Source organism: Pelobates fuscus, chromosome 13, assembly GCF_036172605.1.
Source record: "Pelobates fuscus isolate aPelFus1 chromosome 13, aPelFus1.pri, whole genome shotgun sequence".
NCBI classification, from domain to species: Eukaryota; Metazoa; Chordata; class Amphibia; order Anura; family Pelobatidae; genus Pelobates; species Pelobates fuscus.
Window position 1 is genome coordinate 108,182,566 of NC_086329.1, and position 144,179 is coordinate 108,326,744.

A 144,179-nucleotide genomic window follows, 5' to 3' on the forward strand; every position below is an offset into this window, starting at 1 on the left:
AGCCAGGTCAGGATTCCAGAAATACAATATAACTAGCCAGGGCCAGGATTCCAGAAATACAATATAACTAGCCAGGGTCAGGATTCCAGAAATACAATATAACTAGCCAGGGCCAGGATTACAGAAATACAATATAACTAGCCAGGGTCAGGATTCCAGAAATACAATATAACTAGCCAGGTCAGGATTACAGAAATACAATATAACTAGCCAGGGCCAGGATTCCAGAAATACAATATAACTAGCCAGGTCAGGATTCCAGAAATACAATATAACTAGCCAGGGCCAGGATTCCAGAAATACAATATAACTAGCCAGGGCCAGGATTCCAGAAATACAATATAACTAGCCAGGGCCAGGATTCCAGAAATACAATATAACTAGCCAGGGTCAGGATTCCAGAAATACAATATAACTAGCCAGGTCAGGATTCCAGAAATACAATATAACTAGCCAGGGCCAGGATTCCAGAAATACAATATAACTAGCCAGGTCAGGATTCCAGAAATACAATATAACTAGCCAGGTCAGGATTCCAGAAATACAATATAACTAGTCAGGTCAGGATTCCAGAAATACAATATAACTAGCCAGGGCCAGGATTCCAGAAATACAATATAACTAGCCAGGGTCAGGATTCCAGGAATACAATATAACTAGCCAGGGCCAGGATTCCAGAAATACAATATAACTAGCCAGGTCAGGATTCCAGAAATACAATATAACTAGCCAAAATCAGGATTACAGAAATACAATATAACTAGCCAAAATCAGGATTCCAGAAATACAATATAACTAGCCAGGGTCAGGATTCCAGAAATACAATATAACTAGTCAGGTCAGGATTCCAGAAATACAATATAACTAGCCAGGGCCAGGATTCCAGAAATACAATATAACTAGCCAGGGTCAGGATTCCAGAAATACAATATAACTAGTCAGGGCCAGGATTCCAGAAATACAATATAACTAGCCAGGGCCAGGATTACAGAAATACAATATAACTAGCCAGGGTCAGGATTCCAGAAATACAATATAACTAGCCAGGTCAGGATTACAGAAATACAATATAACTAGCCAGGTCAGGATTCCAGAAATACAATATAACTAGCCAGGGCCAGGATTCCAGAAATACAATATAACTAGCCAGGGCCAGGATTCCAGAAATACAATATAACTAGCCAGGGCCAGGATTCCAGAAATACAATATAACTAGCCAGGGTCAGGATTCCAGAAATACAATATAACTAGCCAGGTCAGGATTCCAGAAATACAATATAACTAGCCAGGGCCAGGATTCCAGAAATACAATATAACTAGCCAGGTCAGGATTCCAGAAATACAATATAACTAGCCAGGTCAGGATTCCAGAAATACAATATAACTAGTCAGGTCAGGATTCCAGAAATACAATATAACTAGCCAGGGCCAGGATTCCAGAAATACAATATAACTAGCCAGGTCAGGATTCCAGAAATACAATATAACTAGCCAGGTCAGGATTCCAGAAATACAATATAACTAGCCAGGGTCAGGATTCCAGAAATACAATATAACTAGCCAGGTCAGGATTCCAGAAATACAATATAACTAGCCAAAATCAGGATTACAGAAATACAATATAACTAGCCAAAATCAGGATTCCAGAAATACAATATAACTAGCCAGGTCAGGATTCCAGAAATACAATATAACTAGCCAGGGTCAGGATTCCAGAAATACAATATAACTAGTCAGGGTCAGGATTCCAGAAATACAATATAACTAGCCAGGTCAGGATTCCAGAAATACAATATAACTAGCCAGGTCAGGATTCCAGAAATACAATATAACTAGCCAGGGTCAGGATTCCAGAAATACAATATAACTAGTCAGGGCCAGGATTCCAGAAATACAATATAACTAGCCAGGGCCAGGATTCCAGAAATACAATATAACTAGCCAGGGCCAGGATTCCAGAAATACAATATAACTAGCCAGGGTCAGGATTCCAGAAATACAATATAACTAGTCAGGGCCAGGATTCCAGAAATACAATATAACTAGCCAGGTCAGGATTCCAGAAATACAATATAACTAGCCAGGTCAGGATTCCAGAAATACAATATAACTAGCCAGGTCAGGATTCCAGAAATACAATATAACTAGCCAGGGCCAGGATTCCAGAAATACAATATAACTAGCCAGGTCAGGATTCCAGGAATACAATATAACTAGCCAGGTCAGGATTCCAGAAATACAATATAACTAGCCAGGGTCAGGATTCCAGAAATACAATATAACTAGCCAGGTCAGGATTCCAGAAATACAATATAACTAGCCAGGTCAGGATTCCAGAAATACAATATAACTAGCCAGGTCAGGATTCCAGAAATACAATATAACTAGCCAGGTCAGGATTCCAGAAATACAATATAACTAGCCAGGGCCAGGATTCCAGAAATACAATATAACTAGCCAGGGCCAGGATTCCAGAAATACAATATAACTAGCCAGGGTCAGGATTCCAGAAATACAATATAACTAGCCAGGTCAGGATTCCAGAAATACAATATAACTAGCCAGGGCCAGGATTCCAGAAATACAAAATAACTAGCCAGGTCAGGATTCCAGAAATACAATATAACTAGCCAGGGCCAGGATTCCAGAAATACAATATAACTAGCCAGGGCCAGGATTCCAGAAATACAATATAACTAGCCAGGGTCAGGATTCCAGAAATACAATATAACTAGCCAGGGTCAGGATTCCAGAAATACAATATAACTAGCCAGGTCAGGATTCCAGAAATACAATATAACTAGCCAGGTCAGGATTCCAGAAATACAATATAACTAGCCAGGGCCAGGATTACAGAAATACAATATAACTAGCCAGGGCCAGGATTCCAGAAATACAATATAACTAGCCAGGGTCAGGATTCCAGAAATACAATATAACTAGCCAGGGTCAGGATTCCAGAAATACAAAATAACTAGCCAGGGCCAGGATTCCAGAAATACAATATAACTAGCCAGGGCCAGGATTCCAGAAATACAATATAACTAGCCAGGTCAGGATTCCAGAAATACAATATAACTAGCCAGGGCCAGGATTCCAGAAATACAATATAACTAGCCAGGGTCAGGATTACAGAAATACAATATAACTAGCCAGGTCAGGATTCCAGAAATACAATATAACTAGCCAGGGTCAGGATTCCAGAAATACAATATAACTAGCCAGGTCAGGATTCCAGAAATACAATATAACTAGTCAGGGTCAGGATTCCAGAAATACAATATAACTAGCCAGGTCAGGATTCCAGAAATACAATATAACTAGTCAGGGTCAGGATTCCAGAAATACAATATAACTAGCCAGGTCAGGATTCCAGAAATACAATATAACTAGCCAGGTCAGGATTCCAGAAATACAATATAACTAGTCAGGGTCAGGATTCCAGAAATACAATATAACTAGCCAGGTCAGGATTCCAGAAATACAATATAACTAGCCAGGGTCAGGATTCCAGAAATACAATATAACTAGCCAGGTCAGGATTCCAGAAATACAATATAACTAGTCAGGGTCAGGATTCCAGAAATACAATATAACTAGCCAGGGCCAGGATTCCAGAAATACAATATAACTAGCCAGGGCCAGGATTCCAGAAATAAAATATAACTAGCCAGGTCAGGATTCCAGAAATACAATATAACTAGCCAGGGTCAGGATTCCAGAAATACAATATAACTAGCCAGGTCAGGATTCCAGAAATACAATATAACTAGCCAGGGCCAGGATTCCAGAAATACAATATAACTAGTCAGGTCAGGATTCCAGAAATACAATATAACTAGCCAGGTCAGGTTTGCAGAAATACAATATAACTAGCCAGGGTCAGGATTCCAGAAATACAATATAGGCCTGCAGGGGTGGGGAATATAGGAGAGCAGGGGTGGGGAATATAGCAGAGCAGGGGTGGGGAATATAGCAGAGCAGGGGTGGGGAATATAGCAGAGCAGGGGTGGGGAATATAGGACTGCGGGATGGGGAATATAGCAGAGCAGGGGTGGGGAATATCGGACTGCGGGATGGGGAATATAGGAGAGCAGGAGTGGGGAATATCGGACTGCGGGATGGGGAATATAGGACTGCGGGATGGGGAATATAGGACTGCGGGATGGGGAATATAGGACTGCGGGATGGGGAATATAGGACTGCGAGATGGGGAATATAGGACTGCGAGATGGGGAATATAGGACTGCGGGATGGGGAATATAGGACTGCGAGATGGGGAATATAGGACTGCGGGATGGGGAATATAGCAGAGCAGGGGTGGGGAATATCGGACTGCGGGATGGGGAATATAGGAGAGCAGGAGTGGGGAATATCGGACTGCGGGATGGGGAATATCGGACTGCGGGATGGGGAATATAGGAGAGCAGGAATGGGGAATATCGGACTGCGAGATGGGGAATATAGGACTGCGGGATGGGGAATATAGGACTGCGAGATGGGGAATATAGGACTGCGAGATGGGGAATATAGGACTGCGGGATGGGGAATATAGGACTGCGAGATGGGGAATATCGGACTGCGGGATGGGGAATATAGGAGAGCAGGAGTGGGGAATATCGGACTGCGGGATGGGGAATATCGGACTGCGGGATGGGGAATATCGGACTGCGGGATGGGGAATATAAGACGGCTGAAGTCCCTGAAAGTTTAAAAAAAAAAACAATTTAAAGCTTTTATTCGTTTTTTTGTTTTTTTTTGCTGTGGTCTGATGAATTAATACGTGATCTGTGTGCGAGGTCCAATGTTTGTAATCATGGCTATTTGTTAACCAAAGCGCCCACTATTTATATTGTTTCTATGATTCTCTCGTTGAAAAACAAATCCTATGATCCATGGCAAGGCCTGTAACATAGGGATCGGAAACCATTCATCTCTGAAAAGTACACAGTGTTTAATAATCCAAACTATTTTCTATTTATTTATATATAATTTAAACATTAAACATCTCTCTCAATCTAAATGTATCTGATGTGTAATTATCGCATTTATTGCGCAATAACCATGTCTAAATAATCTCACTGCTTGTCTTTTGTTTTGCAGTTTATATCAGAAGGTTCTGAGCTGGCTCTGGATACGTGTGATGACATGAATTGACTGTCCATGAATTCTATTACGGTATATGGCAGTCATATGACATGCGGTATATGCTTAGGCTTCCGCTGTGTCCAGGTGCTATCCCTCACACAGCATCCAGAGCACCCACATTGCAGCATTTCAGGGTGTAATGTAACAGCTGTAATGTTAATATATTATCAGTGCAATCAGATAATGTCTGTAAGATGGATATTAAGAATCTAGTCTCATATTCACTGTTACAAACAAAATGACTAATTCCTTGAATTTCCTCGAATACGCTCGTACAGTTGAGTTTTGGAGGAAGGAGTTAAGTTAACTCTGGTGACTGATAATCATATGATTCTTGGCCAATGGAAAACAGATGTTGTTATGTTAATAAAATCCCGGCGTGTCTGTGACTGCAATTCCAATACCACAACCCATGATTCCAAGGTTGCAAATGTATCAGAACAGCCGCCACGTGACACATGCATCTAACTGGCCTGCAACGCACTGGTTAAAGGAATGGTATCAGAAGGCCTTGCAGGCCAGCAACATATTTAACGTTGCTGCTAGTTATTATTAAACGTTGCTGCTAGTTATTATTAAACGATGCTGCTAGTTATTATTAAACGTTGCTCCTAGTTATTCCACTATGCCAATGGCCAAGAGGAACTTCAGATTGGATTTCCCAGTGTCCCTTCTTACAGTCCATCCTAGAGTCCCATCCCAGAGGCCCACTCCAGATTCTCATTCCAGAGTTCCATCACAGAGATCCATCCTACAGTCTCGTCCCATCTCAGAGTCTCATTCCACAATCACATCCCACAGCCCTAAACCACAGTCACATCTCAAAGTTCCATCACACGGGTCCATCCCACAGTCCCATTGCAGAATTCCATCCCAGAGTTCTTCCCCACAGCCAATCCCGGACTCCCATCCCACAGTCCCATTCCACAGTCATATCTGAGAGTCCCAGCCAAAAGTCTCAGCCCAGTGTTGAGTCCCATCCCAGAGTCCCATTCCAGAGTCCCAATCCCAATTGTATGAATGTTTGCTTGAAACATTTTCAAGATATGTCTGGTGCTATCATGTTAGCATGGGTCAAAATCAAGCCGTTGTTGAATTTATGACGGCCATACCTGATGGGTTTTGAACCTAGTCCTTACCTGGTGGCAGGTTATAAATGTAAAAAGTTTAGTTTGTAAATGTATCACTCATGTGTCTCCCCATCACGGGGCCGCGTATCCAGAAACCCACGGATGGTAGGTCGAAAGAACGAGGTCGGCTATTTTTGTTTAATAGAATCTATATGTGTGTAGGTTCAGATGTAATGTGAAATATATTGTTTTAAGGGGACTGTGCCATTTATAAACAGGACAAATGAAGCTTCCAAATTATATTGCATTGATGATTATAAAATCTCCTTAAACTTGTTTGTAATATATAAGACCTGCACCAAACCCAAATAAAGTTATTAAAACCAAGTAAGCAAACCCTCTAAACAAGATGGAATGTTTGTGGTTCGATCATGTATTTAAAGATTTGTTTTATGGGAATTTGCAATTGTGAAATGAGTGCACCTGGTCTCAAATCACTGTTTGAAATATTAGACTGAAATCAAACCATGCCACGGAGCTCAATATCCCCAACGTGATTCAGACAAACAAACAGGTTAAACTAAAAAAAATGATTCTGGAGAGGAACGTTTTCCATAAGTGATAGTGATTCATAAAATCCCAGGTTCTTCATCAACATTTTCCGTTCTGACTTCCGCATATCAGACCATATATGTTACGATCAAAATCCCAAACACAGATACAGAGCTACGAGGAGTCCGAGGTAAGCAGAAAATGATTTAATGTTCCCTGTTTTATATCGTGGCCAAGATAGCCAAGTTTGGAAGAATAGCTGATTTGTAGAATGTTTGACCTTAAATTTGAAATCCCCTTTGAATTCTTGCCAATGCTCCTGGGCCTTTTTTTACATAGCATCCACATGAACAGTATAATACATATTCAATATTATTACTCCTGTAAGTCATCCTACAATGCTACCCGTTATCCACATATTTATATGGACCACAGGATGCAACTCGCGGGGCAAAATGGTGCACCCATCACATACCTACCTATTGCCCAGAGTTTGTGGCACTGTTACGGGTTGTATTAAATATGAAACGTGACGTTAGCAGATGTTGGGTTTTGAAGTTTGATGTCAGGATTTTTATGCAAAGTTACTTCCTGTCAAGAAAGGTGTAAGCTAGAAGCTAATTTGTGTATAAATCCATCCGACACAGTATGCAGGCTGTGTAACATACTGTGATTACAATAGAAATGCTTAATCGTTTTGGTTCCCTATTTTATATTATTAAGAAGAATGTAAATAATTAAAAATACATTGTATTCATTCTAAAAATGGCGTAAAGCCAGAGTCAGAGGCCCCCACTGAGCTGAATCCAGATTTCTAGATTTGTGTTTTTCATATCATCGTCCTCCTGTTAAAATAACACCCTGTGTAATAAAATAGTTTTCTGGCTTATTCACCAAAGTAGGAATATCCAGGTATTTCATGACAACTCAAAGGGAATTTAACATAACAAAATAACACCAAACTCCCAGCTAACTGAGCTTATGTCATAGTAATAAATTGTGGGTTTATTGACTGTAATGTAAACGGAGGTGAAATGAAAGCTGGGACATTTTAATAGAGCTCATCTATCTTGACATCAACGTCCCTGCTTAGTAAACAAGCCCCTAATTAAGGATGAGAGTGCACTTCTAGAAATAAAAAGACACAAAAATAAAACCGCTATTCAGGTCACTCGGTCTCATTTCCTTTACTGGAAAATGTAGATAAAAAAAACAGAATCCCTTCCTCTTCCTCTTAATGCAAAGTGCTGATTAAAAACAATAAAAACAATAAAAAAAAGTGCTGATTAGCAGCTGTTGAAAAGCTAACCTGTTAAAGCAAACGTTAAAGACAATAAATAAAATCGCCATCACGTCCCAGTATACACAGAGTGGAGCTGCCTATTGGAGTATAGGTTGGCACGTTAAAGGTACACTGTCCTAATTGCCCAGCTCCGTATACTGAACAAGTCTGGAGTTCATAAATTAAGATCGCCACAATGGAAGCTGCTTTGGGTGTGAGCTACAGAGCAGCCATCTTAACTATATATCACATGACACCTCGCTGGCGTTTAATGATAAATTATTTAATTATTTAGCCCAGATGTAGACAACTTTCAGCTGTATGGATGCTGTGGACTACATCTCCCATAATGCAGGCATTGCGTCAGCGGTTATGTACTCCGGAAAATTCGGGGATACGGAAAGTTGTCTACCCCTGATTTAGTGACTCCTTGGACACCTCAATGCCAAACCAAGAGCAGAGACCAAGCTCCGCCTTGAAAGGGGCGCAGGCTACCATGAGATAATGGGGGGCTTTATCAAAGTGTTCTGCTTTAAAAAAGGTGTACAGCATTCTTGGCAACGTAGGAAGGCACCTGCAAAATCTCTGCCGGAATAAAGCCTGCTCTTAAAAACTCCTACCATTTCTCATTATTAATGAAAATATAAATTAATATGAACACGTATAAGTAAATGTTTGCACACGCCTGCTTCAGGCCATCTTTAGCCTCTATGGTCAGAATCACTGATTCTCTGCTTAGATTAGGTGTGTTTGAGGCCTGAATCCATCCCACAGTGCGTTTTGAAATGTCCACTGCTTGGGCAGGATGTCAGGATTCGTTAACACACACTAACTCTTTATAATCGGGATGATTTATGTCGCACAAGCAGGTGATCCTGGCCAAAGAGGATTCAAGAAGGACACCCCCATAGAGCAAAGTTAATGCAGAACATCCAATGAAAAGTGATATTTTCTGACAAAATAAGGCTCATAGAGGAGATATAGCAAGTAACCTCTTACTTTAAATAATAACAAAATGTACATTTAATATCATACGTTAGTAGCCAGAAGGGATACATTGTGACCAAACGTCTTCATTGTCACATGTTTAGCAGAAAAATGTGTCTTCCAGTCACAATGTGTTTCAATCAGCACGTGTCACCCACTTGTTTCGTGTTTCATCTTCCTTTACATGATCTATATCAAATGTTTATTTCTGTGGTTTTTTTAAAAAACATTTTTGGTTAGAGAGATTACAATTTTAATATTTTCTTTAGATTTTTAATCAGCTAAATTAATTATTTTCTATTTTTTATTTTCTTATAGTTTTGGGGAATAACCGGAGTGGGATTTTTTTTTCCATTTTCATTAATTACTTTTAACGGTTAAAATTTCTCTTCTTTAAAACCTTGTTATAAAAAGCTACATTTCTGCTCGGCCCGTGTGGATAGTTGGTACATTTTTAATAAATGTCGTTTTCAGTCAGCAGAGCCCAGGGGGATTGCAAGATGTATTTGTATACCTACGTTCAATCAAAGGAAGCAGCGTAAAACCCCTGAAGGTTTATAAAACCTCTTTTCCAAGTAGTAGGTGCATGGTACTTTGTCCCAGTAGATATGGTAGATGCTATTCAAGTCAAGTTTATTTTGACCTTCTTATTATTCGAGGGACACTATAGTCACTAAAACAACGTTAGCTTAATGAAGTAGTTTTGGTGTATAGATCATGTTCCTGCAGTCTCACTGCTCAATCCTCTGAGAGACTTAGGAGTTAAATCACTTTGTTTCTGTGTATGCAGCCCTAGCCACACCTCCCCTGGCTATGATTGACAGAGCCTGCATGAAAACAAAACTGGTTTAATTTTCAATCAGATGTAACTTACTTTAAACATTTTATTTCCTGCTCAGTAAATTGAACTTTAATGACATACAAGATGCTCTGACAGTGTCTAGCAAGCTAACGATAGAGCAGGAGATAAGATATTGTAAATTAAACAGAATGTGCAGTAAAGGAAGTGTAAACATTAGATGACTCTTTACAGGAAGTGTTTATGGAAGGCTGTGCAAGTCACATGCAGGGAGGTGTGGCTAGGGTTCATAAACAAAGGGATTTAACTCCTAAATGGCAGAGGATTGAGCAGTGAGGCTGCAGGGGCATGTTCTATACACTAACTCTGCTTCTGTATGAGAACGTTGTTCTGGTGACTATAGTGTCCCTTTATGGTTACCAAGCTGTGAACACCAACAATAACAAGCAGCAATGAATGATCTATGGCTTTGCAGGGGGCTGACTACAGGTACAAGAGACTGACTAATCTATGACTGTTTGCAGCACAATGTTGTACTTCTGTGTTTTGGTTTTCGCTCTTCCCTTGGTGACGGCCAGTGTGGATGGAGATGATACACTGGATTCTGAGTGGGAGAAATGGAAGCAGACTCATGGCAAACAGTACCAGAATCCGGTGAGAAATTCAGCTGTTTCAAAAAGCTTTATGTACACACTCTCAGAAACGCACGCACACACACATACATACACAAGCACGCACACAAACACATTCACACACACATACATGCAAACACACACAGCAGAAAGTGAGCAATGAACGTTGTGTGTGATATTATCTTTATATTGAATTGTGAATATATAACTTGTAGAATAAATTAATAAACAACAACCTCCTGCACTTCAAGCTGAATTCAGTAAACAGATCAGGAAATTATAAATCTTAATCCAAAGTGGCCAGAGCCGTTAATACATTGAGTTAGAGAATATTTACACTCCGATTGTTTTGGAATAAAAGTTGCAATCTACAGGACAACTGTCTACAATTTCACTTTTTAGTAAATAAGATAAGCACATATACTTTATGTAAAGACAAAGTCTCATCAAGTTAAAGAGACACTCCAGGCACCCAGACAACTTCTGCCCATTGGAGTGGTCTGGGTGCCAACTCCCACTACCCTTAACCCTGCAACTGTAATTATTGCAGTTTTCATAAACCGCAATAATTACCTTGCAGGGTTAACTCCTCCTCAAGTGGCTGTCTACTAGATAGCCACTAGAGAGCACTTCCGTGTTTATAGCACAGATCGCTCAAATCCCCATAGGAAAGCATTGAAAGTGTTTTTCAATGCTTTCCTATGGGGAGGTCTAATGCGCGTACACGGCATTGCCGCGCAATTGCCTCACCCCGCTGGCGGCCGTGCATGCGCAATCTGTCTCGCCCGCCGGATGACGTTGGTGGGGGAGGAGTGTGGGCGGACCCAGAACCAGCGCCGATGACACCGGCGCTGGACTCCGGTAAGTCACTGAAGGGGTTTAAACCCCTTCAGCAACATGGGATGGGGGGTGGGAGGGAGAGGGGACCTGCAGGGCCAGGAAAACGGATTGTTTTCCTGGCATTGGAGTGTCCCTTTAAGCGTCAAGTTTGCTTAGGCACATTCAGATAATCTATGGGAGTAAAGGCCTCCCTCGATGGGTGGCATAGTCTTTCTCCATGTCTTCTTTACAGAGTTCGAGAAGAAAGACACCACTAATGAGAAATTTTCTAGAAAATTATGTTACAGTTTCCATTATGGAAATGTCCACATGGGGTCTCAATCACTTCATTACCTGTGTTTATATCTCCTAGTCATATCTGTATTCTTCATTAGTTATTGCAGACGCTCGATGCCTCACTCCACGTGGCCAGTAATTGTATTAAATCCTCTATATACCCCTCCACAGACGCATGAGGAGCAGAGACGTCAGATCTGGGAGAAGAACCTACAGATAATTGCTGCCCATAACATCCAGTTCTCAGAGGGGATACATTCGTACAATCTGGCCATGAACCATCTGGGAGACATGGTGAGATGTTATGTTTATTGTACTTACAGTCTGTGTACCCACATTCTGTACGTCCTCACTTACTGTAAATTCCATTGTTACATGCTTGTTTAGTTTGAAAAAAAGACTAAAATCACTTAATGTTATTCCTAACTCAGCCCCTATTAATATATAAGTGGCCTGTGCGATCCTTATTCCAAGATGCATTACTTTTCATTTTTCTTTGAATGATGCATTAAAATATTTATGTAGGCTAACAGACTCACAATTAGTAATATCTGTGTCACAGTGACAATGTCAACGTACCAAGAGAAGGTTATCTCATTGCGAATGTACCAACTTTTATGTATGTACTAACCATTCTTTTGATTTAAGAACTAAGTCATCTGTTCTTACAATAATGAACATAGGAATGTCAAATCTATTGGTTAGTATAATCCTGAAGGAATGAGATTGCACATACTACATGCATACAACATGCAGTTAACCATGTAATTATGGGACTTTCGTCCATTTACAGACCAGTGAGGAAATTGTTCAGACGATGACTGGGTTGAAGGTGCCAGACCATCGCCAAGCCAATAACACCTATTCCCCTGATTGGAAGTCACGGATTCCCGAATACATTGATTACAGGAAGAAAGGCTATGTCACTCCAGTCCAAAACCAGGTAAATAATTTGAGCAATAGCCGTGGAAATGTGGGCAACTGGGACCCCTTACCCTCTCACTGGTCATTTATTAGCTGTCCTGACAATGGACCTCATCGATAAGTTCAATTGAAAATTGTGTTTGTAACATTGTGGCTTTATCAGATTGATGTTATATACTATTCACCTCATAACTCTTTAAACAATGTTTGGTCAACTGACATGATATTTTATTTTAGTCTTGTTGGCCAGAGAGGTGAACAGTTGGTGAAATTCTGAAATAATAAACGTCCATCAAATTCACCATGTTTCAGTATTTTTTGTAATTTCTTCGATCCACTGGAAAAGTGGTGGTAAAATATGATAAATAGAGAAGCCACAGTGGCATGGACCACTGGAATTTGGTAGAACATTGTGTAGCGGTACTTACCCTCTCCAGGGGCCGGCCGGGGTACTCTGTTCTCACCGCGCGCGGTCCTGCTTCTGCACGAGCCGCACGCGGCTCATCCGACGGCGAAATCAGGAAGGCGGGCAGTGACCACGAGAAGCGGTCACGTGTCCCTCCTGACTCTAAGAGCGCGCCGCGTGTCTCGGGCGCGCTCTTAAAGGGACAGTGGGAGCCGCAATTTGAAACGGTCTCCCATTGGCCTCTGTCATGCCACATTCCCCATACACTCACGTTTTGGGGGCGTGGATATGACAGGGGCCAATCAAAGTGAACTCTAGGGTATTTATACTCACCTGTTCCTTAGTACCTTGCCCTATCGTGGTTTCTGTTCAGTTCCCTATAGTGCTTGTAGCGTTCAGTTGTTTTTTTGGAGCTTGACCTTGGCTTTGTTCCTGACTCCGCTTTCTCTTTATCCTTGCTTGTCTAGTCCGCCGGTTTGCTCTCCTGTGTACCAGTCCTTGGCTTGTTCTACTTTACGCTGTCTCTCTGTTTCCTTGACCTCGGCTTGTTCTGGACTCTGTCTTTTCTTGTACTCGTCTAAGTCCGGCCATTCTAAGGTCCGGTAAGACGTACCTTGTTTTCTTGCCTCTAGACTATCTGGACTATTCTTGCGTGTTGGGGTATATTACTGTGACATATTGTGACTTTCTAAACTGCCCAAAACTTTTAAAAATAATTTTACACTTCCACGTTACCAGGTTAAAGTATGGCGGGGTTTATCTCTTACGTTAATAAGTATATCCACCGTTTTTTCATACCAGATAACACATACAAACATCCTTCTTTACAGGGAAGCTGCGGTTCTTGCTGGGCTTTCAGTTCAGTGGGGGCCCTGGAAGGTCAGCTCAAGAAGAAGACTGGTACTTTGGTCTCACTCAGCCCACAGAACCTTGTGGATTGTGACACGGATAACTATGGATGTCAAGGTGGATACATGACTAATGCATTTGGCTATGTGAGGGACAATGGTGGAATAGATTCTGATACATCCTACCCCTACATTGGTCAGGTGAGTTCCAGGGCACAAATACAGACAGAAATGGTTAATGAAGTTGTAAAAACTACAACGTTTGGTTCTGCAGACCATGGGTTTCACGCAACATTGGATAGCTAGGGAGTTAGCTGTTCAGAAAACCCAAGAACCTTGAATTAACAAATCTGTGTAAGCTGTGGCGAAAGTCTACATAGAAGACTTCTTCCAAACTCAATGGCTTTTCTATTAGGGGAGATATGGCGTGAAGATGAACTTGGTAGATTCTTCACAGTATGACTGTGAGTTGTAGTCATGTTCAGAGGGTTATACTCTCTCTGACGCTGTATAAAAACACCTGTGAAGTAGATTTTCTTTATTTAAGGATGAAGGCTGCCTCTACAGACCAGAAGACAGAGCAGCCACATGTAGAGGCTTCAAGGAGATCCCAAGGGGAAACGAAAAGGCCTTGAAACGAGCGGTGGCACAGGTTGGCCCAGTGGCGGTCAGTATCGATGCCAGCCTCCCTTCCTTCCACTTTTACAGCAAAGGTGAGACTCTCCTCCTCTCTCTGTCTCTGTCTGGTGGGTCAGGAGAAAGTGCTATAGCCTTCCCATCTAGATGGATTCCTCCTCCTGCAATTATCAGGGTCGTGAAGGGAACTAATGTCCAAGCACTGCCAGATTGCCACCGGCTAGTCACATCCGGATAGTAAATATCACTTTGTGATACTTTTTTGGGCTGAGACCGAAATGCAAAACCAGTTTTGTCTAATATTTATGAGAACCATTTGACACACACAGGGTTATTCTTCATTGAAGGGTAAATGGCCAGGAATTCAGTGAATTCTAAATTGTAGACTGAAATTGTTGAACAGGAAACACAGCTCCAGTTCAGCTTTTGTAGCCTGAAATTTAAATTCAGCCTAAATTCCCTCAGAATTCCAGACAATTCACAATTTAGTGAAGGTTCCTCAATAACGGAGAGATCCGATTTTTCAACCTGCTTAAAAAAGCAGAACCAAAATTAACACTGTTATCTATAAAAGATATAAATCAGATAACAGGAAAAAAACAACACTATTAACAAGAACTCTATTAATCAGAGGATTGTCATATCTTCTAACAATTATATCAAATCATTTGTATTTCCTATTTTACCAGATCTGCTAAGCAACCTATTTGATTACCTTGTAGGTAGTCAAAGGAGCGTCGTCACTAAACAGACACGATTAATCTCCAAAGTGACAATGCAAAGTGAAATTCAGATTTAAGGCTAAGTCACCTATAAGTCCAGCTGACTTCGAGAATTTCCAGTTGGCTATTTTCACCTGGGATTTGCTATTCACTTTGATTTCTGGCTTTGGTTAATATCCCGAGTGAGTTGTGGCATGTTCCCGGCTAGTTTGGATGGTTTAGGTCCAACAGACCATGTTGGACACAAAGTTCAGCCGGTGGCAAGTTGTATGCCGGGTGTAACTGTAACACAGGACTTGTCCACCATGGCCCACGGTTAGGTCGTCAATGTGAAATGGGTCATTATCTGTCTGGAGGTAAAGATTATCTTTTATATTCGTCAATTAGAAGGACGTCTTGTGTGGATTCTGAAATTGCTATTAAATGTCTTAGGATGATAATTTAAAGTGGTTTAGTTAAGTCTCAGTTCTATGAAGGGAAATCACTCTGTTTAATGGCTAATTTTTGAATGATTTTCTCCTTTCTATATGAAATAACTCCCTGGGTGCGCACCCTAATGTACTGTGCGTGGCTGTGATCTAACGTTCGGCGTCTCTCTGAGCAGGCGTGTATTACGATAATAACTGCGACCCCGAAGGTATAAATCACGCAGTGCTTGTGGTCGGCTACGGAAACATAAAAGGGACAAAGCACTGGATTGTTAAGAACAGGTAAAAGCAGCGTTTCTTCTTCATGATATAACAAATAAATATAATCTAATAAATATATCTGTCCTTTATAATAATTCACACTCTGCATATTAACTATTAAACATGGAGATTCATTTCAGAATAGCGCATCGGGGCCATCTTTGGGAAGTGCTAATATTATCACACAGAGCTCCTCATCACGCACAGAGCTCCTCATCACGCACAGAGCTCCTCATCACACACAGAGCTCCTCATCACGCACAGAGCTCCTCATCACACACAGAGCTCCTTATCACACACAGAGCTCCTCATCACACACAGAGCTCCTCATCACTCAAAGAGCTCCTTATCATGCACAGAGCTCCTCATCACACACAGAGCTCCATATCACACACACAGAGTTCCTCGTCACTCAAAGAGCTCCTTATCACACACAGAGCTCCTTATCACGCACAGAGATCCTCATCAAGCACAGAGCTCCTTATCACACACAGAGCTCCTTATCACACACAGAGCTTCTCATCACACACAGAGCTCCTTATCACGCACAGAGATCCTCATCAAGCACAGGGCTCCTCATCACACACAGAGCTCCTTATCACACACAGAGCTTCTCATCACACACAGAGCTCCTTACTGAGGTGTTGAACATGCAGGGCTTGTTATTAGTAAACAAAGAAATATATAAATAAAGGAGCTGATGATCTAAGTAAAAAGCATATTTCAGGATCAAGAGGTTCTCAAAGTGCTCTATAAACCGTCTCCAGGCAGACTATGTCACAATGTTCTGGGTGTAGGGACCTTTTCCTCTGCTGAATGTGAAATCTTGGTTCAATATGTTGATTTGTTTAGTCCTGTTTGATAACATCCCCAGAGATTTGTTTTTACTTGTTCTGTTTATATTTGTATAATGTTATCATATTACTTTGTATCATACAGAGTATTACAGCTCAGTCGTTATATTTTAGATTTCACTGATTTTTATTATAATTTTTAAGCTGGGGAGACCAATGGGGGAGGAAAGGATACATTCTCATGGCAAGAGAGAAGAAGAACGCCTGCGGAATCGCAAATCTCGCCAGTTTTCCGGTGATGTGAAAGGATGAAACTACCGGGAATGAGGACCTTATTGTAACCGAGTGCGTGGTACCCTGCTTCACCCATTTTAATTTAATAAAACTCCTTCTACTGTATTATATTACTGGTAAACAGGTGATCTAATTGGGGGTGACCTGTTCTTCCTAATATTTGCAAAAAATCCCCTTAAAAAATACTAGGAATTCATAGTTTATCCTATCCACTGTTTAATGTACAATATTTCTACTGGCTGCAAACAGAATGTCAGTGAGCAAGCTGTCAGACTGAACACAGGGTTTCATTTTTAAGAAAAATAAAATATAAATAAGATCTCAGAGAGCCTCATTGAACAAGATGGGGTTTATCACCAAACAGGAACTGGGGAAATCGGAGAGGGAAACGGCAAAATATAGACACTAATAGGGGAAATTCTCAAATTCTACCATTTCAGCAAGTGGACGAGAATATCCTATAATTTCCTCTTTACTTCCAATTGTCCACAATTCTTGGTTATGGTAATTAACCTCACAGAGATTCTGAGACTCCCAAGTAGTGATGGTGTCTGCGTGTAGCCATTAACTCTGTGGATTATCACTGATACCGCCTCATCCAATGAGGATTGGGGCTGTAAGCGTTGCCTCGTTGCATCAGGAAATCGCCATATAATAAATGACACAGTACTATGACTCAGTGCCACAGTACACAACACTGTTGGTAAAAAAATAAATTTGAGAATCTTGTGGTTTATAGAATGATCATTATTCATAGTAAATGACCTCTTCATCATCGATATCCAAGTCAGGCTGGTGGTGATGAGATTATTTATTTACGTGACTGTATTTGGCGCCTACCTCCCAATCGAGGACAGAAGAAATATCAAGAATACTTTCGTACATGTATACGTTTATAGAGTTTGTCAGATTCTTGCTCATTGAATGTGTAGTAAAGGTGTCCAAACCATAGAGCAGACACACAGGGTACTTATGCTGTTTACGGATATAAACACACGCTATAAAATTCATGTTTATTGGGTTCAAAGATGAAAGTGAATCAATCACGTGATATTCTCTCTGCACAATCTGACCTAGCAAATAAGTTCAAAAAAGAGAAAGATTTAAGTCCATTGAATTCAGTCTTTTACATATTGGTTTCCTCGGGTGATCCAAACGAAGGCGCAACACTCGATTCGACTCAATTTCCAATTACTCCTCCTAATAAGAGAAATAGGTATCTGGAGGAGGGGAGATATAACACAATTTGTAAAATAGGTACCTGTACATGTGATGGGATTATAAAATTCAAAACGTATTTACAAACCTTTATTGATTGTCACGGGACTTGTTACAATGAAGAAAAATAATACAGTGATAAAAAAAAGAACAATTTAGAATTAAAACTGTCGTTTTGTAGTAAGTAGTAAATGGAATGACAGTTTCTATGGTTTCTATACAGTCGGAAACCTTTTGTTGATGTTTGTTAACAAGTTGCATTTTTGGGACGCACTCGAATTTTAATAGTGTTGGGCTTAAGGGCATCGATGTTTTTCTTTGTTAAATATTGGGAATATGTAATATTAAAAATCACTATTTTATGAATCAGCTGATCTGGGCTCAATAAAATGCAGAATATACATACACCATATAAATTACTATATACAGGTAATATATATAAATAATTCTTTATCTAATGCGGATTGTTTGAGCAATAAATACTTATTTAATCAGAGATTGAAAAGGGGTTTATAATAAAGCGTTTGCTGATGTTCTTGACATGAACGCTGTTTTAAATGTAGTCCCAGATATCTGCGGGGCCTTTTCTGTAAACTCCAATTTATTATATCATATATCATATTATTATTATTCATTGCACAGATAAGGCATTACAAGTATTTTTAATAAACAAAATTACCAAAACATAATAACATTGTGTCCCTGGTGCACTGTATAACAGGCCAGTCTGCAGATACAAGCTGACCACTCCCACTAGGAAATGGCTCCACCAATCCGAGCATCCCAGTCTGGACTATGGTATCAATCACTTCCAATACTCCCCCGTCTAGCAGACATTTAATAGATCTGCAGTCTAGCGACAGAGAGCAGTCCAATCATCGCACAGTGAACTGGTAGCAGCCATACTGCAATTTATACACAGACTGGATCAGACTCTTCATGGCTTCTAATCTAGTGCACACTCACGCAGTTATGGTGTAGTTGCTGAGTGAGAGCTTTGGAGAGATTAAGCTTAGTAACTTGGGACAGGACAAACACATCTACTATCCAAGTCTCTGCATGCACCTCTACACATGGTTCTTCCACCAATGCAATAATAATGTGCTGTGTGTACAAGTGTATCACAGAGTGCCACAGCCATAAAACTCCCAGTAATATACTGTGTGTACGAGTGTATCACAGAGCTCCACAGCAATAAAACTCCCAATAATGTGCAGTGTGTACAAGTGTATCACAGAGCTCCACAGCAGTAAAACTCACAGTAATGTGCTGTATGTATGAGTGTATGACAGAGCTCCACAGCAATAAAACTCTTAGTAATGTGCAGTGTGTATGAGTGTATCACAGAGCTCCACAGTAATAAAACTCACAGTACCGTGCTGTGTGTATGAGTGTATCACAGAGCTCCACAGCAATAAAACTCTCAATAATGTGCTGTGTGTACGAATGTATCACAGAGCTCCACAGCAGTAAAACTCCCAGTAACATGCTGCATGTATGAGTGTATCACAGAGCTCCACAGCAATAAAACTCACAGGTCAGGATAAAGATATTACACCATTACACCATGCATAGCGACTCCAGCCCAGGATTACACACCATATTCAGCATTTAGAGCAGAACTGTCACTGTCTGGGGAGTTTGTAAAGACACCCGACAGTGACATTGCTCTGGTGGTCCGGTTCCCATCAGGAGACTGGCAAAGGTGGGATTTACTTATCTGGACCTGTCACTTGTGGGCGCCGCCATCTTCATTCAGTGTATCCTCTTGAGATACTGAAGCCAGGAGCAGTGGCAGAACTAATGCCAATAGGGCCCCAGTGCAAGAAATTATTTTGCCCCCGCCCAGCGCCAACATATTCTGCAGCAATGTAAGCTGGTTTATTTATGGACTATGTGTGCGTGAAATGTATCAGTCTCTTTGTGTATAGTGTTGGCATAGTATTTGTAAGTAGTTTTGATGTTTGAATGTTGGGATGCATGCATATACACATATGTGGCCACACACAGTGACACCCAAACACACAGATACACACATGTACCCACACTGACAAACACAGATACAAAATATACCTACACAGACCTGTACACTGGCACACACTTGTATCTGTGTGTGCCAGTGTACAGGTCTGTGTAGGTATACTTACACAGGCACATACACACACTGACAGGCGCAGACTGGCCATCGGGCAAACCGGGCAAATGCCCTGTGGGCTACGATGGCCATGGACTGAGGCAGGCAGGGGAGATCACAGGATCTCCCCTGCCAGCCCCTGCAGGGCCAGCACTATACGAGCGCCGGCTCTGCTGTGTACCTTCATGGGCCAGTGGGGATATCAGTCTAGCTAGTAGCTCCTCTAGGTCCTTCCTCTTGCAAGGTCGCAGCATTGCCGCGGTTACTGTGGCAATGTTCCGGATCTCACAAGAGTAAACTCCCCACCGGACCACCAGGGATTCTTCACCGGACCACCAGGGCTGCAATCTCCCCCCTCTCTGGGCAAAGGTAAGAAGGGAGGGGGTAATATATATAGATAAAAAAAAAAATGCACAGAAGTAGCCATGTATTTAAATACATGGTTTATTTAAAAAATAAATACATTTTAAAAAATGAATATATCTATATGTTTGCCTATATCTGCACCCTCACACACACACTGCACCGCAAACCCACACAGTGCACCACAGACACACACAATACACCACACACACTGCACCACAGACACACACAGTCACCCTTCACACACATGCTGCACCACACACACACTACACCATAGACACAAACAGTGCACCACACACACACACACACACACTGCACCACACACAAACACGGTCTATCCTTCACACACACTGTACCCATCACACACACACACTGCAAACTTCACACACACTGCACCACACACAAACACAGTAGTGCATCCTTCACACACACACTGCACCCCTCACAGTGCTCACCACACACACATTACCCGTCACACACACTGCACCCCTCACACACACACACATCATGCCTTATAGACACTAAACCACTTACACACACCACATCCCTTGTAAACACTCTGGATCCTCTACACACACACACTATATTCTCTGGATTCTCTACACATACAAAAGATCCCCTATAGACACACCCTGCACCACCACACTGTGCACCACTCACACACCATGCACTCCTCACACACACAACTCTGGCTCCTCTACACACACAAGAGATCCCCTATAGACACACACTGCACCACCTACACACACTACATTTCCGACATACACACTCTGAATCCCCTATGCACATACTAGATGCTCTACACTCAAACACGCACATCTACATTCCCTAAACACACACTCTCTACAATTCATACACACATCACCTACACACACACACACATATACTAAGTCAGTATGCACACACTCGTTACACCCCCTATACACACACTCTCTCACTGTCTTCAGTCCCTGGCCACACATATTACACCACAAACACATCACAACTGAAACCGACCAATTTACACAATACCACACCACAATCAGCTCACTCTACAAGCAGCCTCCAAACACATGCACAATTTCCTTTCCTTGACGTTTTGTCCTCTGGTACGCCACTTATGGAGACACCGGAGACAGAACACATACAGGGCCTTTTTCTCATGCTTGAGCTCTTCAGCAGAGCTCAGAACATGGGCTGCCCCGGAAGAGCATTGAACCAACATGCTTTGAGAGGGGGCGTGTTTATCATTGGTAATTACAAAACACCACCTCTCTGGCCCCTCCCCCTCTGTCTGGGCCACTGTGATTCAAAAATGGGCTAGGTCCTTATACCAAAGGACAGCAGCACCTGACCGTCCCTAAATGAGACCTGTCTGGGGTAACTTGGTTGGATTTTGACATTGCAGGGGCCCAGTCAGGCTTTTAAAGGGCTGTTGTGCCCGACTGAACCCGTTTTTAGCAATAATAACCACCCGATGGGCCCCAGAGGGCGTGCGGGCCCCGGTGCAGCTACACCGGCGGTAGTTCTGCCACTGGCCAGGAGCCCATGTCACTGACGAACTCTTGCGCATGCATGAGAGTACAGCATTGAGGTATAGGGAGGATCCCACAAGGCAGCAGGATCCTGCATAGAAAAAGCAAAGTCCCTGCAGCCATTACTAGTGGGGGGAGGATGGAGGGAGAGGGGTATTGATGCTTCTAGATGATGGTCTAGAACTATCAGGGGAGGAAATAAACAGAGACACAATTATCCCTACTGAGTCTCAGAATATCTTTTGATTGAGTTTCAATTTCTGTGAAATTCCAACACAGTAAATAGAAGTATTTTTATAAAGACTCTATCTTTATAAAATACTAATTTTTCGCGGGAGGTGTCAGTGCCGCTTTAACAGCTATCTCTGGGTCTGGAAACATTTATTTACCCTCCACGTTTGTTTAAAGATCTGCTGACTTCATTCTGTCCGACGCGCGGAAGAGAAACTAAAATCTGACATTTCTTTCCTGCCAGAGGGTCTAGCAATAACTAGCGAAGTCACGAGATACAAAGAATGTCATCACTGGAGTTTATTCTTAATAAACGTAACATTGTTCAGACCGTGTCTTGTCGTTCACTCCAACCCAGACTTTCCCAGAATTTTTTGTGTGTGTGTAACTTCCTGTAAAGGAACAACCCACAGGATTCAATATAACAGTCACTGCTGTAACCTGACCTCAAAGGCAGACTCTCCAACAGCAGAAACACTCTATCCAGGTACTGGACACACAGATACTCTGTATACTTATTGTATCAATAGATTATAGAAATCAGTATACTGTGCGTAAATATTGTATCAATAGATTATAGAAATCAGTATACTGTGCGTAAATATTGTATCAATAGATTATAGAAATCAGTATACTGTGCGTAAATATTGTATCAATAGATTATGGAAATCAGTATACTGTGCGTAAATATTGTGTCAATAAATTATAGAAATCAGTATACTGTGCATAAATATTGTATCAATAGATTATAGAAATCAGTATACTGTGCGTAAATATTGTATCAATAGATTATAGAAATCAGTATACTGTGCGTAAATATTGTATCAATAGATTATAGAAATCAGTATACTGTGCGTAAATATTGTATCAATAGATTATGGAAATCAGTATACTGTGCGTAAATATTGTATCAATAGATTATAGAAATCAGTATACTGTGCATAAATATTGTATCAATAGATTATAGAAATCAGTATACTGTGCGTAAATATTGTGTCAATAGATTATAGAAATCAGTATACTGTGCATAAATATTGTATCAATAGATGATAGAAATCAGTATACTGTGCGTAAATATTGTATCAATAGATTATAGAAATCAGTATACTGTGTGTAAATATTGTATCAATAGACAATAGATGATAGAAATCAGTATACTGTGCGTAAATATTGTATCAATAGATTATAGACATCAGTATACTGTGTGTAAATATAGTATCAATAGATTATAGACATCAGTATACTGTGTGTAAATATTGTATCAATAGATTATAGAAATCCGTATACTGTGTGTAAATATTGTATCAATAGATTATAGAAATCAGTATACTGTGCGTAAATATTGTATCAATAGATTATAGAAATCAGTATACTGTGTGTAAATATTGTATCAATAGGTTATAGAAATCAGTATACTGTGCGTAAATATTGTATGAATAGATTATAGAAATCAGTATACTGTGTGTAAATATTGTATGAATAGATTATAGAAATCAGTATACTGTGCGTAAATATTGTATCAATAGATTATAGAAATCAGTATACTGTGTGTAAATATTGTATCAATAGACAATAGATGATAGAAATCAGTATACTGTGCGTAAATATTGTATGAATAGATTATAGAAATCAGTATACTGTGCGTAAATATTGTATGAATAGATTATAGAAATCAGTATACTGTGCGTAAATATTGTATCAATAGATTATAGAAATCAGTATACTGTGTGTAAATATTGTATCAATAGACAATAGATGATAGAAATCAGTATACTGTGCGTAAATATAGTATCAATAGATTATAGAAATCCGTATACTGTGTGTAAATATTGTATCAATAGATTATAGAAATCCGTATACTGTGTGTAAATATTGTATCAATAGATTATAGAAATCCGTATACTGTGTGTAAATATTGTGTCAATAGATTATAGAAATCAGTATACTGTGTGTAAATATTGTGTCAATAGATTATAGAAATCAGTATACTGTGCATAAATATTGTATCAATAGAGTATAGAAATCAGTATACTGTGTGTAAATATTGTGTCAATAGATTATAGAAATCAGTATACTGTGCGTAAATATTGTATTAACAGAGTATAGAAATCAGTATACTGTGCGTAAATATTGTATCAATAGATTATAGAAATCAGTATACTGTGTGTAAATATTGTATCAATAGATTATAGAAATCAGTATACTGTGCGTAAAAATTGTGTCAATAGATTATAGAAATCAGTATACTGTGTGTAAATATTGTATCAATAGATTATAGAAATCAGTATACTGTGCGTAAATATAGTATTAACAGAGTATAGAAATCATTATTCTTCATGTAGTTATAGTAGTAATATAGTATAGAAATCATTACTCTTTGAATACTTATAGTATTAACAGAGTATATAAATCATTACTCTTTGTATGGTTAAATAATAGAGTATATAAATGATTACTCTAAATATAGCCCCCCCCAGATCCAGGCAGGTGGGGACCGTAAAATAAATAATGGTGGGGACCTAATAATGGGGGGTCCCCACCCACGAGTGGCAGGTGTGGACCACAAATAATAAAGTGACTAGGGGACATACACGCTCATACAATCACAGCCACCCACTGCTGCTCGGGATAATACTTCTTTATTACGCCAAGCAGCATAGAGGGGATGGGGAGCTTTATCATTACAATATTTAAATGACTTGACACGGAATGAAAGGACAGCGCCAGGCAGGGATGTCAAATCCAAACACTATAACCACTTGAATGAGACGAAGCAGTTACAGTGTCCCTTTAAGAGTGCGAGGTTAGAATTGTCTTCCTTTCTCTATTTTTGATTGTGGCACAGCATGCGTTGCAGGATGTATTGCAACCAGGGCACCAAGATTGCTAATGATGTATTTATTAATTGGCCAGCAATACGTTTATTATTTGCATCGAGCTTGGGCTGCTGTGTTTTCTTTGGGCATACTATGTATATTATTTTTATTCATATTGTAGTTATAGCCTTCTCTTGGTTAAACATGGATATATTACATCATCTGCACATCACTTGTAAAACGTTCATTAAAAACATGTAAACAAAGTTCATAATTCTGGGGTTCAAGCTCTGATTTGAGCTATGGCTGTATTTTAATTGTTGAGGGACACTCCAGGCACCAATAAATGTGCCGAATGCTGCACCATAAGCCGGCCTATTTAGCCACGCCCCCTGACTCCAGAAAAATACTTCCTTATCAATGTATGTACACAGCTCATCCACTGACAGTACTGAATGATCTGATCTACAAAACAACCTGCATTAGGAAGAGAGGACACCCAGAGAGGCATATAGTGAGGATATCACTCCGTTTGTAGTTTCTCTGACTGTTCCAGCCTGGTCTCTTTAAACCATAAGAAAATTGGAATATATATATATATTGACTTTGAATTAGTAATAGTTTTGCCGGAGCTTTGATCGTACTCCTGACCAGTTTATGGAATCCACATGGTGAGAATTTCTCAAATGACTTCATAAGCAGAAGTTAGCCATTTCTGGTTTCACTAATCTGAGTAAAGTCCAAAAACACGAGTCGTTTATTGCCTTCCTCTCAGTTCTGCTTTTCTCATCATAACATATCAATATAGTCAATATGAAGACAGTTTATTATACATTATTACCACTGGGACTACAATTACCCTGAGACTCTGCCAATAATCTATATATTGTAAGAAACAGTGGGGTACATATCACTCCATATTTCTCATGTATTATATACCTATATAGATAGCGAAATAGAAATAATGCAATAACATGTAGACTGTCACTGACACAGCCTACATGAAAGCAAAATGGTTTCATTTCCGATCAGAAGTAATTTACTTTAGAAGTTTTTATCTCCTTTGTAATGGCACCCCCAGGTATACGAAGGGTTAAAGCAGTTGAGGATGTTCCCTTCCCGAATGCAGAAGCAGCTAACGAACACTCCAATTAGCCGAACAGGAACCATATGAATACTCCACACGCCAAACAGCCGAACAGGAAAAACCATACGAATAAATCCCCCCCAATTGCGAGACAAGGCTCCGTATTGAGGGTCAGCAGTGATCTAGTTTAATGGGGCTAACTGCCCGGTATTTATGCAGGTCTTCCACCAGGTGGACACTCCCCTAGGGGACCCGGTGGAAAACTGTGACAAAAAGATACAGTAGCCAATCACAAGAGTATAGGTATAAACACTCCCCCTTTAGCCGTACAGAACCCTCTTCTCTATCCTGGAGATAATTGGGAAGTAACTCAATTATCTCCGAGGATAGAGCATAACCTCCATTTTAATAGAGACAACAAAAATACATAAAAATACAAAAATATATAATAGTAAAACTACCAAATTAAACATGCATGTTTAACGTAACCCCAGATAGCTTAGATCTGAGCGCACATTATTACCGAATGGCACTCAGATCGCATACATACAGTTCAATCGCCATGGAGCCAAAGTATTTCACACAGTCTTTCGTTATACCAATGGGCTCGATGGGATAGCTATCTGAGGTGACTCCATTCGTGAGGAAAAGTACCGAACGGGCCGGTGTTCGTATGCTGCAGGCACAGAAGAAGGGAGGTCGGCGGCTTCAGCTGTGTCCGTTTTCAGTTCCATGAAATCGATGACGAACACCGCTGGGCATTCGTACGTCCAAGATGGCCGCCGCCTCGTGTTCGTTCATACGAACGATGATCACCCAGCCGGCATTCGACAATAGGAAGTGTCTGCGGTTAACCACAACGTTCTAAAGGGGTCAAGAGGTTAACAAGCAGCACACTTCCCTGCTAGGTGGCCGGCCATTCTGCAGTTCTTTCGGTGAAACAGGGGAATAACGTAGGGGCTATACGGACAGGGAAATAGCTGAGCAAACCGACAAATGAAGGGAAAATAAAAGTAATTCACAGACAGATGGGTCTGTCACATCCTTCTATGTAAATTAAACTTTAATTACACACAGGAGGGTCCTGGAAGATCTAGCAAACTTAACATAGCAGAAGATACGAAATTTGAAATTAAACAGAATTTGCAATAAAGGTAGTGTAAACATTAGATGACTCTTTACAGGAAGTGTTTAGGAATGCTGTGTAAGTCACATGCAGGGAGTTGTGACTAGAACTGTGTAAACAAAATGATTTAACTCATTGGGCAGTCAGACAGGAGGTGCATAATCTAAACATGATCTATCTAAGCTAAGGTTTTGGTGACTATAGTGTCTCTTTAATAATCTAGATCAACGGCAGTAAAATGGAATGTGCGATAGATTGAACTTGATTAACTGGATTTTCTAGTCTAGATTGCTATCTGTGTGTTTATTTTTATATTGTTGCTATTGTACTTGCTGTGTGAAAGACAAGGGAATGTTTGTTTTAAGTCTCTGTGCCAGTCAGTATTTATGGCCATTATATCATTACTCTAGCTTCCATCAAACCCCCCACCTGCTGCTATCTTCTCCCACCATTAATCTCTGGCCGGTTCATACATTAATGTTATACATAACAGGTCCATATAAAACATTGCAAATATAATCAGAATTGTAAAAACAACAAAAACAATCATTGTTTTCAGATTCCAGCAAACTCTTTTAAAAAGCTTTAATAGTCGGCCCATTTAAGTCCAAAATAGCCAAACGTCCTCCACTCAACTTCATTACCATTCGGCTACTCTGGCCTTGACGTCCAACGTATTAATTGCCTGCAATCCCTGGTTTAGTCAACATTTAAAGTTGTGTTTAGTTACAGGAATGGCAGATAGACCTGGGGGATTTTATGTGGTGTGATAATCCATGTCTCTAGATGTTTGGGTATCTGACCCCCCCCCCCCCACCACCACCTCCACCTTTTTCTACATCTCTAAATTTTTCAAGCTGACCTGTTAGAATATAAGCGAATATCTGTTTGTGAATCGATGTTTGGGTTTGAGATACTATCGGTTCTGCATTGTGTGTGTTTCAGTATGAGCTCAGATGTTGGGGGAGCCAGAGGCCCACTTCCTCTACTCTAAAGCATTCCGTGCTTCATCAAAGACCCACTGCTGTAAAGACATCCAGATGTTTGACACAATCTCGTGACTCATGATTCATACAGAGAGCTGAAGCACACAGTTTGCAATGCTGGGTTAGGGGTTGCATGGGGCTGAAGCTGAAATTATAGTGGGCCTAATTATGGAATTTTACTTTGTAGGCACGTACAAAACTATTCCAATATGGATTGTGTGATCCTTGTTTGCAGATAGCACGGTCCTCTAGGGTAAACAACAGGCACAGTCCTTTGGTTTTCATACAATCCAGGCAATTCTATTGGCAAGTCCACACAGCAACACAACTAAAACATAAATATAACAGGTTTCCCCTTGAAACAAAAACCTAGCTCGTCTGAGCACTGACTCACTTTTAATATCCCTCTCAATCAGGGTTAAACTAACAAAACATATCGTTGGGTTGCACCAACCTTATTAGATAGCAACACTCTGCTCTCCTTTGTGCACTCCAGTGCTCTCGGCTAGCCTGCTGCTTTCCTTTGTGCCCTCCCAGTGCTCCAAGCCAGCCTTAAAGGGAAACTCCAGTGCCAGGAAAACAATCCATTTTCCTGGCACTGCTGGTCCCCTCTCCCTCCCACCCAGGGGCGTATTAGCCGCGAGGCAAACAAGGCATTTGCCTTGGGCGGCATTTTCCAGGGGGCGGCAAAACACGCCGCCCCCAAATGCCCAAGGCATATGTCTTGTTAGCCTTGCGGCTAACAGACATGCTGGGCTGGTTGCTGGGCGGCCGGCGAGGGAGCTCTTCCCCTGAGCTCTCTGCTCAGCTCCCTCGCGCGCCGCCCGCAGAGTGAGACTGGGAGCCGGAATATGACGTCATATTCCGGCTCCGCCTCCCAGCCTCACTCTGCGGGCGGCGCGCGAGGGAGCTGAGCAGAGAGCTCAGGGGAAGAGCTCCCTCGCCGGCTGCCCAGCCTGCCCGCCAGTGCCGCCTTGAAGCCACTGGACCACCAGGGAATGGGAGAACCCCCCCACCCCCAGCATTCCCAAAGGTAAGGAGGCTGGGGGGGGGAGTAAATAAAAAAAAATGTGTTAATGTGAGTGTGTGTGTGTGTCTCTGACTGTGTGTGTCTGATAGTGTGTGTGTGTGTCTGTTAGTGTGTGTGTCTGTCTGTCTGTTAGTGTGTGTGTGTGTGTGTGTCTGTGACTGTGTGTGTGTGTGTGTGTGTCTGTTAGTGTGTGTGTGTGTGTGTCTGTTAGTGTGTGTCTGTGACTGTGTGTGTTAGTGTGTGTGTCTGTTAGTGTGTGTGTCTGTTAGTGTGTGTGTCTGACTGTGTGTCCGACAGTGTGTGTCTGTTAGTGTGTGTGTCTCACTGTGTGTGTCTGTTAGTGTGTGTGTGTCCGACTGTGTGTGTCCGTTAGTGTGTGTGTGTGTGTGTCCGATTGTGTGTGTTTGTTAGTGTGTGTGTCTCACTGTGTGTGTCTGTTAGTGTGTGTGTGTCCGACTGTGTGTGTTTGTTAGTGTGTGTGTCCGACTGTGTGTGTTTGTTAGTGTGTGTCTCACTGTGTGTGTCTGTTAGTGTGTGTGTGTCCGACTGTGTGTGTTTGTTAGTGTGTGTGTGTCCGACTGTGTGTGTTTGTTAGTGTGTGTGTCTGACTGTGTGTGTTTGTTAGTGTGTGTGTGTCCAACTGTGTGTGTTTGTTAGTGTGTGTCTCACTGTGTGTGTCTGTTAGTGTGTGTGTCCCCGACTGTGTGTGTTTGTTAGTGTGTGTGTCCGACTGTGTGTGTTTGTTAGTGTGTGTGTCCGACTGTGTGTCTTTGTTAGTGTGCGTCTCACTGTGTGTGTCTTTTAGTGTGTGTGTGTCCGACTGTGTGTGTTTGTTAGTGTGTGTGTGTCCGACTGTGTGTGTCTGACTGTGTGTGTCTGTTAGCTAGTGTATGCGTATCTGTCAGTGAATGTGTGTGTATTTAGAAGGCGGGGCAGGGGGGAAGGGTTGGGTGGGGGTGGCGCGCGCGCGGGGGGGGGGGGGTGTCTGAGTTTTGTCCTGCCTAGGGCAGCACAAAACCAAGATACACCACTGCTCACACCTCCCAATCCCCGGTTACTGAAGGGGTGAAAACCCCTTCAGTTACTTACCAGAGGCAGCGACATGTACCACGTCACTGCTTCCTCCTCCGCCGCCGCTCCTCCTCCTCTGCATTACGTCGGCCAGTGGGCAAGACTGCACCGGCAATACACTGGCATTACCTCCTCTGCATTACACCGTCCGGGAAGACCTAATGCACATGCGCATTAGAGCTCCCCATAGGAAAGCATTGAAAATGCTTTTCAATGCTTTCCTATGGGGAATTGAGCGACAAATCTGTGCTAGAGACGCGGAAGAGCCCTCTAGTGGCTGTCTAGTAGACAGCCACTAGAGGTGGAGTTAACCCTGCAAGGTAATTATTGCAGTTAATTACACTTGCAGGGTTAAGGGTAGTGGGAGTTGGCATCCAGACCACTCCAATGGGCAGAAGTGGTCTGGGTGCCTGGAGTGTCCCTTTAACTGCTTTCCTTTCTGCACTCCCAGTGCTCCAAGCCAGCCTTAACTGCTTTCCTTTCTGCACTCCCAGTGCTCCAAGCCAGCCTTGACTGCTTCCTTCTGCACTCCCAGTGCTCCAAGCCAGCCTTAACTGCTTTCCCTTCTGCACTCCCAGTGCTCCAAGCCAGCCTTGACTGCTTCCTTCTGCACTCCCAGTCCTCCAAGCCAGCCTTAACTGCTTTCCTTCTGCACTCCTAGTGCTCCAAGCCAGCCTTGACTGCTTTCCTTCTGCACTCCCAGTGCTCCAAACCAGCCTTGACTGCTTCCTTCTGCACTCCCAGTGCTCCAAGCCAGCCTTGACTGCTTCCTTCTGCACTTCCAGTGCTCCAAGTCAGCCTTAACTGCTTTCCCTTCTGCACACCCAGTGCTCCAAGCCAGCCTTAACTGCTTTCCTTCTGCATTCCCAGTGCTTCAAGACAGCCTTAACTGCTTTCCTTTCTGCACTCCCAGCGCTCCAAGCCAGCTTTAGCTGCTTTCCTATCTGCACTCCCAGTGCTCCAAGCCAGCCTTAACTGCTTTCCTTTTGCACTCCCAGTGCTCAGTCTCCTTGACTCTCTCACAGGAGAGAACAGCGTCTCTCCTTCCTGCTTCCAGGGAGGAAGCCAACAACCCCCCTTTACCAGCTTAGCAGGGAGAGCTTTATCCCCACTTCTACAGCTGATTATCTGCAGCTGAGCAGTGGGTTGGAGACAGATCAAAACTCTGGACTGTACCTTATTTCTCACAGTTGTGTATAAACTGAGGAGTGGAGCATTGGCCCACCCTGCTCTCCAAATGCTCCACCCCAGGGGCCCATAACGAAACGTAGCTTTGTGTCTGTGTCTGTGTGTGTGTATGTGTGTGTTTGTATGTATGTGTGTGTCTGCATGTGTGGGGGGCAATGTATGGGAGGGGGATGGTAGACATATCGGGGGTGGCTGGGGGTAGACATATGGGGAGGCTCCAGGACATTTTTTTTACATCAGGGCCCCGTGGTTTCTAGTTATACACTTTAACTTTGGCTATTTGCACGAACGGTTCAGTTTGACTATTTGAGCTGAACTTAGCCATTGGAAATAAACCGGCCGCACAGCCAAATTCTCTGGAATTGTTTTGGGCATAAAATCATGCATGCGGTCGGTCAAAAGAGACTTCCATTAAACTTTTGAACCCCTGCTCTGATCTGGATGATTTTTGGATATGTTGCTCACCCAGATCAGGGCTATCCAGGGATATATATATATATACATTTATAGGGATATGTTATGTTTGGGGATGTTTTTTGTACTTTGGGGAAAATGTGTGGTTATCTGCCTGTAGATAATTAGGTTATTGTATTAGCTACTTTAATTATATTACAGGCAGAGGGGAGGGATTGTTTGCTGTATGTGGGAATGTCGGTCATTGTTACAGTGTTCTTATTGGTTTGTACAGTTGGTAATGCAGTGTTCCATCAGGTCCAGGGGGTGTGCCTCTGGCCTGAGGAATTGTATATAACGCAACCTGGACCATTAAACTCTCAGATCATCTTGTACCTTCATGAAGTCTTGGCTCAGGTTTGGGGGATTGGAGAACTACACTCTGGGGATTGCTGTAATCACCATACTGTCCAGAGTATAATCACTCGCTCTTGTAAGAGCTGTTCCTGTTCCTGTTCCTGCTCTCTAGATTACAAGAGAGGTATACCTACGGGAAGCTGGACCCTGGTCTTGGGCCCAGAGTAGGAGGAAGACGGCACAGGCCACAGGGGTCAAGTCCTGGGGAATAAAGTGTGGGAACTTACCCAAGATTACCCCCCTCCCCCAAAAACAATATATACACTTGTATATATATATATATATATATATATATATATGTATATATATATATATATATATATATATATATATATACACATACACACACATACTCAGACACACACACTCACAGACACACACACACACATACACTCACAGACACTCACAGACACACACACTCACAGACACACACACTCACAGACACACATACACACTCACACACACAGACACACACACTCACAAATTTATTTATTTTTTTAATTAAAAAATGTCCACCCAGCCTCCCTACCTGGAGAGCTGGCATGGACCTGTCCCTGGGGTCCAGTGAGGCAGGCGCCTGTCTCCTTATCAGATACGGTGAGGGAGCTGTGACGTCATATTCTGGCTCCCGGCATCAGCAAACAGCGTGCGGCGAGAGGGAGCAGAGAGAACACAGCTCCCTTGCCGCGTCTGATATGGAGACAGACGCCCGGCGGGGGGGGGGGGGGGGGGGGGGGTTCCATCAGGTGGCCATCAGGCCACCTCTTGGGCCCCCCATGACGGGGGGCATTTGGGAGTGGCATTTTTTGCCAACCTCTGAGTACCTGCAGGAACAGCCGGAACAGCGTTCCTGCTGTAAAAAAAAGTGCAGGAACACCGTTCCCACCAGTTCCTGCAGGACTCAAGCCCTGACAGGCCACATGGAATCCATCCTATGGGTAATGGGGCACAGGGAATACATCCTATGGCTAATGGGGCACAGGAAATCCATAATTTGGCTAATGGGGCACATGCAATTCATCCTATGGGTAATGGGGTAGGGAATCCATCCTATGGGTAATGGGGCACATGGAATTCATCCTATGGGTAATGGGGCACAGGGAATCCATCCTATGGGTAATGGGGTACAGGTAACCTATACTATGGGTAATAGGACACATTGAATCCATCCTATAGATAATGGTGCACAGGAAATCCATCATATAAGTAATGGGGCACAGGGAATAATTGTTTACTGGAAATTTGTGAAGGTATATGGTTGATTACCAATTTATGTCCTATATTTTCCATATTAGTCTTCTGCTAACTTTTTCCTGTTTTGTATTTTTTTTATTTCTTTCCCCCATCTTGTCCCGGGATCTCGATCACTATCCACCTCAATGCTGTTCCTATCATTGACACAAGAGTTACAGTGTGTGAAAATTGATGAAACTGGCAGTTAAATAATGAGATACCCACACCGAGATCTTGGCAACTTGGAAAAGAGACTTCTCATTGCTATTACCCTTAGATCTGACCTTACCTATCACATGTATTACACAGGTCTGAATGTATTACACAGGTCTATGTGTTACCACTATTCTGCTACACAACGAGTCTTACCATAGATTGAGCCTGAACTGTACTCAGTCACAAGTGAATGTGTTAAATGCATTTTTTGGTGACAAGTTTCTGGGCCTTAATTCAGCCTCCCTTCCTCCAGGGCTTTATTCGGTATTCTAACACCTGAGGAAGTACAAAAATTCCAGAAAAGAGAAAAAGCACTGATCTTAATCGACATTTTGCGAAACACCCTATCCTTCACTCCTTATCTCATTTTATGGTCGTACACAATGGGGCGAGGGTTAACAAACACATATATGTACAGTCTTTCTTTGCTAAATACTGCTTTATCCGATTCTGTTAAAAAAAAAATCTTCATTCAGGTTCCCCTCTTGTGGGACTATTCATTAAACTCTGAACTAAAACTCTGAACTTTGTCCAAAGTAGCCATTTGTGGCCGAGTTGGAGAAGTTTTCCAGGTCAGATATTTTTATTTAGTTTGTCCATTTGGATTTAAAGCTGGGAATTCTGGGTTCAGTGAAAGACCTTGCTGGTATCTTCAAGCCCAGTTGCTGGATCGGAGTCCGATTCCTGGCGCTGTGGGATGTAACGCCGCCCTACACACCTTTCTAGGTGAAGATTTGCAACACCTTGTACAACTCGCTGTGACTCAATGCTTTACGTTGTGCGTGAATGGTTGCTGTGGTGTTATTGTACCATCTAGCTGCCCGCTCTGTTGTCGGATATTTATTACGGTAACTGTTCTTTATAAAAGGCATTTTAAACAGAGTTTCCTGTGACATTGCCAATGGCTATAATTAATCTTATTATACTTTGTTCCAACGGTTCATTTACTATCTGCTTCCTTTCAGGGACATGTTTTGGATTTTGGCCCTCGTTCTACCGTTGGTGAATGCTGGATTATACCGGTATAATGGCACGCTGGACTATGAGTGGGAGCTCTTTAAGAAAACTTACCTGAAGCAATACAACAGCCAGGTAATGACTGGAAACTGCTCTGGGATAACCTAGGGATCTGATAACTGCAGCGACATGGAACTCAAACACACACACAAACACACACACACTGTCCGATCACTGCTATTTCCAGCCGCTGCAACATAGTACTCACAAACAGACACACACACACACACAAACACACACAGAGTGAGGTGTGGTGAGTGTGACAGGGTGTGTGGCAGTGTGAGGTGTGGTGAGTGTGACAGGTTGTTTGGCAGTGTGAGGTGTGGTGAGTGTGACAGGGTGTGTGGCAGTGTGAGGTGTGGTGAGTGTGACAGGGTGTTTGGCAGGGTGGGGTGTGGGGAGTGTGACAGGGTGTGTGGCAGTGTAAGGTGTAGTGAGTGTGACAGGGTGTGTGGCAGTGTGAGGTGTGGTGAGTGTGACAGGTTGTTTGGCAGTGTGAGGTGTGGTGAGTGTGACAGGGTGTGTGGCAGTGTGAGGTGTGGTGAGTGTGACAGGGTGTGTGGCAGTGTGAGGTGTGGTGAGTGTGACAGGTTGTTTGGCAGTGTGAGGTGTGGTGAGTGTGACAGGGTGTGTGGCAGGGTGAGGTGTGGGAAGTGTGACAGGGTGTGTTGCAGTGGTGTATTCTTCCTCAGCATACTTCAAATATGAACACGTCAAAAAATCATACAAATCATACAAATCCCTCCAGTAGGTAAAAAGTTAGTCAGAAGTCCTTTGTGACCGACCGCAGCCAAATTTATGGAACTGTTTTCGTCTACCCAATTGCACGAACACTGCTGACCCTTACCTCATCCACTTAGTTTTCAGCCGCAGAGATGATTCGAACGTACATTCGAATGGGACTTTGCGTAAAATTGACCGACTGCACAGCCCAAATCTATGGAACAGTTTTGGGCAGGAAAATGTGCTTGCGGTCAGTCACAAAGGACTTCCGACTAACTTTTTATCTACTGGAGGGATTTGTATGATTTTTGAAAGTGTTCATATTTGAAGTATGCTGAGTAAGATAATATGTGCTTTTTATGAAGATTGGATGTATAGTTTTAAAGTTACAGTATATGTGTAAAAAGTATATTTTTCCTGTCTGTGATAATTACATTAACCCATTGTGTACAGTAATTATATCACAGGCAGAGGGGAGGATTTTGTGGGAATGAATGGGAGCGTTTTACTGTATATTACGTGTTTTATTGGTTGTTTTAAAAAACCCTGTGGGCGGTACTGTATGTGTAAGACCTGCATAAAAAAGGCCCTTTGTGGCAGATTAAAAGAGATCTTCTTGACCCTCAACACGTAGTCTTGTCTCGTGATTGGACGGGACAGCTATATTCACACTGGGGATTGCTATACTTTGTATACTCCCCTGAGCTTTAATCACTTAGCTCTTTTAAGAGCTTGTTCCTGATACGCTCTCCTGGAGGAGAGGTCTTTCCCACACGGTCCTGGAGGACAGAAGCCAGGGTGGAAGGAAGACGGCGAGACTCCAGTTAAGCTACGGCGGTGGTTGTGGTGTCCGGAGCAGTGCTTGTTGTCCTCGGTGCAAGCTAGGAAGCGTCCATCAACGGAATGTACTCGGTCGGAGTACGGGGAGTTCCGTTACAGGGAGCGTGACAGGTTGTATGGCAAGGTGAGGTGTGGTGAATGTGACAGGGTGTGTGGCAGTGTGATGGGGTGTGATGAGGTTGGGGTGTGGTCAGTATTACATGGTTAGTGTGGCAGGGTGGTGAGTGTGACAATGTTGGGGTGAGTGTGATAGAGTGAGGGAGAGTGATTGTGACAGGGCAAGGTGTGGTGAGTGTGACTGGATGTGTGGCAGGGTGAGGTGTGTTGAGTGTGACAGTGTGACAGTGTGTGTGATAGTGTGAGGTGTGGTGAGTGTGATATGGTGTGTGGCAGTGTGAGGTGTGGTGAGTGTGACTGGGTGTGTGGCAGTGTGAGGTGTGGTGAGTGTGATATGGTGTGTGGCAGTGTGAGGTGTGGTGAGTGTGACTGGGTGTGTGGCAGTGTGAGGTGTAGTGAGTGTGACAGGGTGTGTGGCAGTGTGAGGTGTAGTGAGTGTGACTGGGTGTGTGGCAGTGTGAGGTGTAGTGAGTGTGACTGGGTGTGTGGCAGTGTGAGGTGTAGTGAGTGTGACAGGGTGTGTGGCAGTGTGAGGAGTGGTGAAAGTGACAGGTTGTGTGGGGAGTGTGAGGTGTGGTGAGTGTGACAGGGTGTGTGGCAGTGTGAGGTGTGGTTCTTATATATGTTCTTATGTTATATATATTGCAGTATCCAGAGCCACGTTACGTTGCCCTCATTTGGAAATTAATTTCTTCTAGACTTTTTAAAAAATATTTTTGTTTCTCTAGAGCAGGGATAGGCAACCTTCGGCACTCCAGATGTTGTGGACTACATCCCCCATAATGATCTTACACCCATAATGCTGGCAAAGCTCAGTGGGAGGTGTAGTCCAAAACATCTGGAGTGCCAAAGGTTGCCTATGCCTGCTCTAGAGTATAGAGTATATGCCAACATAACCTGACCAGCTGAATATATTACAACTGTTTCCATAGACAGATGAAGTTTTTCGACGTCTCGTCTGGGAGAAAAATCTGAACTTGATCAAAACCCATAATATGGAGTATGAACAGGGGCTTCACACTTATGATCTGGGCATGAACCATCTAGGAGATATGGTGAGTTATCAATAGCTTCAAACCAATGATCTGGGCATGAACCATCTAGGTCGGAGATATGGTGAGTTATCAAACCAATGATCTGGGCATGAGCCATCTAGGAGATATAGTGAGTTACCAAACCAATGATCTGGGCATGAACCATCTAGGAGATATGGTGAGTTATCAAACCAATGATCTGGGCATGAACCATCTAGGAGATATAATGAGTTATCAAACCAATGATCTGGGCATGAGCCATCTAGGAGATATAGTGAGTTACCAAACCAATGATCTGGGCATGAACCATCTAGGAGATATAGTGAGTTACCAAACCAATGATCTGGGCATGAACCATCTAGGAGATATGGTGAGTTATCAAACCAATGATCTGGGCATGAACCATCTAGGAGATATGGTCATTTATCAATAGCTTCAAAACAATAAGGTAGGTATGAACCATCTAGGAAATATGGTGAATTATCAATAGCTTCAAATCAATGATCTGGGCATGAACTATCTAGGAGATATGGTAAGTTATTGTGGCGAAACTAACCTCGCCACTTGGTCCTGGAGAAGCCTGTGTTACAAAACGCCTGTTGTCACTATTTTCTCTTATGACAAATTGCCCTGCTCCCTGGGTTATGGAGAAGCCTAATTGCCAGCCTCCTTCCTCATGACTATGGCCCTGGTGTGTATGACCCTTTAAGAACCATCTGGGGACATAATCAGACTTTTCGGGACAATGCCCCTTTAAGACGGTGTCCCCAGTGTCCCCAGACTTGTTTGGGACAATTCCCTTTAAGACGGTGTTCTCAGACTGTTAAAATCCTGTCTGCATGGCTTTTTCCCACTTGGTTCAGTAAATGGAGCTTACTGAATCAAGTTTTGCATAGGTGGACCACCCAGAAGTGGAAGCGTGTGACCAATTTACCTCCCAGGCCGGGAGGCTGCTGTAGGTAAATTGCTGACCGCTGGGTGGCCGCCGTTCGTGCAAACAAACACATGGTGGCGGCCATCTTTATTCATTCGAAAGCGGTCAGTCGTGTGTGCAGCCAAATCTATGGAACCGTTTTCGGCTACCCAATTGCACGAACACCGCTGACCGCGGTCTCCTCCACTTCTACACTGCGGCTGGAGACTTCAGGGATTCGAACGCATGTTCGAATGGGACTTATGGGAGCGGGATTTATTTGTATGCTTATTCTGTTCGGCTGTTTGTAGTGTAAATCATTTGTATGGTTTTTCCAGTTCGGCGGATTGGTGGATTCGGTAGCTGCCTTCATCTTTGGAAATGGAACATCCCCTAAACGGCTTTAACCCCTTTTATACCTGGGGTGCCGTTACAGTTATCAAACCACAGATTGTGAGGGGGCACTGAGCCATGCATGATTCTCTCCGTGTTCAGAATCCGCAAAGCTGCAACGGCTCCTGGAGACGCACCCAGAGACACTATAAATATGACGAAGAATATGGCAACCCATTTCGCTATCATGTCCCGCTCCCGAGACTTGGGCACCATGCAAATGGCAGGTAGCACAGTGGCCCTCAATGGGAATCTCATGCTCGCAGCACTTGTAGAACGGCTACAGCTGGCACCAATAGCCAAATAACTGAGGGACGTGGGAGTCAGATACAGGTGGGGTGCAGATGGATCCCTGGCGGTACCATGGGGAAACCAGACTCTTACCCTGTCCTCCACAAATGACCAAAAGTTATTATTCCGGCAGCTGAATTTGCGGGATGCAGACACGGGAGAAACCAGGGACGAAGGCAACCAGACAAAGCGTCAGCCCAAAAGCACCCAAGGGCCGAAAGAAAGGCTTATACATGCCACCTTTTCCAAAGAGACATTCCTAGGCTATAGCACATAGCTGTCAATCTTGTTCTCTGGGCCTCTCGTAGCCGTAAAGTTTCTACAATAAAAATCGGACACGGAGCACTCCCCACAAAACCTGACCCTCCTTGCTCCATAATGTTACTGCATTAATCGTTCAGGTACATTGTTTGTGCTGCAAGTTGCACACGGTCCCTATACGCAAATGTCTGATATATAGCCATCCATGCAGCTCCTACAAGTTGTCTACTATTGATGTCTAATTGTTTCTTTTTTTTCATACTGTGGCAATGCTGTATTTTGAGTATTTAAACTCTAATAAAACACAAATAAAAAAATAAATAAAAAAACACATTGTGTGGGTAACACATACCTATATCAGAGAAGTAAGAATATCACATTGTAACAAAGTTCAATAAAATGCTGAGTATGTGATCTTCTGGCACAACCCCGATATATCCAAAACTTCATCCATTTACCCAACCACGTATGTGACATCCGTTGGTGTAAAGAGGGTAAGGACATGCCTTATCAGATTGTTAAACCTTTCAAGATCCTCCTAATGTAGACGAATTCTGGATTTTGACAAACCTCCAATATTGCCGTAAAGGAAACCTGTCAGATTATGTCCTATGTTGGCCTATTTCAGAAAAGGATTCTGGGTAATAACCTCATGTGATGTTCATAGTGCAGAGAGGCCCAACAAACTTATTGTAGGACAAACATTTCCTGGACCGTCACAGCCTTCCTGCTCCAAATATGGTAAACGTAAATAGTAAATATAGTAAACGTGTAGGAGAAATCTTTTTAGTGAATATCTGTACATTTCAGTTTGTCTAAAAGAAAAAAAATGTTTTTTTTAAGGTGAGATAGTAATGGTCTTTGAAAGTCTGTAAAGGAATATTAAACGTTTCATTGTTTTATATCTACAGACAAGAGACGAATTTGTGAAACTAATGACTGGACTCAAGGTCCCTGCATGGACACAGCCGGCCAACTTCAGTATCGATGAAGACATTGGTCTTGATGGACTTCCTAAAGCTATTGATTATCGAAAGAAAGGCTACGTCACTCCAATCAGAAACCAGGTGGCCATCACTTACTTACTTAATTCCATAAAATGCAGTTAGGATTTAATTACGTGTTTTTGTTTTTAGTTACCATTTGGCCTCGATCTAATAGATATTTATCTCCTAGGACATTATATTTCTCTTCACATAACTCGTGTTTGGTTGTGTGTGTTCATCTTTACAATTGTTCCTTTTTCTTGAATGAATGCGTAATTTACCAGAGTGTTTGCCATTGGGTTTTCTGTAATAAATGTTCTTATGAAAGTTAATTTTGATGTTTGTAAGAGTTTGGGGAAATAGGTTATTAGATTTAATGGTGTTGTTTGTATAATATCAATCTTACCCATATTAGTATGCTATGTGACCCCTTATATGTATAATATATATATATATATGATTAGGGATGGGGTATATGTTTGACACAGTTTTTCCCCTTTTCATACATATCCTTTCCCATTTATTCCCCATAAAATATTGTTGCAAAAACTAAAAACTATTTGAAAATAAATATTAATAATGTAAAGTGCTTATGGTTTGGTGCAGCTAACCCCATAGCTAAGTAGGACGTTGATTATCTTATCCATAAACTACAATTTTAAATATATAAATCTTTTGTAGACGTAACGCTTGTGTCTGTCTCCCGTGCAGGGTAGCTGTGGTTCGTGCTGGGCTTTCAGTTCTGTAGGGTCTCTCGAGGGGCAATTGATGAAAAAAACAGGAAAACTAGTGGAGCTCAGTCCTCAGAACCTGGTGGACTGTGTTAAAAAGAATGATGGGTGTGGAGGAGGATACATGACCAACGCATTTGAGTATGTCAAGGACAATAACGGCATTGACTCTGAGGAAGCGTATCCATACATTGGAGAGGTGAGACAGTCTCAAATAACAGGATAACAGAAAAAATGTATATAGGAATTGTTAGGAAACATGCCTTTTGATAAATATAAAATGCTCTATATGAAAGGATGCTTACCCCAACTACGAGCCATTGGACTTCATAGCGCACGTAATGAATTGTACAGTTACTATCGATGATTTGGATGCAGCGACAAAGAATGGAAACCCAACTATCATTCGGCTATATCCCATTTTCATTTAAATCTTCCTGAAAATATGTTTCAGCTCTAAAACATTTGTTTGAATTCACAATAAGTGAATAAGTGAATATTCGGGTGCTTGCTTACAAGTCCCTACATAATGCTGCTCCAACCTACCTATCCTCCTAATACACAAGTATGTCCCGTCTAGGCCCCTACGCTCTTCCGAAGACCTACGTATATCCTCTGTCCGTAGTTCCACCTCTGATGCTCACCTCCACAACTTCTCTAAGGCCGCACCTCTTCTGTGGAACTCCCTTCCCTTCTCCATAAGACTTTCATCACTCCTTCAAAAAACCTTTGAAAACTCACTTCTTCAGGAAAGCATATAAATTAAACTGTTAGTGGGTTTTTATCCCACCCCCTCCCATGACTCCTCTCCTGCAACTGTCAAAAATTACCTACTAAGCCCTCAGTGAATACTTTTCTAACAACCTACTTCGTACCCCTACTTTTACCCTTTGTGTCACTATACCCCCCTCCCTCTAGCATGTAAACTCACTGAGCAGGCCCTCAATCCCTCTGTTACTGTCACTATACCCCACTCCCTCTAACATGTAAACTCACTGAGCAGGGCCCTCAATCCCTCTGTTACTGTCACTATACCCCACTCCCTCTAACATGTAAACTCACTGAGCAGGGCCCTCAATCCCTCTGTTACTATCAATTTACCCCACTCCCTCTAACATGTAAACTCACTGAGCAGGGCACTCAATCCCTCTGTTACTGTGTCACTATACCCCACTCCCTCTAGCATGTAAACTCATTGAGCAGGGCCCTCAATCCCTCTGTTACTGTGTCACTATACCCCACTTCCTCTAACATGTAAACTCACTGAGCAGGCCCTCAATCCCTCTGTTACTGTGTAACTATACCCCACTCCCTCTAACATGTAAACTCACTGAGCAGGGCCCTCAATCCCTCTGTTACTGTGTCACTATACCCCACTCCCTCTAGCATGTAAACTCACTGAGCAGGCCCTCAATCCCTCTGTTACTGTGTCACTATACCCCACTCCCTGTAACATGTAAGCTCACTGAGCAGGGCCCTCAATCCCTCTGTTACTGTCACTATACCCCACTCCCTCTAACATGTAAACTCACTGAGCAGGGCCCTCAATCCCTCTGTTACTGTGTCACTATACCCCACTCCCTCTAGCATGTAAACTCACTGAGCAGGCCCTCAATCCCTCTGTTACTGTGTCACTATACCCCACTCCCTGTAACATGTAAGCTCACTGAGCAGGCCCTCAATCCCTCTGTTACTGTGTCACTATACCCCACTCCCTATAGCATGTAAGCTCACTGAGCAGGCCCTCAATCCCTCTGTTACTGTCACTATACCCCACTCCCTCTAACATGTAAACTCACTGAGCAGGGCCCTCAATCCTTCTGTTACTGTGTCACTATACCCCACTCCCTCTAACATGTAAACTCACTGAGCAGGGCCTCAATCCCTCTGTTACTGTGTCACTATACCCCACTCCCTCTAACATGTAAACTCACTGAGCAGGCCCTCAATCCCTCTGTTACTGTGTCACTATACCCCACTCCCTCTAACATGTAAACTCACTGAGCAGGCCCTCAATCCCTCTGTTACTGTGTCACTATACCCCACTCCCTCTAACATGTAAGCTCATTGAGCAGGGCCCTCAATCCCTCTGTTACTGTGTCACTATACCCCACTCCCTCTAACATGTAAACTCACTGAGCAGGGCCTCAATCCCTCTGTTACTGTGTCACTATACCCCACTCCCTCTAACATGTAAACTCACTGAGCAGGGCCCTCAATCCCTCTGTTACTGTGTCACTATACCCCACTCCCTCTAACATGTAAACTCACTGAGCAGGGCCTCAATCCCTCTGTTACTGTGTCACTATACCCCACTCCCTCTAACATGTAAACTCACTGAGCAGGGCCCTCAATCCCCCTGTTACTGTGTCACTATACCCCACTCCCTCTAACATGCAAACTCACTGAGCAGGGCCTCAATCCCTCTGTTACTGTGTCACTATACCCCACTCCCTCTAACATGTAAACTCACTGAGCAGGGCCCTCAATCCCTCTGTTACTGTCACTATACCCCACTCCCTCTAACATGTAAACTCACTGAGCAGACCCTCAATCCCTCTGTTACTGTGTCACTATACCCAACACCCTCTAACATGTAAGCTCACTGAGCAGGACCTCAATCCCTCTGTTACTGTGTCACTATACCCCACACCCTCTAACATGTAAACTCACTGAGCAGGGCCCTCAATCCCTCTGTTACTGTGTCACTATACCCCACTCCCTCTAACATGTAAACTCACTGAGCAGGACCTCAATCCCTCTGTTACTGTGTCACTATACCCCACTCCCTCTAACATGTAAACTCACTGAGCAGGGCCCTCAATCCCTCTGTTACTGTCACTATACCCCACTCCCTCTAACATGTAAACTCACTGAGCAGACCCTCAATCCCTCTGTTACTGTGTCACTATACCCCACACCCTCTAACATGTAAGCTCACTGAGCAGGCCCTCAATCCCTCTGTTACTGTGTCACTATACCCCACTCCCTCTAACATGTAAACTCACTGAGCAGGACCTAAATCCCTCTGTTACTGTCACTATACCCCACACCCTCTAACATGTAAGCTCACTGAGCAGGCCCTCAATCCCTCTGTTCCTGTGTCACTATACCCCACTCCCTCTAACATGTAAACTCACTGAGCAGGGCCCTCAATCCCTCTGTTACTGTGTCACTATACCCCACTCCCTCTAACATGTAAACTCACTGAGCAGGGCCCTCAATCCCTCTGTTACTGTGTCACTATACCCCACTCCCTCTAACATGTAAACTCACTGAGCAGGCCCTCAATCCCTCTGTTACTGTGTCACTATACCCCACTCCCTCTAACATGTAAACTCACTGAGCAGGCCCTCAATCCCTCTGTTACTTTGTCACTATACCCCACTCCCTCTAGAATGTAAACTCATTGAGCAGGGCCTCAATCCCCCTGTTTTTGTGTCACTATACCCCACTCCCTCTAACATGTAAACTCACTGAGCAGGGCCTCAATCCCTCTGTTACTGTGTCACTATACCCCACTCCCTCTAACATGTAAACTCACTGAGCAGGGCCCTCAATCCCCCTGTTACTGTGTCACTATACCCCACTCCCTCTAACATGTAAACTCACTGAGCAGGGCCTCAATCCCTCTGTTACTGTGTCACTATACCCCACTCCCTCTAACATGTAAACTCACTGAGCAGGGCCCTCAATCCCTCTGTTACTGTGTCACTATACCCCACTCCCTCTAACATGTAAACTCACTGAGCAGGGCCCTCAATCCCTCTGTTACTGTGTCACTATACCCCACTCCCTCTAACATGTAAACTCACTGAGCAGGCCCTCAATCCCTCTGTTACTGTGTCACTATACCCCACTCCCTCTAACATGTAAACTCACTGAGCAGGCACTCAATCCCTCTGTTACTGTGTCACTATACCCCACTCCCTCTAGAATGTAAACTCATTGAGCAGGGCCCTCAATCCCCCTGTTACTGTGTCACTATACCCCACTCCCTCTAACATGTAAACTCACTGAGCAGGGCCTCAATCCCTCTGTTACTGTGTCACTATACCCCACTCCATCTAACATGTAAACTCACTGAGCAGGCCCTCAATCCCTCTGTTACTGTGTCACTATACCCCACTCCCTCTAACATGTAAACTCACTGAGCAGGCCCTCAATCCCTCTGTTACTGTGTCACTATACCCCACTCCCTCTAACATGTAAACTCACTGAGCAGGCCCTCAATCCCTCTGTTACTGTGTCACTATACCCCACTCCCTCTAACATGTAAACTCACTGAGCAGGACCTCAATCCCTCTGTTACTGTCACTATACCCCACACCCTCTAACATGTAAGCTCACTGAGCAGGCCCTCAATCCAGTGGCGTACACACAACCCATGGGGCCCCGGTGCGAAAACTGATCCGTGGGCCCCCCCCCCGCACGCGCTTACTCTGCGCGCGCTGGGGCCGCAACACATGGCGGCGGGCACCTGGTCGCAGGGCTGCGACCCCTGCGACCACGTTATGTACGCCAGTGCATGCATAAACACATACACTTAAAGGACCACTACAGACACCCAGATCACATCAGCTCAATGAAGTGGTCTGGGTGCCAGGTCTCTCTAGTTTTAACCCTGCAGCTGAAAACATAGCAGTTTCAGAGAAACTGCTATGTTTCACTGAGGGTTAATCCAGCCTCTAGAGGCTGTCTCATTGACAGCCGCTAGAGGATTTTCTGCGTTTCTCACTGTGAAAATCACAGTGAGAAGACGCTGAACGTCCATAGGAAAGCATTGAGTAATGCTTTCCTATGGGCGGTTTGAATGCGCGCGTGGCTCTTGCCACGCATGCGCATTCGGAGCTGAGAGGCGGATCGGGGCGGAGAGATCCCCAGCGCCAATGGAGTCCGGCGCTGGAGAAAGGTAAGTGCTTAAGACACACACGCACACATTAACTGACAGACACACACTCAGTGACAAACATACATACACACTCACTAACAGACACACACTCTAACACTAACACGCACACTCCAACACACACTCTAATACTAACACACACACACACACTCTAACACTAAGACAAACACTCTAACACTTACACACACACACTCTAACACACTCACACACACACACTCACTAACATACACTCACACACTAACATACACTCACACACACACACACTAACACACACTCACTAACATACACTCACACACTAACACACACTCACACTAACACACTCACACACACTCACACTAACATACACTCACACTAACACACACTCACACTAACACACACTCACACTAACACACACTCACTAACACACACTCACTAACATACACTCACACTAACACACACTCACACTAACACACACTAACACACACTCACACTAACACACACTCACACTAACACACACTCACTAACATACACTCTCACACACACACGTTTTTTTTTGTTTTTTTTCTATTTAATCCCCCCAGCCTCCTTACCTGTGGGAGAGCTGAGGGGATTCCCTGGGGTCCAGTGGTGTCACCCGGCGGGCAGTCAGGCTGGCGGGCGCGCGAGGGAGCACTCTCCCCTGAGTGCTCCCTCTTCAGCTCCCTCGCGCGCCGCGTACTGATGCCGGAGCCGGAAGATGACGTCATCTTCCGGCTCCGGTTTCAGTGCGGTGCGCGAGGGAGCTGAAGAGGGAGCACTCAGGGGAGAGTGCTCCCTCGCGCGCCCGCCAGCCTGACTGCCCGCCGGGTGTAAGCAGGGCCAGCCTCGGGGGGCCCGGAGGTGGCCGGCTCCTGGGCCCCCCAGGAGAAGAGGCTGGCCCAGTGAGTACATACCTGGGTCGCAGGGCGGCCGGGCCCCCTGGTGGGCCGGGCCCGGTCGCAGCCGCGACCCCTGCGACCCCGGTATGTACGCCACTGCCTCAATCCCTCTGTCCCTGTGTCACTATACCCCACTCCCTCTAACATGTAAACTCACTGAGCAGGGCCCTCAATCCCTCTGTTACTGTGTCACTATACCCCACTCCCTCTAACATGTAAACTCACTGAGCAGGGCCCTCAATCCCTCTGTTACTGTGTCACTATACCCCACTCCCTCTAACATGTAAACTCACTGAGCAGGCCCTCAATCCCTCTGTTACTGTGTCACTATACCCCACTCCCTCTAACATGTAAACTCACTGAGCAGGCCCTCAATCCCTCTGTTACTGTGTCACTATACCCCACTCCCTCTAGAATGTAAACTCATAGAGCAGGGCCTCAATCCCCCTGTTTTTGTGTCACTATACCCCACTCCCTCTAACATGTAAACTCACTGAGCAGGGCCTCAATCCCTCTGTTACTGTGTCACTATACCCCACTCCCTCTAACATGTAAACTCACTGAGCAGGGCCCTCAATCCCCCTGTTACTGTGTCACTATACCCCACTCCCTCTAACATGTAAACTCACTGAGCAGGGCCTCAATCCCTCTGTTACTGTGTCACTATACCCCACTCCCTCTAACATGTAAACTCACTGAGCAGGGCCCTCAATCCCTCTGTTACTGTGTCACTATACCCCACTCCCTCTAACATGTAAACTCACTGAGCAGGGCCCTCAATCCCTCTGTTACTGTGTCACTATACCCCACTCCCTCTAACATGTAAGCTCACTGAGCAGGCCCTCAATCCCTCTGTTACTGTGTCACTATACCCCACTCCCTCTAACATGTAAACTCACTGAGCAGGCCCTCAATCCCTCTGTTACTGTGTCACTATACCCCACTCCCTCTAGAATGTAAACTCATTGAGCAGGGCCCTCAATCCCCCTGTTACTGTGTCACTATACCCCACTCCCTCTAACATGTAAACTCACTGAGCAGGGCCTCAATCCCTCTGTTACTGTGTCACTATACCCCACTCCCTCTAACATGTAAACTCACTGAGCAGGCCCTCAATCCCTCTGTTACTGTGTCACTATACCCCACTCCCTCTAACATGTAAACTCACTGAGCAGGCCCTCAATCCCTCTGTTACTGTGTCACTATACCCCACTCCCTCTAACATGTAAGCTCATTGAGCAGGGCCCTCAATCCCTCTGTTACTGTGTCACTATACCCCACTCCCTCCACTATACCCCACTCCCTCTAACATGTAAACTCACTGAGCAGGGCCTCAATCCCTCAATCCCTCTGTTACTGTGTCACTATACCCCACTCCCTCTAACATGTAAACTCACTCCCTCTAACATGTAAACTCACTCCCTCTAACATGTAAACTCACTGAGCAGGGCCTCAATCCCTCTGTTACTGTGTCACTATACCCCACTCCCTCTAACATGTAAACTCACTGAGCAGGGCCCTCAATCCCCCTGTTACTGTGTCACTATACCCCACTCCCTCTAACATGCAAACTCACTGAGCAGGGCCTCAATCCCTCTGTTACTGTGTCACTATACCCCACTCCCTCTAACATGTAAACTCACTGAGCAGGGCCCTCAATCCCTCTGTTACTGTGTCACTATACCCCACTCCCTCTAACATGTAAACTCACTGAGCAGGGCCCTCAATCCCTCTGCTCAATCCCTCTGTTACTGTGTCACTATACCCCACTCCCTCTAACATGTAAACTCACTGAGCAGGCCCTCAATCCCTCTGTTACTGTGTCACTATACCCCACTCCCTCTAACATGTAAACTCACTGAGCAGGCCCTCAATCCCTCTGTTACTGTGTCACTATACACCACTCCCTCTAGAATGTAAACTCATTGAGCAGGGCCCTCAATCCCCCTGTTACTGTGTCACTATACCCCACTCCCTCTAACATGTAAACTCACTGAGCAGGGCCTCAATCCCTCTGTTACTGTGCCACTATACCCCACTCCCTCTAACATGTAAACTCACTGAGCAGGGCCCTCAATCCCTCTGTTACTGTGTCACTATACCCCACTCCCTCTACCATGTAAACTCACTGAGCAGGCCCTCAATCCCTCTGTTACTGTGTCACTATACCCCACTCCCTCTAACATGTAAACTCAATGAGCAGGCCCTCAATCCCTCTGTTACTGTGTCACTATACCCCACTCCCTCTAGAATGTAAACTCATTGAGCAGGGCCCTCAATCCCCCTGTTACTGTGTCACTATACCCCACTCCCTCTAACATGTAAACTCACTGAGCAGGGCCTCAATCCCTCTGTTACTGTGTCACTATACCCCACTCCCTCTAACATGTAAACTCACTGAGCAGGGCCTCAATCCCTCTGTTACTGTGTCACTATACCCCACTCCCTCTAACATGTATGCTCATTGAGCAGGGCCCTCAATCCCTCTGTTACTGTGTCACTATACCCCACTCCCTCTAACATGTAAACTCACTGAGCAGGGCCTCAATCCCTCTGTTACTGTGTCACTATACCCCACTCCCTCTAACATGTAAACTCACTTAGCAGGGCCCTCAATCCCTCTGTTCCTGTGTCACTATACCCCACTCCCTCTAGAATGTAAACTCACTGAGCAGGGCCCTCAATCCCTCTGTTACTGTGTCACTATACCCCACTCCCTCTAACATGTAAACTCACTGAGCAGGGCCTCAATCCCTCTGTTACTGTGTCACTATACCCCACTCCCTCTAACATGTAAACTCACTGAGCAGGGCCCTCAATCCCTCTGTTACTGTGTCACTATACCCCACTCCCTCTAACATGTAAACTCACTGAGCAGGGCCCTCAATCCCTCTGTTACTGTGTCACTATACCCCACTCCCTCTAACATGTAAACTCACTGAGCAGGCCCTCAATCCCTCTGTTACTGTGTCACTATACCCCACTCCCTCTAACATGTAAACTCACTGAGCAGGCCCTCAATCCCTCTGTTACTGTGTCACTATACCCCACTCCCTCTAGAATGTAAACTCATTGAGCAGGGCCCTCAATCCCCCTGTTACTGTGTCACTATACCCCACTCCCTCTAACATGTAAACTCACTGAGCAGGGCCTCAATCCCTCTGTTACTGTGTCACTATACCCCACTCCCTCTAACATGTAAACTCACTGAGCAGGGCCCTCAATCCCTCTGTTACTGTGTCACTATACCCCACTCCCTCTAACATGTAAACTCACTGAGCAGGCCCTCAATCCCTCTGTTACTGTGTCACTATACCCCACTCCCTCTAACATGTAAACTCACTGAGCAGGCCCTCAATCCCTCTGTTACTGTGTCACTATACCCCACTCCCTCTAGAATATAAACTCACTGAGCAGGGCCCTCAATCCCCCTGTTACTGTGTCACTATACCCCACTCCCTCTAACATGTAAACTCACTGAGCAGGGCCTCAATCCCTCTGTTACTGTGTCACTATACCCCACTCCCTCTAACATGTAAACTCACTGAGCAGGGCCCTCAATCCCTCTGTTACTGTGTCACTATACCCCACTCCCTCTAACATGTAAGCTCATTGAGCAGGGCCCTCAATCCCTCTGTTACTGTGTCACTATACCCCACTCCCTCTAACATGTAAACTCACTGAGCAGGGCCTCAATCCCTCTGTTACTGTGTCACTATACCCCACTCCCTCTAACATGTAAACTCACTGAGCAGGGCCTCAATCTCTCTGTTACTGTGTCACTATACCCCACTCCCTCTAACATGTAAACTCACTGAGCAGGCCCTCAATCCCTCTGTTACTGTGTCACTATACACCACTCCCTCTAGAATGTAAACTCATTGAGCAGGGCCCTCAATCCCCCTGTTACTGTGTCACTCTACCCCACTCCCTCTAACATGTAAACTCACTGAGCAGGGCCTCAATCCCTCTGTTACTGTGTCACTATACCCCACTCCCTCTAACATGTAAACTCACTGAGCAGGGCCCTCAATCCCTCTGTTACTGTGTCACTATACCCCACTCCCTCTAACATGTAAACTCACTGAGCAGGCCCTCAATCCCTCTGTTACTGTGTCACTATACCCCACTCCCTCTAACATGTAAACTCACTGAGCAGGCCCTCAATCCCTCTGTTACTGTGTCACTATACCCCACTCCCTCTAGAATGTAAACTCATTGAGCAGTGCCCTCAATCCCCCTGTTACTGTGTCACTATACCCCACTCCCTCTAACATGTAAACTCACTGAGCAGGGCCTCAATCCCTCTGTTACTGTGTCACTATACCCCACTCCCTCTAACATGTAAACTCACTGAGCAGGGCCTCAATCCCTCTGTTACTGTGTCACTATACCCCACTCCCTCTAACATGTATGCTCATTGAGCAGGGCCCTCAATCCCTCTGTTACTGTGTCACTATACCCCACTCCCTCTAACATGTAAACTCACTGAGCAGGGCCTCAATCCCTCTGTTACTGTGTCACTATACCCCACTCCCTCTAACATGTAAACTCACTGAGCAGGGCCCTCAATCCCTCTGTTCCTGTGTCACTATACCCCACTCCCTCTAGAATGTAAACTAACTGAGCAGGGCCTTCAATCCCTCTGTTACTGTGTCACTATACCCCACTCCCTCTAACATGTAAACTCACTGAACAGGCCCTCAATCCCTCTGTTACTGTGTCACTATACCCCACTCCCTCTAACATGTAAACTCACTGAGCAGGGCCCTCAATCCCTCTGTTACTGTGTCACTATACCCCACTCCCTCTAACATGTAAACTCACTGAGCAGGGCCTCAATCCCTCTGTTACTGTGTCACTATACCCCACTCCCTCTAACATGTAAACTCACTGAGCAGGGCCTTCAATCCCCCTGTTACTGTGTCACTATACCCCACTCCCTCTAACATGTAAACTCACTGAACAGGCCCTCAATCCCTCTGTTACTGTGTCACTATACCCCACTCCCTCTAACATGTAAACTCACTGAGCAGGGCCCTCAATCCCTCTGTTACTGTGTCACTATACCCCACTCCCTCTAACATGTAAACTCACTGAGCAGGGCCTCAATCCCTCTGTTACTGTGTCACTATACCCCACTCCCTCTAACATGTAAACTCACTGAGCAGGCCCTCAATCCCTCTGTTACTGTGTCACTATACCCCACTCCCTCTAGAATGTAAACTCATTGAGCAGGGCCCTCAATCCCCCTGTTACTGTGTCACTATACCCCACTCCCTCTAACATGTAAACTCACTGAGCAGGGCCTCAATCCCTCTGTTACTGTGTCACTATACCCCACTCCCTCTAACATGTAAACTCACTGAGCAGGGCCCTCAATCCCTCTGTTACTGTGTCACTATACCCCACTCCCTCTAACATGTAAACTCACTGAGCAGGCCCTCAATCCCTCTGTTACTGTGTCACTATACCCCACTCCCTCTAACATGTAAACTCACTGAGCAGGCCCTCAATCCCTCTGTTACTGTGTCACTATACCCCACTCCCTCTAGAATGTAAACTCACTGAGCAGGGCCCTCAATCCCCCTGTTACTGTGTCACTATACCCCACTCCCTCTAACATGTAAACTCACTGAGCAGGGCCTCAATCCCTCTGTTACTGTGTCACTATACCCCACTCCCTCTAACATGTAAACTCACTGAGCAGGGCCCTCAATCCCTCTGTTACTGTGTCACTATACCCCACTCCCTCTAACATGTAAGCTCATTGAGCAGGGCCCTCAATCCCTCTGTTACTGTGTCACTATACCCCACTCCCTCTAACATGTAAACTCACTGAGCAGGGCCTCAATCCCTCTGTTACTGTGTCACTATATCCCACTCCCTCTAACATGTAAACTCACTGAGCAGGGCCTCAATCTCTCTGTTACTGTGTCACTATACCCCACTCCCTCTAACATGTAAACTCACTGAGCAGGCCCTCAATCCCTCTGTTACTGTGTCACTATACACCACTCCCTCTAGAATGTAAACTCATTGAGCAGGGCCCTCAATCCCCCTGTTACTGTGTCACTCTACCCCACTCCCTCTAACATGTAAACTCACTGAGCAGGGCCTCAATCCCTCTGTTACTGTGTCACTATACCCCACTCCCTCTAACATGTAAACTCACTGAGCAGGGCCCTCAATCCCTCTGTTACTGTGTCACTATACCCCACTCCCTCTAACATGTAAACTCACTGAGCAGGCCCTCAATCCCTCTGTTACTGTGTCACTATACCCAACTCCCTCTAACATGTAAACTCACTGAGCAGGCCCTCAATCCCTCTGTTACTGTGTCACTATACCCCACTCCCTCTAGAATGTAAACTCATTGAGCAGGGCCCTCAATCGCCCTGTTACTGTGTCACTATACCCCACTCCCTCTAACATGTAAACTCACTGAGCAGGGCCTCAATCCCTCTGTTACTGTGTCACTATACCCCACTCCCTCTAACATGTAAACTCACTGAGCAGGGCCTCAATCCCTCTGTTACTGTGTCACTATACCCCACTCCCTCTAACATGTATGCTCATTGAGCAGGGCCCTCAATCCCTCTGTTACTGTGTCACTATACCCCACTCCCTCTAACATGTAAACTCACTGAGCAGGGCCTCAATCCCTCTGTTACTGTGTCACTATACCCCACTTCCTCTAACATGTAAACTCACTGAGCAGGGCCCTCAATCCCTCTGTTCCTGTGTCACTATACCCCACTCCCTCTAGAATGTAAACTCACTGAGCAGGGCCTTCAATCCCTCTGTTACTGTGTCACTATACCCCACTCCCTCTAACATGTAAACTCACTGAGCAGGGCCTCAATCCCTCTGTTACTGTGTCACTATACCCCACTCCCTCTAACATGTAAACTCACTGAGCAGGGCCTTCAATCCCCCTGTTACTGTGTCACTATACCCCACTCCCTCTAACATGTAAACTCACTGAGCAGGGCCTCAATCCCTCTGTTACTGTGTCACTATACCCCACTCCCTCTAACATGTAAACTCACTGAGCAGGGCCCTCAATCCCTCTGTTACTGTGTCACTATACCCCACTCCCTCTAACATGTAAACTCACTGAGCAGGGCCCTCAATCCCTCTGTTACTGTGTCACTATACCCCACTCCCTCTAACATGTAAACTCACTGAGCAGGCCCTCAATCCCTCTGTTACTGTGTCACTATACCCCACTCCCTCTAACATGTAAACTCACTGAGCAGGCCCTCAATCCCTCTGTTACTGTGTCACTATACCCCACTCCCTCTAGAATGTAAACTCATTGAGCAGGGCCCTCAATCCCCCTGTTACTGTGTCACTATACCCCACTCCCTCTAACATGTAAACTCACTGAGCAGGGCCTCAATCCCTCTGTTACTGTGTCACTATACCCCACTCCCTCTAACATGTAAACTCACTGAGCAGGGCCCTCAATCCCTCTGTTACTGTGTCACTATACCCCACTCCCTCTAACATGTAAACTCACTGAGCAGGCCCTCAATCCCTCTGTTACTGTGTCACTATACCCCACTCCCTCTAGAATGTAAACTCATTGAGCAGGGCCCTCAATCCCCCTGTTACTGTGTCACTATACCCCACTCCCTCTAACATGTAAACTCAGTGAGCAGGGCCTCAATCCCTCTGTTACTGTGTCACTATACCCCACTCCCTCTAACATGTAAACTCACTGAGCAGGGCCTCAATCCCTCTGTTACTGTGTCACTATACCCCACTCCCTCTAACATGTAAACTCACTGAGCAGGGCCTCAATCTCTCTGTTACTGTGTCACTATACCCCACTCCCTCTAACATGTAAACTCACTGAGCAGGCCCTCAATCCCTCTGTTACTGTGTCACTATACCCCACTCCCTCTAACATGTAAGCTCATTGAGCAGGGCCCTCAATCCCTCTGTTACTGTGTCACTATACCCCACTCCCTCTAACATGTAAACTCACTGAGCAGGGCCTCAATCCCTCTGTTACTGTGTCACTATACCCCACTCCCTCTAACATGTAAACTCACTGAGCAGGCCCTCAATCCCTCTGTTACTGTGTCACTATACCCCACTCCCTCTAACATGTAAACTCACTGAGCAGGCCCTCAATCCCTCTGTTACTGTGTCACTATACCCCACTCCCTCTAGAATGTAAACTCATTGAGCAGGGCCCTCAATCCCCCTGTTACTGTGTCACTATACCCCACTCCCTCTAACATGTAAACTCACTGAGCAGGGCCTCAATCCCTCTGTTACTGTGTCACTATACCCCACTCCCTCTAACATGTAAACTCACTGAGCAGGGCCTCAATCCCTCTGTTACTGTGTCACTATACCCCACTCCCTCTAACATGTATGCTCATTGAGCAGGGCCCTCAATCCCTCTGTTACTGTGTCACTATACCCCACTCCCTCTAACATGTAAACTCACTGAGCAGGGCCTCAATCCCTCTGTTACTGTGTCACTATACCCCACTCCCTCTAACATGTAAACTCACTGAGCAGGGCCCTCAATCCCTCTGTTCCTGTGTCACTATACCCCACTCCCTCTAGAATGTAAACTCACTGAGCAGGGCCCTCAATCCCTCTGTTACTGTGTCACTATACCCCACTCCCTCTAACATGTAAACTCACTGAACAGGCCCTCAATCCCTCTGTTACTGTGTCACTATACCCCACTCCCTCTAACATGTAAACTCACTGAGCAGGGCCCTCAATCCCTCTGTTACTGTGTTACTATACCCCACTCCCTCTAACATGTAAACTCACTGAGCAGGGCCTCAATCCCTCTGTTACTGTGTCACTATACCCCACTCCCTCTAACATGTAAACTCACTGAGCAGGGCCTTCAATCCCCCTGTTACTGTGTCACTATACCCCACTCCCTCTAACATGTAAACTCACTGAGCAGGGCCTCAATCCCTCTGTTACTGTGTCACTATACCCCACTCCCTCTAACATGTAAACTCACTGAGCAGGGCCCTCAATCCCTCTGTTACTGTGTCACTATTCCCCACTCCCTCTAACATGTAAACTCACTGAGCAGGGCCCTCAATCCCTCTGTTACTGTGTCACTATACCCCACTCCCTCTAACATGTAAACTCACTGAGCAGGCCCTCAATCCCTCTGTTACTGTGTCACTATACCCCACTCCCTCTAACATGTAAACTCACTGAGCAGGCCCTCAATCCCTCTGTTACTGTGTCACTATACCCCACTCCCTCTAGAATGTAAACTCATTGAGCAGGGCCCTCAATCCCCCTGTTACTGTGTCACTATACCCCACTCCCTCTAACATGTAAACTCACTGAGCAGGGCCTCAATCCCTCTGTTACTGTGTCACTATACCCCACTCCCTCTAACATGTAAACTCACTGAGCAGGGCCCTCAATCCCTCTGTTACTGTGTCACTATACCCCACTCCCTCTAACATGTAAACTCACTGAGCAGGCCCTCAATCCCTCTGTTACTGTGTCACTATACCCCACTCCCTCTAACATGTAAACTCACTGAGCAGGCCCTCAATCCCTCTGTTACTGTGTCACTATACCCCACTCCCTCTAGAATGTAAACTCATTGAGCAGGGCCCTCAATCCCCCTGTTACTGTGTCACTATACCCCACTCCCTCTAACATGTAAACTCACTGAGCAGGGCCTCAATCCCTCTGTTACTGTGTCACTATACCCCACTCCCTCTAACATGTAAACTCACTGAGCAGGGCCCTCAATCCCTCTGTTACTGTGTCACTATACCCCACTCCCTCTAACATGTAAACTCACTGAGCAGGCCCTCAATCCCTCTGTTACTGTGTCACTATACCCCACTCCCTCTAACATGTAAACTCACTGAGCAGGCCCTCAATCCCTCTGTTACTGTGTCACTATACCCCACTCCCTCTAGAATGTAAACTCATTGAGCAGGGCCCTCAATCCCCCTGTTACTGTGTCACTATACCCCACTCCCTCTAACATGTAAACTCACTGAGCAGGGCCTCAATCCCTCTGTTACTGTGTCACTATACCCCACTCCCTCTAACATGTAAACTCACTGAGCAGGGCCCTCAATCCCTCTGTTACTGTGTCACTATACCCCACTCCCTCTAACATGTAAACTCACTGAGCAGGCCCTCAATCCCTCTGTTACTGTGTCACTATACCCCACTCCCTCTAACATGTAAACTCACTGAGCAGGCCCTCAATCCCTCTGTTACTGTGTCACTATACCCCACTCCCTCTAGAATGTAAACTCATTGAGCAGGGCCCTCAATCCCCCTGTTACTGTGTCACTATACCCCACTCCCTCTAACATGTAAACTCAGTGAGCAGGGCCTCAATCCCTCTGTTACTGTGTCACTATACCCCACTCCCTCTAACATGTAAACTCACTGAGCAGGGCCCTCAATCCCTCTGTTACTGTGTCACTATACCCCACTCCCTCTAACATGTAAACTCACTGAGCAGGGCCTCAATCCCTCTGTTACTGTGTCACTATACCCCACTCCCTCTAACATGTAAACTCACTGAGCAGGGCCTCAATCTCTCTGTTACTGTGTCACTATACCCCACTCCCTCTAACATGTAAACTCACTGAGCAGGCCCTCAATCCCTCTGTTACTGTGTCACTATACCCCACTCCCTCTAACATGTAAGCTCATTGAGCAGGGCCCTCAATCCCTCTGTTACTGTGTCACTATACCCCACTCCCTCTAACATGTAAACTCACTGAGCAGGGCCTCAATCCCTCTGTTACTGTGTCACTATACCCCACTCCCTCTAATATGTAAACTCACTGAGCAGGCCCTCAATCCCTCTGTTACTGTGTCACTATACCCCACTCCCTCTAACATGTAAACTCACTGAGCAGGCCCTCAATCCCTCTGTTACTGTGTCACTATACCCCACTCCCTCTAGAATGTAAACTCATTGAGCAGGGCCCTCAATCCCCCTGTTACTGTGTCACTATACCCCACTCCCTCTAACATGTAAACTCACTGAGCAGGGCCTCAATCCCTCTGTTACTGTGTCACTATACCCCACTCCCTCTAACATGTAAACTCACTGAGCAGGGCCTCAATCCCTCTGTTACTGTGTCACTATAACCCACTCCCTCTAACATGTATGCTCATTGAGCAGGGCCCTCAATCCCTCTGTTACTGTGTCACTATACCCCACTCCCTCTAACATGTAAACTCACTGAGCAGGGCCTCAATCCCTCTGTTACTGTGTCACTATACCCCACTCCCTCTAACATGTAAACTCACTGAGCAGGGCCCTCAATCCCTCTGTTCCTGTGTCACTATACCCCACTCCCTCTAGAATGTAAACTCACTGAGCAGGGCCCTCAATCCCTCTGTTACTGTGTCACTATACCCCACTCCCTCTAACATGTAAACTCACTGAACAGGCCCTCAATCCCTCTGTTACTGTGTCACTATACCCCACTCCCTCTAACATGTAAACTCACTGAGCAGGGCCCTCAATCCCTCTGTTACTGTGTTACTATACCCCACTCCCTCTAACATGTAAACTCACTGAGCAGGGCCTCAATCCCTCTGTTACTGTGTCACTATACCCCACTCCCTCTAACATGTAAACTCACTGAGCAGGGCCTTCAATCCCCCTGTTACTGTGTCACTATACCCCACTCCCTCTAACATGTAAACTCACTGAGCAGGGCCTCAATCCCTCTGTTACTGTGTCACTATACCCCACTCCCTCTAACATGTAAACTCACTGAGCAGGGCCCTCAATCCCTCTGTTACTGTGTCACTATTCCCCACTCCCTCTAACATGTAAACTCACTGAGCAGGGCCCTCAATCCCTCTGTTACTGTGTCACTATACCCCACTCCCTCTAACATGTAAACTCACTGAGCAGGCCCTCAATCCCTCTGTTACTGTGTCACTATACCCCACTCCCTCTAACATGTAAACTCACTGAGCAGGCCCTCAATCCCTCTGTTACTGTGTCACTATACCCCACTCCCTCTAGAATGTAAACTCATTGAGCAGGGCCCTCAATCCCCCTGTTACTGTGTCACTATACCCCACTCCCTCTAACATGTAAACTCACTGAGCAGGGCCTCAATCCCTCTGTTACTGTGTCACTATACCCCACTCCCTCTAACATGTAAACTCACTGAGCAGGGCCCTCAATCCCTCTGTTACTGTGTCACTATACCCCACTCCCTCTAACATGCAAACTCACTGAGCAGGCCCTCAATCCCTCTGTTACTGTGTCACTATACCCCACTCCCTCTAACATGTAAACTCACTGAGCAGGCCCTCAATCCCTCTGTTACTGTGTCACTATACCCCACTCCCTCTAGAATGTAAACTCATTGAGCAGGGCCCTCAATCCCCCTGTTACTGTGTCACTATACCCCACTCCCTCTAACATGTAAACTCACTGAGCAGGGCCTCAATCCCTCTGTTACTGTGTCACTATACCCCACTCCCTCTAACATGTAAACTCACTGAGCAGGGCCCTCAATCCCTCTGTTACTGTGTCACTATACCCCACTACCTCTAACATGTAAACTCACTGAGCAGGGCCTCAATCCCTCTGTTACTGTGTCACTATACCCCACTCCCTCTAACATGTAAACTCACTGAGCAGGGCCTCAATCTCTCTGTTACTGTGTCACTATACCCCACTCCCTCTAACATGTAAACTCACTGAGCAGGCCCTCAATCCCTCTGTTACTGTGTCACTATACCCCACTCCCTCTAACATTTAAGCTCATTGAGCAAGGTCCTCAATCCCTCTGTTACTGTGTCACTATACCCCACTCCCTCTAACATGTAAACTCACTGAGCAGGGCCTCAATCCCTCTGTTACTGTGTCACTATACCCCACTCCCTCTAACATGTAAACTCACTGAGCAGGGCCTCAATCTCTCTGTTACTGTGTCACTATACCCCACTCCCTCTAACATGTAAACTCACTGAGCAGGCCCTCAATCCCTCTGTTACTGTGTCACTATACACCACTCCCTCTAGAATGTAAACTCATTGAGCAGGGCCCTCAATCCCCCTGTTACTGTGTCACTCTACCCCACTCCCTCTAACATGTAAACTCACTGAGCAGGGCCTCAATCCCTCTGTTACTGTGTCACTATACCCCACTCCCTCTAACATGTAAACTCACTGAGCAGGGCCCTCAATCCCTCTGTTACTGTGTCACTATACCCCACTCCCTCTAACATGTAAACTCACTGAGCAGGCCCTCAATCCCTCTGTTACTGTGTCACTATACCCCACTCCCTCTAACATGTAAACTCACTGAGCAGGGCCCTCAATCCCTCTGTTACTGTGTCACTATACCCCACTCCCTCTAACATGTAAACTCACTGAGCAGGCCCTCAATCCCTCTGTTACTGTGTCACTATACCCCACTCCCTCTAACATGTAAACTCACTGAGCAGGCCCTCAATCCCTCTGTTACTGTGTCACTATACCCCACTCCCTCTAGAATGTAAACTCATTGAGCAGGGCCCTCAATCCCCCTGTTACTGTGTCACTATACCCCACTCCCTCTAACATGTAAACTCACTGAGCAGGGCCTCAATCCCTCTGTTACTGTGTCACTATACCCCACTCCCTCTAACATGTATGCTCATTGAGCAGGGCCCTCAATCCCTCTGTTACTGTGTCACTATACCCCACTCCCTCTAACATGTAAACTCACTGAGCAGGGCCTCAATCCCTCTGTTACTGTGTCACTATACCCCACTCCCTCTAACATGTAAACTCACTGAGCAGGGCCCTCAATCCCTCTATTCCTGTGTCACTATACCCCACTCCCTCTAGAATGTAAACTCACTGAGCAGGGCCCTCAATCCCTCTATTCCTGTGTCACTATACCCCACTCCCTCTAGAATGTAAACTCACTGAGCAGGGCCCTCAATCCCTCTGTTACTGTGTCACTATACCCCACTCCCTCTAACATGTAAACTCACTGAGCAGGCCCTCAATCCCTCTGTTACTGTGTCACTATACCCCACTCCCTCTAACATGTAAACTCTCTGAGCAGGGCCCTCAATCCTTCTGTTACTGTGTCACTATACCCCACTCCCTCTAACATGTAAACTCACTGAGCAGGGCCTCAATCCCTCTGTTACTGTGTCACTATACCCCACTCCCTCTAACATGTAAACTCACTGAGCAGGGCCTTCAATCCCCCTGTTACTGTGTCACTATACCCCACTCCCTCTAACATGTAAACTCACTGAGCAGGGCCTCAATCCCTCTGTTACTGTGTCACTATACCCCACTCCCTCTAACATGTAAACTCACTGAGCAGGGCCCTCAATCCCTCTGTTCCTGTGTCACTATACCCCACTCCCTCTAGAATGTAAACTCACTGAGCAGGGCCCTCAATCCCTCTGTTACTGTGTCACTATACCCCACTCCCTCTAACATGTAAACTCACTGAGCAGGCCCTCAATCCCTCTGTTACTGTGTCACTATACCCCACTCCCTCTAACATGTAAACTCACTGAGCAGGGCCCTCAATCCCTCTGTTACTGTGTCACTATACCCCACTCCCTCTAACATGTAAACTCACTGAGCAGGGCCTCAATCCCTCTGTTACTGTGTCACTATACCCCACTCCCTCTAACATGTAAACTCACTGAGCAGGGCCTTCAATCCCCCTGTTACTGTGTCACTATACCCCACTCCCTCTAACATGTAAACTCACTGAGCAGGGCCTCAATCCCTCTGTTACTGTGTCACTATACCCCACTCCCTCTAACATGTAAACTCACTGAGCAGGGCCCTCAATCCCTCTGTTACTGTGTCACTATACCCCACTCCCTCTAACATGTAAACTCACTGAGCAGGGCCCTCAATCCCTCTGTTACTGTGTCACTATACCCCACTCCCTCTAACATGTAAACTCACTGAGCAGGCCCTCAATCCCTCTGTTACTGTGTCACTATACCCCACTCCCTCTAACATGTAAACTCACTGAGCAGGGCCCTCAATCCCTCTGTTACTGTGTCACTATACCCCACTCCCTCTAACATGTAAACTCACTGAGCAGGCCCTCAATCCCTCTGTTACTGTGTCACTATACCCCACTCCCTCTAACATGTAAACTCACTGAGCAGGCCCTCAATCCCTCTGTTACTGTGTCACTATACCCCACTCCCTCTAGAATGTAAACTCATTGAGCAGGGCCCTCAATCCCCCTGTTACTGTGTCACTATACCCCACTCCCTCTAACATGTAAACTCACTGAGCAGGGCCTCAATCCCTCTGTTACTGTGTCACTATACCCCACTCCCTCTAACATGTAAACTCACTGAGCAGGGCCCTCAATCCCTCTGTTACTGTGTCACTATACCCCACTCCCTCTAACATGTAAACTCACTGAGCAGGCCCTCAATCCCTCTGTTACTGTGTCACTATACCCCACTCCCTCTAACATGTAAACTCACTGAGCAGGCCCTCAATCCCTCTGTTACTGTGTCACTATACCCCACTCCCTCTAACATGTAAACTCACTGAGCAGGGCCCTCAATCCCTCTGTTACTGTGTCACTATACCCCACTCCCTCTAACATGTAAACTCACTGAGCAGGCCCTCAATCCCTCTGTTACTGTGTCACTATACCCCACTCCCTCTAACATGTAAACTCACTGAGCAGGCCCTCAATCCCTCTGTTACTGTGTCACTATACCCCACTCCCTCTAGAATGTAAACTCATTGAGCAGGGCCCTCAATCCCCCTGTTACTGTGTCACTATACCCCACTCCCTCTAACATGTAAACTCACTGAGCAGGGCCTCAATCCCTCTGTTACTGTGTCACTATACCCCACTCCCTCTAACATGTAAACTCACTGAGCAGGGCCCTCAATCCCTCTGTTACTGTGTCACTATACCCCACTCCCTCTAACATGTAAACTCACTGAGCAGGGCCCTCAATCCCTCTGTTACTGTGCCACTATACCCCACTCCCTCTAACATGTAAACTCACTGAGCAGGCCCTCAATCCCTCTGTTACTGTGTCACTATACCCCACTCCCTCTAGAATGTAAACTCATTGAGCAGGGCCCTCAATACCCCTGTTACTGTGTCACTATACCCCACTCCCTCTAACATGTAAACTCACTGAGCAGGGCCTCAATCCCTCTGTTACTGTGTCACTATACCCCACTCCCTCTAACATGTAAACTCACTGAGCAGGGCCCTCAATCCCTCTGTTACTGTGTCACTATACCCCACTCCCTCTAACATGTAAACTCACTGAGCAGGCCCTCAATCCCTCTGTTACTGTGTCACTATACCCCACTCCCTCTAACATGTAAACTCACTGAGCAGGGCCCTCAATCCCTCTGTTACTGTGTCACTATACCCCACTCCCTCTAACATGTAAACTCACTGAGCAGGGCCTCAATCCCTCTGTTACTGTGTCACTATACCCCACTCCCTCTAACATGTAAACTCACTGAGCAGGGCCTCAATCTCTCTGTTACTGTGTCACTATACCCCACTCCCTCTAACATGTAAACTCACTGAGCAGGCCCTCAATCCCTCTGTTACTGTGTCACTATACCCCACTCCCTCTAGCATGTAAACTCACTGAGCAGGTCCCTCAATCCCTCTGTTACTGTGTCACTATACCCCACTCCCTCTAGCATGTAAACTCACTGAGCAGGGCCCTCAATCCCTCTGTTACTGTGTCACTATACCCCACTCCCTCTAACATGTAAACTCACTGAGCAGGGCCCTCAATCCCTCTGTTACTGTGTCACTATACCCCACTCCCTCTAACATGTAAACTCACTGAGCAGGGCCCTCAATCCCTCTGTTACTGTGTCACTATACCCCACTCCCTCTAACATGTAAACTCACTGAGCAGGGCCTCAATCTCTCTGTTACTGTGTCACTATACCCCACTCCCTCTAACATGTAAACTCACTGAGCAGGCCCTCAATCCCTCTGTTACTGTGTCACTATACCCCACTCCCTCTAGCATGTAAACTCACTGAGCAGGTCCCTCAATCCCTCTGTTACTGTGTCACTATACCCCACTCCCTCTAGCATGTAAACTCACTGAGCAGGGCCCTCAATCCCTCTGTTACTGTGTCACTATACCCCACTCCCTCTAACATGTAAACTCACTGAGCAGGGCCCTCAATCCCTCTGTTACTGTGTCACTATACCCCACCCCCTCTAACATGTAAACTCACTGAGCAGGGCCCTCAATCCCTCTGTTACTGTGTCACTATACCCCACTCCCTCTAACATGTAAACTCACTGAGCAGGGCCTCAATCTCTCTGTTACTGTGTCACTATACCCCACTCCCTCTAACATGTAAACTCACTGAGCAGGCCCTCAATCCCTCTGTTACTGTGTCACTATACCCCACTCCCTCTAGCATGTAAACTCACTGAGCAGGTCCCTCAATCCCTCTGTTACTGTGTCACTATACCCCACTCCCTCTAGCATGTAAACTCACTGAGCAGGGCCCTCAATCCCTCTGTTACTGTGTCACTATACCCCACTCCCTCTAACATGTAAACTCACTGAGCAGGGCCCTCAATCCCTCTGTTACTGTGTCACTATACCCCACTCCCTCTAACATGTAAACTCACTGAGCAGGGCCCTCAATCCCTCTGTTACTGTGTCACTATACCCCACTCCCTCTAACATGTAAACTCACTGAGCAGGGCCTCAATCTCTCTGTTACTGTGTCACTATACCCCACTCCCTCTAACATGTAAACTCACTGAGCAGGCCCTCAATCCCTCTGTTACTGTGTCACTATACCCCACTCCCTCTAGCATGTAAACTCACTGAGCAGTTCCCTCAATCCCTCTGTTACTGTGTCACTATACCCCACTCCCTCTAGCATGTAAACTCACTGAGCAGGTCCTCAATCCCTCTGTTACTGTCACTATACCCCACTCCCTCTAACATGTAAACTCACTGAGCAGGGCCTCAATCCCTCTATTACTGTGTCACTATACCCCACTCCCTCTAGCATGTAAGCTCATTGAGCAGGGCCCTCAATCCCTCTGTTACTGTGTCACTATACCCCACTCCCTCTAACATGTAAACTCACTGAGCAGGGCCCTCAATCCCTCTGTTACTGTGTCACTATACCCCACTCCCTCTAACATGTAAACTCACGGAGCAGGGCCTCAATCCCTCTGTTACTGTGTCACTATACCCCACTCCCTCTAACATGTAAGCTCATTGAGCAGGGCCCTCCATCTCTCTGTTCCTGTACATCCAGTTGTCTGGTTACAATTACGTGTCTGTTAGTCCACCCATTGTACAGCGCAATGGTGCTATATGTGATGGTGCTATATAAATAATAACATCATAATACTCAGTGGAAAGTGATTTTTCTCCTATGTAAATAGCAACGTATATTTTGACATTCACAGGACGAAGAATGTCAATACACCCCATCTGGCAGGGCCGCCACTTGCACAGGTTACAAGGAGGTTAAGAAAGGCAGTGAACAAGCACTGATGAAGGCCGTGGTAAAAGTAGGACCTATTTCAGTTGGCATCGATGCAGGCCTTTCAAGCTTCCAATTCTACACCAAAGGTATGTCTCCAATCGTTCTCCAAACCCCCACAGGTACAATTGTTCCTTAAAATCCCAGACACCAACACATATTCCTGAATAGTCAGTGTATATTTTAGCTATTTTTACGACTTGCATTGGGGTATGAGGGGATATATTTTTATATGGATGAGGTGATGATGGAATGAACAATACAGACATCGCTGTAAGCAAAATTTGATACTATGTGAAAATGGTGGAATTCTATGGACAAACCATTCATTATTGTCATCACAATCTGGTCACTGAAAACCTTACACCAACATAGAATATCTTACGGGTTTAACATCACCAGGAATTTGTGGGTTAATACGATTGCAAGCATATTATGTTCAGTTTATGTATTTATTTGAGGTTCTCATTTTATCAATGATTTCTCATCCTGTAAATGGTTTAGGTATATACTACGATGCGCAGTGTAATGCGGAAGAGATCAATCATGCGGTCCTCGTGGTGGGATACGGTGTCCAAAAATCAGCCAAATATTGGATTGTTAAAAACAGGTGATTCATGAGTTTCTAAACTCCAAAAGGATGTGTTTAGTAATTAAATTATTAATTAAAAGAACACTTAAAGAAAGATGTGACACAAATCTTAAAATGCGGATATAGTTTTGTAGTCTGTAATTCGGCCTTAAGTGGTCACTTTGATGATGAATGCAGGATGCTGACCCTACTGAAATCTTGTAAGAGTTGCTGAGATCAGTGAAATGCGTTAGGATCTAGCAAGCAATGTTACTGAAATCAGTGAAATGCGTTAGGATCTAGCAAGCAATGTTACTGAGATCAGGGAAATGCGTTAGAGTCCAGCAATTAATGTTACTGAGATCAGTGAAATGCGTTAGGATCTTGCAATCAATGGTACTGAGATCAGTGAAATGCGTTAGGATCTAGCAAGCAATGTTACTGAGATCAGTGAAATGCGTTAGAGTCCAGCAATTAATGTTACTGAGATCAGAGAAATGCGTTAGGATCTTGCAAGCAATGTTACTGAGGTCAGTGAAATGCGTTAGGATCTTGCAATCAATGGTACTGAGGTCAGAGAAATGCGTTAGGATCTAGCAATCAATGTTACTGAGATCAGGGAAATGCGTTAGGATCTAGCAATCAATGTTACTGAGATCCGTGAAATGCGTTAGGATCTAGCAAGCAATGTGTTTGTGACTGAGTCTTCTTGGTTTGTCTGCAGAGTCTCCTTGTGTATTGTGTGAACGCTAACTCACAGTTTGATGGATTTACAATAAGTGAGATTTATCCTGTATAGGCTGGTGACTGTCACGTATACAATATCTGCATAGATTTAAACAACCAGTGCCTAGTCTGAACCTTGTACAGTGCTGGATTAAAACACTGTATACCAGAACAAAATATACAGGAAACAATTAATCCAAGTCTGAAATGCACCTTTATAAGTTCATTAGCTCCTCTCTCCAAAGCAAAAATAAGCGGATAATATACTAAACTGATAAATATATTGGTTTAATGGGATTTACTTCTGTTTTATGCTGTAAGGCCTGTTTAATATGACTAATTTAAAGAATACTCAGACCACCATAACCACTGCAGCACCCAATGCTTATGGTACCACAAGGGCCCTTGCCTACCCTATTTTAGAATGGTTTGGCACCTTATCACTGTGTGCCGCTCCCCACCTCTCTGCAGCCTCCATATGCTCTCTGCATTAGGGTAAACTCAGCATTGCAGCTGAGACTCTCAGCCAGTGAGCTAAGCCCTGCACCATCGCACTGTAGTGGTCATGGTTTTTGGAGTCTTCCTTCAAGGAACGTTAAATAAAGAATTCGATATATCGATGTTCACATAATAAGTGTTAATTAGTCCTGGATTTTAGTGATCAATGTATCTGTACTGATTTACTTATTTATCTCTTTCAGTTGGGGAGAGGAATGGGGAAACAAGGGTTACATCCTAATGGCAAAAGACAAGGGCAATGCGTGTGGAATTGCAAACCTAGCCAGCTACCCCATAATGTGATGACCATGTGCGCCAAGCTGGGAGTCTGCTCTGACTGTGGATCAATCGAAGCCTGCCTTAGCGACTGCGCGGCCCCTGTTCAGTTCACACTGAAATCTTATCTATATATTTTTTATAATTTTTTATGTGTTTTTTAATGCATATCACAGAGATGATCATAAAATGAATACCAGGTGTAATTTTCGAAATGTTTGGCAATTCTAAGGGCTGAGCGAAGACTTGCTCATTTCCCATCCCAATGTAACAAAGGTTAAAATTTGTGAAATAAAAAGAAAAAGGAGGTCTGGTAGAAATAGCAGCTGCTACGAGGAAGATTTCAAAATACTGTGATAAAAGAAAAAAATTAACATTTTAGAGGGCGAGAGAGGGAGCATTCGTTTACCCACTCGCTTTAACGTCAGAATTAAGCAGAATCACATAGCTAGTACTCCTTCTGTGGAATAATCGAATAAATCATATGGGGTTCAGAGACATTCCTGACTTCTCTAATGACCGAGAAGACGAATTTATGATCGGATCTGCTATTCACGTCCTATGATGTCATCAGACATAAAGAACTGAAATCATATACTGTTACGGAAGGTTCTCAAAGCAAGTCTTCCCCCAGAGGTGGTTTGCGCATACCCTCTCGATGCCGTTTTAGAATGTTAAATAAGCAGGTTAAGTTTAATAAATCATAATACAGCGGATTTATCTGGATAGGTGATCGGCAGCAGTTGAAGACAACATGTCTAATTATGTTATACACTAAAATAAATCCGTTTTGTTGGGAAGTTTTGGGGATGTCTGCGGCATATGTAACAGGTCAGAGTTATGTTAAAAAATAACAGCTAGATTTATCTTGTATGTACGTAGTGGGGAATTGCGATGCAGCCTAGAACTAAATCTAACCCCATTCAACCCCCCAGTAACGACAGGCCACTTAGTATGGATGAAACAGGCCACAGCATTTATTATCACAAACTAAATTACTGCATAACACATCCATAACTTTATTTATTAAATCTCTTTTTCTGTAACCAAAACGTTAGACATAAATAAGAATAACATATATACATATATAACTCCACAGTGACCCAACCATCCTTGCCAATAAACATACAGTGGTTCCTAATCACCACTCCCTCTCACCTCCTCCCTCGTCATAAAAATCACATATTTCCAATGCCCGCCATCAGCCGACCTTATCCACGCTCGATGGGCACGAGACCTCAGGCAACCTAAAGTTTAACCTTTGAAGCAGGGGAGGTTTGAGACCTTAAAAAACTTGTTCATCTCATTCCATATACTTAAACGTAACCTCAAACTCAATTGGCAAGGACATACCCCCGGCTAGCTGTGACTAAATATACTATAGGGTGGGCGGGAGGGAGGGAAGCTGTTTGCTGGCCCGAATCCCAAGTGGCACTGAGGTAAGACCTCCCCCACACTAACTTACACAGAACATAATCCCACCCACAGACTCTTTCCCAACCAATCCCATGCATCTATCCCCACACTCCTACATGTGCCCTTGTCCGCTTAGCTGCGCTATCTCCCCAGGGCCTGATAAATCTGATCTCTTTACTGAAAATTGTTGAAATGGGTCATCCCTTAAAACCCTCAAGAATCTTTTCAGGATTGCTTATGGCCTCTAAGAGTGACTTCTATTTCTCAAACCTTCCTCTCGCTCTCTCCTAAAGGGCCACAGTCCACTCTTCCCTCCAGTTCTGCTACTCACCTCCAGTTCTGCTTCCCCACCATGTCTATTTGCTGTCTCTCTCAATACCCTTCCTATTGTGTTTTATACCCCACCTCCTCTAGACTGTAAGCTCGTTTGAGCGGGGTCCCGTTATTTACAAATTATATCCATTGGGCAACTATGATATCATTTAGTTAATCGATACCAATTGCATATTCCGACCATTGGGATACTAATTAAATGGTGTGATGGCCCCGTTTGTGGTGTGAACCAGGGGTGTAGTGGATTACTGTACTCTCATACACCATCTACCTGCAATAAGTAGCCATTTGGTAAAGACAGAGAATTGCTAGGAAATATTAAGAAGTGGAAAGGATTTAACATTTTAAAAGCATAGCAGGTATTTACTATCTGCAGGGCCGGCCTTAGGGGTGTGCGAGCTGTGCGGCCGCACAGGGCGCCATGGTGCAGGGGGCGCCCTGCGGCCGCATAGCTCACACGGCATGTCTGTTAGCCGCAATGCTTGTTAGCCTTGCGGTCGGGCGGCGCTGGCGGGCGGCTGGCGAGGGAGCTGAGCATACAGCTCAGAGGAAGTGCTCCCTCGCCAGCCGCCCGGCAGCGCCGCCCGCCCAGCCCAGCAGCCACTGGACCACCAGGGAGGAAGAGACCCCCCCAGCATTCCCACAGGTAAGGAGGCTGGGGGGGGTGTCTAAATAAATTTAAAAAAATGTGTTAATGTGGGTGAGTGTGTGTGTATGTTAGTGTGTGTCTGTGTATGTTAGTGTGTGTCTGTGTCTGTTAGTGTGTGTGTGTATGTTAGTGTGTGTCTGTGTCTGTTAGTGTGTGTGTCTGTGTCTGTTAGTGTGTGTGTGTATGTTAGTGTGTGTCTGTGTATGTTAGTGTGTGTGTGTGTGTGTGTGTGTATGTTAGTGTGTGTATGTGTCTGTGTGTGTGTGTGTGTGTGTGTGTGGCTGTCTGCCTGTGTGTGTGTGTGTTTGTGTGTGACTGCCTATGTGTGACTGTCTGGGCAGACTAGATGGGCCGAATGGTTCTTATCTGCCGTCACATTCTATGTCTGTGTGTGTGTTTGTGTGTGGCTGTCTGTGTATGACTGCCTGAGTGTGTTTGTGTGTGTGTGTGTATGGCTGTCTGCCTGCTTGTGTGTGTGAGTGTGTGACAGGGTGTGTGGGAAGGGGTAAGGAGTGGGGGAGGGGGGGGTGCTGTGAAGATTTTTTGCACAGGGCGCCCAAATGCCTAAGGCCGGCCCTGACTATCTGAATAATTCTGCGGTCGTTTTCCTCCAGACTTTATTTTTACTGTAATACGCGGCAGCGCTAGAGGGCAGAACCGGTCCTCACATTTCTGATTAAGATCCAGTTTTTCTCTGGATTTTTTTTGTAACGTATGAAGAGAGTCTGGTACTCTGAGTTTCGATTTGTATTTACGAAAGATACAGGTGAACGCGGTTCATTTTCATGGCCTTTTCTAAGTTCGATGTGATTGTAGTTTCTGTGAGATTTGAAATTGTGTTGCTTTTTGTATTCTGAATGAATAAAACAGACAATGACTCTGTGAATTCCATTATTATTAATAATGCTAACAGTAACTGTTGCACATTTTGTCCAGTAGAGGGCACTATCACAGTGCAGATTATTTTCCTCCTAGTATAAACGTAGAGATCACTTATGGTGACTGACACATGGGTGGCACATCTCGTCCCTCGCGTTATCTAACGCCGGTCTGGTGTAAGGAGCTGTCTGATGGGTGGCGGTCACTCAATGGGTGATCTCTGTAATTAAAATAGACCCAGTGTCTGTCTGGCTGTGACCTACAACACGTCAGGTGGCTGTGCAGACATAGTGTCAGTATCCTGCATATGGGTAACAGTAAGGACCCTACACATTGCAGATACCAAGCTTCGTAATGGTAATAAATCCCTGTCCCAGGCTGCTAGAATTAATTCATCATGTTTCTAATTCAAACGTGTTGACTGTATGGGAAGAGGGTAATAAATCACATTTATATTGTAAGACATTTTCTCTGTATTGTTATAATAACACCAGAGACTGCACCGCCATTTTAGGCTCTTCCAAGTAATCGATCTGTCCTTAATACAGTAATATGCAGTGTATGCATTGTTTATCACAGAGCTCCACAGCAATAATACTCACAGTAATCTGCAGTGTATGAGTGTATCACAGAGCTCCACAGAAATAAAACTCACAGTAATGTGCAGTGTATGAGTGTATCACAGAGCTCCACAGCAATAAAACTTACAGTAATGTGCAGTGTGTATGAGTGTATCATAGAGCTCCACAGTTACAAAACTCACAGTAATGTGCACAGTGTATGAGTGTATTGCAGAGCTCCACAGCAATAATACTCACAGTAATGTGGAGTGTGAGTATTACAGAGTTCCACAGCAATAATACTCACAGTAATGGGCAGTGTATGAGTGTATCACAGAGCTCCACTGCAATAAAAGTCACAGTAATGTGCGGTGTGTGAGTGTATCACAGAGCTCCACAGCAATAAAACTCACAGTAATGTGCAGTGTGTGAGTGTATCACAGAGCTCCACTACAATAAAACTTACAGTAATGTGCAGTGTGTATGAGGGTATCATAGAGCTCTATAGTAATTAAACTCACAGTAATCGCAGTGTGTATGAGTGTATCACAGAGCTCAACAGCAATAAAACTCACAGTAATGTGCAGTGTGTGAGTGTATCACAGAGCTCCAAAGCAATAAAACTCACAGTAATGTGCAGTGTATGAATGTATCACAGAGCTCCACATTTATAAAACTCACAGTAATGTGCAGTGTGTGAGTGTATCACAGAGCTCCACAGTAATAAAACTCACAGTAATGTGCAGTGTGTATGAGTGTATCACAGAGCTCCACAACAATAAAACTCACAGTAACGTGCAGTGTGTATGAGTGTATCACAGAGCTCCACAACAATAAAACTCACAGTAACGTGCAGTGTGTATGAGTGTATCATAGAGCTCCACAGTAACAAAACTCACAGTAATGTGCACAGTGTATGAGTGTATCACAGAGCTCCACTGCAATAAAACTCACAATAATGTACAGTGTGTATTAGTGTATCACAGCGCTCCACAGCAATAATACTCACAGTAATGTGCAGTGTGAATGAATGTATCACAGAGCTCCACTGTAATAAAACTCACAATGTTAGATATATAGAAATTAGTTTTTGTTTCATTTGGTAAAATCGGGTTCACTCAGTTATATAAGTAGGTCATTTTGTCACCTGAAAATCCCCAAAAAGTCCTGTTAGCTGGGCACACCCCATGTTGTATCTGAAATATTTAACCCTCTATAGTAATCTGATGTTTGCACAAAGCAAAGTGCTGGAAATTGCAAACTGGTGTAAGTAATCTCAGCTGACCTGACAGAGTATCAAACAGCGCACTTTGCCCATACTGGAACTAATCGTGCTCCTACAAGTGGTTACCCTCCGAATAACAATTTAAAGGAGCCCTCCATGCACACACCATAACCATTGTAGCATGCTGTAGTGGTTATGGAGCGACAACTGCCCAGATAGCAAGATATTTCACCAATTCTGCTCCTACAATAGGTTACCATTGAGGATATAATTTAAAGGGACACTCCATGCACACACCATAACCACTACATCACTCCGTAGTGGTTATGGTGCCAAGAGAGGCCCGATCGCATGATATTTCACCAATCCTGCTCCTACATGAGGTTACAGATTTGAATTCCTAACACTATAGAATCCCTTTAAATAATACTTTGAATTAGTCAGTGCCCAGATCGAGTCACTGAACCTGAATTGTATCAAAATGAAACCTGAATGGCAACATTTTGGCAAAAATAGCTAGTTTATAAAAGCAACTCTCCCACTAAGTTACAGTCAACGCTGTCTCCAATATTTAGAAACAATACAGTCAGTCTTAAAGGGACACTATAGTCACCAGAACAACTACAGCTTGTTGGATTTGTTCTGGTGAGTGTAGTCAGTCCCTGCAGGCATTTTCATGTAAACACTGTCTTTTCAGAGAAAATGCCCCCTAGGGACACTTCTTGTGGCCCCTCCTCAGATGGCTACTGGAGGTGGGCTTCCTGGGCACCCTCTGCATGCAGACACTGAACTTTCCTCATAGAGATGCATTGATTCAATTCATCTCTATTAGGAGGTGCTGATTGTCCAAGTCGGCATTGGGCCCCCCTCCCATCCCGCCTCCTTGCCGATTGAAATCATCAATTCTAAGGATGTCATCCAAGGAGGAAGACTGGGGCGGAACCAGCTTCGGAGGACTCACATGGCACTGGAAATACATTGAGTTTTATTACCTTTTAAGGAGGTGAAGAGGGCATCAGGAATACGAATAATTTTTTGTGTTTGTGTTCCTAACCCTGTATTGTTTCTTTAAAGGCTTAACTCAACTGGGTAATCCTGAATTAGACACAGGAACTCAGCAATGGTTCTTTAGAAACTTGATGGTAAATTCATTTTTAGGCCAGGCGGACTCATTATAATTACACTATTGTGCTATTTTATCTCTTTTGGAGATCCTAAAGTGAAGAATATCTATAGGGCAACTACATTGATGGGAGGGGTCGCTTAAATAGACCCAGAGGCTTATACAGCTAGACAGGGGCGTAACTAGGAATCACAGGGCCTCGGTGCAAGAATAAACCTCGATGCAAGAATAAACTGTGCGGGACTAAGCTGAATGTAATTGTCCAGGTATTGGATGAGTGTGATTCTGATACTAACACTCACTGACAGACACACTCACTGACAGAAACACTCACTGAAAGACACACTCACTGACAGAAACACTCACTGACAGACACACTATCTCACTGACAGACACACTATCTCACTGACAGACACCGCCACTGACAGACACCGTCACTGACAGACACACTACCTCACTGACAGACACCGCCACTGACAGACACCGCCACTGACAGACACACTATCTCACTGACAGACACCGTCACTGACAGACACCGCCACTGACAGACACACTATCTCACTGACAGACACCGTCACTGACAGACACACTATCTCACTGACAGACACCGTCACTGACAGACACACTATCTCACTGAAACTGACACTCACTGACAGACACACTATCTCACTAATACTGACACTCACTGACAGACACACTATCTCACTGATACTGACACTCACTGGCAGACACACTATCTCACTGATACTGACACTCACTGACAGACACACTCTCACTGATACTGACACTCAATGACAGACACACTATCTCACTGATACTGACACTCACTGACAGACACACTATCTCACTGATACTGACACTCAATGACAGACACACTATCTCACTAATACTGACACTCACTGACAGACACACTATCTCACTGATACTGACACTCACTGACAGACACACTATTTCACTGATACTGACACTCAATGACAGACACACTATTTCACTGATACTGACACTCACTGACAGACACACTATCTCACTGATACTGACACTCACTGACAGACACACTATCTCACTAATACTGACACTCACTGACAGACACACTATCTCACTGATATTGACACACTCACTGACAGACACACTCACTGACAGACACACTCACTGACAGACACACTCACTGACAGACACACTATCTCACTGATACTGACACTCACTGACAGACACACTCTCACTGATACTGACACTCACTGACAGACACACTATCTCACTAATACTGACACTCACTGACAGACACACTATCTCACTGATATTGACACACTCACTGACAGACACACTCACTGACAGACACACTCACTGACAGACACACTATCTCACTGATACTGACACTCACTGACAGACACACTCTCACTGATACTGACACTCACTGACAGACACACTATCTCACTAATACTGACACTCACTGACAGACAAACTATCTCACTGATACTGACACTCACTGACAGACACACTATCTCACTGATATTGACACACTCACTGACAGACACACTATCTCACTATTACTGACACTCACTGACAGACACACTATTTCACTGATATTGACACACTCACTGACAGACACACTATCTCACTGATACTGACACTCACTGACAGACACACTCTCACTGATACTGACACTCACTGACAGACACACTATCTCACTAATACTGACACTCACTGACAGACAAACTATCTCACTGATACTGACACTCACTGACAGACACACTATCTCACTGATATTGACACACTCACTGACAGACACACTATCTCACTAATACTGACACTCACTGACAGACACACTATCTCACTGATATTGACACACTCACTGACAGACACACTATCTCACTAATACTGACACTCACTGACAGACACACTATCTCACTGATATTGACACACTCACTGACAGACACACTATCTCACTGATACTGACACTCACTGACAGACACACTCTCACTGATACTGACACTCACTGACAGACACACTATCTCACTAATACTGACACTCACTGACAGACAAACTATCTCACTGATACTGACACTCACTGACAGACACACTATCTCACTGATATTGACACACTCACTGACAGACACACTATCTCACTGATATTGACACACTTACTGACAGACACACTATCTCACTAATACTGACACTCACTGACAGACACACTATCTCACTGATACTGACACTCACTGACAGACACACTATCTCACTGATATTGACACACTCACTGACAGACACACTATCTCACTGATACTGACACTCACTGACAGACACACTATCTCACTGATATTGACACACTCACTGACAGACACATTCTCTAACACACAAGTTAAGTTTATTTAGGACACTCAGCCATTGGTAGAGCTGGTGTGGATCCTCTCCCTGGGGTCCAGTGTTTGTGTAAGTTTTCTGCTCTGAGGCATGTCATTTTAAATCGTCATGGAGACAGTTTTACTCTTTAACAGCTTTTAATGACAATGAAAAAATAAAAAAGATTCTGACTTTGCAAAACTCTCTTCATATAATGAGACGTTATTCTGGGGTGACCTCCCCTTCAATTAATGCACATTCATTGATTGCGTAATATGATGTTGAGGTCCGGTTGTTCTGGAAAAAGAGGAATTGGTCGATAAATACTGACAATTGTAAAGGAAGTTGTGAAGCAGTTTTGAGAAAGGTTGTCAGCATGAGTCAGGCATTGCAACACGCCACAAATCCAAGGTCAGTAACCATTTTTTACAGTCTGACATACGGACTTCTTGTTCCCTGTTTTTGTTTTGCAAGTGTGGCAACAAATTTGTTGAAATAAAAGAGGAAAATAATCTGTCCTTGCTTAAGGGGTAGAGATAGTATTAAAACATAACTTTTATTATATACAAAGTGGTGCTAAACAACACTAAAAAAAAACCAAAATACGTCAGAAGGGATAAAAAGTAATGGTAATATATAGCTCAATCAATATTTATATTCCCCTCGAAGAGCTGCTTCCGAAACGCGCGTCAGGGCTCCTTCCGATACCTTACCCTGCTTGTATCGCTCTCGATTGTGGACTCTCTTCCAGATTGATAAAATATTTGTAGAGTTCAGCAGGTTTAGGTATCGGCTATTTCCTTGCTGTTAAAGAATAGCCAATACTTACCGTGGTACCTATAGCCCAGGCATCATTCCTATTAGACAGGCAGTTAGTTTAGATGCTTTTTTGACTATTTGCAGGTGCCCACAAAAGCACAGATTTATTTTTGATCTTCATCTAATCAGTCCAACAACCGTATTTTTCCATGCATAAAACTATGTTTTTTTCTAATTTTTTTCAGTCTAAAATTGGGGAAATTCAGATACATGGAATGTCACTGCAGGGGTAAAAAAAAATCCACGCGGGGCCTAAGCCAAGATGGCGCCTGCCGCATTTCAGTGTGCCACGTCCCCCACACATACCTGGCCTCCCTCCCGCCAATACACTTCTGAATGCTGTGGGAAGGAGGAAGGATCTTCATAAGCGTGGGAGCTGCTGCAGACATCAGCACTAACCACCAACGGAGCTCCACAGACATGCCACACCATAAACGGAGCAGCCACATTAAGGTTTGCTCCACCTCAGGTAGATCTTGCTTTCTGATTTATATTTATGGGGGAAGAAATGGGGAAAGGGGGGCATAGGCAATGTTACTGTGACATCCCAGCATGCCCTCACACCACCTGCTGCATTGTGGGAGCTGTAGTCTCCCAGAATGCACTATAAAGCCATTAACTTCACAGAGCAAAGGCTCAGAATCAGTAGCAGATGAGAATCAGAAGTAGACATGTGTAATTTGTTTGTGTCCGAATTTAAATTCGGCCGAATTTTGGCAGATCAGACATTCGGATGCTTCCGAATTGCCGAAGTGGCAAATTTCAGAAGTGCCGATTTTCTGAAGTACTGAACCGAATTGCCGAAGTGCTTCAGGCAAAACAGGAGAGGGAGGGAAAATTAAGAGACTCTAACCCTAACCCTAGCCCTAACCCTTACCCTAATCCTACCCCTAACATAACCTCTAACGCCAACCCTACCCCTAACCCTACCCCTAACCCTTTACCGCTACTTTGTATATAATAAAAGTTACGTTTTAATACTATCTCTACCACTTAAAGGATCACTATAGGGTCAGGAAGACAACCATGTATTTCTGACCCTGTTGTGTTAAACCCACAATTTAGATGGCTGCCCCCTCCCCCCCTATCTTCTTTAAAAGCAGTGAAAACTCACCTTATTTTTAGCGCCCCACGGGTCCGCCTGCAACTGGACCCGCCCCCTTAGTGACATCTTCACAATTGCCAATTTTTTTGCCAATCCAATGCTTTCCCATGGGGAAAGCATTGGATTGGCTAAAATCGCGCGGAGCGTGGCCAAACGCCATTTTGGCCAATTAGCACCTCCTCATAGAGATGCATTGAATCATCTCTGAGGAAAATTCAGCGTCTCCATGCAGAGTGTGGGGACGCTGAATGACAGGGCTGCCATCTAAGGAGTGGCCACTTGGAGGTGTCCCTAGGGGCAATGTAAACAGGGACGTTTTAGCCGCGAGGCAAACAAGGCATTTGCCTTGTGCGGCATTTTCCAGCGGGCGGCAAAAAAAGCCGCCCCCAAAAGCCCAGGGCAAATGTCTTGTTAGCCTTGCGGCTAACTGACAGTCCAGGCGGGCGTGCAGCACTGGCTGGCGACTGGCGAGGGAGCACTTTCCTCTGTATACTGTTTTACTCAGAGCTGGTTATAGCTCTCCCAATTGTAAGTTAGCACTCTTAGGACCTCAGTGTTGTCTGTAGTTGCAGTTAACCTACGTTATTGCACCATTGGGTTTTTCCCCCTTTTATGTATTTTATATGTTGACGCCTATCTGGAATGCTGTAAGAAGTCTTGAGGATACACCTCCAAGTGTTCAGTTATATCCTACATGTGGGGAGTATTAAATAACACTGTATGCTGTTTTACCTAGAGCTGGGCATAGCTCTTTAAATTGTGAGTTGGCACTTCTCTACTTCTATGTTGTTCGTGATCCAGCTTTCCTAAAACGGTTTTGCACTATTGGTCTCTATTTCTGCTTTTGTATTTCATATTTACCACTGAGGATTCAAAGCAAGAACTGAAGAATATACACTCCAGGTCTTCGCTGTACTTTAAGAGACTCTTTATATTATTTTTGTTTATTATCTCTCATTGTCCTACTTAGCGCACCCTGTATTTGTTGTATCTTGTTCTCTCCATTCTTTGAAGGGTTTAAGGGTTACCCTTCCCCTCAGGTGTGCAGCTCTATTCTACCCTGTGACTGTAGCGCTGTTCCTCTCCTATTTTTTTTTCTGTTACGGTCAAACAATCATTTGCAACTAGGCCACATCAAAGAGCTTGCTCCATGTCGACTCAGGAGAACTATGCTGCCTCCAAACCTTGCCGCAAAGTAGGACAAACTGGTCCGCAGAGACTTTCATGGCAGAACTCCAGCTCCCCCACTCTCCAAGCCCAGACTGTGCCAAATGACCACTGAGCCCTCCATACCCGATGGCAGGGTGAAAGTCCCGTGAGACTCCCATTTTGCAGCGAGGCCTCCAAGGTTGTGGATGGCAGACTGGAACAACATCCATCTTGGTTCGTGGCCCAGAAGGATAGTAAAATGACGAGACCACACCTAAAGTTGGCACTTCAACGGATAAGGTGAGTTGGGTTTCACAAGTGTAGATATGCTGTCAAAAAGAGGCATAAAGGGCTTCGCATTTTGCTTGAAAATGTTCTCCCCATCTTAGCCATGTCATCCCTGCTGGCATGGAAGCTATCGGAATGTCGCCACAAGGACTGCAGTACTAGAGTGTGAGATAAGCTGAACTCCTCAATGTCACGCCGCCCGCCTGGTCTGCTCATGCCCGGGAGCGGGCTGGGACCCAGACGGCGCATCTCGTTGTGGCGGCATTCCCATATGGTAATGGGAATGCCACCTTATACGTACCTTGCTCATGCCCGGGAGCAGACTGGGACCCCGCGGGCGCATCTTGTTGTGGCGGCATTTCCACGTGGTAATGGGAATGCCACCTATTACTTACCTCCTCCTGCAACGCCCCCGGCCTCTTTGACAGGCACTCCTCCACATACACAGTGGCCAGGTCTGTAAACATTAGACACGCCGGTAGCTGCAAGTTAAAACCTTTTAAGGTTTATTATTATCCCTTCTAGTGCCTAACCATTTGGAACTTGTGGGTGATGTCACACACACACACACACGTTCACTGTGACATGCTTCCCTGCAGCCTATCAGGGAGCACCTTAGGCTATTTAAACCCTTTTTTATCTATTTCTCTGGGCATATTAGTAAATTCTGACACTCAAGAACAGCTAAAGATTCTTCCTTGTTGGGGACCGGGATTACCTTCGCTGGTCTAAAGGGAGAGCATTGATAGCTCCTGGCCAGGAGATCTGCCGTTTCTCCTGTGTAGGCCCCAATCTGGGTTTCGTGCAAGAAGCTATGAGGTGAGATAAGAGGTAGCTCCACTATTTGCTAGATCAGTTAAGTAGCTCACTTGAGTACGTTCAAAGATTGAGCATCATCCATATAATCACAAATATTGGAGAGTGAGTGAGGAGCTCTCTCTAGGGACGTCTTCCTACAATGGAGGTCAGACTCCCCCTATATTTTATATTCCAGGTACACTGTACAGAGTTAACACCGATGCTGCCAGAGTAAAAGAAGGGAGCGAAGATCTAATTCTGTTTTTTAAATAGACATCATAAAAAATAAATTGCATTGAAGAGAATACTAAATTGCAGTATTCAGGCTAAAATAACTGTGATAACTGAGACAATAGATGGACTGCAGAATTGTTTTACAAATCAGCTGCTTTGGCCCAAATTGATCAATTTAGTTCATCATTGTAATGGCACCCTGAGTATAGAAGGGGTTAAAGACATTTAGGATATTCCCTTCCCAAACACAAAGGCAGCTACCGAACACTCCAATCAGCCGAACAAGAACAATACGAACAATCCACACTCTAAACAGCTGAACAGGAAAAACCATACGAATAAATTCCCCCAAGTACGAGACGAGGCTCTGTATTGAGGGTCAAGTAGGAATCTGGTTTAAAGTGGGCTACATGCCCGCCTTTTATGCAGGTCTTCCACCAGGTGGACACTCCCATAGGGGCCCTGGTGGAAAACTGTGACAAGAATAGTACAGTAGCCAATTGCAGTTTTACAGACATAAAAACTCCCCTCTAACTGTATAGGACCCTCCTCTCTATCCTGGAGATAATTGGGAAGTAACTCAATTATCTCTGAAGGATAGAGGACTGTGACTAGGTTAACTAACTTGATTGCTTTCTACGAAGAAGTAAGTAGAAGTATAGATCAGGGTGTTGCAGTGGATGTGATCTATTTGGATTTTGCCAAGGCATTTGATACAGTTCCACACAAAAGATTAGTGTTCAAACTCAAGGAAATCGGTCTCGATGAAAATGCTTGTTCTTGGGTAGAACATTGGCTTAAAAACAGAATACAAAGAGTTGTTGTTAATGGTAAATTTTCAAGCTGGACAGAGGTGGCAAGTGGTGTCCCTCAGGGGTCTGTTCTGGGACCCCTTCTATTTAACATTTTTATAAATGATCTTGAAGACAGCATTGAAAGTCATGTTTCAGTGTTTGCAGATGACACAAAACTTTGTAAAATAATACAATGTGAGCAAGATATTACTTTGCTGCAGAAGGATTTAGATAGACTGGGGGACTGGGCACTCAAATGGCAGATGAAATTTAATGTTGAAAAATGCAAAGTTATGCACTTCGGCGTAAAGAATACACAAGCAACGTATACCCTTAATGGAAGCGAATTAGGGATAACAACACACGAAAAGGACTTGGGAATTGTTATAGACAACAAACTATGCAACAATGTGCAATGTCAATCAGCAGTGGCCAAGGCCAGTAAGGTATTGTCATGCATGAAAAAGGGCATTCATTCTCGGGACGAGAATATCATTTTGCCTCTCTATAAATCACTGGTAAGACCACATATTGAATATGCTGTGCAATTTTGGGCACCTGTTCTAAAGAAGGATATCATGGCACTAGAAAAAGTGCAGAGGCGGGCTACAAAATTAATAAAAGGAATGGAACATATCAGCTATGAAGAAAGGTTAACAAATTTAAACCTATTTAGTTTAGAAAAACGTCGCCTGAGAGGGGATATGATAACATTATACAAATATATTCGGGGCCAATACAAACCATTGTGTGGAAATCTATTCACAAACCGGACTTTACATAGGACACGAGGCCATGCGTTTAGACTGGAAGAAAGAAGATTTCGTCTAAGGCAAAGGAAAGGTTTTTTTACTGTAAGAACAATCAGGATGTGGAATTCTCTGCCTGAAGAAGTGGTTTTATCAGAGTCCATACAGATGTTCAAACAGCTACTAGATGCATACTTGCAAAGACAGAATATTCAAGGATATAATCTTTCAATGTAGGGTAATAACTGCTTGATTCAAGGATAAATCTGACTGCCATTCTGGGGTCAAGAAGGAATTTTTTGTCCTAGCTTGTTGCAAAATTGTGCTTCAAACTGGGTTTTTTTCTTTTTTTTTTTTTTTTTTTTTTTTTTTTTTCTTTTCTTTTGGATCAACAGCAAAAAACAGGTGTGAGGAAGGCTGAACTTGATGGACGCAAGTCTCTTTTCAGCTATCTAACTATGTAACTATGTAACTATGTAACCGCAGCTTGATTGACGAATACTGGGTGGCCTCTGTTTGTTTTCCGAACACGTGGCGGCAGCCATTATAAACACGCGAATGGCCAGCGGTGTTCAGCGCCCAAACTATGGAACTGGAAACGGACACTTATTTGCGCGAACAGCGTTGAGCCGTCAGCCTCCTTGCTACTATTCGTGCTGGTTTAGTCGAACGCCGGATGTATCGGGACTTTTACTAGGTGAATGCATTTAACCCAGATAGCTATGCCATGGAGCCTATTCGTGTAATTAAAGACTTAAAGGTAATTAAAGGCTCCATGGCAATTGAACTGTGTGTATAGGATCTGAGCGCTATTCGGTAGTTATGTGCTCTCAGATCCCAGCTATCTGGGGATATGTGACATGTATGTATTTTATGTAGTAAAAGTAACTTGGTGTATTTTAAAGTATTTTACTGTCTTTGTGTCCCCACGTGTATAATGGAGTTTTACCTCTGTCCTGGGAGATAATTGGATTACTTCCCAATTATCTCCAGGATAGAGGGAGGGAAATCAGGATGCATTGTGGGGATGTTTTACTTCTGTGTGTCTGAAATGTGATATATGTCTGTCTGTGTTACAGTCTTCCATCTGGTCCCCTAGGGGAGTGTCTACCAGGTGGAAGACCTGCATAAATACCGGGCAGGTAGCCCACATTAAACCAGACCACTGCTTGACCGTCAACACGGAGCTTTGTCTCGTTTTTGGGGGAATTTACTGTATGCTGTTTTTACTATAATTTTGCCTATAAAAACCTGCACTACACCTTTTGACCGGCCGGGGGCTTGCCAGGAGTGTGAGCCGCTTGGGTGCTTTTCCTGTTCGTCTGCTAGCAGCTATTCGTGAGGTTCCAGTTCGGGAGTTTGGAGTGCTATTTTGTATGCAGTTCGGGAGTTTGGAGCATTCCTTTATATTCAGTTCGGGAGTTCGGTGTTCTGCAGTAGCTGTGCCTGTATCTCTGGAAAGGGAAGATCTTCTAAACGGCAGTTTTTCCCTTTTATGCCTGGGGGTGCCGTTACAAGGACAAACTCCATTTTACAAAGAAAATACAAAATACATAAAAATATATAATACTGAAACTACCGAATGAAACATGCACACCAGATAGCTTAGATCTGAGCGCACAATATTACTGATCACATACATACAGTTCAATCGCCATGGAGCCAGTCTTTCACATAGTCTTTCATCATACGAATGGGCTCCATGGGATAGCTATCTGGGGTAGCTCTGTTCACATGGCCCGAACGGCACGGCGTTCATATAAACGAATAAGAACAGGACGAAGGAGGTTGGTACTTCAGCGGTGTTCACATTGAATAGTGTCCGTTTTTAGTTCCATGATTTTGTCGACGCTGACCGCGTTAGGCAAGAGAAGATGGGCGCTGCCTCGCGTTCGACTATATGATCGGCGGCCACCCAGCAGTTGCCAATTTAAGCTGCGGTTAACCGCAGCTTTTGGGAAGTCAATTGCCTGCACACTCCCCCTGTAGGTGGTCTGGCTGTTCGTGGGTTTGTTCGGTAAATTCCATTTACCGAATGATATAGTAGAAAGGCACAAACCAGCCTTTCTACAAGGCAGAAACAAACGTTTAAAACAGGGACCATAGTCCTGAGGCAGCAGGCGAGCAACCAGGCCTCTCCAGGACCCAGTGGTGAGGTCACTTTCGCCACAATCATATAAAATATTATCATATTAATCACCACTAACACTACTGTTTTATGTATAAATTATTTTAATTCTGGAGTCAGACGACTTCATGGGATTTCTACCTATCCCTGTCTCGGGGTTAATGGGGTATCTTAATCAGTACATCAGACTGAAATCTCTGCTAGAATTAGGAGTATTCTTATTAATCCTAGTAAGTTTGGGTTTCTATGGCGACCTGTATTAGATCCATATTTTGAAATACACTCACGTAATTCGTTTACCACATTCCTTTTGATCCTTTTCAATCAGAGCAACAGACCCATTAATTTGCTCTTAATTTCCCCTTTATCTGTCAAGGCTCTGTCCTGTGATATAATTTATCTTGATTCCAAGGCTCAAGCTTATAGGTGTCATATAATGATATCCTATATTAAAATTGGGAGTTCTGACTGCGAGACAAGGGTGAGAGCACCTACACAGTAATGTCAGCGACTTTACTTGTGTGACTGGCAATGCCCAAACTGGGTGGTCTTGTCTGGAAGGGGGTGGGGCTGCCTAAAAAAGGTTGCATTGCTCTTAGTGGGGACTAGTTTTCTAGTGACCCCAAATGTGGGACCTGGGACAGAAAGACAGAATCGTGATATTGGGACAGTCCTGGAACTGCTTGGAGGCAGAATCAAATGATGAAACCACAAACCTTAAATCTAAGGTGATTATTTAATGTCAAATGGTACACTCCATAAACCAACACAAGTCTCCATAAACCAACACCAGTCTCCATAATCCAAAACAAGTCTCCAAAAACCATCACAAGTCTCCATAAACCAACACCAGTCTCCATAAACCAACACCAGTCTAAATAAACCAACACCAGTCTCCATAAACCAACACCAGTCTCCGTAAACCAACACCAGTCTCCATAAACAAACACCAGTCTAAATAAACCAACACCAGTCTCCATAAACCAACACCAGTCTCCGTAAACCAACACCAGTCTCCATAAACCAACACCAGTCTCCATAATCCAACACAAGTCTCCATAAACCAACACCATTGTCCATAAACCAACACCAGTCTCCATAAACCAACACCAGTCTCCATAATCCAACACCAGTCTCCATAAATAAACACCAATCTCCATAAACCAACACCAGTCTCCATAATCCAACACAAGTCTCCATAATCCAACACCAGTCTCCATAATCCAACACCAGTTTCCATAAACCAACACAAGTATCCATAAACCAACACCAGTCTCCATAATCCAACACCAGTCTCCATAAACCAACACCAGTCTCCGTAAACCAACACCAGTCTCCATAAACCAACACCAGTCTCCATAATCCAACACAAGTCTCCATAAACCAACACCATTGTCCATAAACCAACACCAGTCTCCATAAACCAACACCAGTCTCCATAATCCAACACCAGTCTCCATAAATAAACACCAATCTCCATAAACCAACACCAGTCTCCATAATCCAACACAAGTCTCCATAATCCAACACCAGTCTCCATAATCCAACACCAGTTTCCATAAACCAACACAAGTATCCATAAACCAACACCAGTCTCCATAATCCAACACCAGTCTCCATAATCCAACACCAGTCTCCATAATCCAACACCAGTCTCCATAATCCAACACCAGTCTATGCATTTGGTCCAATAATTGGGCATGTTTATGGCTTTTCCACTGTTGTATAGTTTTTGCAGAAATTATTTTTTTGCGTCATTTTAAACTGCACATTCTATCCCTCCTGCCAAATTCGCCCATTCTGAACAGTTTCTCCTTGCTAGTCCCTCTTCCTGCATGCCTCTCTTCCTGTCCCTCTCAGATCCTGCAGTGTCCAGTAATACAGCTCTACACCAGGGCACAGACTGGCGTGCGGAACATTGTAAATAAGATGACAGATTTCATAAGGAGAACGTTGATAACTAAACTGCAAGGAAGTTCCAGGAGCTCCCGATCTGAAAGCACTATGTAGGGTACACAGAACAAAAAACATAGAGCCCAGATATTGCAGGGCAGCACTTAACATGCACTGCCCAAACATCCAGTGAAACACGTCAGACTTGGTAGCAAAGTTGTACTTCTTACCTTGTGAATAGTGCAGAAAAGGAGTGCACCTGCTAACTATATAGAACTATCAATATGTCCAGCGTCTATATATAACCATTTATTCATAAGGAGAACGTTGATAACTAAACTGCAAGGAAGTTCCAGGAGCTCCCGATCTGAAAGCACTATGTAGGGTACACAGAACAAAAAACATAGAGCCCAGATATTGCAGGGCAGCACTTAACATGCACTGCCCAAACATCCAGTGAAACACGTCAGACTTGGTAGCAAAGTTGTACTTCTTACCTTGTGAATAGTGCAGAAAAGGAGTGCACCTGCTAACTATATAGAACTATCAATATGTCCAGCGTCTATATATAACCATTTATTATTTTGGAATAGTGATGTCACGAACATGAAATTTTCCATTCGCGAATGGCGAACGCGAACTTCCGCAAATGTTCGCGAACGGGCGAACCCGGCAAACCGCCTTAGACTTCAATGGGCAGGCGAATTTTAAAACCCACAGGGACAAAGTTGTTTCAAGGGGACTAACACCTGGACTGTGGCATGCTGGAGGGGGATCCATGGCAAAACTCCCAGGGAAAATTACACAGTTGATGCAGAGTCTGGTTTTAATCCATAAAGGGCATAAATCACCTAACATTCTTAAATTGTTTGGAATAACGTGCTTTAAAACATCAGGTATGATGTTGTATCGATCAGGTAGTGTAAGGGTTACGCCCGCTTCACAGTGACAGACCAAACTCCCCGTTTAACGCACCGCAAACAGTCCATTTGCACAACCGCAAACACCCCATGTGCACAAGGTTGGATACCAAGCTAGCCATGTCCCGTTCCTTGTCCTCACTGATGTCATTGAAGGTCTCTTCCTCCACCCAGCCACGTACAACACCAAGGGTCCCCGAAAGGTGACAACAAGCCCCCTGTATTTTTTTTTTTTAAATGTACACTACTGTTACACCAGATATGAGTTGCACTGGTGTGACACTGTGCCCTGGCAGGCCCTGAAACGCACACGTGTGAAGGAAACTGACTGCTATTATTTTACAGTCCAAAAAGTTTTTTGTTTTTTTAAATGCAAGCTATTGTGACACCAGATATGAGTGGTGGCACTGGGACCACCTTAAAAATATTGGATATCGCTAAAAATCATGATCACTATATACTTTCTCTACAAACCTCTAAAACAAACCAAACTACTCATCCATCCGCTATACCACTTTATCCCACCTAGAACTAGTACCCAGTTAAAATACTTGACTCTTACTTACCCACACTCAGTCATGCCACACACATTTCACCACTACTCTCACTGAATCCCTCTGACTACGGCTAAATTCATCTTCTACATCAGAACACTACTCCTAAGATTGGGTTGTATCCATGTCTCGGGTCTTTCATTTAGAATAGGGGCAGCTTCGGTCTCCTTCAACACTGACACTCCAGTGTATATTATTAAAAGATTGGGCAGATGGAAATCCTCAGTCTACAACCGATATATTCCTCATCCCGAGAAAGAAATGAGGAAAGTTTTCAAAAGTTTGGCTTTGTAAATTTGATGCAATAAGTGTGTTTTTCTTTAATACCTTTTCACCCTCTTTGCATGAACCCGATTTACATATATTACTAATATGTTTCTGAACATATATATTATATTATTCACTTACTCACTCACTCTCTGGGCCGGCCTAAGACATCATGCTGCCTAGGTCCAACGATAAATGACTATGGGGGATAATGTATAATAAACACAGGTTACTGGCTATGGGGGGGATAATGTATAATAAACACAGGTTACTGGCTATGGGGGATAATGTATAATAAACACAGGTTACTGGCTATGGGAGGATAATGTATAATAAACACAGGTTACTGGCTATGGGGGGATAATGTATAATAAACACAGGTTACTGGCTATGGGGGGATGATGTATAATAAACACAGGTTACTGGCTATGGGAGGGATAATGTATAATAAACACAGGTTACTGGCTATGGGGGGATGATGTATAATAAACACAGGTTACTGGCTATGGGAGGGATAATGTATAATAAACACAGGTTACTGGATATGGGGGGATAATGCATAATAAACACAGGTTACTGGCTATGTGGGGATAATGTATAATAAACACAGGTTACTGGCTATGGGAGGATAATGTATAATAAACACAGGTTACTGGCTATGGGAGGGATAATGTATAATAAACACAGGTTACTGGCTATGGGGGGATAATGTATAATAAACACAGGTTACTGGCTATGGGGGGATAATGTATAATAAACACAGGTTACTGGCTATGGGAGGATAATGTATAATAAACACAGGTTACTGGTTGTGGTGGATAATGTATAATAAACACAGGTTACTGGCTATGGGGGGATAATGTATAACAAACACAGGTTACTGGCTATGGGGGGATAATGTATAACAAACACAGGTTACTGGCTATGGAGGATAATGTATAATAAATAAACACAAACACAAAAAAAAAAAATGAATGCAGCTGCAGAATTAATCTAAATTGAATGCTGTCCAGGAGGTGGCAGGGTCTGGGAGGGAGGGTCTGCTGCTGATTGGCTGGAATGTGTCTTCTGACTGTGAGGTACAGGGTCAAAGTTTACTCAATGAAGATGAATAGGGGGCGGACCGAACATCGCATATGTTCGCCGTCTGCCGCGAACGCGAACACGCTATGTTCGCCAGGAACTATTCGCCAGCGAACCGTTCGGGACATCACTATTTTGGAAATCTGTCTTAGAAGTGGAAGAGAAAGTGGTTAGATTAAACTCAGGGTGAAACCGGCACATCATGTTTTTACACAATGCACGTAATGTACCAACGCAGACTCATCCGACGTTCAAACATCATAAAATATAAAGAATTAAAGAGTTGGGTGCAAAATAATGAAATACATTGACTAAGGAACTGATTATCCAAGTAAAGGCACGGGATGGTATGTTTTACTACACTTGTCAAGTTTACTACATTCATAAACGTAGATATTAACCTAAAACAGTTTATATTGGTGTTATAAATTAATTAGCATTTATATAATTATGTTTGTAGGCCTACATGGGACCCTTTATAAATTGTGAAATATTGGCTCAAATCCCCCATGATACTTCACCAGTCCATGGTTGGCAAGGGATTCTGGGAGATGTTGTCCAGAGCAGTTCAGAGATTAGTGAATAAATATGTACTGGTTCCCTTGGGGAGCCGCCGGTTCGTATTGCCGAACGCCCACCAGGAAAAGCATTCGTCTCCTGAACAGTACAGGACCACCATGATACTCCAATTAGAATGTTCACACCTCCCTAACGAGGTGTGAAAACTGCAGACCGCAGGGGAACGAGCAGCGCGTGCCACCCCTGGATGGCCGCTGGTTCGTATTACTGAACGCTCGCCAGGGGGAGCATTTGTTTTCCGAACGGCCTGTGTATGCTGTCTTTGATCCCGGTGTCAGGGATCACCAAACCAACTCCCAACAGAGCTATAATCACTCCTCCCTTCCCTTGTCCTACCCATAGTCCCTCATCCCTGTCCCTCACCTGGGAGCTACAAGATTACATTAGTGGCTGCCCAGGAGAGGCATGCGCACCAGCCCAGAGGGTCCCTGGGGTTGTGAGTCGGTCTCGCGAATGCAGGGCTCCCGCTGGCCACATGGAAGTCCGTGCCGACCAATGGGAGAGGGAGTGCCCATTCAAACTGAGTTTGCGCCACTCTCCTGGATGGCCTGCACGAATAAACCGCTGCCTGGTTGCCGCAGGGAGCGAGTTTATATAGTTTATATTCCATCAGCTGCAACCGTGGGTGGTCCGCTATAACTACACCGCGGTCTTTTTTGAAGATTCCGACCGCGGTGTATTTCATTGTCATCTAAACGGAGGTCTGCCGCTTCGAACTCTCTGCAAGTTTTTTACAGGTTTTTTTCGTTCATTGTCTACTTAACTTTGCTTTTTCTAGTACAGATTTCCAATCATATATACCTCGGTGGGGGGCCCACACCGAGGCAGGTACTATTTTCTCATATTATACATTTGATTGTTTTATTATATTTGTTTATATTTGTTTAGTATTTTTATATCATTTTTTTCTTGTACACATTTTGTACACATTGTACACATTTTGTGATTTCATTACTTTTGTGTTACTTATTAGGCAGCCAATTGATATTTCCTTTTATACAATGTATATTATGTATCTATGATATAGAGTTCATTTGTGCATTGCTGTAAACAGTGGGCTCAGGTTCATATTTTTACTTTTCAGTGATTGTCTGTTTTGATTAATTTATTTATATTTACCCAATTTTTTATAGTGATTTTATATGAGTTATTACTCAATAAATATATTATACTGTTCCTACAATATTTACTTTTGAGCGCACAAACCTTTTTTTTTTTTTTGTAAATCTCTTTTTTATTGAGGCATAAAAGTTTGAGGGTACAGAAAATAAGAATGGAGACAATAAAGTTTCATACATATCGGGATCAATGCGATGTCATGTATATCATCTCTAAACATTTACTAGCCTCATTTTATAATTTTTCCATTTTTGTGCGCAAGGTTTAAGCATATAATTTCTGCCATGCCGCAACAGTTACAAACAGTTAATTCGAGAAGCGTGGGACTTGTGGCATATGATGGTGCTGCACATTTTTAAAAATGATAAACCAATAAAGAGGGGTCATATTTTTGTGTATGGGGGATAGCCCCCTTTAGATGCTAGGGTTAAGAATATAAGCTTAATTTGCAGATTATTAGGCAGGTTGAGGCTTCTCACATGTTATATTAATTACAAGTTGCCAGACATGGTGAGTAGGGCGTGCATACGTTCAAAATGGACGTGTAAGCTTGGTTTGCACTTTGCACATTGTAATTAGGCCCAATCTGTTTAACCCGTTACAAGAGGTGTGAGATGGAAATAAATCTTACTGGCCCCACTAGTTCCACTAAGCTATAGCAAATAATAATGCATAACAAATAGTGCATAGCAGATAATAGGGTGAGATGCATATCCCATGAAGACGAGTTAAAATGTAAAATTACGTTAGGCTAGCTAGGGACAGCTACTCAACATCATAAACAACAGTAGGCTATGCACTAAGCTGAGAGACATAAGTGGTAGCAGGTTTCATAATAATAACCCTCACATAGCCGGTGTGGAGTGGCATATTCTGGTCGACCGGGCGTGAGTTGGAGGGAGTCCTTACAGTGCGAGGTGAAGAGCAAAGGTGCCCCAAGTCCGCAGTACAGTCCCCTTGGGCCCATGCCGGTTTCAGGCTTGTAGTTTTGCGGCATCAGCCCGCTGATGGGCATGTAGTGTGTGTCCGACGTTGGGCTGCAGTGTCTTGCTGCATAACAGGCAATGATACGGGTGTCGCTTTATGCCATGGCTGGTCAGAAGGCCTGTGTTGATTTGCGGTAAGCTCGGTCGCCATTGGGGTCTGGAATGTCTGCGCCCCGAGTCCCCTGGAGTTCGCTGCGGGTGAGCGATGCCACGCCACGGTCCCTGCAGTGGCTTCTCTGCGGTCGAGGTGCTCTTGCCCTGTGCCATTGGGCCCATCATCAGGTCCGTGGGCCCAGGGTTCCGCCGGGTCCCAAGCTTCTCCCTGGGTGTATGGCAGGCTGTGGGGGGGGTTCCCTCCCTGTGAGCGCCCAGCTCAGTAGAAGAGTGAGCGGGCCCCATGACCGCGGCATCCACAGGTGTGGTAGGTGGTGGGTGTCAGGTGCCAGGGGTAGCTTCGGGCATGAGGGCCTCCGTGTGGCATAGCCCCGTGTACAGATAGAAATGAAGGCAGTTGGAAGGCCTGTGCTCGAGGCTGCTTGTAGTGTGCGCATGGCCTCCGCCATTTTGTGTGCAGGTCACAGGCTGTACGACAGCGGCGTCTCAGGAAGCTGTTAAGTCTGGCTTAGCTTTATGTGGACCGGGATCACCCCCCCGGTCCAGTGGGGGGGAAGCAGGACCGGGTCCGCAGGCTTTCCATTCGTGTCGGGCTCCGTCGGGCGGGTTAGTGTTGCGGCGGCCGTCCGTTTCACTCACCGCCAGTATAGGTCCCGCCTGGTGCAGCGGGCCCCATCCTCCGAGGGACTAAAACTGCGAGAGCAAGCCTCTCCTCGGCTCGGGCAGCCCGGGTACAACGATGGTCGCAGGAAATTGCCGGTAATTCCCACCAATATTGCGATTTGTAGGCTAGTTGAGGCCCTGTTTGCGGGAGCCGAGCTGTCATGCGACCGCTCAGCTCGGCGGCCCGGCCCCGCCCCCCCACAAACCTTTTTTTGACTTTTGAGCTTTCACTCAGTTTTAGACTCTTGTGAAATGTATGTAGCTGCCAATTCTAAACAGTTGTAATTTATTACACCTTGTATCTATTTCTTAGTTTAAATACAGCCCCATTCACACTCTTAGGAGTTTTTTGCAGCCATCAACCAAGCTTGCTGTGGTGCCTAGAATGTCCCTTTACATTTTTCTGCTAGCTCTGTTTTTTTTTCCATTTCTTTCTTTATTTTCTGTAAAGAGTCAGTATCTAGCGAGATCAACCAATGTTGACATGTCTGATCTCAGAATACAGAATACACACGTTAGCTCGTTCTCGTTCACAAACATGGGCCACGTGCCAGAAATGTGACCTCACTAAGGAACTGCTTTTCTGTTTTTTCGCTGTTCCTGTTAAGACAATGTCATGTGCTATACTGCTAGTTTAATTTCTCACGAAACAAAACATGTTTTTTCAGTTTAATGTTAGTTAAAGCAGAAACAGCCTGGAGTAATCTCCATCTAGGTAGCGAGAGGAGGGATCAGAAGGAGAAGATTCCTGTCAATATTCTGTCTCATTTCTCTCGTAGTAAAGGTCAGAGGCTTCGAGGAAAGACAGAAAATGTAGAGCAACAAACAAAGATTTATTACCGCTATTTGGAATTACGTTTATATTATTTTATAATCGGTCAATATATTATATAACGCATAGTGAATGGATAACATTTACAACTAAGCTGGTGAGGTTCTTGTAGTGTTCACGTGGGCTCACAATCTAGCTAAAATTAGAAAAAGTAAAACAGGATAACCGTGTTTTTCATACATTGGTCTAGTTCCTTACTTGATATTAAAACACTTTGTAAAAAAAACAACATCCAGTAGATATTTGTGGATTGATAACCAAAAGGATTCCTTGTCCCAGCCCTACGTTAATGTCTGTTGGAAAATCATACAGTGTCTGCCTCCAGTGATACCGACCACCACCTAGGGTTTATTACTATGCCGTTCATTGTTAGAATAACTCCAGCAGGAAGGTTACTCAGTGCATGCGCACCTCACAAGCCCTCCCCTTCTAACCCCAGCCAGACTTTCTGTGGCTGTCCAATCACAGACTTCCCAATGCAAGGCAGGTGCGCTGGGCAATCTTCTACCTAATGAGTTCAGCTCCACAAAGTTAAACAAACCTGGAAGTAATAGGATTGGTTGTCTGACTGGGGGTGTAGCCAGGTTAATTAATAAAAGGGACCATTTCTATTGAAATCACAACTTATTGTAAAATTAAAGAGACAACACACTCTTCACACACAGAGTATTTTAGCAAACTATAGTGTTTCAGTGTGTGGTGTCCCTTGAAATTGTATTCTCCTCTTTATATCTGACGGCAGTCAGATAGTGACAGGTGGTTATTACTAAACAAAATATAACAATAAAAAATAAGAATATATAATGGGAATTGCCAGGAATTCAAAGATCAAAGCAGCTGGACTGGAAGCATCGGTGACAGCAGCATGGCTACTTTGCCCTTAACTTTGAATATCACTAGTGATGTCCCGAATGGTTCGCTGGCGAATAGTTCTTGGCTAACATAGCATGTTCGCGTTCGCCACGGACGGCGAACATATGCAATGTTCGGTCCGCCCCCTATTCGTCATCATTGAGTAAACTTTCACCCTGTACCTCACAGTCAGCAGACACATTCCAGCCAATCAGCAGCAGACCCTCCCTCCCAGACCCTCCCACCTCCTAGACCGCATACAATTTAGATTAATTCTAAAGCTGCATTCATTTATTTTTTGTGTTTGTGTTTATTATACATTATCCTCCATAGCCAGTAACCTGTGTTTATTATACATTATCCTCCCATAGCCAGTAACCTGTGTTTATTATACATTATCCCCCATAGCCAGTAACCTGTGTTTATTATACATTATCCCCCACAACCAGTAACCTGTGTTTATTATACATTATCCCCCATAGCCAGTAACCTGTGTTTATTATACATTATCCCCCATAGCCAGTAACCTGTGTTTATTATACATTATCCCCCATAGCCAGTAACCTGTGTTTATTATACATTATCCCCCCATAGCCAGTAACCTGTGTTTATTATACATTATCCTCCCATAGCCAGTAACCTGTGTTTATTATACATTATCCCCCCCATAGCCAGTAACCTGTGTTTATTATACATTATCCCCCCCATAGCCAGTAACCTGTGTTTATTATACATTATCCCCCCCATAGCCAGTAACCTGTGTTTTTTATACATTATCCCCCCATAGCCAGTAACCTGTGCTTATTATACATTATCCCCCCATAGCCAGTAACCTGTGCTTATTATACATTATCCCCCCCATAGCCAGTAACCTGTGCTTATTATACATTATCCTCCCCATAGCCAGTAACCTGTGTTTATTATACATTATCCCCCCATAGCCAGTAACCTGTGTTTATTATACATTATTCCTCCCATAGCCAGTAACCTGTGTTTATTATACATTATCCCCCCCATAGCCAGTAACCTGTGTTTATTATACATTATCCTCCCCATAGCCAGTAACCTGTGTTTATTATACATTATCCCCCCCATAGCCAGTAACCTGTGTTTATTATACATTATCCCCCCCCATAGCCAGTAACCTGTGCTTATTATACATTATCTCCCATAGTCATTTATCGTTGGACCTAGGCAGCATGATGTCTTAGGCCGGCCCAGAGAGTGAGTGAGTGAGTGAGTGAATAATATAATATATGTTCAGACACATATTAGTAATATATGTAAATCGGGTTCATGCAAAGAGGGTGAAAAGGTATTAAAGAAAAACACACTTATTGCATCAAATTTACAAAGCCAAACTTTTAAAAGCTTTCCTCATTTCTTTCTCGGGATGAGGAATATATCGGTTTGCTGACTGAGGATTTCCATCTGCCCAATCTTTTAATAATATGCACTGGAGTGTCAGTGTTGAAGGAGACCGAAGCTGCCCCTATTCTAAATGAAAGACCCGAGACATGGATACAACCCAATCTTAGGAGTAGTGTTCTGATGTAGAAGATGAATTTAGCCGTAGTCAGAGGGATTCAGTGAGAGTAGTGGCAGGGGCGTACCTAGAGCATTTGGCACCCGGGGCGGACCCTGAGTGTGGCACCCCTCCCCCCCCCCCCCCCCCCATAATAAAAATTTAAGAAAACACCCACATTTTTTTCAATGTTTTCAATAATATTTATTGCACAAATTTGTAAACTGCTAGTAACATTTGTAAAATGCGCCAGCTTTGTAGAAGGGGGAAGACCAGTGCTTTTGTAGAAAGGGGCTGGTGAGAACCTTCTAGAAAACTCCTGCCCTGCCCCTTTCTACAAAGCCCCTTGTCTCGCCCTTCATATAAAAACCCTGCACCCCGATCACATAAATTTCATACACTCCCTACACATAAAAACCCTGCACCCCGATCACATAAATTTCATACACTCCCTACACATAAAAACCCTGCACCCCGATCACATAAATTTCATTCACTCCCTACACATAAAAAACCCTGCACACCCCCTTAATAAAAACCAAAAACGTGCACAACCCCTCTTAATAACAAAAAACCTGCACACCCCCCTTATAAAATCCCTGCACACCCCCTTAACAAAAAACAAAAATCAGCAGTGCACATCCTCCCTTAACCCCTTAAGGACCAAACTTCTGGAATAAAAGGGAATTATGATGTGTCCTTAAGGGGTTAATAAATAGAATACTGCAACCCCCTTAATCAAAAAAACCCTGCACCCCCATTATTTAAACCTCCCCCTTTAATTCTTTAATCCACAGCCCCCTTTAATTAATCCACACCCCCCTTAATTAATACACCCCCTTAATTAATCCACAACCCCCTTAATTAATACACCCCCATTAATTAATCCACACACCCCTTAATACACCCCCCTTAATTAATACACCCCCCTTAATAAATCCTCACTGCCCCTTAATTAATACACCCCCCTTAATTAATCCACACCCCCCTTAATTAATACACCCCCTCAATTAATCCTCACTCCCCCTTAATTAATCCACACCCCCCTTAATTAATACACCCCCTTAATTAATACACCCCCTTAACCCCTTAAGGACACATGACATGTCTGACATGTCATGATTCCCTTTTATTGCAGAAGTTTGGTCCTTAAGGGGTTAATTAATACACCCCCTTAATTAATACACCCCCTTAATTAATCCTCACTCCCCCCTTAATTAATACACCCCCCTTAATTAATCCTCACTCCCCCTTAATACAGCCCCCTTAATTAATCCTCACTCCCCCCTTAATTAATACACCCCCTTAATTAATCCTCACTCCCCCCTTAATTAATACAACCCCCTTAATTAATCCACCCCCCTTAAAACACCCCCTTAATTAATCCTCACCCCCCTAAATTAATACACCCCCTTAATTAATACACCCCCCATAATTAATCCTCACTCCCCCTTAATTAATACAGCCCCCTTAATTAATCCAGCCCCCTTAACTAATCCACACACCCCTTAAAACACCCCCTTAATTAATCCTCACTGCCTTAATTAATACACCCCCCTTAATTAATCCTCACTCCCCCTTAATTAATACAGCCCCCTTAATTAATCCACCCCCTTAATTAATCCTCACTCCCCCCTTAATTAATACACCCCCCTTAATTAATCCACAACCCCCTTAATTAATACACCCCCATTAATTAATCCACCCCCATAATTAATCCACACCCCCCTTAATTAATACACCCCCTTAATTAATCCTCACTCCCCCCTTAATTAATACAGCCCCCTTAACTAATCCACACACCCCTTAAAACACCCCCTTAATTAATCCTCACTGCCTTAATTAATACAGCCCCCTTAATTAATCCACCCCCTTAATTAATCCTCACTCCCCCCTTAATTAATACACCCCCCTTAATTAATCCACACCCCCTTTAATTAATACACCCCCTTAATTAATCCTCACTCCCCCCTTAATTAATACAGCCCCCTTAATACACCCCCTTAATTAATCCTCACTCCTTTAATTAAACCTCCCTCCCCTTTAATTCTTTAATGGCCATTATCCACCCCCCCTTTAATTAATTAAGCCCCATCACATAAAATGACTACTTACATTTTGATGATGCCTTGACCGACTGGGTGCCTCACCGCCCGGATATTGGATCCTTCCGCTGGATAGTTCCGTGAAGGCGGGCTGACGGCGCTGCGCACGACGTCATCACGTTGCGCGACGCCGCGGCCCGCAACACTCCTCCCCCTTCTCATCCTGGAAGTAAGTCCTGCCGGGCCGCAAAGGTGCTGCGGCTGTGCGCAGCCGCCGCAGCGTAATGATGGGGGGTGACACATGACACTGGACGTCATGGCACCCCCCTAGTCAGTGGCACCCGGGGCGGGCCGCCCCCCCCGCCCCCCCCTTAGTACGCCACTGAGTAGTGGTGAAATGTGTGTGGCATGACTGAGTGTGGGTAAGTAAGAGTCAAGTATTTTAACTGGGTACTAGTTCTAGGTGGGATAAAGTGGTATAGCGGATGGATGAGTAGTTTGGTTCGTTTTAGAGGTTTGTAGAGAAAGTATATAGTGATCATGATTTTTAGCGATATCCAATATTTTTAAGGTGGTCCCAGTGCCACCACTCATATCTGGTGTCACAATAGCTTGCATTTAAAAAAACAAAAAACTTTTTTGACTGTAATATAATAGCAGTCAGTTTCCTTCACACGTGTGCGTTTCAGGGCCTGCCAGGGCACAGTGTCACACCAGTGCAACTCATATCTGGTGTAACAGTAGTGTACATTAAAAAAAAAAAATTACAGGGGGCTTGTTGTCACCTTTCGGGGACCCTTGGTGTTGTACGTGGCTGGGTGGAGGAAGACACCTTCAATGACATCAGTGAGGACAAGGAACGGGACATAGCTAGCTTGGTATCCAACCTTGTGCAAATGGGGAGTTTGCGGTTGTACAAATGGACTGTTTGCGGTTGTTTGCAGGTGCGTTAAACGGGGAGTTTGGTCTGTCACTGTGAAGCGGGCGTAACCCTTACACTACCTGATCGATACAACATCATACCTGATGTTTTAAAGCACGTTATTCCAAACAATTTAGGAATGTTAGGTGATTTATGCCCTTTATGGATTAAAACCAGACTCTGCATCAACTATGTAATTTTCCATGCGAGTTTTGCCATGGATCCCCCTCCGGCATGCCACAGTCCAGGTGTTAGTCCCCTTGAAACAACTTTTCCATCACTATTGTGGCCAGAAAGAGTCCCTGTGGGTTTTAAAATTCGCCTGCCTATTGAAGTCTATGGCGGTTCGCCGGGTTCGCCCATTCGCGAACATTTGCGGAAGTTCGCGTTCGCTGTTCGCGAACGGAAAATTTTATGTTCGCGACATCACTAAATATCACTTTAAATTCACATTGATTTCTCACTTTATTGAAAAGCCCTGTAAGTGTTCACTGAATCTCTATGGAAGAAACTTGTGTCAGTCAATAAATACCGTAATCAATAATTACCATTAATCAATAATTACTATTCATCAATAAATACCATTAATCAATATTACCATTCATCAATAATTACTATTCATCAATAAATACCATTAATTAATAATTACTATTCGTCAATAAATACCAATCATCAATAAATATCATTAATCAATAATTACTATTCGTCAATAAATACCAATCATCAATAATTACCATTAATCAAGAGATACCATTAATTAATAATTACTATTCATCAATAATTACCATTGTAACGGCCACCCTGCTAGTGGAGGGGTTTCGGCTGCCAGATGTCCTTTCCCCCTAGAGTGAAGAGCGATGAAGTATCTCCAAGCATCAATCCAAGCAGTGAAAAAGCAGGTATGGCTGTGAAGCTCTGATAAGAGCTAGTGGTTATAGGTTGTATAGCAGGTCCCTACAAACACGAGGCAAGGCTCGATGGTGAGGGTGAAGTAATACAGAATTTTGATGGTGCCACACTTGGCCTTTTTTTTTATATTCTTTATTTTGAGTGCATAGAGAAAAAGCAGTTACAAATGTGTTTGTCGTGCCCCAACAGCATGTACTCACGATTTAACAATTAACATTGATTAACTAAGGCATGGCATGGGAGCACAGTGCACATGTTTTATATGATGACATGGAGACTAGTTTTGAATATAAGTAGTTATAATATGAGAAACGAAAATGCAAGAAACGACTTAATATGCAAGTTGGTTAGCATAACACACAGGCTACACGTTTTAGAATTTATGTGGAGTAGGGTGCCTGTTAGTCAAAGCGTTCTAAGCATTAATAAACAATAGGCAAGAAAAACAAAATAGGTGAAACTGTGTTTCTACGATGTGTACAGAGTGGGTGCTATTGGCAAGATAACGTTGTAAGAAGGAGAGGCTGCCATACCCAGCTGATGATGGATCTTAACTAAGGCACAGTTGTATTCTTGGAGTTTGAGAATAGGGGGTGGGGTGCCGTCTAGTAGAGATCTAGTTGATATGCAAAGATGCTTCGAGTAGACAGGTGAGGTGCTGTGTACTAGTGTCTAAAAGCAACCCCCATCTCCCTAGAGCAGGCTCAGAAATCAGCTAAGGTCACATATAAAGCAGCTTTATCCAGGTCATTAATTAAGTTGCCTGCGACCTTGTCACAGAAATGAGGTGTAAGGTTATTACCCGGCAGAGCAGTTTACTTGTGTAAGGGTATGCTAACCTATGCCTACTTAGATGTAATTTAAAAGCAAAATAAATGTAATTAAACGCATAAACAAAAGCAACAGACATGAAGAGTCCACTGGGTCTTCAAGAGGCAGACCGCTGCAGGCCCGCACAGGCTGTGTCATGTTACAGCGGCTGAAGGCATGCTGACCGGCTCACCCGGTATCGTAGTGTCTGTCAACTGCCCGGCTGAGTGTAGTGCTGGTAGAGTCCCGGCAAATTGGTGCGTCAGGAGGGACCCACTCAACCAGCCCTTGGCATTGCATGGGCCCGCATTCTGTGCCCTCTGTACTGGTTTCCTGAGGGGCCTGCATTGGAGGTCCTAGACAAGATGGTCCATCCGGGTACAGGACTATGATGGGAGTGATGTCCTCGCAGGGCCTGGAGTGGAGGTTCAGGCAGCCGGTATCCTACTTCTGCTCGCTGGTGTGACAGTCCAGTCCAGGCATGCGAGCTGTGGCCAGCAAACAATACCACTGTGGGAGCCGCTTTCAGGTAGTTAGTGCAGCTGCGCCCATTGCAGCTTGCTCAGCAGCCATCTTGTTGTCAGAGCGCGGGAATCCGAAGTCATGTTAAACTCTTTAGGGTTAGTGCTGTAGGTGTCGGATCCCTCCAGTGGGGACCGGGATTACCCCTGCCGGTCCAAAGGGGGGGGACAGGTCCTGTGAGGCGTGTGACAGAGTTGTTGTGCGGCAGCTAGACTTGTGAGCAGGGTGGCGGCCGTCCACCTCACTCCTTTCCCGAGTAGGCCGCTGGCTCCAAAGCTTTGTGCTGTCCTCAGGGACCCCAAAACTCCCGATCTTGGAGTGTGCAGTAGCGCCAACAACTGTCTGTGCACTTTGCTGTAATTTCAGGCGTAAATGACAGTTACGAAGCATGGTTTCTAGCCAAAAGGGGCCTCATTTAGCTGGAGCCGCTCCTGCATGCCCCACCCTCCCACATTTGGCTTTATATGACAGTCCCCATGCAAGGAGCACTCCCACATGAACCTTGTTTCGGACTACAATACAAGATTATAAGCAAAAAACAACAGGGTTATACTGTATGACACTCCCACACATAGCAAACAATGCATCACCTCTTCCTGGGAGAAAATTGAGTCAATTACTGTATCAACTCAATTATCTCCAGGCGAAAAAGAACATATATTTTTACAGAACCCCAGAAGTACCCCAAAACACATAGTATCCCACAATTGTTACATCCCCTGATAGCCCCTATCTGGGTGAGCAACATATCTAAAAATCACCCAGATCGGATCAGGGGTTCGGAAGCCTTATTTCTGACCGACCGCACACAAGGCTCTTGCCCAGATTAGTTCCATAGAATTGGGCTGGGCAGCTGGTCTCTTTCGTGGGCTTCAAATGCAACGAAATGTCTCAAATAACCGTTCATGGGAAAGCTGGTCATGTGCCCCTTGTTTGGGAGTTGGGTTCACCGAACACCACCTCTTTCAGATGATTTGGAACGAACCTAGGTGATCCTGAAAGTCTCAGCTGATTCTGGACGTCACAGCTCCCTCATGGCGTACACAGTAATAATGTATAATGCCATAATGATGGGACATGATGCCTTATTATGCCAGACTTCTCATACAGGAGTCTTGCTGATCACAAGTAGCTAAGCCACACATCCAAAGCTTCCATGCTGATTAACATCTACGAGCTTCGAACTGACAGCCATCTGCATACAACATCAGGCAAACAGAACGACCAATCAGAGAGCCGTCATTGGGTCAGTTTAACCCAACCACCATGGCTAATGTCTTAACATGGGTTCAACAGAATCACAGAGTAATTCAATAAACAATATAACACACAATATAACTAATTATATAAAACCACCTGTAAATGTTAACAGGACTCCGTCATGAACAAAGACACAATTTCAAATAATATGATTATCATGATTTAAGAAATAATCTCATAATCCCATTCGAAATTTAAACCCAGCCCTGGCTCTCCGGTTCAAGCTCAGCAGTTGTGTGGTGACAAGTCACAATTTCCCTGACTTCCTCAAATAGTTATCAGTCACATGATAGCACGTCAGCAGAAAAACCTTTTTTCTTTTTGTTTTTACCAGGAAGAATGGATAAATATTTGCATTTTTGTATGTATGTATTTGGTGTGCAAATAATTCAATAATACTGGTTCCATGGTTATATATTTAAAATACACAAACATTAATTTTTACAGGTTTGGTTTGATTGGATAATAACCATTAATGGTTGTTACAGGTTTGGTTTGATTGAATGATAACCATTAGCGGTTGTTACAGGTTTGGTTTGATTGGATGATAACCATTAGCAGTTGTTACAGGTTTGGTTTGATTGGATGATAACCATTAGCGGTTGTTACAGGTTTGGTTTGATTGGATGGATAACTATTAGCGGTTGTTACAGGTTTGGTTTGATTGGATGATAACCATTAGCAGTTGTTACAGGTTCGGTTTGATTGGATGATAACTATTAGCGTTGTTACAGGTTTGGTTTGATTGGATGATAACCATTAGCGGTTGTTGCAGGTTTGGTTTGATTGGATGGATAACTATTAGGGTTGTTACAGGTTTGGTTTGATTGGATGATAACCATTAGCGGTTGTTACAGGTTTGGTTTGATTGGATGATAACCATTAGCGGTTGTTACAGGTTCGGTTTGATTGGATGATAACCATTAGCAGTTGTGACAGGTTTGGTTTGATTGGATGATAAACATTAGTGGTTGTTACAGGTTTGGTTTGATTGGATGATAACCATCAGGCCCGGACTGGCCATCGGGCACACCGGGCAAATGCCCGGTGGGCCGCGGTGGCCATGGGCCGAGGCCGGCAGGGGAAGTCCCAGGATCTCCCCTGCCGGTCTATGCGGGGCCGGCACTATCCGAGCGCCGGCCCCGCTGTTTTCAATGAAGGGCCGGTGAGGAGATCAAAGATCTCCCTCACCGGCCCACTTTAATAGATCTGCAGCTGGGGAGGGAGAGGACCCGGCGGAGCTCTATCTTGCAGCTCCGCCGGGTTCCTCTCGCGAGATCCGGCGCGTTGCCATGGCAACGACCGGATCTCGCGAGAGTGAACCCTAGCCCGCAGGCTAGAGTTCACTCACCACTGGACCACCAGGGATGCTGTCGGAGTGCGAGTTCCGGTTCCCCCCTCACTCTCCCAGGTTCCAGCGTGCGGGTCCCCCCCTCCCAGGCTAAAGGTAAGAAGGGAGGGGGGGACATTATAACTGCTTAATTTTTATTTTTTACCCCACACACACAATCCATTCAAACATTCACACACAGCACTATCACACACAGCACTCTCACTCCCATCACACACAGCACTCTCACACCCATCACTCCCATCACACACAGCACTCTCACTCCCATCACAGCACTTTCACACACAGCACTCTCACACCCATCACTCTCACACACATCACACTCAGCACTCACACACATCATCCACAGCACTATCACACTCGGCACTCTCACACACATCACATTTAGGACTCACACACACATCACACTCAGCACTATCACAAAACACATCATACACAGCACTCTCACACACATCACACTCAGCACTCACGCACATCATCCACAGCACTATCACACTCGGCACTCTCACACACAGCACTCTCACACACATCACATGTAGGACTCACACACACATCACACTCAGCACTATCACAAAACACATCATACACAGCACTCTCACACACATCACACACAGCACTCTCACACATCATCCACAGCACTATCACACTCGGCACCCTCACACACATCACCCTCAGCACTCACACACATCATCCACAGCACTATCACACTCAGCACTCTCACACACATCACACTCAGGACTCACACACATCACACTCAGCACTATCACAAAACACATCATACACAGCACTCACACACATCATACACAGCACCCTCATACACATCACACACAGCATCCATCATACACACATACTGCACCCCTCACATACACACCTCCCCAACACACTGCACCACACACATACACAATACTTCCAAACATATATATATATATATATATATATATGTATATATATATATATATATATATACACACGCACACACACACACACACTACATTCCTGACATACACACTCTGGATACCCTATACACACACTAGATTCCTTGTAAGCAAACACATACTACACCCCTAAACACACACTCTCTACAAACACTACATCACATATATACACACACACACACACACACACACACACACACACTATAGCCTGTATGCACACACTTGCTACATCCCCTATACACACATTCTCTACAGACCCTAGCCACATATGCATTACATTACACCACAAACACAACACGACTAAAACCGACCTTATTACACAATACCACACCACAATCAGCTCACTCTATACACACACACACAATCCCACAAGCAGGCTCCAAACACAGCATAATACTCTTTCCTGCCATTTTTGTCTCCTGGTATCCATTTATAGAGACACCAGAGACAAGTTGCAAGGAAACACAGTGCAAGCATGTTATTAAATTTGCTTGCACTGTGCAGAACAAATACAGGGCTTTTTTCTCATGCTAGAGCTCTTTAGCAGAGCTCTGCGCATGGTCTGCCCTGGCCTGCACTTTGAGAAGGGGGCGTGTTTGTCGTTAGTGACGACAAAACACACCCTCTCTGCCCCGCCCCTTCTTAGTGGGCCGCTGTGATAAAAAAATGCCCGGGCCGAATTTTTATCCCAGTCCGGCCATGATAACCATTAGCAGTTGTTACAGGTTTGGTTTGATTGGATGATAACCATTAGCGGTTGTTACAGGTTTGGTTTGATTGGATGATAACCATTAGCGGTTGTTACAGGTTTGGTTTGATTGGATGATAACCATTAGCAGTTGTTACAGGTTTGGTTTTATTGGATGATAACCATTAGCGGTTGTTACAGGTTTGGTTTGATTGGATGGATAACTATTAGCGGTTGTTACAGGTTTGGTTTGATTGGATGATAACCATTAGCAGTTGTTACAGGTTCGGTTTGATTGGATGATAACCATTAGCGTTGTTACAGGTTTGGTTTGATTGGATGATAACCATTAGCGGTTGTTGCAGGTTTGGTTTGATTGGATGGATAACTATTAGGGTTGTTACAGGTTTGGTTTGATTGGATGATAACCATTAGTGGTTGTTACAGGTTTGGTTTGATTGGATGATAACCATTAGCGGTTGTTACAGGTTCGGTTTGATTGGATAATAACCATTAGCAGTTGTGACAGGTTTGGTTTGATTGGATGATAAACATTAGCGGTTGTTACAGGTTTGGTTTGATTGGATGATAACCATTAGCAGTTGTTACAGGTTTGATTTGATTGGATGATAACCATTAGCAGTTGTGACAGGTTTGGTTTGATTGGATGATAAACATTAGCGGTTGTTACAGGTTTGGTTTGATTGGATGATAACCATTTGCAGTTGTTACAGGTTTGATTTGACTGGATGATAACCATTAGCGGTTGTTACAGGTTTGATTTGATTGGATGATAACCATTAGCGGTCGTTAGAGGTTTGATTTGATTGGATGATAACCATTAGCGGTTGTTACAGGTTTGATTTGATTGGATAATGGCCATTAGCGGTTGTTAATGGTTTGATTTGATTGGATGATAACCACTAGCGGTTGCTACAGGTTTGATTGGATGATAACTGTGACGGAACCTCGGTTGTTCGTATATTCCCCCTGTCTTTATTATGTATATTACCCTGTGTGTGTTCGTGCAAAACGTCTGCTCCCCATTCGTGAGTGCCTCCACGACTGGAATCCATCCGCCTCCCGAACGGGGACCACCCCAAAAATCCATTTAGAACGCTCATTAGAATGTTCTCAACTCGACCTGATGTCAAAACCACAAGGGAAGCCATGACGCGTGCCGTCCCCTGGTTGGACGCCAGTTAGGGGGATCATTCGTGAACTGCTTCCCACCCCGTTCGGTTCCTGAACGGGGGCCTCCCCATTGCCCCTTAGAATGTTCACACCAAGCAATTAGAACGTTACCAACTCGCAACATAAGTGTGAAACCACAAGGGAAGAAATTAAGGAGTGCTCCCCTGGGTGACCGCCATTTGTATAGAGCATTCGTATCCCGGGCCTGGTTTCCCTGGGGATTGGTGTGGGCATCCTTTGGGGACAATGGCTGGATTGGTGGGCTTTCTGTAACTGAGAGTCAAGGAGGCGGGGAACTTTCCAGCGCTGTGACTCCCAGGTTGAAGACCCCCTGTCACCGGAAGTGGGAGAGGTATTTGGGTGCCGGGAACATGGAACAAAGGAGATCCTGGGAAGAAGACCCCCTTTCGCCAGAAGTGGGATGCCCCGTGGTCGGGTGGCGGGAACAGGGGACAAAGAGACTCCGGAAAGGAGTTCCGGTTCCACAATACAACCCCATGGAGGGGACATTGTCTTTGTGTGGTCTACACCCCTTGCACGGAGTATGCAAATAAGCCGAGTGTGGCATTATGAAACTGTGTTGAACCTCCAGAAATCGGTCTCGTCCAGTTACTGGGGTGGGGGGGTAATGCATAATTTGCCTGGTATTATAGGTTTGTTGTGAAAACATAGAGCATACCTCAGAATATAGATTTTATTTACGGTTTAGATAAGAAATGTGTTGCATGAAATTAATGTATAGAATATGAAAGAGTGATATAGTATAATACAGTGGAATTCCCTTATGTGAATAACCTGTAATAGAAAATAATTTTGCTCACGTCAAGTACAGCCTTTTAACTGTGTCCAGTGTTTGGCACTTTTTGTGGTGTTAAGAGGAGGTAACTCACCTTATGAAAAGGACCAATGAGGTGAGAGCAATGGAGGAAGCAGATCAATTACGGCCGGTGCTTAAAGTGTGGGCACTGAGGTCAGCATGCTGAAGGGGGGAGGGGGGGGGGCACATGGCTGGCCCATGCACTTATGGCCACCCGATGGGTATTCCTGAAGTTTAAAATGATGGGACCCCTTTAGTATTAGCTGGCTAGGAGGAAGTGACAGAGAGCACCCTGCGGGAGGGAGGAGGAGGCGACAGTGGGGAGAGAAAGCATTAAGCTGCTGCAGACCACACATTCACTCCCATCAGCCTCAGCCAACAGCAGCAAGCCAAAATGCATGCTTCCAAGAGGGTGGCTGCAAATATAAAAATGATGTGTGTGTCAGTGTGTGTATCTGTGTGTCAAGGTGTAAGTATGTATCAGTGTATGCATGTGTGTGTGTGTGTGCTTGACAATGTGTGTATGTATCAGTGTGTGTATCTGAGCCTGAGTTTGTGTTTGTGCCAGTGTTTGTATGTGTTTGTGTATGTATCTTTGTGTATGTGTATCTGATTGTGTATGTGTCAGTGTTTGTATATGTGTGTCAAAGTAGGTATGTGTCAGGTTGTGTGCATGTGCCAGTGTGTGTCTACCTATGTGTTTGTGTCAATGTGTTTATATGTGTGTACCTGTGTGTTAATGTGTATGTATTTATGAGTAAGTATGTATGTATGTGGCAATGTATGTGCATATATAGAGAGCCCTCTTTTCATATTTAATTTGGCCTCTGTGTGGAGGGATACCCCAAAGATCAAAATGCAGTAATATGTGGTAACTCTCATGCATTATGATAGTACATTTCATAGAGCAACATATTCACACATTAGACATATTTCAGCACAGACTGGCTGCACGGTAAAAATATACCGTCATGTGTTCTTTAAGAATGTCATGTCGCAACTATGCACAATTTTATTTAATGTCACAGGAGCACAATTCATTTCCCTGTTATGGTTTTGGATGTTTAAGTGCAAATAAAAAAAATAGACATAATGTTTATAATTTTCTTTTACATAGAAAGCTGATTTTTACAATAGTGACTGGTTAGTAAATACCCACTTAACTTGTATTGTGGGAGAAGGCAGGCAGGCCTGTTTAAATGTTAACCAGAACGAGTGACATTTATAAAACGCACAGTTAGTCATAGTGAATGTGTGCTGTTGATGTGAAAGTCTTGCAGAGCAAATAGACAGGACCCTCACTGTAAAGCAATATAATATGGCCAGAAATACAGATTACACGGCGATTGGTGCAAGTGACACATGACACACAGAAAGTGAAAATAAACCGGTCTTCCTGTTCTCTGTTCAGCAAACAGCAGTGTTATAAACCTGGCCGTACGACAGAAAAAGTCTTTCTAACGAGCTACTTCCTCAAACTTCGACAAGTGCTGAGTGCGTTCCCCTGAAGCCAACGATTCTAGAACTCAGGGATTAAGATGTTAAGGTAAATTTACTCGGTGCTATTATTTTAAACATAATGATTTAAAAGGCTAAAGATACATATGGACCAGTCTCTCACCCTGGGACTGGGGCTCATGATTCTGGTGGGTTGGCCACGGGTGGATAACTAGATGGAACAACTGAGTTTAGAGCAGATCCCTTTATATTATGGCTCACAGAGTTCAGGGTGAGGCAAAGCTCTGTCAGGGCTTGTATTGTAGTTCTGGGTTAACGTCCTCAGATACCAGTCTAAATTTTCATTTATTTAGAAAGTGTTTGAGCTGGAGGTACATTAGGACAGTTATCTAGAATGTCAAAGCCTTACGAATTGTCTAGAGCAGTGGTCCCCAACCTAGTCCTCGAGTATCCCCTAACAGTCCTGGATTTTATGATTACCCAGTTGTGTCTAAGGTATTTTTAGAAAAAAAATAAAACACTTGAGACATAACAGGGTGATCCCTAAATCCTGGGCTGGTAGAGGGTACTCGAGGACTGGGTTGGGAACCCTGCTCTAGAGTCACAGGACAGCACGGGGTCAATGCTGGAGGTCTCTGGAGCGGGCACAGACCTCTTTCTCTGGGCCACTAGTACTGATGTTCCCACCTATGCCAAACACAGAGTGTAAAGGGGATAAAATCAGATTTATTGTTTTAAATTGATATATGGGATAGAAAGAATATAGGAGATTGTCTGTCTGTCTATCTGTCTACCTGTTTAATATCTGTTGGTCAGGAAGTCGATCTACCTGAAGGCCTATAATAAACTGGATTATGTATGGAAGTAGAGGAAGGCAGTTTAGCATTTTTATTTTAACTTCTTTAATTGTCATAAACTTCGAAACAAACCAAAGCTAGTTAGTGCCATAGAGGAGTGAAATGGGGATCTGGGTGAGAAAATAGCAGGGGGATAGAGATATCTTGGGGAGCTAGTGAGAGATGTTGGGGGGCCTGGATAAGAGACGTTCCTGGGGATATTCTCATGGTATTATAGATTAGAAGGAGGTGTCAGCCAATCCTGGATACTGAGCAGCGCAGCCAGTTCCTGGGGATATTCTAATGGTATTATAGATTAGAAGGAGGTGTCAGCCAATCATGGATACTGAGCAGTGCAGCCAGTTCCTGTGGATATTCTCATGGTATTATAGATTAGAAGGAGGTGTCAGCCAATCCTGGATACTGAGCAGTGCAGCCAGTTCCTGGGGATATTCTCATGGTATTATAGATTAGAAGGAGGTGTCAGCCAATCCTGGATACTGAGCAGTGCAGCCAGTTCCTGTGGATATTCTCATGGTATTATAGATTAGAAGGAGGTGTCAGCCAATCCTGGATACTGAGCAGCGCAGCCAGTTCCTGGGGATATTCTAATGGTATTATAGATTAGAAGGAGGTGTCAGCCAATCCTGGATACTGAGCAGTGCAGCCAGTTCCTGGGGTATATTCTAATGGTATTATAGATTAGAAAGAGGTGTCAGCCAATCCTGGATACTGAGCAGTGCAGCCAGTTCCTGGGGATATTCTAATGGTATTATAGATTAGAAGGAGGTGTCAGCCAATCCTGGATACTGAGCAGCGCAGCCAGTTCCTGGGGATATTCTAATGGTATTATAGATTAGAAGGAGGTGTCAGCCAATCCTGGATACTGAGCAGTGCAGCCAGTTCCTGGGGATATTCTAATGGTATTATAGATTAGAAGGAGGTGTCAGCCAATCCTGGATACTGAGCAGCGCAGCCAGTTCCTGGGGATATTCTAATGGTATTATAGATTAGAAGGAGGTGTCAGCCAATCATGGATACTGAGCAGTGCAGCCAGTTCCTGGGGATATTCTAATGGTATTATAGATTAGAAAGAGGTGTCAGCCAATCCTGGATACTGAGCAGTGCAGCCAGTTCCTGTGGATATTCTCATGGTATTATAGATTAGAAGGAGGTGTCAGCCAATCCTGGATACTGAGCAGTGCAGCCAGTTCCTGGGGATATTCTAATGGTATTATAGATTAGAAGGAGGTGTCAGCCAATCCTGGATACTGAGCAGCGCAGCCAGTTCCTGGGGATATTCTAATGGTAGTATAGATTAGAAGGAGGTGTCAGCCAATCCTGGATATTGAGCAGTGCAGCCAGTTCCTGGGGTATATTCTAATGATATTATAGATTAGAAGGAGGTGTCAGCCAATCCTGGATACTGAGCAGCGCAGCCAGTTCCTGGGGATATTCTAATGGTATTATAGATTAGAAGGAGGTGTCAGCCAATCATGGATACTGAGCAGCGCAGCCAGTTCCTGGGGTATATTCTAATGGTATTATAGATTAGAAGGAGGTGTCAGCCAATCCTGGATACTGAGCAGTGCAGCCAGTTCCTGGGGTATATTCTAATGGTATTATAGATTAGAAGGAGGTGTCAGCCAATCCTGGATACTGAGCAGTGCAGCCAGTTCCTGGGGTATATTCTAATGGTATTATAGATTAGAAGGAGGTGTCAGCCAATCTTGGATACTGAGCAGCGCAGCCAGTTCCTGGGGATATTCTAATGGTATTATAGATTAGAAGGAGGTGTCAGCCAATCCTGGATACTGAGCAGCGCAGCCAGTTCCTGGGGTATATTCTAATGGTATTATAGATTAGAAGGAGGTGTCAGCCAATCCTGGATACTGAGCAGTGCAGCCAGTTCCTGGGGTATATTCTAATGGTATTATAGATTAGAAGGAGGTGTCAGCCAATCCTGGATACTGAGCAGTGCAGCCAGTTCCTGGGGTATATTCTTATGGTATTATAGATTAGAAGGAGGTGTCAGCCAATCTTGGATACTGAGCAGCGCAGCCAGTTCCTGGGGATATTCTAATGGTATTATAGATTAGAAGGAGGTGTCAGCCAATCCTGGATACTGAACAGTGCAGCCAGTTCCTGGGGATATTCTAATGGTATTATAGATTAGAAGGAGGTGTCAGCCAATCTTGGATACTGAGCAGTGCAGCCAGTTCCTGGGGATATTCTAATGGTATTATAGATTAGAAGGAGGTGTCAGCCAATCCTGGATACTGAACAGTGCAGCCAGTTCCTGGGGATATTCTAATGGTATTATAGATTAGAAGGAGGTGTCAGCCAATCTTGGATACTGAGCAGCGCAGCCAGTTCCTGGGGATATTCTAATGGTATTATAGATTAGAAGGAGGTGTCAGCCAATCCTGGATACTGAGCAGTGCAGCCAGTTCCTGGGGATATTCTAATGGTATTATAGATTAGAAGGAGGTGTCAGCCAATCCTGGATACTGAGCAGCGCAGCCAGTTCCTGGGGATATTCTAATGGTATTATAGATTAGAAGGAGGTGTCAGCCAATCCTGGATACTGAGCAGTGCAGCCAGTTCCTGGGGATATTCTAATGGTATTATAGATTAGAAGGAGGTGTCAGCCAATCCTGGATACTGAGCAGTGCAGCCAGTTCCTGGGGATATTCTAATGGTATTATAGATTAGAAGGAGGTGTCAGCCAATCCTGGATACTGAGCAGCGCAGCCAGTTCCTGGGGATATTCTAATGGTATTATAGATTAGAAGGAGGTGTCAGCCAATCCTGGATATTGAGCAGCGCAGCCAGTTCCTGGGGGATATTCTAATGGTATTATAGATTAGAAGGAGGTGTCAGCCAATCCTGGATACTGAGCAGCGCAGCCAGTTCCTGGGGATATTCTAATGGTATTATAGATTAGAAGGAGGTGTCAGCCAATCCTGGATACTGAGCAGTGCAGCCAGTTCCTGGGGATATTCTAATGGTATTATAGATTAGAAGGAGGTGTCAGCCAATCCTGGATACTGAGCAGTGCAGCCAGTTCCTGGGGATATTCTAATGGTATTATAGATTAGAAGGAGGTGTCAGCCAATCCTGGATATTGAGCAGCGCAGCCAGTTCCTGGGGATATTCTAATGGTATTATAGATTAGAAGGAGGTGTCAGCCAATCCTGGATACTGAGCAGCGCAGCCAGTTCCTGGGTATATTCTAATGGTATTATAGATTAGAAGCAGGTGTCAGCCAATCCTGGATACTGAGCAGCGCAGCCAGTTCCTGGGGATATTCTAATGGTATTATAGATTAGAAGGAGGTGTCAGCCAATACTGGATATTGAGCAGCGCAGCCAGTTCCTGGGGTATATTCTAATGATATTATAGATTAGAAGGAGGTGTCAGCTAATCCTGGATACTGAGCAGCGCAGCCAGTTCCTGGGGATATTCTAATGGTATTATAGATTAGAAGGAGGTGTCAGCCAATCCTGGATACTGAGCAGTGCAGCCAGTTCCTGGGGATATTCTAATGGTATTATAGATTAGAAGGAGGTGTCAGCCAATCCTGGATACTGAGCAGTGCAGCCAGTTCCTGGGGATATTCTCATGGTATTATAGATTAGAAGGAGGTGTCAGCCAATCTTGGATACTGAGCAGTGCAGCCAGTTCCTGGGGATATTCTAATGGTATTATAGATTAGAAGGAGGTGTCAGCCAATCCTGGATATTGAGCAGCGCAGCCAGTTCCTGGGGATATTCTAATGGTATTATAGATTAGAAGGAGGTGTCAGCCAATCCTGGATACTGAGCAGTGCAGCCAGTTCCTGGGGAAATTCTAATGGTATTATAGATTAGAAGGAGGTGTCAGCCAATCCTGGATACTGAGCAGCGCAGCCAGTTCCTGGGGATATTCTAATGGTATTATAGATTAGAAGGAGGTGTCAGCCAATCCTGGATACTGAGCAGTGCAGCCAGTTCCTGGGGATATTCTAATGGTATTATAGATTAGAAGGAGGTGTCAGCCAATCCTGGATACTGAGCAGCGCAGCCAGTTCCTGGAGATATTCTAATGGTATTATAGATTAGAAGGAGGTGTCAGCCAATCCTAGCTGTGCAGCCAGTTCCTGTGGATTCTAATGTTTTTATAGACATACACATTTACCTGATACCTGAGCCCCAGAGATGCAGTAACACATTGTGAGCTGTTTAGATATCTTTAGACGCCCAGGTATTGGATTAATCCTCAAGGCAATCTTAGAAAGGAGATCCTTTTTGGTAATAAAGCATTGGGTCACTGTGTGTCTATTTAATAACCAAATGGTATCTTGCTTCATTTTTGTGGGAAATGGTGAAATACTAGACAGTCCTAATGAAATGTGTTTGTCGATGTTGTAATCCCAGGACACTAGCTGTCCCAGTCCATTATCAGAGGTCAGGCTAGAAAACAATTGATTTCTTTGGGGGTTGTTCTCTAAAAAGAGGATTAGTAAAGAATACACCAGGAAGTTGCACGATCTACGCAAACTAGCAAAGGGGGAAAATAACTTTTAAAAGTCACCTTTAACTCAGTTCCTGGTTTAATTAATGTTTTTGACTTTACTGTGTTGATTCCCTTTATGTATTTAAATGTTTCTATCATATCCCCCCTGTCTCGTCTTTCCTCCAAGCTATACATGTTAAGATCCTTTAACCTTTCCTGGTAAGTTTTATCCTGCAATCCATGAACCAGTTTAGTAGCCCTTCTTTGAACTCTCTCTAAGGTATCAATATCCTTCTGAAGATATGGTCTCCAGTACTGCGTACAATACTCCAAGTGAGGTCTCTCCAGTGTTCTGTACAATGGCATGAGCACACTGGCGTACATACTGTGGTCACAGGGGTCGCAGCTGCGACCGGGCCCAGCCCTCCAGGGGGCCTGGAAACCCTGCGACCGGGTATGTAAGCCAGTTTGCCAGCCTCTTCTTCTGGGGGGCCCAGGAGCTGGCCACCTCAGGCCCCCCCAAGGCTGGCAGTGGCGTCAGTTTGCGGGCAGGTGCGCGAGGGAGCATTCTCCACTGAGCGCTCTCGGCCCAGCTCCCTCGCGCACACCGTCCTAATGGCGGAGCCGGAATATGACGTAATTCAGTAAGCGGCGCGCAAGGGAGCTGGGCAGAGAGCGCTCAGGGGAGAATGCTCCCTCGCCGCCTGCAGGACTGGCCGCCGGACAGCCCCACTGGACACCAGGGAATCCCCTCAGCACTCCCAAAGGTAGGGAGGCTGGTGGAATAAATGTAAAAAAATAAATAAATATGAGTGTGTGTATATGTGTATATGTGTGTTAGTGTGTGTGTGTTACTGTGTGTGTGTGTGTCTGTTACTGAGTGTGTTAGTTGTGTGTTTGTGTGAGTGTCTGTTATTGAGTGTGTGTCTGCTAGTGTGTCAGTGAGTGTGTTTGTAATTGAGTATGTGTCTGCTAGTGAGGGTCAGTGTGTGTATCAGTGAGTGTGTTACTGTGTGTATCTGTTACTGAGCGTGTGTTTGTCAGTGAGAGTGTATGTTTTGTGAGTGTCTCTCTGTCAGTGAGTGTGTATGTATGTCTGTCACTGAGTGGGTGTCTGTTAGCAAGTGTGCCTGTTTGTGAGAGTGTGTGTGGTTAAAACCCCTTCAGCACTTACCTTTCTCCAGCACCGGGCTCCCTTGGCGCTGGGGATCTCTCCGCTCTGATTCGCCTCTCAGCTCCGAATGCACATGTGCGGACGTCTCCTATGGACGTCCAGCGTCTTCTCACTGATTTTCACAGTGAGAATCGCGGAAGCGCCTCTAGCGGCTGTCAGTGAGACAGCTATTAGAGGCTGGATTAACCCTCAGTGTAACATAACAGTTTCTCTGGTTTATGGTTAAAACTAGAGGGACCCGGCACCCAGACCACTTCATTGAGCTGAAGTGATCTGAGTGCCTATAGTGGTCCTTTAACCCCTTAAGGACCAAACTTCTGGAATAAAATGGAATCATGACGTGTCACACACGTCATGTGTCCTTAAGGGGTTAAGTGTATGTATCTGCATGCAGTGGCATACATACCGCAGCCGCAGGGGTCGCAGCCCTGTGACCAGGTGACCGCCACCATGTGTTGTGGCCCCGGCCCGTGCAGAGTAAGCGCGCGGTGGGGGGGCAACTGATTAATTTTCGCACTGGGGCCCCATGGATCGTGTGTACGCCACTGCATGAGCACTTCCCTGTTTCTACTGCTAATACCTCTCCCTATACAACCAAGCATTCTGCTAGCATTTCCTGCTGCTCTATTACATTGTCTGCCTACCTTTAAGTCCTCAGAAATAATCACCCCTAAATCCCTTTCCTCAGATGTTGAGGTTAGGACTCTATCAAATATTCTGTACTCTGCCCTTGGGTTTTTACGTCCAAGATGCATTATCTTGCAATTATCCCCATTAAATGTCAGCGGCCACAGCTGATTTAAAAAGGGAAACAGTGCGCATGCAGACTCCAGGCACCATAACTACTTTAAGTCGCCAAAGTGGTCATGGTTATTGGAGTAACCCTTTATAATTAACATTTCTTTTATTTGTTTAACTTTGGGTTTTATTTACTAAACTCTCAATTCCAGTGAGTTAAAAGCCAAATGGCAAAGTTTTAGCTAAATTAGATCTAAATTGGATTTAAATCAGATACTTACAGCGTGGCTAGGTTATCGAAAATGTTTATCCACTACAAAATCAAGTTCAGTGAATAAATGTAAATTGTCCTCTGTTTGAGATCGTTAAGGTGTTTATTTTTGCAGCCATGAGTTGGAACATTTTGCAAATGTGAGAATTTATTTATAATTGTGCTGCGAGGCTTAGCGTTTGCAGCTGTTAATTTAGGACAAGTCACTATTTGGTTAATCTCATATTGTATCTGGCCAGTTTGGTGGAAGCATGGTTTGGCTATTATTACATTATACCCTCGTTTAATCTTCTTTTTCCTATCTCCTTCAGAATGATATCTTGGCTGTGTTTAGGACTGGTTGTGTTTGTCACCGTGTCTGTGAACGCGTTAATTGACCCAGCATTGGATAACCACTGGCAGCTGTGGAAGGAAGCCCATAACAAGAACTATGAAAATCTGGTACGTCAATTACAACAACATTTCTCAATCTACACACAGGCATTATCGACGGCATGTAGTGACACACGTTCTGTTTTCTGGGTTTCAACTGTAGGAAAAATATCTGTGACTTAAAATACATAAATTCTTCCTAGAATGCTATCACAGGTAATAATCGCCTAGTCAAACCATTGAGCTTAATGCCAGGGATAAAAAATAATCAACTCACCACCCTGGACTCTTGAACTGCAAAAAAGGTTAATCGGTTCCATGAATCAGTTTGAATTCTCTGGCAGACTGACAGGTGGATCGGGGTTACGTGTATGCTTAGAGAACACTGTCTACCTGACTGCAAAGGCCTGTGAAGGGTGGGGGGGAATAATGGTCTTGGACTATGGTCCATAGTTTGGTTTAGATCCCCTAGTTCCAGTAAAGAGCACGGTCGCCTACAATATAAGCTTTTATTTCTCTGAATTTCCCATTTTGAAGTGACAGTTTAAGCCTTTTCCTATTTTCACAATATCTGTGGCGCTAACTCAGAATGTCTGTGGCGCTAACTCAGAATGTCTGTGGCGCTAACTCAGAATGTCTGTGGCGCTAACTCAGAATGTCTGTGGCGCTAACTCACAATGTCTGTGGCGCTAACTCACAATGTCTGTGGAGCTAACTCACAATGTCTGTGGTGCTAACTCACAATATCTGTGGAGCTAACTCACAATGTCTGTGGCGCAAACTCACAATGTCTGTGGCGCTAACTCACAATGTCTGTGGCGATAACTCACAATGTCTGTGGCGCTAACTCACAATGTCTGTGGCGCAAACTCACAATGTCTGTGGCGCTAACTCACAATGTCTGTGGCGCTAACTCAGAATGTCTGTGGCGCTAACTCAGAATGTCTGTGGCGCTAACTCAGAATGTCTGTGGCGCTAACTCACAATGTCTGTGGCGCTAACTCACAATGTCTGTGGAGCTAACTCACAATGTCTGTGGTGCTAACTCACAATATCTGTGGAGCTAACTCACAATGTCTGTGGCGCAAACTCACAATGTCTGTGGCGCTAACTCACAATGTCTGTGGCGATAACTCACAATGTCTGTGGCGCTAACTCACAATGTCTGTGGCGCAAACTCACAATGTCTGTGGTGCTAACTCACAATGTCTGTGGCGCTAACTCACAATGTCTGTGGTGCTAACTCACAATGTCTGTGGCGCTAACTCACAATGTCTGTGGCGCTAACTCGCAATGTCTGTGGCGCTAACTCACAATGTCTGTGGCGCTAACTCACAATGTCTGTGGCGCTAACTCACAATGTCTGTGGCGCTAACTCGCAATGTCTGTGGCGCTAACTCAGAATGTCTGTGGCGCTAACTCAGAATGTCTGTGGCGCTAACTCAGAATGTCTGTGGCGCTAACTCACAATGTCTGTGGCGCTAACTCACAATGTCTGTGGAGCTAACTCACAATGTCTGTGGAGCTAACTCACAATGTCTGTGGTGCTAACTCACAATATCTGTGGAGCTAACTCACAATGTCTGTGGCACTAACTCACAATGTCTGTGGCGCTAACTCACAATGTCTGTGGTGCTAAATCACAATGTCTGTGGTGCTAACTCACAATGTTTATGGCGCTAACTCACAATGCCTAATGATCCCCATGTGTCAATAAAAGGCATATTCATGATATCATTGGAGAAATACTTTGGAGAAATACTTTTTTAAAGTTGGGATATGAGGATTCTCAGAGAGTGTTTCCATGTTATAAGCTTATAACGAGGAGTTAACCAGAAAACTGTTTATAAACCATGTGTTGTAGAGAGAAGATCTGAGCAGAAGGGTGACCTGGGAAAAGAACCTGAAGTTTATCACGTTACACAATTTGGAGCACTCCTTGGGATTACATTCATATGAACTGGGAATGAACCATCTTGGAGACATGGTAAGCATTTTACATTAATACTTAGAATAAACTGACAGCTCTTAGGTGGTATGTTTTACCAAACCGCCCTACATGAAATCGATAGTATAGACTTCCCCTACGAAGTACAGTGCGGGATCTAGAGCGCCACTTTCCACTGGGTGATTGCTAGAGCCACCCTGTCCCACCAGTGCCCCATACACCCATGCTCCCACCATATAATGCAGGTCTCCTCCAATCTCTGGTATGTATGCTAGAGGTGGCAACACAGAAACGGTGTAAGGTCGTTGAAAGAAATATACTTGGATATTATCGATCATTTCTTGGAATTGGGTATTTCATAACTTTGACCCAGAGCTAATGGGCGAGTAATGTCGAGATCTCTAATCTAAGAGTATTCCTGCAGAGGAAGCACACAGGCATTCTTCCATTATCCCTTTGAGGACCAAGGGACGTATTTGTCCCATGTTTTTAATTGCCTGTATCATCTGATTAAGAACTGAAAATACTTTTTTTTTTTTTTGGTGTGAGTCTAAATATGAGTTCTTATCAACAAATGGATCTAGCTTTTTGCCAATAATTTCATGAAATGGCTTAGTTACAGCAACTGAAGTGTACGAACTTAAATAAATATAATTATTTTTATATTGATGGCGGTAATCTTATGGTCCTCAAAGGGTTGTACCATAAGCTTTAGTAGCTTGTGGCTAGCAAGGCATCTTGGGAACTTTAGTTCTGGAGCAGCTAGAGGGATACACTTTGAGCAACTAGAAAGGCATGGTTGGGATTGATGGACTCTGCTGTAGTTAGTATTCATCCACCCTACAGAGGTGATGGAAGCTTTAATAAAACGGTGAGTATCAACTGTGAACATATTACACAAAGCAGCAATGTCATTAACCCCCAATCTACACCCTGCGGAAAAAGAAAGTCTCCAAGAATGGGAGCTAGGAAATGCAAACTTATAAAAAGCATATAATGTATAGGAGGAAATCTGTTAATTCTGGTCTCTGCTATTCTGTCTGTATCCTATAGACCAAGGAAGAAGTGATGACTACACTGACTGGGCTGGTAGTACCACCAGGCTCTGAGCGAGTCAGGTATTCCAGTAACAAATGGAACAGCACCATAAAAGCAAATCTTCCAGATTCCATGGACTGGAGGGAGAAAGGGTGCGTCAGCAATGTAAAAAACCAGGTAAGAACCTTTCTCGATAATTATCCCAATAAGTCTTCTGCTTCCAGAAGGAAGCTCCCTGTACCCCGGCTGGGTAACTCCGCCAAGGATTGCTTTCTAGCTGGAACCAGGAAAAACCTCCGGGTCCTCCTGGAGTCTCTCCGTCCTGGAACAGGATAGGGGACTAGCTCTATTCCGTCCCAGGGACCAGACGACACACAGTCCTGGAAGCTCTAGTCCTTATAAGGACTTTCCCAGCCGAATCCTCCACTAGCTGGTACAGGGTGCTGAGCAGTGATTAGCCCTTTCCCCTCCAAGTAACTAGACAACACATAGCTCTGGGAGTACAACTGATTTTAAAGAGACAAACTCTGCCTTTTATGCACAGACCCCAGCATTGTATTCAACACAAGCTCCTCCCTGGAACCTCCCTGGAATTATAGACTTGGGAGATAATTGAGTTGAAGACCGGCAAGCTAATTATCTCCCAGGAACAGAGAGCCCAACACAAAAATATAAAAACATAAAAGTACACCAAAACATAATAAAAACATACAATAACCCCACATAGCCCTGTTATTTTGACAACTAGTGTGCTTAGATCCATGCAATGTAGGGGAAACGCCACTGTGTTAAAGTTCTGATTGGCAGCACACATGGTCCTATGCCCAAAATAGTTCCAGGGCATTTGGTGCTTTTGCCGGTCAACTTTCGGGAGCTACTGCAGCTGCAATATGGGGTGCTCCGCCTGGCTCTCAGGTAGCATTTGTTCCCCTTAGTCTCAGACACCTTCCCTCCAAAAAGGGTTGCAAAGTGGTTTAAAACCCCAAACCAAGTTGTCCGGGAACCGCACAGTCACCTCATGCTGAAAACACTTGCATAACATTCGCGGCTAAATACCTCTGAGGACCATTGGTGGGTTTGGTTAATGCGAATGGCCGCCAGGGAGCTAGCGTTTGTTACCATTCAAAAGAAGGGAAAGTGCCGAACCAAGAGGTACCCAGGGAAAGTTGCTAATGGCTGGGCAGGGTAACTCTCGAATAGGGTTTCAGACCTGAACCATAGTCAGTGGGCAGGAGGCCAGCTTCCACACTCTTCCAGGAGTTCATGGCAACGTTAGTGGGAAGGAGCGTTTGTCACACCATTGCTAGAGAGAAAGACTAGAGAGTCATGGTTTACTACAGGTATGGAGGTTCGTGGTGAGGGATCCCTACATCCTTATAAATGGAGAAAATCATTGGTAAAAGTACAACACTCAGGGTAATTCACTAAAGTGAGAATTGCCGGAAGTTTAAAGTGAATCTCAAAATGTATGCCAAAATTGCCAAATTAAAAATATTCCCAATTTTCAAGTCATTTTTTACTTCAGTTTAGCTCGATAAGTCCTAAATTTAAATTCAATGTAAATTCCTGACTATTCTCGATTTAGGGAATAAACCCTGAGAGGATTATGGGACAATACAATTTCAAACGGACGGCAGAGCAATGTTCCCCATTAGTGCAGAGGATCAAGGATTTGACGTGTTTTTATTCAAAAATAATACTTGCATCTGATTTCAGACAATGTGACAAGAATTGCCGTAAGGACTTCGAACTGCAGGCCAAAATAGCTGATTCATAAGAATTCCCCAGATCTGCTTGGCTTGTTAGGCCTAAATGTAAAATTCTTTGGATCAACTTGTTTGAATTTTGAATATTTTCCGATACTTTGGCCATTAGATGTGTTTCCGTCTAATTGATAAATATTAGCAGGAAGGGTGAAGATTCGAATTATAAGAAATGTATAGGATCTTTCTGTTTGCAGGGTTCCTGCGGCTCCTGTTGGGCTTTCAGTGCGGTTGGGGCCCTAGAGGGCCAGTTGCAACTCAAGACTGGTAAACTGGTCTCTCTCAGCCCTCAAAACCTGGTGGATTGTTCTTCAAAATACGGGAACAAAGGATGCAGCGGAGGATTCATGACAAGAGCTTTTCAATATGTTATCGACAATCAAGGAATCGACTCAGACTCATATTATCCCTATACAGCCCAGGTGAGTGAAGTCCAAATTAAGTGAAATTGGGGCAATCTGTCCAGCTCTCTCTGACACTGTGCCAAGAGATCCCTTTGAAGCTTCTAGTTTCCTTCATTGGTGAACACCAGTCACACAAGAACACAATAAACATGTGGGCTTATTTATGGGGACTGCATGGGCTTTTAGCCATAGGATGCCTTACGGGATATATGGCTGTGGCTTAAGTTTAGCTGTAGATCTACACTTCTCGTTAAAACATTCCCCTGGACTAATGTAACGTGAATAAGATAATATTATTCTTGTCCTTGCGCTGCATCGTAGAGAAATACTTTTAGAACAAATATATAATATATCTATGTTTTATGTATTTTTATTAACAGGATCAGCCCTGTCATTATGACACAGCTGGTAAAGCATCTACATGTATAAAATACACCGAGATTGAACCAGCCACAGAAGACACCCTGAAACAAGCACTGGCTACTGTTGGCCCAATATCCGTTGCCATCGATGCAACTCGCCCATCCTTTTACTTCTATAAAAGCGGTAGGTTTCAATCATTTCTTTCCTGTATTGAAGAATCTGCTGTTATTACTACACAGAGAAAGGGTCACATACAAAAAGATCTCCCTGACACGATCGCTGCTCTCAGAGTGAGGGTAACGGGGGATCATTAACATTTAGATATATATTTAAAGCAGGAATGTCAAGATTACTGTAGATGCCCAACACGCACAGGGGGCCCTGAGGTGGCCAGCTCCTGGGCCCCCAGGAGAAGAGGCTGGCAAAATGTGGCCACACTGGCGTGCATACTGGGTCGCAGGGCTGCCGGATACCCTGGAGGCCCGGTCGCAGCCCCTGCGACCATGGTATGTACCCCACTCCCTCTAAAATGTAAGCTCACTGAGCATGCCCTCAATCCCTCTGTTACTGTGTCACTATACCCCACTCCCTCTAACATGTAAACTCACTGAGCAGGCCCTCAATCCCTCTGTTACTGTGTCACTATACCCCACTCCCTCTAGCATGTAAACTCACTGAGCAGGCCCTCAATCCCTCTGTTACTGTCACTATACCCCACTCCCTCTAACTTGTAACCTCACTGAGCAGGGCCCTCAAACCCTCTGTTACGGTGTCACTATACCCCACTCCCTCTAACATGTAAACTCACTGAGCAGGGCCCTCAATCCCTCTGTTACTGTCTCACTATACCCCACTCCCTCTAGCATGGAAACTCACTGAGCAGGCCCTCAATCCCTCTGTTACTGTCACTATACCCCACTCCCTCTAACTTGTAACCTCACTGAGCAGGGCCCTCAAACCCTCTGTTACTGTCTCACTATACCCCACTCCCTCTAGCATGTAAACTCACTGAGCAGGTCCTCAATCCCTCTGTTACTGTGTCACTATACCCCACCCCCTCTAACATGTAAACTCACTGAGCAGGGCCTCAATCCCTCTGTTTCTGTGTCACTATACCCCACTCCTTCTTGCATGTAAACTCACTGAGCAGGCCCTCAATCCCTCTGTTTCTGTGTCACTATACCCCACTCCCTCTAACATGTAAACTCACTGAGCAGGGCCCTCAATCCCTCTGTTACTGTGTCACTATACCCCACTCCCTCTAACATGTAAACTCACTGAGCAGGCCCTCAATCCCTCTGTTACTGTGTCACTATACTCTACTCCCTCTAGCATTTAAACTCACTGAGCAGGGCCCTCAATCCCTCTGTTACTGTGTCACTATACCCCACTCCCTCTAACATGTAAGCTCACTGAGCAGGGCCCTCAATCCCTCTGTTACTGTGTCACTATACCCCACTCCCTCTAACATGTAAACTCACTGAGCAGGCCCTCAATCCCTCTGTTACTGTGTCACTATACTCTACTCCCTCTAGCATTTAAACTCACTGAGCAGGGCCCTCAATCCCTCTGTTACTGTGTCACTATACCCCCACTCCCTCTAACACGTAAGCTCACTGAGCAGGCCCTCAATCCCTCTGTTACTGTCACTATACCCCACTCCCTCTAACATGTAAACTCACTGAGCAGGCCCTCAATCCCTCCGTTACTGTGTCACTATACCCCACTCCCTCTAACATGTTGTCATGCCTTAATTATATTATCCCCTTACTTCCTGGTTCCACGGAGCTTAGCCACACCTCTTAATGACCCAGTCTCCCTATTTAATCTGATCGACGCTGGATTAATGAACTACGTTCTGTACTCACGAACCGGCTGCAACTTAGTTGTGAAAACCTGCTGTTACCGGACCGGAATAGAAGACTTCAAATTCCCTTCGCCTCTCCTCATCCACGGCTAAAGCTGAACTCTATCCATGCAGGATAATCTGCCTCTGAGGAATCTCGGGAACCAGTGTTCTATAAGCCGGAAGCTAAGTAAAACTTCTCTGATAAACGTTGCATCTAAAGCTGTTATTTCCTGTCTCCAAAAGTCCTTCGTTAAAGCCAACCGTTACAGCTAACTTCAACACATACTTGTCTCAGTTAGCTGCATCTATCTTTCTTCAGTTAAAGTCTATGGAACAGCTATTGTAACTTCTTATCATCTAATTAATTAATACTACTAAAGGACTCTTGCTGCTTCAGTTCCGTTTACTCCTTAAAGCTACAGTGCATATAACTGTGGACTTCATTTATCGTTTAATACTTAATGCTACAGTACCTGTATATTGGAATTAAAGTCAATACCAATTACTCCTAATAAATATTCGAACTATAAGAAATCTGCAGTTGTGTTCCTTCATATGAAATGTTTAAACGTGACAGATCATCTGCCTATCATCCTCAAACAGATATACAAACTGAAAGAGTCAACCAATGCTTAGAACAATATCTACGATGTTATTGCTCTCACTTACAAGACGATTGGATAACTTGGTTACCTATGGCAGAATTTGCATACAATAACTCTTTTCATACCAGCAGTAAAATGACTCCATTTCTATCCAATTATGGATTTCATCCTTCCTCATTTCCTGCTCAGACAAGTTCTTCATCTAATCTCTCCGATTCGAATCAAATCTCTCATATGTCCTCTTTATTCAAAAAATTGCATGACAATCTTGAATTGGCCTCCTCCACTCAAAAGAAGTTTTTTGACACAAAAAGACAACCTTCACCTTCTTATCAAATCGGTGATCTTGTCTGGCTTTCCTCAAAGAACATTTCTACAAACCGTCCATCAAAGAAGTTAAGTTCTCTTTTTCTTGGTCCTTTTCCAATACTATCGATTATCAACCGTAATGTTGTTAAATTGAAACTTCCACCAACTTTAAAGCTACATCCTGTTTTTCATGTGTCCTTGCTGAAGCCTCATCATCCTGACCCTTTCCAAAGGAATGTCACTACTTCTCCTGACCCCATACTGGTCCAGGGTGAAGAAGAATATGAGATTCAAAGTATACTGGATTCAAGGATCCATCGTGGCTCCTTACAATACCTCATCAGATGGAAAGGATATGGAGTTGATGAAGATACATGGGAAAACTCCTCTGACGTTCATGCTGACAAATTAGTTTCCAAGTTTCACAAACGCTACCCTTCTAAGCCAAGTCAATAGCACCCAGAGGTTGCTCATTAAGGAGGGGATACTGTCATGCCTTAATTATATTATCCCCTTACTTCCTGGTTCCACGGAGCTTAGCCACACCTCTTAATGACCCAGTCTCCCTATTTAATCTGATCGACGCTGGATTAATGAACTACGTTCTGTACTCACGAACCGGCTGCAACTTAGTTGTGAAAACCTGCTGTTACCGGACCGGAATAGAAGACTTCAAGTTCCCTTCGCCTCTCCTCATCCACGGCTAAAGCTGAACTCTATCCATGCAGGATAATCTGCCTCTGAGGAATCTCGGGAACCAGTGTTCTATAAGCCGGAAGCTAAGTAAAACTTCTCTGATAAACGTTGCATCTAAAGCTGTTATTTCCTGTCTCCAAAAGTCCTTCGTTAAAGCCAACCGTTACAGCTAACTTCAACACATACTTGTCTCAGTTAGCTGCATCTATCTTTCTTCAGTTAAAGTCTATGGAACAGCTATTGTAACTTCTTATCATCTAATTAATTAATACTACTAAAGGACTCTTGCTGCTTCAGTTCCGTTTACTCCTTAAAGCTACAGTGCATATAACTGTGGACTTCATTTATCGTTTAATACTTAATGCTACAGTACCTGTATATTGGAATTAAAGTCAATACCAATTACTCCTAATAAATATTCGAACTATAAGAAATCTGCAGTTGTGTTCCTTCATATGAAATGTTTAAACGTGACACATGTAAACTCACTGAGCAGGCCCTCAATCCCTCTGTTACTGTGTCACTATACTCTACTCCCTCTAGCATTTAAACTCACTGAGCAGGGCCCTCAATCCCTCTGTTACTGTGTCACTATACCCCACTCCCTCTAACACGTAAGCTCACTGAGCAGGCCCTCAATCCCTCTGTTACTGTCACTATACCCCACTCCCTCTAACATGTAAACTCACTGAGCAGGCCCTCAATCCCTCCGTTACTGTGTCACTATACCCCACTCCCTCTAACATGTAAACTCACTGAGCAGGCCCTCAATCCCTCTGTTATGGTGTGGCTATACCCCATTCCCTCTAACATGTAAACTCACTGAGCAGGCCCTCAATCCCTCTGTTACTGTGTCACTATACCCCACTCCCTCTAGCATGTAAACTCACTGAGCAGGCCCTCAATCCCTCCGTTACTGTGTCACTATACCCCACTCCCTCTAACATGTAAACTCACTGAGCAGGCCCTCAATCCCTCCGTTACTGTGTCACTATACCCCACTCCCTCTAACATGTAAACTCACTGAGCAGGCCCTCAATCCCTCCGTTACTGTGTCACTATATCCCACTCCCTCTAACATGTAAACTCACTGAGCAGGGCCCTCAATCCCTCTGTTACTGTGTCACTATACCCCACTACCTCTAACATGTAAACTCACTGAGCAGGCCCTCCATCCCTCCGTTACTGTGTCACTATACCCCACTCCCTCTAACATGTAAACTCACTGAGCAGGCCCTCAATCCCTCTGTTACTGTGTCACTATACCCCACTCCCTCTAACATGTAAACTCACTGAGCAGGGCCCTCAATCCCTCTGTTACTGTCACTATACCCCACTCCCTCTAACATGTAAACTCACTGAGCAGGGCCCTCAATCCCTCTGTTACTGTGTCACTATACCCCACTCCCTCTAACATGTAAGCTCACTGAGCAGGGCCCTCAATCCCTCTGTTACTGTGTCACTATACCCCACTCCCTCTAACATGTAAACTCACTGAGCAGGCCCTCAATCCCTCTGTTACTGTGTCACTACTCCACTCCCTCTAGCATGTAAACTCACTGAGCAGGCCCTCAATCCCTCTGTTACTGTGTCACTATACCCCACTCCCTCTAACATGTAAACTCACTGAGCAGGGCCTCAATCCCTCTGTTACTGTCACTATACCCCACTCCCTCTAGCATGTAAACTCACTGAGCAGGCCCTCAATCCCTCTGTTACTGTGTCACTATACCCCACTACCTCTAGCATGTAAACTCACTGAGCAGGCCCTCAATCCCTCTGTTACTGTGTCACTATACCCCACGCCCTCTAGCATGTAAACTCACTGAGCAGGGCCCTCAATCCCTCTGTTACTGTCACTATACCCCACTCCCTCTACCATGTAAACTCACCGAGCAGGCCCTCAATCCCTCTGTTACTGTGTCACTATACCCCACTCCCTCTAACATGTAAGCTCACTGAGCAGGGCCCTCAATCCCTCTGTTACTGTGTCACTATACCCCACTCCCTCTAGCATGTAAACTCACTGAGCAGGGCCCTCAATCCCTCTGTTACTGTGTCACTATACCCCACTCCCTCTATATACATAATAAAATAATTATAATAATAATAAAAGATGATTTAGATGTTTGGACAGGGGCCGTAAGTGGTGCAATATCAGTGCTTGCCATAGATCCTCTTGACACATTACTCAGTAACTGTAATCTCAGTCATTTACACTTGTACTCACTGTGACCTCTGTATGGTTCATGTTCGCCACCGTGTGGTTACTCTACGCTATTACAACCTTAGGGAAAAACATTGCAAGTTAGTGCTTTGAAGGTCAGTTCACCTAACTGCTATTTTACTCCCGGGAATGGTCTCTCCTGGGTATTACTCGTATTAATATTATTTTGTTTTGTCTTATTGTTGCTGTTACCAAATTCAGATGATAGATTTATGCATATCTAGAATTTATATGTATAGATAAAAGTTGTGGAATTTGCCGGATACTATTGCTCCAGGATATCCTCATTTAATAGCTGCTTGCTGGCTGCCATTTGATTATTGTCACTGATACATTGTCTGCTCTGCTTGCATTTTAATTGGCTGAAATCTCTGGGAGGCGACCGCAAAAACCTCAATATGCGTGCTACAACAAGAGCAAGCGTATAAAATGCTGATGAGGTGGTACACCACGCCGGTGCAACTACATAGAATGGGAAAAACCACGACAGACATATGCTGGAAAGGGTGTGGGGACAAGGGGACGTTTAAACATATGTGGTGGGACTGCCCGCAAGTAGCCAGATTCTGGAAAAGGGTACAGACATTGTTGACGGAAGTCCTCGAGAAACACATAGACCTAGACCCCTGGTCCATCCTACTGTCAAAACCCACGGACGGCCTCCCGGGGAAAGAACAACAGCTCCTTAACAAACTCATACTTGCAGCTCGATGAGTCTTGGCCCAGACATGGATAAAACCTATAGTCCCGTCCATAGATGACGTAATAGTGAAAATCAAGGACACATTTCTAATGGACAAACTCACAGCCCAGTTCAGAAACATGGAAACTCATTTTCACAAAGTATGGCAACCTTGGGAGGATTACGCTGGGGACTAGACACCACAAAATACATAGGACCATAGACATGAGACAGATAGTGGGAAGCGGCCCACCGTGCGCCCCAGCGCCAAACACAACATCGCGCAGAGAGCACCCCACCCTCCCCTGCACCTTTTGCGCCCCCACTCCTCCCTCCCCTTCATTCCCTCCACATAAATGGAGGAACCACATGGGGTCGGGCCCTCGGGGCCCACCACCTACAGAGCCACACATGTCAGGTAATACACAGCAATATAACACAGCAGGGAGTCAAATTAAAAGTCAACAGGTAGGCACACCACTCGGGAACAGCCCGATACAACAAGCACCTACCCGGGACAAGGGCGGAGGACCCAGGTGGGGCCACTACCCTTAACATACAAAGAAACCCAGAGGAAACAAATGCCAAAGATTCCCGATGGGTGGGACATAAGCCGTAAGATCAAGCACCACGCCAAACACCAAAGGCTAAATAAAATGGCTGGCCCTGCGGGCACCGACTCCAGAAAAAGTTCACAGCAAAACAAGACCAGACAAAGTGGTACACCACCAGAGTCGGACAGACTTCCACTACCAGGCACAGGCCCCACCTACCCGTTAGGGACCGGTGCCGAATGTTACTGTTATTGCTTTTCAAAAAACCTTGGCGACGGGCAGGCATCCGCATGGTATGATACTTCTATCTGCATCCAGGTTACCAATGAAGAGATACATGTCTGTAATACAACATTCCAGTATTTGTAAAATCTCGGCACATCTGTAAGCCGACCAATGTCGATGTAACGCCTGATCTGTCAAGACAAAAATAAAGAATTTAATTGGCTGAAATCAACAGGCACCCAATCAGAATGCAGCATTGTTGTCACATGACATTCTAGACAATGCACCATTATAGGCTATAAGAAGCACTTTTTACTCACTAAGACTGAGATCACGTAAATGGTATTTTGCCCCATCTAGTTTATTGGCCTTGTGTACCTCTATAACCCTTGACCTGTGTACGTCTCTATTCCATGACCTCAGCTAGCTATGCGTATTTCTCGCATGGCTTATTTCTGGCTCCACGTCCAGCCACCATAAGGACTGGTAATACTCTACTATCTCTGACCCTAGTTCTGTGCGTTATCCTATCCTGACACTAACATAAGATCGAGAAAATTGTTCAAATTCTGAATTCAGAGCCACTTTAATTTTCTAACTCAGTCTTTTTGACAATTTGTTCTGAATATATTTTTTGGTAGGTGTCTATGATGACCCAGCATGCTCTCAGGAAGTCAATCATGGGGTCCTTGCAGTGGGCTACGGAAACCTCAATGGAAAAGACTTCTGGCTCATAAAAAATAGGTAAATTAAGATGAATTGAAATTATATAAGTCTAATTCTAATCATGTTCTCTAGAAATATAGTTCTATAGGTGCACATTGCATTCATATAAACCTTTCACCAAGATCTGAAGAGGTAAAATATTTCAAATAAGTTATTCCTGGTTTGTAAGATCTCTGTACTGGTATAAACTCTGGGGGCCATCACAGATCTAAGTTGGACTGGTCCTATGGGTTTAAAACATGAAGGTTTCTGGAGTGTGAGGCGCGACACTGGGAAATATTCCAGAGTGGTGCTGGGGTAATACAAAATCAATAGGGCATGATTTTACTATGATTGCGGTTATAAGGGTGTCAATGTGCTGTGGTGGTTATGGTGCCAGGAGTCCCTAGGGCTGCCTGCAGATAATATATCAAACCGTTGGCAAACGGTTACCTTACATAGTTACATAGCTCAAGAGATGGCGTCCATCAAGTTCAGCCTTTCATACAGCTGTTTTTGCTTTTGATCCAAGAGAAGGCAAAAAAATAGTTTAAGGGACTTCACATTTTGCAACAGACTGGAAAAAAAAACACCTTCTTGACCCCAGAATAGCAGTCAGATGTCTCCTTGGATCAAGCAGCTATTACCCCACTAATTAGAAATTATATCCCTGTTTGTTATGTTTTGGCAAGTATTTCTCCAATTGCAGTTTAAACATCTGTATAGACTCTGACAAAACCACCTCTTCAGGCAGAGAATTACATATCCTTATTGCTCTTACTGTAAAAAAAAAACCTTTTCTTTGCCTTAGATGAAAACCTCCTTTCTTCCAGTCTAAACACATAACCTCCTGTCCTGTCTATAGCCCTCTTTATGAATAGATTTCCAGATAATGATTTGTACTGGCCCTGAATATATATATATATATATATATATATATATATATATATACACACAATAATGTTATCATATCGTTGTCTATAACAATCCCGAAATCCTTCCTGTGTGTTGTTATCCCTAATTCACTATTGTTATGGTGTAAGTTGCTTGTGCATTCTTTACCCTGAAGTGCATAACTTTGCATTTCTCTACATTAAATTTCATCTGCCATTTTAGTGCCCAGTCCCCCAATCTATCCAAATCCCTCTGCAGCAAAGCAATATCCTGCTCACATTCTATTACTTAACCCCTTAAGGACGGGTGACGGACGAGGTCCGTCATCCTGGGGAAACCCTTAACGACGGATGACGGACCTCGTCCGTCACGCGGTAAAATTAACCCCAGATCGCCGCAATCGGTAAGGTATCATGAAAAAGGTACGGTATCATGACAGATATAGAACACATTTGGTGGTTTTGCAGGGACGTAGCCCTGTTTTGGCGACAAATACTAAACGATGTAGCGAAGATCATGCTGATGCGGACCTCCATGACCCCATCCCAGGTCTTACTAAGTTGGCTACATTATTTTACGGAACCACATAAACAGAAAATATTGAAAATATTGGTGGGAGAAGCTAACGCTCTTATCCCAGTGTACTGGCGTCAGAAAAACACACCAACCAGAGAGCAATGGGTGCAGTGGGTGGAGAAAATGAGGGAAATGGAGGCGATACACTGGTCAGTGCTGGGGAAAAAAGACACATGTTTAAAAAAATGGGTCCTTTAAGATAAATGGCAGAAGTAGTATGAACATATTCTGTGTTTACCTCTGATGATCCCAGAGCCACAGGTGAAACGTGTGTTGAGTGCTACAACATAACATCGTACTTGACCAATGGTTCAAACAGCTATTTTCCTTTTTGACTTGAACTTTTTCTCATCAGTAACTTATTCCTCTCCACTTTTAAATGTTGACTGGCTTTCAAATGCGTAGGGACAAGATAGAGATCTCCATAGACTGGTGATATTATTGAACAGCTCGTTCAATTTTTCCCCTTCCACCTTCGTTCCTTAATTAATACTTTAGTAACCTGCCTATTTTGACTATGTTAAGGAACTAGGGGGGTTGGGTATAAGGGTGACGCCTAGTGTCTGACTGTTACTATTACACAGTCTCTATTCCTTTGCCTATATGTATATATGAACTAAGTGCCACTATATCTAGCATTTATTACTATGACCCCTACGGTTGTGATGAGAATTAAATTTTAATGTTTTTTGATTTTCTTTTTTATTAAAAGAGCACTATATGGTTAGGAACACAAACATGTATTCCTGACCCTATAGGGTTGAAACCATCATCTAGCCACCCCTGTGCCCCTCATGCCTCCCTAAATATAGTAAAATCTTGCTTGTATTTAAGTCTGGAGCTGCTAGCTCTGGCTCTGGTTCCTTTAGACCTGCCCATTGCCTGCTGACATCAGCAGAAGTTGTAGCATGATCCAGTCACAATGCTTCCCCATATTATTGGCTGAGACTGACAAGGAGGCAGATCAGGGGCAGAGCCAGCATGATTCAAACACAGCCCTGGACAATCAGCATCTCCTCATAGAGATGAATTGAATCAATGAATCTCTCTGAGGAAGGTTCAGTGTCTGCATGCAGAGGGAGGAGATACTGAATGTCTGCATGCATTTTAGGCAGCCATGACCCAGGAAGGGTTTCTAACAGCCATCTGAGGAGTGGCCAGTGAAGTTATCACTAGGCTGTAATGTAAACACTGCATTTTCTCTGAAATGACAGTGTTTACAGCACAAAGCCTGAAGGTAATGATTCTACTCACCAGAACAAATTCAATAAGCTGTAGTTGTTCTGGTTACTATAGTGTCCCTTTAATTTAAAAAAATTATAAAATATTTTACCTAGAAGGATACTGTAACGGATCACCTGGCACCCCGACTGGGTACCTCCGTTGATGGATGCTCCTAGCGCTTCTTGAGGACTCCAAGCACTCCACTTGACACCATCAGCACTGCAGACCGAACCCCTCTTCCTGGAGAGAGTGAAGCTGGAACAAGCTCTTAAAAGAGCTTAGTGATTATAGCTAGGGGAGTATGTAGAGTATAGCAATTCCCCAGTGTAAATGCAGCCTTTGCCCCCCCACACATGAGACGAGGCTCTATGTTGAGGGTAAAACTGTAACGAGAATATACCCCTACACGCAGGATCCAGCTAAACAGAAGGCAGAACAGAGGAGAGATACGTCTACCGGACCTTCGAATGGCCGGACTCAACGTATATAGGAGAAGTACAGAGTCAGGAACAATCCGAGGTCAAGGGCACAAAGAGACAGCGTAAACGAGGACAAGCCGGGGTCTGGTACACAGGAAACAGCAAGCCGGCAAACAGAACAGACAAGGATAAAGCGAAAACGAAGTCAGAATACAAAGCCAAGGTCAAGTACGGAGGAACACAACTGAACACAACAAGCGCTAAAGGGAACTGTAGCAGAAACCACGATAGGGCAAGGAACTAAGGGAAAAGGGTAAGTATAAATAGGTTCAAAACTAATGTGATTGGCTCCTGTCACTTCCACACCCCCAAAAGGTAAGTGTATGGGGTGTGTGGGATGACAGGGGCCAATGGGAGCCTTTTGCCAATTTAGGCTCCCACTGTCTCTTTAAGAGCGCGCCCGAGACTCGCGGCGCGCTCTTAGATTCAGGCGGGACATGTGACCGCATCTCGCGGTCACTGCCCGCCTTCCTGTCTGAAGCGTCGGATGAGCCGCGCGCGGGCTCGTGCAGCAGCAGGACCGCGCGCGGCTTGAAGAGAGGACCGCGGCCGGACCCTGGAAAAGGTGAGTAACGCTACAAAAACAGGAACAGACAGAGCTGTGGGTTTATTGTTTCTTATATACACATTTGTACACAATGTTACCACCCACATGGTTTTGTAGCACAGCCAATCAAATACACTATAAAACAGTTAAACACTCCAAGTCTGGACAAACAAACCCTCCCCTCTGCCTGTGATATAATTGCTGTACACAATGGGTTAATGTAATTAGCACAGGCAGGAAAATACAGTTTTTACACAATTCTTATAACTTCTAAAATATACATCCAATCTCCAATCTACATATTATTACTCAGCACACTTCAAATATAAATATATCCAAAATTCAGACAATTCCCTTCAGTGGTTAAAACGTTTGTTGGAAGTCCTTTTTGACCGAGGAGGGACAAAGCAGGCAGTTCCAACTGGTCTGGCAGGGTCCCTGGGACAATGCCCTGCTGGAGAACAATGGAAACGGGGGAGGGGGCGGGGGAAGGGGAGAGAGGGGCGAGGCACATCTTCCCATGGATTCAAAGGGGCAGAAAAAGTGTCCCAAAATCCAATAAGCCCAAACAGACTTTTTAAATGGCAATACTTCCCAGGGGCCATAATCACAAGGCAAGAGGCTGGCAAGCAGGCCTCTCCAGGACCAAGTAGCGAAGGGCACTTCGTCACAGATACATTGAGATTTCTCGTATTTTTTGGTCAGATATACATGGTGGATAGCTGTACTAGCTGAGAGTGATTCAAATAGACTTCTACCTCCCTATAATAGGTGGTTCTCACTGATTGTATTAGAGATTAGAGATCTTTTTTGCATAACTAAGATTATTAATACTGGTAAGTTTTAGTTGATTTTTAGGACACAATACCAATAAATGTTAAGTTTTAGATATTACTACATTATTTGTTTGTGCTATTCTGCGTTTAGTTTAAGTAAACTTACTCTGCATCCTTCCATGAGCAATCAGGATGAATTGTACTTGTTACATATTAACGTCATGGCAAGAAAAACTAACCTTTTTTAATTTTTTGTATTTTTTCAACTTTGAAGCTGGGGCGAGAACTATGGAGATCATGGCTATGTTCGCATTGCAAGGAATCATGGGAATATGTGCGGAGTGGGAAGCTACACATCATATCCTGAACTATGAGTCTACAAGTAAAGTCCTGGGGTGAATCCACGGATATAACGAGAATCTCCAGGAATAGAACATTCGATGGAATCGATCTGATACTTTTTAGAACCCAGTAGATTACTTTCATTCCAACGGACGTGTTTATACAAGTGATCATATGTTTTATACAGGGGAGTGTAGTCAGTAGTAATATATATTATAAAACACAGATTCCAATATATTTATCAACGCTCACCAAGTGATCTTTCTATTGTGAACATGCTTTACCTGCAATGTAAAGCGATTGCATGGCTTATCAAACTTCCCCACTTCCAAGATCTAACACTTTGATCATAACACACTGCTTGCACTCTTTCATTGGACACATATATTGTTAGAGTTATGGGCTAACGTAAAATGTAACCTATATTAATTCTATTAACTAAAATAAGGAGAGACATATCGAAACAGTCATTGTGAAAACCAAGTAGATTAACGTACTAACTGCTCAGACCTTGGGGCTGCTAAAGGTTATGTCTTCCAAGTTCCAACAATGTCAGCCCAGAATTACATTCTTATAAGTTTGATAAAATAAGTCATGTGACTTTAAGTGATTATAAAATCTGTTTCCCTGACTTATAAGGTAGACACCAGGTGAAAATTAATCCATGATTGTTAGATTTCCACTATCCTTCAGAAAACGATGTCATGAGTAACATACTGTACAACAGTGTTTTGAGCAAATAAAGAAACCTGTGTAGGTCGAGAGGGTCAGATTAGTGGGTTTACAGCAATGCTGATTAACTCCCATTAACCTATGGTATGGCATCACTAACAGAGAACGTCTGCAGTTTGGGGGAGTCACAGATAGGATGGACTCGTGAACACGTGTAGAGATGCAACTACTAAATAAGTAATGGGTTCCATACTGACCTAAGGTCTTTAATAACCAGGCTGTGATTTTTAACGAGTTATTAAGGTAATCCTATGGGGTTAATTCATTTTGTACTAATAAATCAGTGTATTTCTTAATATGATAGTGTTTGGCAAATCATTGTATTTTCCTGGAACAGCAAAGTTAAAGTCACTGTTCTCTAACAGAATGTGACAAATTGATGGCTTCACCATCAAGTCAAACTTGTGGAGTCTGGTGGCAGCTTAGACGTTAGGCCAACAATCACTAAAGAGAAATATTAAGGGCTATAATATAAACCACAATCTAGACTATTTTGTATTGTGACTCTCCTCACAACAAATAATAATAACATCCACGTTTACCATAAAAGGTGTGTAATAGTGTAAAACCCAACACACCAACACTGCATGGCCTCTTCAAATCAAGTCTTTATTTTTATAATTAAGCCAATTATGACACTGGTGATGTGTATTTGGTTACATTTGGAAGCGTGGACTAAAAGTGCTTTGAGGTTTTTTTAAGGAGAACGCCTCTACATGAAAAATAGACTCAGACTATACTCTGAGAGGCACAGGTTCAATAATGTTGACATATGTGGTGTAACTCTGTCATTTAAATTAAATCAGTATCAGACAGAGAGTCCTTCATGATCCAATTACCTCTAGAATCCTACATAAAATAATTGGAGTGTTTTTTTGTTTGTTATTCAGAATAGTACAGAGTTTAGAGATATATCTATACTTACTGAACATTTGAGCATTAAGTGTTTAGTTTCTCCCTCATTTCCTCAGGTTTGGTATCTGATTGCCTGCTTTGGTTTAAATGTGTGCTGATAATAGAATGTTAAAAATGGTTTTGCTATTGATTTACAATAAGTTTGGTTGGTCTGATAAAAGTGGTTTAAAACCTGTTGGTATTTTTTGTTATTTATGTTTGTTTCAAATTCACATATCTGGTAAAGTGGAGTTGGGAAAGCGCCAAGAACGGGGAAAAGAGAACTTCCTTGTAAAATGGGCACAGCAAGAGGGACCGGTGGAAAGGAGTGACTCTTTTTGTGGGTGCTTCACCATTTGGGAAGTAAGAAATGGTCTTAGGGACTGCATTGCGAATAGAGCTTGCCTGGTGCAGTAACATACAAATAGGGTAGGGTGCAAGAACTGGCATACATACCGCAGTCGCAGACCGTCACTCTAGGGGGCCCGGCCGCCCTGCAGACCCCTGCGACCGGTACCCGCCGCCATCATCTGCGGCCCTGACCAGCACGGCAAACCGCCGGGGCCTCATGTTAAGGTGCCCATCGGGTGGCCCATGCTGTCAGGGACACCTGATTGAGATTGATTGTCAGGGGGCCCAATCAGCGCTGGGCGCTTTAACAGCGCGACCGGGACCCCCCTGTGATGAGTGTAACGGACCGTTTTGAACACAAGAGGTTAAAAACCGTTTAGGCAATATTCCCCTTTCCAGATGCACAGGCAGCTACTGTAAGCACCAATCTCCCGAACTGCAAACTACACGAATCCTCCAACTCCCGAACAGGAAACACACGAACTCGGGAAACAGCCGAACAGGAAAAGCATTCAATCAGCTTACACTCCTGGCAATTGGCATACAATCCAAATCCCCCAATAACGAGACGACACTTAGTTTTGAGGGTCAAGCTGAATCTGACTGTACTGGCACATACAGCCTCTTTTATTCCCAATCCACAAACCTAGTACTGCCAACAGGGTTTTACAGAACAACCAATCAATCCATACAATACACACAGACACTCCCACACAAAATGCCTGTGATATGATTACTGAATACAATGGGTAATATAATTATCACAGGCAGAGGAATACAGTTTTTCCACATTATGCATAACTTTAAAAGTATGCATCACATTCACATAAAACTTACATTTTCAGAATCAGCATACTCTCGATACAAACATATGTAAAAAAAATCATCCAAATTGGTCCATTGGTTCAAAAGATAGATCGAAGTCCTTTCTGACCAAATGAAGCATGGCTTTTCTGCCCAAAACCAGTTCCACACAGTTAATTGAGAAGTAATCCAATTATCTCCAAGGACAAAGGCAAAACTCCATTGAGCACATGGCAGTAAAAAGACAGTAAAATACAATAAAATACACAAGGTTACATTTATTACATAAAATACAGACATGCAACATATCCCCAGATAGCTTAGGTCTGAGCGCACATTATTACTGAATGGCGCCCAGACCACACACATACAGTTCAATTGCCATGGAGTCAAAGTCTTTTATTACACGAATAGGCTCCATCGCATAGCTATCTGGGTTAAATGAGTTAATTCAGTAAATCCGAGAATCTACCGAACGCCAGGGCAGAAATACATGAATTTGCTTAGCCAGCTCAATGTCCTGGGTGGTATAGTTTTATATAGTCAGAAGTTCCTGCCATATTAAATGTCCCTGGCTGGTTCTTAAAGGGCCAGTAGATAATCCACAATCCATAATGCCCAGCTCTTGTAATTAAAGGGCCACATCTTCCTGGGCCATAGTCAGAAGGCAAGAGGCGGGAAAGCAGCCCCCTCCAAGGACACGTGGCGAGGTCGGTTTCGCCACATTTCTCCCCTTTTCCAACCAGACTAACAGGGTATCTGACCTCCTCTCGGTCGGTGCCCTGGTTAGTCCAGCAACCCACCCTCAGAACACAATCAGCAGTACAGCCCACCCACAATAAAGCGTTACTACACCTGGGGTAGTGGGTCGCTTGTCCATGTCCAGGAGCTCCACCTCGGCTCTGGGGTTACTGGCGCTCCGGATCGGTGGGTTGTTGAGTGGGCAGAGACCAGCGGTACTCTGCCCTGCTGCCAGCGCTATCCTGGGAGTAGCCTGGTTGGAGCCCAGTCGAGGGAATGGCGTAGTAGGCTCCTCATTCTGGACCTGGTACTGCTGCTGGAGGGAAAGACAGGCTGTCTCCCCTTTGGATGAACATCCCTGTTGCCGGGGGACAGGACCGACCATCCCTAGCCCCTGTGAGGCATATGCAGAGACTACGGAAGGGGATCTGCACTGGAAGGGGCTTATCATCTCCCCTTGGTGGGCTAGGCTGCCGCTGGGGAGAGGGGGTAACAAGCTCCTCTCCCTGACTCTCTTACCCACTTTCTGTCGCTGGGGAGAGGGGGTGACAAGCTCCTCTCCCTGACTCTCTTACCCACTTTCTGTCGCTGGGGAGAGGGGGTGACAAGCTCCTCTCCCTGACTCTCTCTCTGCTGGTGGAGGGTGGGACCGACTGTCTCCCCTTTCAATATATTGTCCTGCTGCTGTGTGGCAAGACTGACTGCCTCATCTGCCCCATATGGGAGAATAGCGTCTCCCCTTTGTGAACTAAGCTGCTGCTGGGGAATGGTGGTCACCGACTCCTCTCCCTGGAACACTTTCAGCCGCTAGGGAGAGGGGGAAGCAGGTTCCTCTCCCTGACACTCTCTCTGCTGGTGGAGGGGGGGACCGACTGTCTCCCCTTTCAATATTTTGTCCTGCTGCTGGGGTGCGAGACCGACGGTCTATGCTCCCTGCAGGACACTCTGCAGCTGGGGAGGAAGGTTGGTACCTTCCGTTCCCTGTAACACACTGCCGTTGCGGAGGAAGGACGGTACCTTCCGCTCCCTGTAACACACACTGCTGTTGGGGAGGAAGGATGGCACCTTCGGCTCCCTGTAACACACATTGCAGCTGGGGAGGAAGGACAGCACCTTCGGCTCTCTGTAACACACACTGCCGCTGGGGAGGAAGGACGGCACCTACAGCTCCCTGTAACACACACTGCCGCTGGGGAGGAAGGATGGCACCTTCGGCTCCCTGTAACTCGCTCTGCTGCTGGGGAGGAAGGACGGCACCTTCGGCTCCCTGTAACTCACACTGCCGCTGGGGAGGAAGGACGACACATTTGGCTCCCTGTAACTCGCTCTGCCGCTGGGGAGGAAGGACGACACCTTTGGCTCTCTGGAACTTACTCAGCAGCTAGGGTGTCTCCCCCCTGGCAAACTCTGCTAGGGCTTGCAGGTACTCTCCTATTATTTTCTTGACGTACTGCACAGATTTCTCTGAGGGGTTGGGTCCGTAGAAAGCCAGCCGCGACGTAAACTCTCTGTCAAACTTCTCCTGAGTGTAGCTGGGTGCCATGCTTGCTCTGCCGAAGTTGGTTCCTTTGTAGATAGGGGCGCTGTACGGGTACTAGCATTGCCCTCAATTTGTAATCCAGGAACTGGTGTTGTCTTGTAGCTGTCCTTCTGGGCTGTGGAAATGATCCCATCACTTGCCACCAATTGTAACGGACCGTTTTGCACACAACAGGTTAAAAACCGTTTAGGCGATATTCCCCTTTCCAGATGCACAGGCAGTTACTGTAAGCACCAATCTCCCGAACTGCAAACTACACGAATCCTCCAACTCCCGAACAGGAAACACACGAACCCGGGAAACAGCCGAACAGGAAAAGCATACAATCAGCTTACACTCCTGGCAATCGGCATACAATCCAAATCCCCCAATAACAAGACGACACTTCGTTTTGAGGGTCAAGCAGAATCTGACTGTACTGGCACATACAGCCTCTTTTATTCCCAATCCACAAACATAGTACTGCCCACAGGGTTTTACAGAACAACCAATCAATCCGTACAATACACACAGACACTCCCACACAAAATGCCTGTGATATGATTACTGAATACAATGGGTAATATAATTATCACAGGCAGAGGAATACAGTTTTCCCACATTATTTCCACATGATTCTTTGAATTACATAGATAGCCAGAGAATCATGGAAGTTGTAGTTCAGCAACACCTGGGGGGGCCGGAGTTTGAGGACCCCTGTGTTAGAGTGTGTATCTGACAATGTGTATGCCAGTGAAAGTGTGTAAGTTAGATTGTGTGTGTATTAGTGAGGGTGTGTAGGTGACACTGTGTGTTAGTGAGAGTGTGTAAGTGACAATGTGTAGATCAGTGAAAATGTGTATGTGTTAGTGTGTAAGTTAGAGCTAGAATGTGTAAGTGTTTATGCCAGTGAGAGATTGTGTAAATGACACTGCAAAGGTAATTATTGCAATTTTTAAGAAACTTCAATAATTACCTTTTAGGGTTAACTCCTCTAGTGGCTATGCACGGGGACGTCCAGTCACGGAAATACCACTGCGAGCGCGGCCATTAAGGAGCGAAGACGGACCCAAGCCAGCACAAAAGACATTGGTGCTGGACCCAGGTTTTAACCCCTGCTGCACCACGAGGGGGGATGCACTTGACGGAAGGGGAAGCTATAGTGCCAGGATAACAAGTTTGTTTTCCTGGCACTATAGTTTCCCTTTAATATCTACTCAGTGCGCCTCTTTCCCTAAATGTCTCTTTAGAGTAATTCAGAGTTGTGATGAGACCAATCTCGCCACTGTGCATTGGAGGAGCCTGGTTGCCCGCCTGCTGCCTATAGACTATGGCCCCATGTTGAAACGCTTTATTTTCCCCTGCAAAGACATGAAAGCCGGGTCATTCGGTGCTTGCCCTGTTTGAGCGGTGATACCCCAGATAGCCATGGAGCCCATTCGTATAATGAAAGACTATGGGAAAGACTTTGGCTCCATGGCAATTGAACTGTATGTGTGTGATCTGAGCGCCATTCAGTAATAATGTGCGTTCAGATCTGAGCTATCTGGGGATATGTTGAATGTACCTGTTTTATGCAATGGCTGCACAGTTATATATTTTTATGTATTTTATTGTCTTTTGCTGCCATGTGTTCAATGGAGTTTTGTCTCTTTCCTTGGAGATAATTGGATTACTTCCCAATTATCTCCAGGATAGAAGACTCTGTGGAACTGGTTTTGGGCAGAACAGCCATGCTTCATTTGGTCACAAAGGACTACGATCTATCTTTTGAACCACTGGACCAATTTGTATGATTTTGACGTATGTTTGTATTTGGAGTATGCTGATTCTGTAAATGTAATGTGAATGTGATGCATACTTTTAAAGTTATGAATAATGTGGAAAAACTGTATTTCTGTGCCTGTGATAATTACATTACCAATTGTGTAAGGCAATTGTATCACAGTCAGAGGGGAGGATTTTGTGTGGGAGTGTCTGAGTGTATTGTACGTGTTTATTGGTTGTTTTCCAAAACCCTGTGGGTGGTACTAATGTGTATATAAGAACAATAAACCCACAGCTCTGGCTGTTCCTGCTTGACCCTCAAAACAGAGCCTTGTCTCGTTCTTGGGGGATTTATTGTATGCTGTTCCAGTTCGACTGCTAGGAGTGTAAACCTATTCGTATGTTTTTTCCTATTCGGCTGTTTACAGCATTCGTATGTTTGAGAGCATTCATATGCTTCTCCGGTTCGGTGTGAAAGGGTTAATGCTGTAATGGACTCAATTCCCCTCGGTTCTGGATCTCTCGGTCACTATTTAATCAACGTTGATGGAGAATCTTTGTCAGCAATAAGACACGGACAAATGCTTTGACAAGACTCTCAAATGCTTTACTGTGTAATGAGTATTTATACAAATTAAGTTACTTGAGTCATGAGATATGCCATACAGAATATAAGATTGATTACTTCCTTAAATATTACATGTTATTCTGACAATGGAAAGATAAGATTTTTTGAATACGTCTGGAAAGAATATCCTGAAATTTGGACTGGGCAAGACATCCTGAGTATTTAGCATTGTCTTACATCCTATAGAATTGTATAGGTCTGTCACAGTCAGCATATCTATGACGTACATTAAATTTAAAGCATACAAAGCAAAAAGTAGTTTAACTGTTTCATATCCTTTCAGTTCAGCAATATTGATTATAAACTTTATAAAATCATAAAATACATATAAGAGAAATTAACTATCTAATATTCCTTACACGGTGTATTGGTATCTACAGTAGCTGTGCCTGTGTCTCTGGAAGGGAAGATCTACTAAACGTCTGTTAACCCCTTTTATGCCCGGGGTGCCGTTACAAGAATAAACCTCTGAGGCAATGTAGTTGCATTCATAAGGGGACGTCAACATGTATTGTTGCCTAGGGCGTCAAGAATCCTTGCACCGGCCCTGCACACACATGCTCACCATAGACAGGCTAAGACACACCGATGCTCCCTACAGACAAGTTCACTAGCACACACACACACATGATCCCTACAGACAAGCTCACTGACACACATACAAGCTCACTCACTAGCAGGCACACACACACACACACAAACTCACTAGCAGGCGCACACACACAGAAGCTTCCTCGCTAGCAGATGCGCACACACACACACACACAGAATGTCACTCACTCACTAGCAGATGCACACACACAAAGAAATCCACACACACAGAGGCAGACATCCACACACACACAAACAAATAGAAAGCCACACACACACAGACAGCCACACATACACAGACAGCCACACATACACAGACAGGCACACACACACACACACACACACACACACACACAGGCAGACAGTCACACACATAGACAGACAGTCTCACACACAGACAGTCACACACACACACACAGGTAGACAGTCTCACACACACACACAGACAGTCACACACACACACACACAGGCAGACAGTCACACACAAACACACACACACACACACACAGGCTGTAGTTACCAGGGCCTCCGCCGCTGCTAAGCTCTGCCGCACGCTAAGCCCCGCCCTGCTGCACGCTAAGCTCCACCCCCACCGCATGCAATCACGGAATTCACCCCAATGCAATGGTGGAACAAAAGTAGAACAAGCCCTGGTGCAAGAATTTTATTAGCCCCGCCCCCAACTGCAAGGTTGGACAAAAGGTAGAACCCTATCTGTCGTGCAACTTAAAGACGGCCACACCGGCTCGCAGACAAAGGAGGCCTACCGGGTGGCAATTTCACTAAGGGCCATCTGGTGGGCATGTGTCAGCAAGGGCTTGGTCGGGCACTGTGGTGCTTTAACAGCACAACCGGGCCTCTTTCTTTTCGGCAGCCGCCTGGGAGGAAGTGACAGCTACAAGTCACTTCCTTGCACAGAGATGGAAGCCGTGCGGGAGGGGGAAGGCAGTGAGGAGGAGCCAGGCAGGGAGTGTCAAAGCCTAACTCCCTCAGCCTGCCACTGAACCACAGGTGCTGCTGGGTGAGAGGGGGAGACAGAGCCTGCTGGGTGTGAGGGGACATGGGGCTCCTGGGTAAGAGGGGGCAGTATCTGTTGGGGGTGGGGGAGGGATGGGGTCTTCCCCCTGTCCCTCTCTGAAAAATAGTGCAGCTCCCATAGGTGGAACTAACTCATCAGAGATCCGGTTGGGTGCTGCAGCCCTTTGGCAGACCAGGCCCCTTTAATGTTTCAGGGAGTGCTGGGAGTAAGTGACTGTTACTTCCTCCCAGCATACAGACCTCGTGGGCTGGGAAGACACAGGATGCCACAGAGAGGAGGAGGGAGGGCTCTGCAGCTTCAGACTCCCATCAGGATCAGTCAGCCCCAGGAAGTCACCTCCCCGCAACTAAAAGGTATGGAAACAGAGGGGTGGTTAACATTATGTAAACTGCAATTTGTGTGTGTGCCAGTGTGTATGTTTAGGTATGTGTCAGTGTGTATCTGTGAGATGGGGGGGTATCTGTGTGTGTCACTGTATGTACGTAGTGGAGAATCGCGATGCAGCCTTGAACAAA

The 144,179-nt window shown here is 44.4% G+C and overlaps 3 protein-coding genes across 4 annotated transcripts; all 3 read left to right on the plus strand.

Moving 5' to 3' along the window:
* The first annotated feature begins 6,917 nt into the window (after window positions 1-6,917).
* LOC134583370 (cathepsin K-like) lies at window positions 6,918-17,559 on the plus strand. Its single transcript, XM_063440263.1, has 8 exons — window positions 6,918-6,960; window positions 10,363-10,492; window positions 11,758-11,880; window positions 12,380-12,529; window positions 13,747-13,965; window positions 14,312-14,477; window positions 15,727-15,832; window positions 16,810-17,559. The coding sequence occupies exons 2-8, from the start codon at window positions 10,367-10,369 to the stop codon at window positions 16,907-16,909; spliced, it is 990 nt and encodes a 329-aa protein (XP_063296333.1). The 5' UTR covers window positions 6,918-6,960; window positions 10,363-10,366; the 3' UTR covers window positions 16,910-17,559.
* Window positions 17,560-22,695: 5,136 nt separating this feature from the next.
* On the plus strand, window positions 22,696-68,026 carry LOC134583530 (cathepsin K-like). 2 transcript variants are annotated; one of them, XM_063440465.1, is made up of 8 exons: window positions 22,696-22,846; window positions 34,888-35,014; window positions 37,552-37,674; window positions 40,423-40,578; window positions 41,209-41,427; window positions 65,476-65,641; window positions 66,057-66,162; window positions 67,551-68,026. In XM_063440465.1, the coding sequence occupies exons 2-8, from the start codon at window positions 34,892-34,894 to the stop codon at window positions 67,648-67,650; spliced, it is 993 nt and encodes a 330-aa protein (XP_063296535.1). In that variant the 5' UTR covers window positions 22,696-22,846; window positions 34,888-34,891; the 3' UTR covers window positions 67,651-68,026. The 2 variants fall into 2 exon arrangements, with proteins under 2 accessions (XP_063296535.1, XP_063296536.1); XM_063440466.1 differs by lacking the exons at window positions 22,696-22,846; window positions 34,888-35,014; window positions 37,552-37,674 and adding an exon at window positions 37,970-38,071.
* Window positions 68,027-108,449: 40,423 nt separating this feature from the next.
* LOC134583260 (cathepsin S-like) lies at window positions 108,450-136,420 on the plus strand. The gene is made up of 8 exons (XM_063440125.1): window positions 108,450-108,592; window positions 116,332-116,461; window positions 118,257-118,379; window positions 119,394-119,555; window positions 121,339-121,563; window positions 121,926-122,091; window positions 129,697-129,799; window positions 134,531-136,420. The coding sequence occupies exons 1-8, from the start codon at window positions 108,585-108,587 to the stop codon at window positions 134,628-134,630; spliced, it is 1,017 nt and encodes a 338-aa protein (XP_063296195.1). The 5' UTR covers window positions 108,450-108,584; the 3' UTR covers window positions 134,631-136,420.
* Window positions 136,421-144,179: the final 7,759 nt, after the last annotated feature.

Excerpts from the sequence above, each read along its gene's own strand:
- LOC134583370 (XM_063440263.1), top strand. The coding sequence starts at position 10,367 with ATGTTGTACTTCTGTGTTTTGGTTTTCGCTCTTCCCTTGGTGACGGCC. Across the intron at positions 14,478-15,726 it reads CTTCCACTTTTACAGCAAAG|GCGTGTATTACGATAATAAC; the intron begins GTGAGACTCTCC and ends CTCTCTGAGCAG. Across the intron at positions 15,833-16,809 it reads CACTGGATTGTTAAGAACAG|CTGGGGAGACCAATGGGGGA; the intron begins GTAAAAGCAGCG and ends ATAATTTTTAAG.
- LOC134583260 (XM_063440125.1), top strand. Across the intron at positions 118,380-119,393 it reads TGAACCATCTTGGAGACATG|ACCAAGGAAGAAGTGATGAC; the intron begins GTAAGCATTTTA and ends TGTATCCTATAG. Across the intron at positions 122,092-129,696 it reads CTTTTACTTCTATAAAAGCG|GTGTCTATGATGACCCAGCA; the intron begins GTAGGTTTCAAT and ends ATTTTTTGGTAG.
- LOC134583530 (XM_063440465.1), top strand. The coding sequence starts at position 34,892 with ATGTTTTGGATTTTGGCCCTCGTTCTACCGTTGGTGAATGCTGGATTA. Across the intron at positions 40,579-41,208 it reads TCACTCCAATCAGAAACCAG|GGTAGCTGTGGTTCGTGCTG; the intron begins GTGGCCATCACT and ends TCTCCCGTGCAG. Across the intron at positions 41,428-65,475 it reads CGTATCCATACATTGGAGAG|GACGAAGAATGTCAATACAC; the intron begins GTGAGACAGTCT and ends TGACATTCACAG.